The sequence below is a fragment of the Pteronotus mesoamericanus genome, unplaced genomic scaffold (genome assembly GCF_021234165.1).
Source record: "Pteronotus mesoamericanus isolate MK-2021 breed Mesoamerican mustached bat unplaced genomic scaffold, CSHL_Meso_final scaffold_85, whole genome shotgun sequence".
In the NCBI taxonomy this organism is placed as follows: domain Eukaryota; kingdom Metazoa; phylum Chordata; class Mammalia; order Chiroptera; family Mormoopidae; genus Pteronotus; species Pteronotus mesoamericanus.
In genome coordinates this window covers 66,207,324-66,323,948 of record NW_026555329.1, presented here as the reverse complement: position 1 = coordinate 66,323,948, position 116,625 = coordinate 66,207,324, and the positions used below count along the sequence as shown (strand labels likewise).

Here is a 116,625-nt window from a genome sequence, read left to right as displayed (position 1 = left end):
GAGAGGCAAAGAAGTACATTTAGTGGGAAGGGAAGTTGTGTTTCTTCTCAGTCAGTAGACTGGAAGATAAAGAGCCTTTCACTAAAGCAGGTGAAGCTTCCTTCTCTCTGCTCCTCAGCACCTCTGTCATATTCGAAATAGAGGAGGAGACCAGGGAGGGGAGAAGATGAGAGAGGAGGAAAGAGGATATTTGGCAAACATTTGCTGTGATCTGAAGCAACAAGGAAAATTAGGACCTTTTTAAAAAAAAAAAAAACCTTTATTGAGCTATAATTCACATATATAATTCACTCAAAGCATACAATTCAATGGTTTTTAGTATATTCACAGAGTTCTGCAACCATCACCACAATCCATTTTAGGACATTTTCATCAACTGAAAAAGAAACCATGCAGCCCTGGCTGATGTGGCTCCGTTGGTTGGCGTGTCATCCTGAATACCAAAAGGCTGGGGATTCGATTCCGAGGTAGGGCGTCTGCTTAGGTTGCAAGTCGATCCCCGGTTGGGGCGTGTATGGGAGGCAGCCAGTTGATGTTTCTCTCTCACATTAATGTTTCCCTCCCCCTTCCTCTCTCTCTAAAATTAATAAACGTATTTTAAAAAACAAAATAAAAAGGCCTGAATCCCTTAGCAGTCACCCCCATACTCTCTATTCCTTCCAGCGGGAGGACAGTACCAATCTACTTTCTGTCTCTAGAGATGAACCTTTTCTGGAATTTGATATAAAAGAAATCATACATGTATTTCTTTTGTGACTGGCTTATTTCTCCTTGTATAATATTTTCAAGCATATATGAGTATTTCATTTATTTTTATTGCTGAATAATATTCCATTATATGGATATACCATGTCTTATTTACCTATTCATCAGCTGATGGACATTGGTGTTGTTTCCACTTCTTGGTTTTATTTTATTTTATTTTTAATCCTCACCTGAGGACATTTTCTCCACTGCTTTTAGAGAGAGAGTAAGGGGGAGAGAGGAACATTGAGATGAAAGAGAAGCACTGATTGGTTGCCTTTCATACATGCCCAGATGCCTGGACCTGGAGTTGAACCTGCAACTTAGGTATGTGCCCTGACTGGGAATCAAACTGCAACCTTTCAGTTATGGGACGATGCTCCAACCAACTGAGCCACACCAGCCAGAGTCACTTCTTGGTATTATTAATAATGCTGCTTATAAGTATTAGTGAACAAGTTTTTATATAGAGGAGTAGAACTTCTCAGTTAGTCATTAACAATTATTTATTATTAACTGCCTATCCTGTACGTAGCACAGAAAGAGATGGGAGTAGAGGTGAGGGAGGAGATGCAGGAGGCCCGAAACTCAAAAGCACTAGAGAGATATAAAGTCAAAATACATTGTGTGAATCCTCAATGGATTCTCGCTCAAAAAAACCCACACAAACAAAAAAACCCCCACCAAAACAGACAAGGAGGGGGCAGTAGGAACATCTGTTTATGGTCTAGAAATTAAATGTTAGGGAATCACTGCTCATTTTCTTATGTGTGATAATATGCTTATAAAGGAAAATGTTATTTGTAGGGTAAGCATGCTGAAGTATATAAGACTGAAGTATCACGCTGTCTCAAGGTTATTTTCAAAAGGTTTAGGGGGAAAAATTGTACACACACACAAATGCCTACACGCAGGTAAAGCAGAAATGGCAAAATGTTAACAGTTGTTAAATCTGGATGGTAGTGATTTGGGTGGTCGTTATACTATGCCCTAAGTTTTTTCGGCATATTTAAACATTTCCAGTAATAAAATAAAAATTAATAATAAAATTAAAATCTAAGAAACTATAATGACGTAAGGAGATAAAAGTAAGGGGCTTACCTTTTAAAACAGGGTGGTCAGGGAAGGTCTCTTTGAAGATAAACATTTGAATAAAGATCTGAGTGCAGAAGGCAGGGAGTTGGCTGTGAGGACCTACAGAAAGGCCATTCCAGAAAGAGGGAACCAGCCAGCTCAGAGGCCCAGATGTGCAAATGAGCTCAGGGGTTATACAGCCCCACAGAGGCACCGAATGGAGGTTTTAGTCTCAGTCTAAGGATGACCCAATGAAGAACCGTGAGTGGGGAGTGTCTTGGACTGAATTATATTTTAAGACGTCTCTCTGGCTCCTGGACAGAGGATGGACTGTGAGGTGGGGTCATGGTGTGCAACAGCGCAGGCAAAGGGGCCAACAAATGGATTTATTGCGGCGGGGCTGGTGTCTTGAATTAGGTGGACGCGGGGAGGAGGGCTCAGGTTTGGCAAATATGTTGAAGGGAGTTCTCACGGAGTTTGCTGGTGGACTGGATGTGAGGGTGGGAAGAAGTAAAGACCAGGGAGACTCTAAGGATAGTCTGAGCAGCTGGCCAAATGGCAGTGCCATTTGCTGCCATGGCGAACACTGGAGAAGGGGCACAGACTTTTTCACAGGAACGTTCATTTGGTTTAGAATAGCCTGGAAGTCTGCACAGTCATGAAGGAGATTTAGGTTGGGCCTTTCAAATAATGAGTTCATCAACGTGAACAAATTAAGTTTTTCATTTGCATCCACAAACAGGGTGACATGACAAAGGGCAAGGGGCATGGCTTTGAAATTGGGGACCTGGATTTGAATCCTGATGCTGCCATTTCCTGACTACGTGACCTTGGGCAAATTACTTAACTTCTTTGAACTTAAGGTTCTTCATCCATGAAGGTGGCAAAAATAACATCTATCCTGCCAGGTTGTTACGTTGTAAGGACCACACCTTGGCACAGTGCCTGGCGCAGAGTAGGTGTTCAGTATGTAAGGTTTCCTGCTGTTCTATAGAGACTGTCAGGGACTGCTGTAAGCTGTTAATCTTTTTTTGACTTTTCAGCCACAGTCTTCCTTTCTTCCTTTTATTCATTCAATATTTGAGCACTTAGTGTACCCCACGTGCTGTTCTAGGCATTGGTGGCTATACAAGTATAGCAGTAAATGAAACAGACAAAATTCCTATTTTCATAGAGTGTACATTCTAGTGGAGAGAAAACACAAACAGATAGATAAGTAAAATACAGTATGTAATATCTGAGATGGTAATAAGTCCTAGGGAGAGAAGCTAAACAGGGAAGGAGAAGAGAAGGGGCTGGTAAGGGTCTATGTAGAAGGTGACATTTCTGTTTTAGGCTGAGAGAGTGGCAAGTGCAAAGGCCCTGGGGCAGGAACATGCTTGGTGCATTTGAGAAACAGCAAGAAGGACAGTGTGGCTAGAAAGCAGTGAGGGAAAAAGGGTAGGCTCAGCTCCTATAGGACACAGGAAGCCTGTAATGACTGGCTTTGACAGAGAGTGAAATGTGAAGTCTTTGAAGAGTTTCAAACAGTGGAAAGGCAAGGTCAGATGTATGGTTTAAAAGGATCCTTCGGTTCTATCTGAGCGAATTCAAGGGTTCAAGAGAGGAGAACTGTTGGAAAGCAATTATAATAATGATGATGGCTTGATAGACATGATGGGATAAAGCTTCTGGGATATACTTAATAGCAGAGTAAACAGGATTTCCTGATAGATTACATATAAGGTATTAGAGAAAGAGAGGGGTCAAGGATCATAGTCCCAGGCCTTTGGTCTGAGCAACTGGAAGAATGTACTGGGTTGAACCAAATGAAGTTGACATTTGACTATTCTTAATTTTTAAAATGGCAACTTCACATATTTCAATTTAATAGTTGTAATTTACTGAGATGAGTAAAACTATGTGAGGAAGAACCCTGGCCAATACGTCTTGGTTGGAGCATTGTCCTGTAAACAGAAAGCAATGAAAAAGTGTCCTCGGGTGAGGATTAAAAAAAAAACAACACAACTGTATGAGAAAGAGGTGGAGAAGGTGTCAAAAGTCTTTGTTGTTGTTTTTTAAATTTTTATTTAGTGATTTTAGAGAGAGAGTGAGAGAGGAAGGAGCGGGGGGGGAGAGAGAGAGAAACATCAATTTGTTGTTCCACTTATTTATGTATTCACTGGTTGATTCTTATATGTGTCCTGACCAATGAGCGAACCAGCAACCTTGGAGAACATATTGGGACGACACTGTAACCAATTGAGCTATCCAGCTAGGGCATAGAAAATGGACACATTTTTGGAAATAAGAAAATGTCTAATATGCAGCAGTGTGTATGTGAAGTTTATTTTTGGACATAAGAAAATGTCTAAGAGGCATCAGTATGTATGTGTCTGGAGTTCAGGGGCAAGGCCCCAATCAGAAGGGCATGTTAGGGAGTCGGAGTATAGGTGGCAGTTTAAGCTTTGAGACTGGATGAGGTCACCCAGGTATTAGATGTACCTAAAGAAGAACAGAGGCCAGAGGGACTGAGCCGGGGGCTTCCAGCATTTCTAGATCAGAGAAATGAGGAAGCAGCAAAAGAAACACAAGTGGCCATGGCTGGCAAAACAAGGGCTCCAAACGGGGGAGCTGGCCCAGGAGAGGGCTCCTGGATGTAGGTGTGAATAATTTCCAGCCATTCTCCTTCCATGAGCCTTGGTATTAAAAAGTAAGTTGTGTATGTGTACAGACACGTGTGTATGTGTGTATGTGTGATAATATCTTATATATGACTAGCACTTCGGAGGTTGTAACATCTCTTTTATTTGATCTAGGCAAAGGTAGTATAGCCGCTATCATCTCATCTTACAGATGAGTAAACCGAGGCACAAAGGTTAGGTTATTTGCTCAAATTACAGACATACCTCATTTTATTGTGCTTCACTTTATTGTGCTTTACAGATGTAGCTTTTTTTTTTTTTTTAACACATTAAAGGCAAGACCCTCCACCAGCAAAAAGATTAAAACTCGCTTCACCATGATCGTCACTTTATTGTGGTGGTCTGGAACTGAACTCACAATATCTTCAAGGTTTGCCTGTACATCAATAATAGGTAGCAGACCCGGGACTGGAAGGAATCGTCTGTCTCAAAGTGTCGAACTCTCATTGAATTATGCTGCCTTTGGGGTTGGTGTCTGCCCTAGGAGCATGTTGCAGGGTAGCAAAGACATTGTAGGAATGTCAGTGAAGCAGGAGATGAAATCTTTGTGTCCTTGCTGATGTGTATGTAGTCTGCATGTTTCTGCGCTCCCAATGACTACTTCTGTGGGGACAGATTGTAACAGGGTCATATGGGGATACCTTGAAGTGCGTTTTGAGCTTGAAATGATTTTCAAGCTTTTATTTCCATAGCAGCAAGGAAACTGCTAATATTATTACTCTTAGAGGGGTCTGTACCCATGATCTCAGGTTCCAAGAACGCCAGCTCCGATGAACCTATTTCCCACTAGAAACTGTCAAACAGAATCAGAAGGTCTTATCTGGGGGACTTTCACATCGGGTGGGGACAGTGATAAATTTACTTTGGTTTTCCTGCGGTTGGATTAACAGGTACCTTCAGAGATAGAGCAGCTTCTGGGCTGAGCTTTTCCACCTACTCCACCGAATGATTGATTTCATCTTACTCCTAGTGTCTTGCTCAAAGCATTACATTCTCTCCAAATTTATTTTCATGCCTTTAAGAAGTTGCTCCTGAGATCTGAGGATCCACTGGTCAAGCTTGGCCCTGCCCTGGGGAGAGATAAACAGATTGCAACACTGGTGAGTCAGGCAGGGTTGGACAGCTGCTCCCTCACGGTGCCCCTGGTTGTTCCTGATAAGGAAAAACATGGCTCATGCCAGGGCGACGCTGTGTGTGCAGACACTTATGAACAGACACTCCCAGCCCCCAGTGTTGTCTTAAGAGTAAATTATTGACATCCTGAATGGCTGAACATTGGGAAAAAAAGGTGAGCACAAACTTGCTCTGCTCAAGATACGCTCTGGGTTTCAAAAGCCAATAATAAGTAAAACAAGGGCTGTTATTTGGCACCATTTGGAGCTACCTCTTGGACCTACCTGGTCAAAAGCAGGTTTCAGGAATCCTTATGCTCTGGAAAGAGGAGGGGAGGTTGTAACAGGAGACGGGGGAGGAAGGCAGAAGAGGGAAGATGGATTTACGAAGGAGCAAATGGCAGAAGGCCCAGAGAAGAAAGGCATATCATTAAAAATGTGAACATATCTTCACCACAAAGAAACTGATTCTATGATGTCTTTTTAAAAACACCTCCTCCCAAACGTGAATGCCCTTTTCCTTAAATGATATACAGTGTATAATAAAGAGTGGGGCAAATGGGGGATTGAGATTAATGGTACAATAATGTTGCCACCAATATCATATTACACCTTGTAATGAACACTTCATGTTAACTTTATGAAAACCAATTTATAGTTTACAAGGGGCTTTCCCATTCATCTTTTCCATTTCCTCCAACAGCCCACTCAGGTTATGAGGCACATTTTACAGATGAGAAAATTGAGGCTCCAGGAGGATATATGCAATTAACTGAGGCATAATTAGGAGCAAGGGAGGGGCAGGTTTGTCCTAAGTAACCCAGAGCTATAGGTGATTCCTTTTCATTGACTGCTCTGAGGGCTAAGTCTTCATTGCATTTCGAGGTAGAGCAGCCCTACCTTTTCCAGTGTTGTTCAGAACAAGTTTCTTGAACTAAACACTTCTTTGATTAGTTTTGTCTGGTACTTAGATCACATCAGCATAGCACCTGTGAAGACTAAAGCATCAGGGAAAATTTCTAGATCCATCCCATGCCATTGTTTCTCAGTTTCCCATCCTCAACCAGTTCTTTCTGTTCTGGAAACAACACCTTTGGGTCCTCTAAGCATGCCATCTTGTTTCTCAGGTGGGTGGGAAACGTCCTTATTTTCTTAGGACATTATGGAAGCACAGGACCCACCTCAAGGGATCAGGCAGGTGTTTTGAAAGTGCTGATGCCTATTGGAATCTTCGAGCAGTGGTTCTCAAACTTTGGCCTGCATCAGAATCATCTGGGGAGCTTGTTAAAGACATGGATGTCCAAGCCCCACCTAGACCTTCTGAATCAGAATCCCCAGGGGTGGGGCCCGGACACTTGTGGGCTTAACAATCTCCCCAGGTGATTCCGAGGTACACCAGGGCTTGAGAAGCACTGTCTCAGCATGCGAGTGGGAGTTACCCGGGTGAAGGAGGGAGGGGAGCCGTGCTGGGAGAAGAGGCAGCTGCAACAGGAGTCTGAAGAACCAAGGGGAGACACAGGAACAATTTTCTTCTCCATCCTTATCTTTCTTTAACAAAGTGGTCATATAAAGGGGGTTAGAAATCCCTTTATTCAGGCATGTCCTCCTTCTGATAGAATTGCTATGTGCAGTAGGAATGAATAATGCACTCCTTTTAGAAGAAATTAAAATAGCCCATCTTCTTCAGAAAGTAGAATAGAGGTTCCTAGGGGCTGCAGGGTGCGGAGAATGAATGAGGAGTAACTGTTTAATGGGGACGGAGTTTCTGTTTGGGGATGATGAAAAAGTTCTAAATGGGTAGTAGTGATGATTCCACAACAGAGTGAATGTGTTCAATACCACTGAACTGTATGCTTCAAAATGGTTAAAATGGCAAATTTTATATAATATATATTTAGCACACATATACAAATTAGCCAGTCTTTCTGAGGGATGTAATGATAGGAGCAAACAACTTTCAACTTCAGCTGATCACTGCTACCTCAGGGGTGTGTGTGTGTGTGTGTGTGTGTGTGTGTGTGTGCACGTGCTCGCACACACACACAGGCATGGGGAGTTGACAAAATACAAGTGGATTCAAAGATAAAAAAATTTGAAAAGTGATGGCAGTGACAAAATGATATGTACATATATAGAGAGATGCCAAGAACACTCTTTCCTGTCCCCTTTGCCTGGTTGACTCCTGGGTTCCATATCACTTTTTTTTGGACTAGCTTGTTGAGCAGTGTCTCTCAAACTTCACTGAGCATAGAAATCACCTGGGGACTTTGTTAAATTGCACATTCTAATCCAATAGATCTGAGGTGAAGCTCTAGCCTGCATATCTAACAAGTTCCCAGGTGATGCTGACATTCTAGATCCACGGACTACATTGGGAGGGCTGTGAAAACTTAGTATTTTTTGTTTACCATGATATCCTTATGTCCAGCAGAGTGATTAGCACATAGTAGGTGCTCAATAAATATTTACCGAGTGAATGACAAAGTACATAGTGTGGGTATAGGAGTTTGGAGAACAGATGATCTTTGTCCTGAACTACAGCATATTTAAGGTGTTTCTGCTTCTATAAGTCATTCACTTTGTAAAATTACCTCATACTCGGTAGAATAAGGACGTGAGTTCTCAATATTTTTGGCCTTATCGCCTTGCTACCTCAATCCTAATCTTTGAAATAGTTGCCCTATACACATGGAGGTTAATGAACTCTGGTTTGCAAGCTCTGAGGAAGACTTGCTATAGTTTACAACCGTTGCAAACAAATTCTCTCCATCCAAGGAGGGAGCAGAGTGCACGGAACCTGCTGGTGTGGGAATTTTCCAGATTTTGGTGCCTGAGTAATTGACACGTTGGCCTCCTCAAATAAACAGGCTTTTTAATGGTGTATCTGAGAAAGAGGTTCATTACCCTAAACCACATGAATGCATTATTTCTATTAATTACTATTATCGTTTAAGATGATGATAACGACACTGGAAATTATCGTTTATGATGATGGTAAGCGTGTGGGTCAGTAGGGGGAGGGGGAAGAAGGCTTTCTCCTGTGCAAGCAGGAGAAAGAAGAACTACATCTCCCAGAACCCCCCGGGGAAAGCCACGCCTGCTGGACCCGCCCCATCGATGACGTCACAGAGGTGACATCACGGCGCCCAGAGCGAGGCTGGAGGCCGACTTAGCTGGAATCGTCCGCTGGTCGTGGAGGCTGCTAGGGAGCCGGCGAGGGGGTGAGCAGGCGAGCAGACGAGAGAGCTAGCGCAGGCAAGAGGGAGCGTTGCGCGGCGCAGAGTAGCGCCGGGGCCCGGCCGCGGAGGAACCTACAGCCGAAGAGGGGGCAACCCGAGCCGGGCGCCGCGGGGTCCCCACCCCCACTCGGCCGGACAGTGCCCGGTGTTCCCCCGTGCGGGGGGCGGCGGCGGCGGCTGACTGGACCCGACAGGACCGCGGGGGTATTGCCACCTCCACCGAGGAGCCGGCGCGGCCGCGGGCTCCTCAGAGCCGGGGCCCGAGGCCCGTGACAGACGGGCCGAGGAAGGAAGGGAGGCGGCGGCAGCGGCAGCGGCGGCGGCGCAGGCGACGGGGAGGCAGCGGCGACACCATGTCATCCCCTAGTCCGGGCAAGAGGCGGATGGACACGGACGTGGTCAAGCTGTATCCTTCGTGGAGGGGGGATTCGGGCTGTAGGTGGGGGGCGGTGTGGGGATGCCTAGGGCAACCCCTGAAACCCAAACAAGGGCTCTGGGGCACTCCAGGCCACTGTCCGAGGCTCCCCCTCCCTTCCCTTCCCCCAGTGCCTACGGCGGCTCCTTGGCACCTCCCAGGAGCCGAGAGCCTTTTCAGCTCCCCCTTTATTTTCATTACCCCGAAATGTGCGTTTTTCCTCGCTCTTCCTGCACCCTCCACCCGTCCCCCCCGCCCCCCCCCCCCAGTGCCCGTGACTTTCCTCCACGACGCTTGGACTCCCAAGGCAGGCTTTTAATTTATTTATTTTTATTTTTTATTTTTTTTTGGTCAAGACCAGCCACCTCTCTCCACCAAGCCCACCTTCAAGGTCTCTCTTTCCTGTTTGCTTGCTTCTGATTTAGGAACTCGAGATGGAAATTCCCGAGAGTGAAGCCTTTCTCCCTTTTCTTGAGATGCCTCTATTCCCTCCACTCAATGCTTCCTGAACTGGGGTAACTCAAGTGACCTCCTTTATCCCTAATTCCTTTCTATATTAGGAGAAGAGTAGTCTGCTCAGTGCCCCTCTTGTAGTGATAAAGACCTCTGAGCGTTTTAAATCAGGGACCCCCGTTAAGCTTCTTGGTCCCTAGAAGAACCCACTGTTTTTCTTTCCACTGACAAAGCCTAGCCTACCCATAGATGTATGTGGTGAGGACCCCCAGGCCCTCCACCAAGCCACCCTCCATATTGTGGATATGACAGCTGGGGCGAGGGAGAGAAAGACAATCTCCTTGACGAAATAGCCCCTGTACTAGCCACTTAAGCCAATTCTCTCTATGAAGATAAGGTTCTTTGGGAATAATTGCCAAACGACACCCTTTATTTTCCTAACCTACCCCCTCCCCTTGCCCCAAGTTTATGTACTCTGGAGGTGGCAGTGGGAAAGCTGTAACTGATAAGAGTCCTTCAGGCAGTGGTTTTGGTTGGAGTCCAGACTGATTATTTCATGACCAACTAGAGAAATTCGCGAAGGTTCCTGTGACAAACCGAGAAATTTTTTTGAGCGGTAATTTAGAGGGTGGGGGGAGAGGAAATGAACCCAGTGTTCTGAACAACTAATCACTGGAGAGAGGGGGAAACGGGTGGGGAGTGTTAGTGTGTGAAACAGTTTAAAAGTCCTGTGTCCTGCCTTTCTTTCTCTCTTACCCCCATCCCCCCACCATTTCCCCCTGTTGCAGGATTTTGTTTATATAACTCAAGTTGTTTGGCTGGATTCTTCAGGTGAATTCCTTCTTTCCTTTTATTTGTTACTTTTTGTGATTGGACTTTTTACCTCTGTACAGATCGATGATGTTAAATATTCAGTTATGGAATTTGCTAAAGTTTTTAAACAAGTAGTTTTTGCATTTGGTTTGGAAGCGGGGGATGGGAGGGAAGTTCCTGGGCAAGTGATTTTTTCTTTTTTTTTTTTTTCATAATCTTTCCAGGAATAAGAAGGTGTTTTTCTCTTCACTTAGGAAAACTTAGCTAGAAATTAGGAACAGATAGACTTACAAGTTTTAGGGTTTCAAATTCAGAATTTGGGGGAGGTGGGAGTGGAGGGGGTGGGAGAGAGGAGCAAGTACTTAAAGTATGTATTATGTACCAAACATATGTCCAGGCATAAGTGAGACTCTATGAGCTGTTTGTGGCTCTGATGAGTTTTGTAAATGTGTGAATGATACCAGTAATGTTGGCTGTTCGTAGGGGTTTCAGGAAAACTTGTAACTATGGCTGTGTGTACGTTTTACATAAAGCAGTTTCGGATTTTATTTTTGTTTAGAAACTAGGAAATGACATGGTGGCAGGATCTGAGTTATTTTTATCTTGAATTCGGAGTTACTGTCACACCTAATGCAAATTTCTACCTAATGTTTAATTAGAATGGGGGTGGGTGAGAGAATGCCAGCTGTTTTTGATCAGTGTCAGATTCTCAAATTATATACATATATATTTTTAGAAGATTGAGGATAAAGGGTGAGGCCTAACTTGACCTGATGCCTTTTCCATACAGTGCCTTTTGTTCATTTAGTAGTTGTGGCATCTAGAATGATTACCGCATTTAGGAGTCGGGGTGTGGGGGGTGGAGAGGCAGAGGAAAACAGACAAAGAACTGCAGGGTGTCTTTCTTTTTTTCTTCCCCTAAGTGGCTTATTTCATAGCTTATTTTTAGTAGAAGATGAAGAAAGGCTAAGATGCATTGGCCTTCTGTTCTTTCCCCACCTTCCTCCTCTCTGACAAAAGAAAGCAGAGGCGCTTTAAAATCATAGATCTCTGAGATAGGAGAACAACAGCCTCGGGATTTAAAAGGCAGAGGTTATCTTTGTTTCGGATTTGTTATTTTCTGGGTTAACATAGTTTGGAAGTTAAAATTTCCTACGTCCTTTTGTGTGTGCATGTGTCTTGTCTGGTTGCGAGATTTTGTGGCCTCCTTTCTCTGTTGAATTCACATTAGCAGGCCCAAATGGAGCCAACAGTTTTTTGAACAAGGTATAGGTAGCAAAAAAATATAAAGGAAAAAATTCCTTAACCCACTATGAAAATGAGTACAATTGTGTGAAAGGGTTGGGGTTGAAAATGAAAGATGGTGGAGAGGAAGTAGAAAAGGTCTGAAGGAATGTACTTGCTTTTTGCCCCTTAGTGTCCCTTGATTTCTTTGGTGTGGAGGCTGATAGCTGGTTTCATTGCAACCTCCTGTTTCAGCCCATTTTTGGATGTCTCCTGAGTGTAATTATGCTACAAGGATTTACAGCCTGGTAGGGAACCTGTATAGTAGGAAAGTAGCGGTGTGGGGGTGGGGAGAGAAGAGGATGTGTATCTGGCCACTGCCTTCCACCACCTCTTTAGGAGACACTGACTCGGGTTGTTTAGAGTCAGTGATACTTCTCTTGTGGTGGGTTGTTAGGAGAGTTGAGTTATACAGGGAGCGAGTGTTTTGCACCGATTCACTTAATAATCTGCTGGGTGATTATGTTCTGAAACTCTGACTCATTCATTGTTTCTCTTCTGATCCTTTGCTGAGTGTTGTGCAAACCTCTCCAGAAGCCTAGAAACTGATGTACATGACTTTTGGGCCCTGTTAAGTGTGTCCCAATCAAGAAACTTAAACTTAGCCTAAATCCTGTGGAATGGTTGTGAATAGTGTGGCCATTTGTCTGCAAAGTCAGGTAGATGAGTAATACTGTGCTGTTTCCAGCTTGGCAATCTTTGAGGTTTCCATCTCAAACTCCACTGATTATTTAGATTGTCTGAGAGCTGGGACTTTGGTGACCTTAAAGCGTGATTTGCCCTAAAGGAATATCGGTTTAAATTCTCCTTGGTAGAGGAACAAACAGCTCAGATTACACGGGTTTCCTTGTTGGTGGAGGTTACTCGTCTCACCCTGTTGCACAGCCTGGTGATCCTTTTATCTGTGAACCAGTGGCCCCTGCTGAATGTTGGAGCTGCTTGTTTTGGAAAAGCGTTTGCAGGCAAAAGGCCGCAGGCACAGCTCCTCACAGCTCATTGGCTGCTCTGTTACTACCCGGAAAAGGAGGAGGGGTGGAGCTACCAAACAGCTGATAGAGTGTGTGGCCGAGTGTGTTTATATACAAAAGGAGCAGGGGCTGGGGAGGCCTTGTGCATGGCATTACAGGATCAAGTGCATTTTCAAGGAGTAAAACGAGGAGAGGAAGCTCTGACTTCGTGGAGTGAAAGGAATGTTCAAGGTTAAATCAGAAAAGTAGATCTGATAATAATGGGACTTGGCACGCACTGTATTTGTTATTGGTGTGAGATTTTGGAACTTATAATACCAGGAGTTTTTCAAAGATTCCTCTTTTCAGAGGGAGTGCAGTAACTTGAAACAGGATAGGTTGCTATTTTGTGTTCTTAACTGACTCTTGCAGAGACTCAAAGTTATGGTAGAATGTAAGTTTCCTTTGGAAAAGCTTTTGAGTTCTGGAAAGGGGCAGTGACTTACACTAAGTTCATTAACAGCGTTAGTGAATCTTACAGAATCCTGGATATCTACTTAGGGTTCAGAAGCTTTCAACAACAGTTTATTCCCTCAAATATTTGAGTACCCCTTTTGTGTCATGTTTGGTATTAGGTGCTGGGGGTTTAGTGAAAAATTCATTATGCATTGTCATATTTCTGTAACTAGTCAATTTTTTTAAAAAGGTCAGCACTGTCTATATTACCTTTCTGAATAATTTGTGTTTACTTTCAGAATTGACTTTTCAAGGAATAGAAAGGTTAAAATGTAATTTTTACTTGATGGGATGTATGGGAATTTTTGTTCCTGTTATTTGAAAGAAAAATAGCCCTGGCTGGTGTGGCTCAGTGGATTAACTGCTGGCATGCAAACCCAAAGGTCGCTGGTTTGGTTCCCGCTCAGAGCACTTACCTGGGTTGCAGGCCAGGTCTCCAGTTGGAGGCATGCGAGATGCAACTGATCAATAATGTATCTCTTGAACTTTGGTGTTTCTCTCCCTCTCCTCTCCTCTCTAAAAATAAATAAATAAAATCTTCTTTTAAAAAGATTAACAAATGGAAACAAGAAAAGTTAAAATGTGTAGCCATTTGCCTTTGACATCAACTTTAGTATTTTCCTGTTAATCAAGTAGTTATTCTGTCCTTCAGTTAATAATCGTTGTTACTGTTTGATTTATGCTCAAAGTGGAGACAATTATGTAATGTTTTAATCAGTTCCAGTGTCAGTTGGGAACCTGTGATTTGCCTTTTATTTCCTGCGGCCTGTGTTCTGGTGAACGATGAGGTGAAAGGCAGACAGTTTAATGGTCTTCAAGCTCAAAGCTAAAGCTTTGGCAACTCACAGTGTTCTGAATTTGTCTTCTCTGCCTAGATTTTGGTGGCAAATATAACATACGAGTACTTATTTTGGTTAGGCAGGAACCTGCATGAGTAAGCAGTCACAGCTTCAGGACATCTGATTCCTGCAGCACAGTTCTAGTAAATTACACGCAAGCCTAAAAATTCAGCTTTTGGGGATAAAAATCTTTTGCAGATGTGACCCATAAAAAGTCCCTTACCCTGTTTGTGTCCATGTGTTAGAAAACCATGAATTTGTTGGTTTTCTAGTGGTATGCAATTTCCCTAGCACCTTGACCTGATTTATATATAGTGTATATAATTTAGTATCTTGTTCAGTCTTAGCAGATTTAATGGTTCCAAGAACCTTTGGATTTTTAGGCATACAATTCAGACCTGCAAAAGTGCTTATAGTGCAATAGTAGCTTTCCAACTATAGACCTGCAGTGTACGTATTAGTAAAATATTTTAATGAAAAAAACTTAGTTGGGCTATACAAGTACTAAGATAATTGAGGAAAATGTAGTTTACGAAAAGGGAAATAAAATAAGTTACCCATAATTATATCTTTTAGATTCTGGTTGTCAGTTATCTAGAGGTTTATTAAAACAGGTTGCTGGGCAGCTCCCTGCCCCGCCCCCCGAGTTGTCCCATTCAGGAAGTCTGGAGTGTGGCTTGAGAACTTGAATTTCTAACGAGTTCCCAGATGATGATGCTGTTGGTCTAAGGACCACAATTTAGTAACTGTTGTCCTCAAATGTTAACATTATGATTTTTCTCATTAGTCTTTTTTTCCTTCCATGCTATATTTTCCAAGCTGTTGAATATACTGTGTGTTCCTTGTTTTTGCTTAATATTTTTGCAACTATTTTTCACTGTTAAAAATATCAGACATAATGAATAACTGATGTAACATGCTGTGTATTGGTTTAATTCTTTGCCATTTCTGTGACAAATAAGATTGAAATTAACCTCTTGTGTACAAGGCTTTCCCTGTATTGCTGGATTATTTCTGTTTTGAGAAATGGGATCCTAGATCAGAGAAGGTGAACATTTGAATTAAAATAATTAAAAATCTTGAGGCCCACACCTAGTGGGCTTTCATTTTATTTTGTTGTGTTTTTGTTGGTGCTGTTTTAGCACTGCAGTCAGCCTGGCATAGTGATAAAAGATGAGTTCTGATCTCTTTGTTGAAACTTTTTTTTTTAAATACTGATGATCTTCAAATTAGGGACACTTTCGTACTTCTCAGAGTATCTACCATGAGTTGGTGGGTAAAATATATTACATTCAGGAGCAGATGGACAGGACTGGGAAGAGCTGTAGAGTTAGTTTTGATATTTTGAATTTTTTTGTTTCTTTTTCATTGAGGTATAATTGACAGAAAATAACTGCACATTTAAGTTTGGTAAGTTTTGATGGATCACCCATGGAATCCATCACCACAATCAAGATAATGACCATATTCATCTTCCCTAAAAGTTTCTCATGCTGTAAGTAGTCTTTCGCTCTTTCCCTCATCTATTGATCTGATTTCTGTCACTATAATTATTTAGTATTTTCTAGAATTTTATGTAAATGGAATCATACAATATGTACTCTTTTTGTGTGGATTCTTTTACCATATTTTGAGATTCATCCATGTTGTTACTGTGTAGTTCTTTCCTTTTTACTGCTGAGTAGTATCTCATTGTATGGCTGTACAACAATTTGTTTATGCACTTACCTCTGAACATTTGGGCTATTTCCAGTTTGGGGCTATTACAAATAAAGCTGTTATCGACATACGCTTTCTTTTCTCTTGGGTAAATAGGAGTGGAATAGCTGAATCACTTTTGGGTAGGTATAGGTTTAACTTTTTAAAAAATATGTATTTATTTTAGGGGGAAGTGAGGGAGAAAGAGAGGGAGAAGCATCAGTATGAGATGCCTCTCACGCAGGCCCTGACTGGGGACCAAAGCAACCCATGCATGTGTCCTGACCACCAATCAAACCTGCGACCTTTTGCAACCTTTTGCTTTGTGGGACTGTCGACTGAGCCACACCAGTCACATCAGTCACAGCTAGGTTTAACTTTTTGTTAAGCTTTTATTTATTTGCTTTTAGAGAGGGGAAAGGAGGGGGAAGGGGAGGGAAACATCAGAGATACATCAGTGTGTGGGATCTGCCTGTTGCATGCCCTCAACTAAGGGGAAGGGAGAGAGAAAGAAAGGGAAAGAGAAACATCAATGAGTGAGATTTGCCTGCTGGGGGACACAGGCTGTCTGGCAACCCAAGCATGTGCCCGGACTAGGAATTGAACCGGTGACCCTTCAGTTTGCAGGCCAGCATTCAGTCCACTGAGCCACACTAGCCAGAGCTAGGTTTAACGTTTTTTAACAGGTAGCTTGAATTTAATTTTTAATGATGCACATTTAGATTGTGATATTAAATTATTGTTTCAGTTATTTATTTTAAAGGAATCCCATTAAATAGCATGATCCTAAAGCACTGACTTGTACCTTAACTCTGTCAGTTTGGCAGCTGGTCTTCCCTCTTTCCCATTCAAAATTAGCAAGTTAAATTTTCAGGGAGATATTTTTGTTTTGTGGCCCTTTGAAATAGTACTTAAGCAGTGTGGTCACAAATAACATACATTTTTGCATCTGCTACTAAGACTTTGTAAACTTTTTGAAAAGGTGAGCACACTTTTTATTGATGGTACCCTTTTCTTGCCTTTTGTAAAATACTGATAGGAAATTTTTTTAACATTAGTTTTACTTAGCACCTCCAGCTACCTTTACAGCAGTTTACAGATATTTACATAGGACTCTGTAGAGGTCTGAATAGTGTCTTCAGTTTTCATATGTGCTAAACTCAGGTGAAAGGAACCAATAGCAACTCAGTGCAGAAGTGGAAACTGAGTCTCAGAGTTAGGTTATCCTTTAATATGTTTTCCTGGAATCTTTTTTTTTTTTTAAAGTATTGAATATATTGGGACAACACTGGTTAACAAAATAATACAGGTTTCAGGTGCATCATTCCACCAGCTATCATCTGTTCACTGTATTGTGTGTTTACTGCCCCAAGTCAAGTCTCCCCATCCATTACCGTTTATCCTTTTTTTAAAGTTAACTTTTTACAAAGTGATGGGGGTTTTGTTTTTTTTGGCATCCTATGTGAGATATTTGAGAGACTGATTAATAGACATTGCTATAATAAAATTACATTGCTTTGTAATGGTATATCTTTTCTGATAAATTACAAACATTAGAATATATATAGATGTTTAACATAAATGTTGCTTAAAAAATTGTCATCTTATTACTGATAGCTGGAACTTCTAGCTTGGCTAACAAAAAAAGACAACCTGGTTTGTGCCCATTTCAGGTTCGAGGCAATGGCATTTATTCAGTGGGAGATTTTGGTTCAGTCATCAGATCCAAGGATGATGCTCTGAGTGTGTTTATCAAAGTGTGTTATTTTTGATTGCCAAAGTATAATTTATGGGCAATGTAGAAACCTTTGAAAATACAGAAAAGTCTGTACTTTTGAGAGGTGGTTGTTACAGTAGTGATTCTCAGGTGGGGTATCGCATTTGAGAAGAATTGTTATATTTTGATGGGCAGGTACTATGATTATTGTAGTTGCTTCCCTATACCTCACCAGATGCTTGGGAAAGGTGGAAGGTGGTTTGCAGGCTGATGCTCAGTGTGGTAACTGCTGAGGCTAGAAGAACCCACGCCCTGAAGAGCCAGGAGGTAGAAATCCCTGTAGGGCAGCTACATGCACTTGTGATGAAGGATCGTTTCTGTCTTCACCTGCTTTTTGGGTACCTAGGGCATGAGATAGTAGTTTGAATAGGCTCTACTGATCTTCTGACCTGGCCCTGCAAAGAATTCAGGTAGGAGTGGGACCCTCATGTGAAAGGGAGAGGCTTGGCTGGACTTTGTCATCCTCAGGAAGAAAGGCATGGCTGGTCCTTGAGCCCACAAGGTGCCTGGGCTACCTCACTTGTAAGAACCATATTATGGATTTAGAATATTATTTAATCGTGATTGGAATCTTTTATGTCTTTTGTTCAACTTCCTGGTCTCTAACTTTAAACCACTTTCAGGGAGGTATTATGTGTAAAAGAAAGAGATACTCCCTGCATGTGAAACTGTTATTAATGTTGCAAATTATGCATTTTCTTTTTAGGATTAAGCAAAATGTTTCTTTTTCCATGTATCATGTTTTTGTCATGTACACTTTTCAAGGTTTCTCAGATGATAAAGTCTTAGTTGAAGTAATATAAATAGAAAATTAGTTGCAGCCTGTGTCTGGTTTGTGTTACTTCAGATGCAGTTGGGTTACTACTCAGATTAGTGAAGATAAATTTAGTTTTTTTGTTTAAATGGAGCCACTATAACTTTGGTTACCTGGATATTGCTTTTCAGTCAGTTGACTTTATATTGCATAGACAGTTTCTGAAAGGTTGATTAATTTAAAAAAATAAAAAATTCAGGTTAAGATTTCCATTGCAGTGTCTTGCCTGTAGGTTGATTTGGTAGGAATCATGTCCCTAAGAGACCACCTGGTGTCACATAGTTGGATATGTTGTTTTATGGTCTTATAGCCTACCGCATGTTTACTCTTTTGCTAATTATTTATATAAATCTATGAATAAATTAGTAAACTCCTTGGCAACAAAGCTTGAAACTACACAACCCTTTTTGGTTTACTCCACAGGAAAGAAACTGGATTTTTAAAAACTATTAACAAATGGTAACTTATATATGGCCCATAGGGTTCCATAACTGTCAACTGGGACAGTAGTTCTCCCCGTCCCCTGTCTGCACGGTATGTGGTCTAGGACTTTACTGGATGCCTGAAACTGCTGATAGTGCCAAATCCTACATAGGCATTTTTGCCTGTGCATACATACCCTTACCACCTTCTTTTTGGAGTGTCCGAATTGCCAGCATCACTACTCTTGCACTTAGGGGCCATTCATTATTAAGTTAAATAAGGGTTACTGGAACCCAAGCACTGCAGTACTTTGACAGTAGATATGATAACCAAGATGGCTGCTAAATGACTACTAGGCAGGTAGCGTGTACAGCGAGGATACACGGGACAAAGGGATGATTCATACCTGGGGCAGAATGGAGCGTGACTTTGAGATTTTTTTTCACGCTACTTAGGCATGCAATGGTTTATTTCTGGAATTTTCCATCATATTTTGACCATGAATAACCAAAACCATGGAAATGGAAACTGCATAATGGGGGGAATTACTGTACTTGGTTATCAAACTAAGGCTCCTACAATGAAATCATGCTATGATGTAGGTCTTGGATATTTTGGATTTTTATTACAAATTATATTTACCTTCAAATGGGAGTACATTTTAAATGCTTGTGGCATTTTTTTTTTTAACCTTTTAAAAAAATGGATTAGGAGAGAGAAACAGAGAGACATTGGTTTGTTGTTCCACTTAGTTTTGCACACATTGGTTGATTCTTGTATGTGCCCTGACCTGGAGTCAAACCTGCAACCTTGGCATATTGAGACAGTGCTCTAAACCTACTGAGCTGCCTGGCCAGGGCGCTTGTGGTATCTTCTGACAAAAGGAGCAAAAGGAGTTTTAGCTCTTTATCTTACCTTGATGTCTGATCTCAGTGTTGCTTTAAAATATATTTAAGTCAGTATATTAAAATGTAGAACATCATATATGGTTGATAAAAGAACCATCGATCTTAGCAACACAATTTGACACAGTTTTACCAACTAATGTATTCAGTATCACCATAGCTACCTTCCTGATAATAGTGGGGGGAAAAAACCCTGTACTTTGCCTCCCTATTTGTTTGTATCCTGAGGAATTAAAAATTAAAAAAAAAAAAGCTTTTTAAAAAGTCAGGTTTGTTTTATGGGTGGAAGGAGGAGGGGAAGTAGACTTTTGAGTGTGTTCTTCAGTCTGATTATGTGGATTGCTGCCCGTTTCTTCTGGCAGTAAAGAATGGCACTCTTGAATGCTGTCTTTGATTATCAAATGACATATATTTAAGTACATCTGTATAGAGTCATTCATGCTCTTGTGAACACTTTTTCTTTTTTCTATAGGCTCTTGGGTTAGAATAGTTAGGTACCAGATTCTATTTTAATTAATGTGGCTTTTCCTTTGAGATTTAGCTAAGAATTTTATAACATGTAAAAACCATGATACATCAGGAAGATTGGTGGCTCATGAAGACTGTAATGTCATTTCATATAGTACTTTGGTGTATCCTTATATATGTCTGTTTTCTATTAGTGTTCGTAGCTTATATTTTGACCAACTTTTAGAATTTGAGCAAGACAGTTAAATTCACTGGCAGGAGAGTATATAAATAAACCTTTAGGGAGAAGGTATTTCCAGATCCTTTTCACTATCTTACATTCAAGGTTAATTAAAAGTAGTAGTGAAGCCAGGTCCTTTCTTCTAGGCCTGCTTCACTTTGTGCAGCTTGGCAGTTATTTCTCTAACTGCCTTACTTACTCAAACTTACTTATGCTAAAAATGTAAAAAGTGGTTTACAACTTTGCTGTGTATCTTCTGAATACAAAAATAAGCTATGCTTCAGATTTGCTTTAACTTTCAAGGGAAGTCAGGCACACTGGAACTTGGCACCTGAATTTTGCGTTCTTGTACTTTAAAGGTACTGGTCTCTTCTTGCCGCTGTAGAACTTATTTTTTTCCTAAGCTAGTATTGTACAGTCTGGTTAGCGTTTCTGAGATTCAGAAGCTGCTACACGTATTTTCTTTTAAGTCCTCAAGTTAGGAAGTGCAGAGGCCTCTCTTCCCCCAACATCAGCATCCTCTTGTGCTCTTCAGGCAAGGTGAATGGCAGTGACCTCTGTCCTTTGGGGGGCTTGTTCCCAGATAGAGTTTTGGCCCCTTTGCATCTTGTAATTCAAAGAATGACTAACAAAATACCATGTCTCCTTATGCTTATTCTCTTTTGGGGGATGATTTGGTATATGTATATATATCCAAGCCTTTGAACTGGATTATCTTAATTGACAGAGATGCATGCCCTATTTTTTATTTGCTTGATAGGAAATAGAAATTCTATTTTTTATAGAATCAAAAAATAGTGTATGACTCGGGTGCTTTTTAAATTGGAACTTATTACTCATTTGAATTAATTGGATAAAATGTAATGATTTGAGTCTGGTAGTTCTGACTGTTTAGTTCTTAAGTGTCATTCTTACAGTGTTTTGTCAGCTCTGGTGAAGTTCTGATGACATTTTATTATTTAAAGTGAAATTTTAGAATCCTGTGTAGATTTTGGCATGTTTTCATACACGGAGAAAACTTGCAATGCAAAAAATAAAGTATTACAAAGCAATGGTTGCTTTCTGAATATAAGGGTTCTTTTAGTAGAAACTAATACTTGTATTCTTCCTAGGCAATATTATTTGTGGCCTTAAGTAATAGTTTGAGAAATACTGATGCTTGGCTGTAAATTCTGGTAATTTTTTTAATTGATAGAGAAAAATAAAAGCCAAAGTTGAACTAAGGAGCCTGTTTTTCATTTGTGACTTTTAAAATCAGTTTCGATGTTTAGTAGTCACATTTGTTATGTGAAAAATAGAATTAAAACAGTATAGCCTAATACCTGTTAATTTTATTTATGAATATGAGTCATGAAGTCAAAACTAAAAATGACTTAGTAGGTTTTAATGTAAATGTTCTGACAGTAGATTAGATGGCATTGTGTTTTGTATTCTTGAGGTGTCTGAGTTGTATGTGCCCTGTCAGTTTAAAAATAAAGTAAGTCCTGTAAGAGTGCCTGATTCATAGAAGCTCTTTATAAGGCTAGAATGGCATCATGCTGTTCTTTTCAAAATTTTATATATTTAATTATCTAAATTATATTTTGTTTTATAAAAGCTAAATTAGAGAACGAGGGCATAATTGAGTAAAAGAATATGCCCAGAGCCAGGATAGGATCCCACCAGAGTTTGAAACAGTTCAGTATTTAAGCATTTAAATATTTTACCTTTTTGCTTTTTAATACTCGCCATATATCTTAAATATATCTTTTGTAGAAAATTTAGGTGTCACTATTCTTACTGATATTTAAGCTCTTGAGTGCCTATAGTGGATCAGTTTTGCTTCATGTTTTAGTGTTTTTAATTTTTAGTATTAACACAGCTAAGCATGTATAAAAACTTGAGATGCTTAATTTTTAAAAAGTTGGGATGATTTTATGAAAGAAAGCTTGGAAGTAAGTGGCTCTTAATTATCTACTGCTTTTGCCTTAATGTTTGATAGCTTTTGACTTTTTAAAGATAAACTGTTAGATTTACAGAAAAGTTGTCAAGATAATACAGAGATTACTTCTGTGTTACTATTTTATATTACGATGGCACATTTGTCAAAACTAAGAAACCAGCGTTGGTCTACCATTATAAATAAACACTAAGCTTTGTTCAGATTTTACCAGTTTTCCCATGAATGTCCTTTTCTGCTCCAGGATTCAATCTTTAGTATTGGGTTGCCCAAAAAGTCCGTTTAGTTTTTTCCATAAAATAAGAGACATTTTTCCATTTTCCTCAGTAACTATTGATTTGACTATTTGAGTATGTCAGCTCTCTCCTGTGTGGTATAACATTGATTGTTTTCAGTTAAGGTCTCGATTTGATCGTTATCCGCTTCAATGGGTCTACCTGATGGTAGAACATCATCTAGTGAGAAATCTCCAGCATGAAACTTAGCAAACCACTTTTGACACATTCGATCAGTCATAGCATCTTTTCCATACACTGCACAAATTTTTTGTGTGTGTGTTTCAGTTGTGTTTTTACCTTTCTTGAAATAATAAAATCTGATATGCTGACAATGTTGCGTGTTTTCTTCCATCTTCAATATTAAAATGGCTACACCAAAATTGACCAGTTTTGATTTTAAAAATGCACACTGATGTGACAGGTGTCATAATACAATCTAACATAATTATTTCAAATGACGTTAAAGAAAACTAAGCGCTACTAGAGCTATTTTATGGAAAAAGACAAACTTTCTGGCCAACCCAGTTTTTCCTAGCCTGTGACAGTTTCTCATTCCTATCTTGTTTTACATGACCTTGACTCTTCTGGAGTACTGGTCAAGTATTTTTTTAGAGTGCTCCTCAATTTCAGTTTATGTGATTCCTCCCCCCACACCCATGATTAGACCTTATAATAATGAGGTATTAAAATTCGGCCAAATTCATGGTAGCTTTTTGGAAAGAATTGCACAGTGCCCCCCTCACGACTGCAATGGTTATGTTAACCTTGATTCATGTGACTGAGGTGCTTGCCAGGTTTCTTCGCTGTAAAGTTACTGTTTTTTCCTTTGTCTTCTATTTGCAAGCTAGTCACTAAGTTGTGTGATGAACACTCACGGGGGCTAGGGGAACGGGGGCCAGGGGAACTAGACTCCAGGCCGGCTCCTCGTCCTGGAGGGAGTAATTGGTTTTAACTTTTGATTGTAACCTATCAGTGCATTCATCTTAGTGATTAGTGGCTTTGGTATGGAAGTTCCCTTTGTTAGCTATTTGCATGGCAAATTTAACTTCTTACATTTGGCTGTTTTTAGATCCATGGTAACATTTATATGTGAAAATGAAGATTAAATTTAGGATGAGTTGCAAAGCTATTAGTTAAGAGTCTCATAACTCAAGGAATTCTGTAGTCTAAAAGTTTTAGACCAGAAAGAGAACTCGGGGATAAGGTAGTGATAAAATGCTATTACATTCAGTATATCTTTTTGTTAATAAGTCTCCCACATTCATTTTTTTTTCTTTTTTAAAGGAGGGGAAGGAGTGGATGGATTTTTTAAAAAATCGTGTTTATTCCATTACAGTTGTCTGTCCCCCCCCCCCATTTGCCCTCCTCCACCCATCCCACCCCGCCCCATCCCCGCTCCCACGGTCAGTTCCCACTCAGTTGTCCATGTCCATGGGTCATTCACACATGTTCTTTGTCTAGTCCCTTCTTCTTCTTTCCACCATTGTCCTCTTTCCCCATCCCCTCTGGTCACTTTCAGTCTAACTCTGGCAGATTCTTGAACGTTGTTTTGTTACAATGTTGATGAGATGCTGTAGGAACTTAAACTCTATCAATTAGCCTGTGGTAAAATTGGTTTCTTTATGTGTCATTTTGTTCAGAGTTTCAGAACCTATCTACTAAGTTAAGTGAGGATTTACTGTAGTTATATAATTTGCTCAGTAAGAGAGAATATATTCTTAACAGCTGCTAATTCTAGCACAGGGCCATTATTTTGGCCCATAGAAGTATTGTAGCCTTAAGGAGTGTATTTTTTCAACTATTTTGATATTTTTAGCTGTTCTATTTGTAGTTTTCAGTGAAAATCTTGATATAATTGTAGTTGACTTTCACTTTTTCTTCAGAATTTTCTAAACAGTTGAATATTATTCCTTTAAATGAGAAAACATTCACTTCAGCAGTTTTGGTGTATCTTTATATTGTCTGAGTTTTTGCCACTTTCTCCTTATGAATAATACTGATTTTCATACAATAAAAGTCTTAAAGTACATTGTTTTCTTGAGTAGAGTATGTTTATAGCAAAGGCTATAGGCTAGTGACCTCTGGAAAAGTAAAAGAAAGAAAGCAAAATTTGTTCTAACCCATTGATCTAGGCTAAAAGTTAAGGCAAAGTATTTCTCTCCCAGGGTTTTCCTTGAAAATAGGAAGAAAGGTGGAAATTGAGTATTAATGGGAAATATCTCACTAGTTATAAATAGAGTAGTAATAAAGTCTATTTTGAGATTGTAAAGGACAGTTCAGAATTTATGTATCAACTCTAGGAGACACCTGGGTTTTGGGTGGTGTGTAAGTCAGAAGTGTTTAAAACCAGCTGTTTATTGATTTCGTTACCGTGGTGGTCCATTTTCAGACCTTTGGCCTTTGCCAGCATCTCGATGTCATGTAGATGCTAAGCGTCAATAGTGTGACACTTAGGGTCATCTTACTGGCTTGATGACCCTGGCCAGGTGTTTAGCTGATTTTTTCGGAACCTCTGTTTCCTTTGCTCACATTCTCAAGTGTAGTGCCCCAGTAGGTTACAGAACAAAACAAAGCAAAACAAAAAGACTTTTTTCCTTTTAGTTTTAGGTTCACAGCAAAATTAAAGTACAGAGATTGCCTATATCCCTCTGCCGCCATTCATGAACAGCTTGCCCCATAGTCAGCATGCCCCACTAGAGTGATGCGTTTGTTATAATTGATGAACCTACATTAACACATCATTATCATCCAAAATAGCTTACATTAGGGTTCACTCAAGGTATTCCACATCCTATGGGTTTGGACAAAAATAGGATGACATATATCCACCATTATGGTATCATACAGAGTATTTTCACTGCCCTAAAAAATTCTGTGTTCCACCTATTTATTCCCTCCCCCGCCAACCTTAGCAGCCACTGATTTTTTTTTTAATTTTTATTTGGTGATGAGAGAGGGGAGAAGGAAACAGACATCTGTTGTTCCATTTACTTATGCATTCATTAGTTGATTCTTGTGTGTGCCCTGACTGGGGATCGAACCTGCAACCTTGGTGTATGGGGACGGTGCTCTAATGAATTGAGCTACCCAGCCAGGGCACTACTGGTTTTTTTGGCGTCGTTTTTTGTTTGTTTGTTTGTTTGTTTTTAACTGTCTCCATAGTTTTGTCTTCCTCAGGATGTCATAATAGTTAGGATCATAAAGTAAATAGTCTTTTCAGATTGGCTTCTTTCACTTAGTAACGTGCATTTAAATTTCCTTCACAGCTTGAGAACTCATTTCTTTTTAGCACTGAGTAATGTTCCATTGCCTGAATGTACCAGTTTGTTTTCCATTCACCTTAGTGGGCCATATTTTTAGTAAATAGAGCTAATACTCTTTATGGTTTCTAATTTTTTTCCATATTTACCTTTGCTCTTTATTTCAGAAAGTCTTTTAGTAGGTAGCAAGTAGCTAAATTCTAGCTGGCCTATACTGTCCTCAGTTCTACTTTTCTTATCCTCTGCTGCTTGTCTGTAATGTGGTGCTTTTCATTCTAATATTTATCCTTGTAGTATCTTGGTTTGAGATGTTATGGCCCACTTTTTCTGGATAAAAACCTGGGCTACACAGATTGGTTGACAGTACTGAGATCATGGAGGATGTCTGTCAAGTGATGGGTCTGGAGCCAGCTAGGCTTTCTCATGCTTTTGTCCCTTAATAACATGCAAGTAGCCCTTATTTTACTTAATAATGACCCCAAAATACGAGAGTAGTGAGAGAGTAGTGGTGCCGGCAGTTTGGATATGCCAGAGATAAGCTGTAAAGTGCTTCCTCTTAAGTGAAAACGTTCATACGTGTAGGGAAAAAAAAACCCAGTATAGTGGGGTTCGGTACCATCCGCAATCTCAGGCATTCCCTGGAGGATCTTGAAACACATACCCGGCGGGTAAGGGGACCACTTACTATATGCTGGAAGAGAAATTGTCATGGTGTTATAGACTTTAGGATGTGGATGTGTTTTATTTGTGCCTAGCATAGTGTTGACATAATAGTACAATCTTTGAAAAAATATTTGAGACAGATTGAATTGAATCATACAGTAAACCACATAAATAATACATTTAACCAAGAAGGAAAATTAGCGTTGTGTGAATATGGCAAGTGTTTTTATGTTTGTAAAGAATGTCAGATTTGCACTGTATTTTATAGATTCTAAAACATTTTTTCCTACGTCTTAATATCATTGAAATGGAGATGTCTTACAGTGGGTGGTGAGTCGCATTGTGATTGCCACTTTTTTCTTTCACTGTCGTAAAGCAGTGGTGTATCATCAATGTGGTGAAATAAGGTAGTGCCTCTTTTTGTGTGGAGAAGAGGAAACACCCTGGACAGTAGTTTAGTTCTTGGGCTAAGGATATGCTGCATTAAATGTTATTTTTTTCAGGCACTGACTTACCTCTGGGCAGCTGACAGTGGGGGACCATTGTTAGAACGTTTCATTCATAAATCAGTTATCTTTATTCCAAGCTAGAAGACCAGCCAGAGTTCAGGCTTTTAAAATAAAATATAAAATTGCTATAAAAAAATTTTTTTTAAATACACCAAGTCTTTTGTGTTTTATTTAATCATTGTTGGTGGGACCATACTGGTAAGTACTGAGTTATTCCCATTTCTGTGTGAAGCAGGCCTTGGGAGGTGTTGCTCTGTAGCTCCTGGAAATAGGAGTGAAGAGTAGCAGAATACAGTTAAAAATTTTTCTTTTAATTAGAAGAATTTTAAATTTATTAATACTACAATTGAAGCTTGAATTAAATTACAGGTTTACTTTCAACTTCTATTATTCTGAATCTAAGCACTGTTAGTATTTATTCTGCATGATTTTATGGGGACCTAGGAGGCACGGATGCTTGTTTCTTCATCTTTAGAGCTTTTCCTGTTCTCTTGAATAAGTCTATTTAAGGATAAGTGGATAAGTTTCTAAATTCTATTATTAACCCTGTGCTTCTATTTAATTCTATATAAAAATAAATGAGACCATAACATGAAGATATAATCGATGCTTGAACAACATGGGTTTGGACTGCACAGATCCATTTATATGCATATTTTTTTTTCAGTAACTACATATAGTACTATAAATGTAATTTCTCTTGTGATTTTAACATTTTCTTTAGCTTTATAATATATATATACAAAATGTGTTAATCGAGCGTTTACATTATCGCTAAGGCTCTCAGTCAACAGTAGGCTATTAGTAGTTAATGTTTTGGGGGAATCAAAAGTTATATGTGGGTATTTGTGCAGGGGGTCAGCACCCCTAACTCCTGCATTGTTCAAAGGTCAACTGTATAAAGATACTACACAAATAAATGCTGTAGGCACTTAAAAATAAGTTTAAAGAGGGTAGGACCTTGGAAACTATAGAATTGAGCCTATCAATAGAGTTTTGGGAAGGCTCCCTGAAGGAAGCTCAGTGTCTTAGAGGCAGGAGTTAAATGTGCAGGAGCGGGTGCCCATGGGGATGGAAGGTGTCTGGTGACCTAGCTTGATTTAAGGGCGAGAAGTTGTAAATAAAGTCCCGGTTAAGTATGTACTACTATAGTTCATTGTGTGTGACCGGGATTATGCGGGTCACTGTAAGGTGAATAGGTTGAGCTTTTCTCTGTTTATGGTCTAATGGACACTCAGGGCCACACCTCAGTTTGCTGGAGGTATGATCTCTCAACCAAAGGAGGACTCTCGGTGAAGAATATTGCCACAGAGGTTGGTAAAGTCTGATTATGGGTTGACAGGGTTTTAATTGTTTTTATAGAGGAAATGCATGCTTTTGTGGCATACTATATGAGAAATGCTTAAGATACTGTTTTGAAATGCATCTCTCTTCTCAGACACGTACTACATTTAAAAAGTAAAATACAGTTCAGTGGATTGACTATAGATTTTAGTCACATATTTGGAATCGCATCTGCATTTGTTTCCTCATCTAAAACATGAAGAAAATACCATATTATGGGATTGCTTGAAGAATCATATGAAATAATGTATGTGAATGCATTTAGTATGTAGTTGCTTAGTGAATAACTCAGGAATTGTAGTTGGCTGCTAGTGACAGACCTGGACTAACGTAGCTGTAACATGGAGTTAGCAACTGGGCACACAGGGCAAAGATGATGTCATTATGGACCCACGTTCCTTCTGTCTTTTTACCCTGTCCTCTTTAGTGGGTGGCTTAGTTTCTGAAGGGGTTACTCCTGCTATAACATTAATGTTTCATGTGGGAGGAGGAAGAAAAGGGTAAGGCAGAGGCATAAGAACTAGCTAAGACTGTGTCCCCCCAACTTTTAAGTTGCTTTTTGAGTGTCCCTTCCTACAAATTGCACGTTTATCCTGGACAAGAAATGTCAGCTGACCAGCCCTAGGTGCAGGAGAGGCTGAGAAACTTTGCCTTTTGGTTCCCTTTCATAAAATCAGAGTTTTATTAGAAAGAAGCAGAGAATAGATACTGGGTTGGTTCACCAGCAGTGTCTGCCACAGTGAATGTTAAGCTGTATTTTTTAATTTTATTTACATATTTGGGAACATTATCATTTAGGCCTGGCTTCCTGCCTTGAATGATGGTTCATAAAATTTCTTTCTTACCTTTTACCCCGTGTCTACTAGGTTCTACTTTGCTAGGAGACTAGGTTTATACGATAAAATTGTTTACTCTTGGGTATTAAGGGAAAAGAAAAAATGTTAACTTGGTTCTTTTCATTTATAGTTTAGCTAGTATCTTCAAACTTTAGTTCAGAAGACCTAATTGGGGAGTCTGGCGGAGGAGAGCGGCACGCTCGTGCGAAAATTGCCTGGTAGGCCTTCCAGGGCCCTTGCCCTTGGTTCTGCTGCTCAGTTGCCATAGGTCCTTGTGCCTTTCACTTCTTTTTTGGGTATCTGTTTTCTTATCTATGGAATAAGGAATTGTTGGAGATGTTTCTAATAAGTATCTGCAACTTGAACATTCTGATTTTATCTGTAGTCATTTTGCATGTAATTCCGATTGTGTATATATATAAAACGTAAAAAGCCTTCAGCCACATATATCGCTTTCTAGGGAATACTGATTTGAAAATAGCTTTATACCAAATTTAAAATCTTATTTTGAATCTTACTATCTTTACAGATAGATATAGATAGTTAAAATAAATACATCCTGTAGTTTACTGCTTTCTTGATATGAATATTTACTCAGGCTTTTTAGAATAAAAAATAGAAAACCTCGACATCTTCAGTTCTGACTTTGAAATATGGTAGTAAAATGTTGCTTCATATTTAGAAACCTGCATTACTGTTAAAGTTTGAGTAGGAAAAGCCTCTATCTTATGCCAATAACAGTTTTTGCCCTTTCATTGCTAGAAATAAATCCCTAGAAATAAATATTATGAAATTTTAATTATTAAAATGCTGTCCAGTTTTAACTCATGACCTGCTGACCTGAGAATGCAAATGCTTTGTTTGCTATGTTTAAGTCAAACTTTGACCAACCCCATGAAAGCTTCAGTTGTTGCTGTTATATTACAGATGGTGGAGTTGAGGCGAGATGTTACTGTCCTTGTGTGATGATGAGGAGCCACCAACTTAAGACTGTCCTTTGATTTTGTTCTTTGGGGCAAATGTATCTGCACTGTTTTGCGAGATGGAAACTTGTGGTTCCCTCATGTCTTGTTTCAGTTTGGTTTCTCATATAGAATACATCTGGAAAGGCAGTATGGTTTAGTGGATTGGGACAAGGCCCTTGTTTGAATTTTTTCAAACAATTAATATAATCACATAAAAAGTGTCTTAAGTTTGTTTAATAATAGCAAGGGAGGATTGCTTTAAATTATGATCGTTAACATTGCAGAACTAATCCTAGGTTGGCAGTAATATTTACTGGTTAAAATACAGTGGTAGGACTTAAACCTGGCCTTATTATAGGTCCTTTTTCTTTTAGCTGCCATATTGTTATGAATAAAACTATAAAAGCAGGTAAAAATTCATTTTATTGTGGAAGTTAGTTGATAAGGGTGATTCAGATAGAATTGCATAATTATTGCAATATTTTTTGCTCAACAGAAATTGACTGGAAATTTTCTTTATAGTTTACTATGAAGAATCTTCTAGAAATACAAAAGGAAATAAAAATATAGGTGAATTATTGTATATTGTCCCATTGTCCCATAGATTCATTAATAAGTATGTTGCCATACTTTATCATATGTACAGGATGGGGCAAAAGTAGATTCACAGTTGTAAGCACACAAAACAGAGTTTATTCTGGTATTATTAGTGGTACTATTTTCCATAGGAACAACTGTAAACCTACTTTTGCCCACCTTGTATTTTTATTTGCACCATTTGTAAGTTACAAATATCTTGACACTTCAGCTTAAATACTTTAAATATACTTCTTTAAAGAATTGGGACTTTTCCTGTGTAACCACAGTACAATTAATCACACCAAAGGACATTAACAGTAATTCCACTTATATAATTTCCATTGAGGAAATATCCAAATGATCAGATTGTTAGTTTATCCATGTACAGAGGAAGAAAGAGTAAGTATATATTATTATTCTTCAAGCAGTTTAACACAGTGTTACACAGATTAGTAACAAAAATGCTTTAAAATTTATTCTAGCAGGGAAAATATTTTTCACACATTCTGATAATTTATAAGTTCAACTTATAGATTCTAAATTAGCTATTACAGCTGCTCATTTAAAAAAAAATTAGCAATTTGTGTAGCGTGTACTTGAAGTAGACCCATGTTTATTGACTTGATTTTTTTAAAGCAAGTGATCAAATAGAACTTTGATTGACATTTGTTGTATTTATTTTACACAAACTGCAGAGATAAGCTATATTTTAGTAAAATTTCAGTTTGTAAGGCTTGGAAAAGGTCCTTTGGGTTAACTAAGAATTGAGCAGAAGAAACCCCTTTAATCTGAATACATATTAAACTTTTTTTGGGGGGGGTTAGGAATAAAATTTAAAATATTTTTCAATTACAGTTTACATTCAATATAATTTTGTAGTAGTTTCATGAATACAGCATAGTGGTTAGACAACCATAACACATACTTTACAAAGTGCTGCTCCTGGTATTTCCAGTACCTACCTGGTATCATACATAATTATTACAGTATTATTGACTGTATTCCCTTTGCTGTACTTTTCATCCCAAGACTATTTTGTAACTACGAATTTGTACTTCTGGACCCTTCACCTTTTTTCACCCAGTTCCCCACTCCCCTCCAGCAACTGTCAGTCTGTTTTCTGTACCTGTGAGACAGTTTCAATTTTGTTTGTTCATTTATTTTGCTCTTTAGATGGCCACAGATAAGTGAAATCATATGGTCTATGTCTTTCCCTGACTGACTTATTTCACTGAGCATAATACCCTCTAGGTCCATCCATGCTGTCACAAACGGTAGGATGTTGTTCTTTTTTATGGCCAAGTAATACTCCATTGTATATATGTTTATCACACTTCTTTATCCACCTGTCTACTGATGGACACCTAGGTTGCTTCCGTATGTTGGTTATTGTAAATAATGCTGCAGTGAATGTAGAGGTGTATATATTCTTTCAAATTAGTGTTTTGGGTTTCTTTAGATATGTACCCAGAGGTGGAATCACTGGGTCATAAGGCAGTTCCATTTTTAATTTTTTGAGGACCCTCCATGCTGCTTTCCCCTGTGGTTGCACCAGTCTGCATTCCCACCAGCAGTGCACAAGGGTGCCCGTTTCTTCACAACCTCACTGACACTTGTTTGTTGATTGACAGTAGCCATTCTGACAGGTGTGAGATGATATCTCATCATGGTTTTCATTTGCATTTCTCTGATGAGTAGTGAAATTGAGCATCTTTTATGTTTGTTGGCCTTCTATGTCCTCTCTGGAGAAATGTCTTATTTGTATCCTCTGCCTGTTTTTTAATTGGATTGTTTGGGGGTTTGGCGTTGGTTGTATGAGTTCTTTATACATTTTGGCTATTAACCCCTTATCTGATGTATCATTGGGGAGTATTTTCTCCCATTCAGTAGGTTGTGTTTTCATTTTGTTGATGGTTTCCTTTGCTGTGCAAAAACTAGTTTGATGTAGTGCCATTTATTTATTTTTATTTTTAATTTATTTTCCCCTTGCCTGAGGAAACACATCAGAAACAATATTGCTAAAAGAAATGTCAAAGATTTTTCAGCCTGTGTTTCCTTCTAGGAGTTTTATGGTAAGGTTAGGGTCTAGTTTTATTTTTTGCATGTATCTGTCCAAGTTCTCCAACACCATTTACTGAGTAGACTGTCTTCACCTCATTCTCTGTTCCTGCCTCCTTTGTCATATATTAACTGGCCATTTAGGCATGGGTTTATTTCTGGGTTCAGGCCAGCACTCATTCCACTGAGCCACACCAGCCAGGCTGCCCCCTTTTTTTTCTTTTTTTTTAAGCAATTGTAAATGGGTTTGTTTTATTTTTCAGTCACTCCTCATAATTCATTATTGGTGTACACAAATGCAACCGGTTTTTGGCCCTGCCCAGGTGGCTCCGTTGGTTGGAGCGTTGTCCTGTATACCACAAAGGCTGTGGGCTTGGTCCCTGGTTGGGGCGTTATGGGAGGCGACTGCTAGATGTTTCTCTCTGACATTGATGTGTTTTTCTCTCCCTCTCTAATCAATAAACATATCCTCAGGTGAGGACTTAAAAAAATGCAACAGGTTTTTGAATATTTACTTCATATCCTGCCACTTTACTGAATTCATTTATCAGTTCTGGTAGGTTTTTTTGGTGGAATCTTTTGAGTTCTCTATGTACAGTATTATGTCATCTGCAAATGATCATTTTATTCCCAATTTTGCTGCTTTTTATTTCTTCTTGTCTAAATGATGTGGCCATATTAAAATCTTTAAAAACAGAGTAATCCATTTTTCTGCCCTTAAAAAATGTGAATGGTGAGCACAATTGGACCCTTAAGATTACAGGACAGGAACAGCGGTGCAGTCAGCCTGAGAGACCCACAGAGCTGTGGGCACAAGGCCATGTTTGCTGTTGCTTTTTTATTTTTAAATTTACGTGTTCTACTTATTTGCTCATTTAAAAATATTTTTGAAATGTTGAAATATTTTGAGTACCACAACAAATCTGAAGAACAAGATAAAGATAATAGAACAGGACTCACTATCCAGTTTTGTTAGATCTTAACATTTTGCCTTATTTGCTTAAAAAGTTATGGGGTTTTTTTTCTTTTCCTTTTTTTTTTTTTTTTTTTTTTTTTTTTTTTGCTGGTGTGGCTCAGTGGATTGGGTGCCAGCCTGTGAACCGAAAGGTCACTGATTTGATTCCTGGTCGGGGCAGATGCCTGGGCTGGGTACCCCGTTGGTGGTGTGTGAGAGGCAAGTGATCAATGTTTCTCTCCCTCTCTTTCTCCCTCCTTTCCCCTCTTTCTAAAAATAAATAAATAAATATCTAAAAATATATATAATTTTTTAAAAATTCTGACTTTTTTTAAAGGAAATTAAGACCTGAAGTTAAATTGAAGCCTCATGTGAAATCTTCCAGTCATTTTTTTACTTTCTTATATGTGTACACATCCATAAATAATATGTAGCATTGTTATGGATGTGTAAATAAATGATAACATACAGTTTCGTTCATTATTACCTTTGAGATTCATTGATAGAAGTACGTTAGCTTTGCTTTTAACTCATTCATTAATAAGTTACATGTATGTACTTTATTTTACATACCATTTTATTAATGTACACTTAGGTTATTTCCAGCTTTTCACCATTATATATAGTTGTAATGAACATTTTATGAATGTCTTTTTGAGCACCTATAGGTTTCTTTAGGGTGGTGTTTTTTGGGCTTGTTTGTTCGTTAGCTACAATAAGAATTGTACTTTACAGTGATACCCAGCATATGTGTTTTATATATGCATTCTGGACACTTGTCTTTTATAAAAATAATATTTACCACCTTGCTCACTGGTGTGGCTCAGCTGGTTGGGTGTCATCTTGCAAAGTGAAAGGTTGCCGGTTCGATTCCTGGTTGGGACACATGCTGGGTGGCCCATGCTGGGTTGCACATACGGTCCCCAGGCAGGGTGTGTACAAAAGGCAACTGATCGATGTTTCTCTTCCATCCATGTTTCTCACTCTTTCTTCTTGACTTTCCCTCTCTCTAAAATAAATAAAATCTTTAAAACATAATATTTACTAATACAGTGTGTGAGGTACACACTTAAGATATGTGTATGTGTATCCCCTCATTTAAAAAAATGCTAATCAGGAACAGCATTTGACAAACAGTGGCTAATGATTATAACCTGAAGCAGAACTGCTGGCCTTAGTGGGAGCAACAAGCATCCGCTGTAATAGAGATGGATACCCTACTCTTCAAAGTAGTTGTACCAATCTTTACATTTCCAAGTGCAGCATTTGAGACTTACTGTTTTTTCGCATAAACACCAACACTTGTCTAGCTTTCTTGTATTTGCCACTCTGATGGAAGTGAAATGGCATAGCATCTCAGTCTGTTTCCTGATCAAATATTTGGAGTGCCTGTCCTCTGTCAGACACTTTGCAAAGCAGTAAAGATGCTACCAAGAGAACTGAGACATGACTTCTCTATTCTAGGAGAGCGAGGTCAGCTTTTCAATCTATGAATGTCAGAGGGACACAGAGCAATGTGCAGCCCACTGGGAAACATGGCTATTGGGAGAGTTGAAGCTTGAACTTGGTTTTGAAACATGAGTAGGTGTTTTCAGGCAGAGCTGAAGGACATTCCACGTGGAGAGGAGGGGACTAGGCAACCTTACAGAGCTGTGCTGACTGTACGTGGAGTCCCAGGACTGGGAGGCCAAGGAAGAGGCAGAGGGGAAGTCTGCAGACGGGTGGGCAGGCCCTGAGAGGCATTCACTGGCGAAGAGTTTAAGCAGGGAATTAACAGGAACGTTTTTTTAAGTCTAGAAATGGATTTTGGTATTTTAAAGATACTGGTCACAAGGTTTTGTTTTCAGTTTCAAACTCGTTAGCTTGCCTCTTATTTATTTCTGTGCTTTTCAGACAGAGTGATAATAGAAATTGGTATTTTTCTTTTGAACTGTAGTTGGTCATTGCTTTCTAAAATAGAAATAATTGTAGCCTAGCATGTGATAGATTTGCTCTTTTCCATGCTCCTTGGTTTTAAGTGGGACAACAGATGGTCCCACTTACTGTCAAATAGGAATGGATGTAGGTTTGTACAGGGTTGCTAATTTTAAAAACTTGTATATTAGGACAGTGTCCTTCATGAAGATATTTTCAATCTTTTTCTCTCATTCTTCCTACATTATAGTAAGTATGAATATAGTTCAAAGAACTTCCTTTAGAAAGCTTGGGTGCCCTTTGTTAATAACGTGTGTGTATGTGTGTATCTATGTATGTATGAGGATAGAAGAGATCTCTTTGGAGTCCTTGCCACTTTTGGCATTTCTTGGCTGTGAATCCTTTTTAATAGGAACATTCGTCTCACTTTAGGGCATGAATGTTGAGGGCCTGCCAGCATCTAATTTAAATAGCAGTTTTAGAGGCCAAGTTGGAGAGAGTTGTACTACTTTGAAATTCTCAGTACCCTAAAAGAATAAATGTTAAACATACAGCACCGAGTGGCAAATACTTGTTGGTGTGTGCGTATTCGATATTTACTCTTGGTAACCTCACAATTGTGTTAGCTTTAAGGAGAGTATTTAAAGATGTGTTCATTGAGATGCAAGGCAACAGTGAGTACTGCACAGATGTTATTTTTAATTTAGGAAAATCATAGGCAAGTAGTTTGTTTTTTTTTTTTTTAAAGATCTTTATTTTTAGAGAGAGGGGAAGAGAGGGAAGTAAGGAGGGAGTGAAACATGATAGGAGAGAGAGATTGACTGGTTACCTCTTGCAAAGTACCCCAACAAGGTACCAGGCCCGCAACCCAGGCGTGTGCTCTGAGCAGGGACTGAACCGGTGGCCCTTTGCCTTGCAGGTCAGTGCTCAACCAACTGAGCTACGCTGCTCAGGGCCAAATAAATTTTTAAAAGCACTTTCTAAACCTCACAGTTCAGAATTTTAGTTGTCTTTTCTAGTTACTTGATACTTGAAAAATACATACTATTTTGAACCTCCATGATCTCTCTAAAGACTTTTTATTAGTTTAGGACTTAATCCAGGGACAGTGCTTACTGAGAGAACCATACCTGGGATTAAAAGATCTAGACAGAAGCTTGTGGTGCCCAACATTCCTACCTTGTTCTTACCTCTCAAAACCCCCAGCGTTGATTCTCTCAGCCTTGTCATTGCCTATGACCCTTCAGCCTCCAACACACACACACACACGCACACGCGCGCTGCGCGAAAGGAGTAAGGGTGTGAGTTCCCTCACCACAGGGAACTGGGAATATTGTATTTACTTCCTGCCTTTAGCAGATGTAATACATGTTAACACATTGGCTGCATAAAGTGAGCTGGATCAATTGGCTACAAGGTGACTGTTCTAAAATAAACAATGAAACAGCATAATCTTGAATTTGTGGGCAACATCTGAGACTGAACAAATGAGACTTGCAGGTGGTTTGGCCATTAGCTGTGAGCATGCTAGAAATGGACAGGATGTTCTCTGTGTGTACTGTGTAACCTTGAAGACTTGCATCTATTTCCATTTCCCCAGGAATGAACTCTAAAACAGAAAAGTATTTTCCTTCCCATTAGCTCTCTTTTGTGTCTGTTTTTTAAATCTGTATTGTATTTTTTCCATTACCATTTAGTTCCCTTATACTCCACCCCCAGGAATCACCACACTGTTGTCCATGTCCATGAGTCCTTTTTCCTTTTTGTTTAATCCCTCCCCCCCATAACCTCCCCTCCACTCCTGCCATTAGCTGTTACCCTGCTCTCCATCTGTGAGTCTGCCCCCATTTTCCTTGCTAGTTCAGTTTGTTCATTAGATTCCACATATGAGTGAAATCATAAGATATTGGTCTTTCTCTCACTGGCTTATTTCACTTAGCATAATGTTCTGCAGGTCCATCCATGCTGTTGCAAAGGGTAAATTTTTCTTCTTTTGGCTGAGTAGTAGTCCATTGTGTAAATGTCCCATAGTTGTTTTATCCACTCATCTACTGATGGACACTTGGGCTGCTTCCATATCTTAGTGATTGTAAATAACGTTGTAATGAATATAGGGGTGCTTATGTTCTTTTGAATTAGTGTTTTGGGTTCCTTTGGATATAACCACAGAAGTGGGATCACTGGGTCAAAAGGCAGGTCCATTTTTAATTTTTTGAGGTATCTCCATGCTGCTTTCCACAGTCTGCACCAGTCTGCATTCCCACCACCGGTGCAAAAGGGTTCCCCTTCTCCACATCTTCACCAGCATTTGTTTGTTGATTTATTGATGATAGCCATTCTGACAGGTGTGAGATGGTATATTATTGTGGTTTTAATTTGCATTTCTCTGATGATTAGTGAAGTTGAGCGTTTTTTCATATGTCTGTTGACCACCTGTATATCCTCTTTGGAGAAGTCCTTTGCCCATTGTTTAATTGGGTTGTTTGTTTTCTTGGCGATGAGTTTTGTAAAACTCAACTTACAAATTTTGGATGTTAACCCGTTATCAGATGTATCGGCAAATATGTTCTCGCATTCTGGGGGATGTCTTTTTATTTTGTTGATGATTTCCTTTCCTGTGTACCCATTAGCTTTCAAAACAAAAGATTTGTAAATTTGTAGTAGACTGTTGCATAGTACTGGAGAGGATGGCTCTGATCCTGAGGGGACTGGAATTGTGGTGAGGATTTACGCATTTATTTATTTTAACCCTCACCTGAGGATATGTTTTTATTGATTTTAGAGAGAGAGGAAGGGAGGAATGGAGGCTGGGGGTTGCAGGGAGGGAGAGAGAGAAACACTGATTGGTGGCCACCTGTGGTCCCCTGATGGGGGATCAAACTGGCAACCTGGATGTGCGCTCTGACTGGGGATTGAACCCTTGACCTTTTGGTGTACGGAGGGATGCTCCAACCAGCCAGCTGAGCCCCCAGTCAGGGCTGTGAAAGGATATAAAGAAAAAACAAACACTTTTGTTAGAACTTGAGCTTAGATAAATGGTTTTTAAAAAAGCGAAATGAAAACACAAGATATTAACAATTTGTGCATATTCTATAGCAAATGGCTGAGAAATTTAAAGCTAATCTGTTAAGGTCTGCATAAGATGAACATGTTGTTTTGTGTGGTGGATAAAGCCAGTACAGTTATCTGAAGACTGTTTTCCTGATTGTCTTAGCTCCCCCCTTGGAGTAGATACGTTTAATGGCAGAAAACTTCTTTGTTAAGCCAGTTTTTTAGGTATTAGAGTCCTGGATTAAACCTAAGTGATTATCTGCATGTTAAAAAAAGCCGAAGTTATTTGAAGAAAAATTAACAGGTGCAGCAATATAAGCCATTTGAAAACTTAAAGTGCATCTGAGAAAACCTGAGAGAGGGTTTTATGGATTTCTTCTGCCTTGTCATTAATAATTGAACTTAGTGTGAAAGACATATTTTAGCTGGATGGACTTACAAGACACTAAAGGACAAGAATTTTTTATTGTAGATTGTTGTTGCCTTTTATCTGTTCCTATATCCTGAACTAATGATTGAAAGAAAAACCTGTGGAACTCAGTATCCTCATTGCTTTCGAGATGGGGGTCGGGCTCAAAGGTGACTCCATGTTCAAGGCTGGGGTTGGGGGTTTCTTTTGAAACAGGCAGATTTGGGTCATGGGCCACTTAGCCAAGCCTGGTTTTGCGTCCGCCTTTGGCCACACGTGCAGGCAGGTGGCCTGACAAAGAGTTGAAGTTCTGCTTCCAAACAGGTGCCTTTCCAGCATTTCTTCCTGGTGCTCTGAAAACTATGTGGGGAAATAGTCTCATTCTATTTAGAGATTAAGGGCATGGCCTGCCTGAACGCACCAGTAGTATTATTTACTATTTATCTCAAGGTTTGAGGCAACAGATGAAGAAAACATTCTGCCGTTTAACAAAATGGAGCCAACCCACTAGTTTTTCTTGGGAAATGTGTTTCTTCTACTCCTTTAAAGCTGTAAAAGTTAATTTCATAGCCTCAGGGAAAGATATTACTGCTCCCCCTAAAGATCATTTCTAGGAGGGTTGGAAATTGAGTTGTCATTGTCATTAAGTTGCAGTGGTCTGTAACTTAAACTGATAAAAAGCCTCTTTGAGGACTTACTTTGTGCCAGGTACTGTGCTTTTTATTTGTTTTTTTAAGCACCTTAGATATCTTATTTAATCCTCAAAATAACCCTAAGCAGTAGATCATCTTGTCATTTGTCCTCTATTAAAGATGAGAAACCTGAGGCTTAGGCCCCACCCAGTCTCATGCTAAGTAAGTTGAAGAGCTGGGTGGTAAACTCGGGATGCCGCACTCCAAACCACTAAACTACATACCGTGGTTTGCCACGTATAATGGGCACTTTTTTGCCCAAATTATTGAAGGAATAATGATGCACATCATACATCTGTAGTACCTGAAATACCTCGTATCTGTTCTCGTATTTTGTAATTATTTGTTACATAAAATTTCTTGTACCATACTATGTTAAAAATAAATGTTGAAGTTCCTTTATAATACAAAAAACAAGTGTCTATATATAAATACATAAATAACTGAATCAAAAAATTAAAATGAAAGTTTTTTACCTGAAGGTTTGGGCCCAAAACCTGGGTGTGCATTATACATGGTAGGGCAATATACACGACAAAATATGGTACATTAATTACAGTGCTTATATTTCCCTGGACCATGTGGCAAGGAGGGTGGTCTTATTTCTCCAAGGGAGCAGGCTCAGGGAAATTAAGTAATGCACTGCCATGGCTAGTTTTGAAACCAAAATTCAAACCTGGGTCAGAAAGCCTGTGTTCTTTCCACTGAGTGTATCATAAGGTAGTCAGGTATCATGCTACTTCAGAGTACATTACTGTGATACCTGATTTACTAAGATCTTCTTGTTTCTTGTGTTGGCTGCCGTGAGTTTATGGAAGGGCTGTTAAAAAGGCCGTCTGTGATGTGGTTTGGAACTATGAAGTGTGGGGTGGAGGGTGAGTACAGACTCTGAGGTCAGGGCTGGTGCTGAGTGTGGTTGTACCAGTGTTGCTGGTTCTCCCACCCACTTACTACTAGGTGACAGGAGATGAGGTTGTTAACCTTTCTAAGACTCAGTTTCCTCATCTAAAGTGAATGAACGCCTTTGTGGGCTATTGTAGGGTTTGAATGGCACAGACGTTAGATGCTCAGCACGGGCGTTTGGACACGGTGGTGTTCAGGAAGTGATGGCAGTGGCGGTGGCGATGGGGATGTATTCTGCCTTGTGGTCCATCTCTTCTGTTACCAGGGGTTTGTGTAGAGGTTTCTGGAGTAGACTGACCTAACATTCTGGATTGGACATAAGGTATGAAGTTTGGGGTTCCCTTTTTTCTTTTTTGTAGTCATATGTAAATGAGTAAATTTCCTTGTAATTTAAATACTATATCCTGGAATTATATGTTGTACATTTTTATGTACCTTAAAATCTGTAACTGGAAATCCACTTGTGTTGAACAAAATTTTTTTAAGAGTTGAACATAAATTTTGATGATGAGCTTTGATGTTAAATTAACAACTTTCATGAGCTTTTTAAGTTCTTGTTGCATTTAAATGTAAGTACTTTTTGTTTCTCAGATGGAGAAACTGAGGTAGGAAATAGGGATGGGCCGAATAGTAAAATTTTTGACTGTGTGGGTTGTGAAGTCTTTTTGTAACTACTCAGCGCTGCTGTTGGAGCACAGAAGCCCCCTCAACAACACAGAAGTGGGCGGATGGGCTTGGCATGGTGCGATGAAACTGGATTTACAAAACAGACATGGGCCATATGTCGTTTAAGGGTCTCTAGACCAAAGGAATATACTTAATTCTGTCTCGTCATAAAATTCTACCGTGTCCTGCATCTCTTTTTGTAGGTTGATGTAGATTTATTGAAGATTGGTTTTCAGATGGGCTTCATCCTCAGTTTTCTTTTCATGTAGCGCATCTTTTGCTATAAAATGAGTCACATTAATTCATCTTTAGTTATTTCCCAGCTCTAGATTAACATAGCTGCCTGCCTTCCAGACTTCTGAGAATATCTCAACAGGCCCCTAAAACTTTAGCATGTCTGATACTGATTTCATTACCGTATCTTTCAAATCAGAATATAGTCTTTGTGTGTGTGTGCTTACTCATCTGTTACCTAAGTGGGAAACCTGAGTGTGCCCTTAACTCCTCCTTCATTCTGTTTATTCTGCCCCCTTGAGATTGTTACTCTTCCCCTTCTCTTTGTCCCCCTTCTCTCCATCACCGTCACGACTGCTTCGTTCAGGCCCCCCTTACCTGCCTGGACTGTTGCACATCATCTCACAACTCGGCTCCCTACATCTAGTCTCTCTCTCTGTTGCTGGAGTGATCCTGTTCTTAGTGTATATCTAATTATGCCACTTCCTGCTTAAAACCCCTTAGTTATTCTTCAGTGCCTGTGGTTTAAAGTCTAATCTTGGTATAAGAGTCATTTCGATAGAGAAGGTGTAGTGCCCTCCTGCCATGAAGATCCAAGCTCTGGTGCGGCACCGACCCCTGCAGTACAGCGGCCTTCTCAGAGGACAGTTCCTAGCTGTCCTCCACAGCCCCTTTCTCTTCTGGCTAACCGTCATTTATTCCTAAAGCCTTCCTTGTACCCTACCCGCCATCTCCCTCTCTGCCTTAGATACTCTCCTTGTCTTCTGCATGCTTTAATAGCACCTTCTGTTTTCCCCTCAGATAAGCAGGTACCACTCTATAATCTGCTGGGTGCTTGCGGTCCAACTCCTGCCTCTTTCAGGCTGCTCCTTGGAGAATAAATTTTACATCTTTTATACCTTTGCCCCAGCTTCTAGAACTGTGCATTGTGTGTCTGGGCTTGGACATTTTGAAGAATGGTAAATATTTATTAATAAAGAGGTGGGGCCACATGCACATTTTTTTTCTCCTTTTGAGAGTGTTCTTATTTCTACTCTTCCAGAGGAATTAAAAGCCTGAGCGAAGTGGCAAAAAAGAGAAGGACCTTGGGCTCGGGTCTGAGGTACAGAGAAGGCTTGGGGCTTCTGCCTGTCCCCTTGTGTGCTCCTTGTGGCGTGGCAGCTCAGAACACATCTCTCCTTCAGCTGAGTTTTCTCTTCTGAAGTGCTTCGTCGCTTCCTCAAAGTAAACACGTCTAACGCACACCTGCCACCCCCTTCTCCCTGCCTGTCACTGGGCAGGGAATGGCAGTGCTATGCTGGTTCTTAACACACATTTCTTCTTTTTTTCCAGTTGTTTCTCCCTCCTGACACTGTCTCCCTGCTTCTTACATCTCATGGTTCTACATGATTATTCTTCTTTAATCTTATTTCCTTTCTACTGAGAGAGGGCTGTAGGTGCTGCGAGATTCAAATAATGAACATGTTAGCATCTTAGTTTAGAACTCCAGATACATTTACATTTTCTAGTAGAAACATTGGTATAGATCAGGATTAATATTCCAGAGTAAAATAGCGTACCTCAGCTACAAATGAGTTAAATTGGCTTTTATCTGTGAGAAATTGCTTTCTGGGTTCTCAGTAGTGGACTTAAGAACTTGAAACAACTTAAGTCTATTAGTTAAGGACTCAGTGGAATCACACTGCTATAGAGAACAACATCCTCTATCTCTTCCCAGAGCCCCCTCCTATGTCCTGATTGCTTATGTTTATAGACAGACACCAGGAGCTCCATAAAGGCATCATTCCTTGGGAGGAACCCCACGTTGGCCTTGGAAGGCGGGTTGGAAAATGGTGCACATTTTTCTGGTTCTCATTTCAAGGAGGTGCACATTTCTCTGCAGCTAAATCACAATTATTTGCTGTCATATTTTTTAAAATTTCTTAAATTCTATTTATTTTTAGAGAGAGTGGAAGGGAGGGAGAGAGGGAGAGAAACATCATGCTGTCATATTTATAAGTACACTTTGCTGGTTTTGAGGTTGAGCCTATGCAGACAAATTAGCTGGAGCCTCTAAAGAATAAACTTCTTTATTCTTAAGTGACTGCTTAGTAATCTGCATAACAAATGAGCCATTTTGCTTCAGAGATGTGAAATAGGCATCTATAAATGAATGGTTTTTGAAACTAAAGTTGTTAAGACAAAGTTCATCTTTTCACAGTAGGGTTTCACCAGGAACTGCTCTTTATTGAAATGCAACTAGTTTGAAATAGGAAAGCATATTCCAATAATAGGCCCATGCAATTAGCCTTTATTATAAGGGAGTGAATGCTGGAATTTTTTTTTGCGCATTATCATTATCAATTGGTGTTAGTCCCAGGGGAACCACATAATAGCCAGAAAACTGTGATGGAGAGACACAAAGGTTTCTGTCTTATTCATAGGCATCTTTAGTTCTTGAAATTAATAGTGTTAGGTTCTTAGTCGTACTTTTTGGTAACCATTTGCTGATGGTAAGATTAAGAAATGGTACTTCATTTTATTAACCAGTGTCACCCCAATAAATTCAGTAAAAATAAAAAAAAATAAAATGTAGAAACCAAAGTGGAAAGAAGTTAAATGACTTGGTTAGAGTGCGCCAACTATTAAATAAAGAAACTACACAAAGGTATACTGATTCCAGAGCTTTTTCTTACTACAAAAAACAACTTCAACTACCTTTATTTACAAACAGCTGCAGACCCCCCTTCCCCTCCCAAATAAATTACATTTGGGTACAGTCCAGTTGGGACTCAGAAATACTGGGCACAGTCTAATTGTGCGTTTCCGCATTCCCTTCCTGCCACCCTTCCCTTCCCTTCCTCTTCAAGCAGAAATCTCCTAATAAAATGTCTGGGAAAAACAAAAGGTACTACAGAACTGTTTTGAATTAGAGAAAACTTGAGGGGCTCTTCATTTAGTGCTGCATTCATACTAGACCTTGTATAGAAATGACATAATGATATACTGGTGAATGTTGAACAGCTGCCGGGGTGAGGGGGATAAAACCCTAATTTGTAGCATTTGCTGATTTCTGAGACGTAAATAGCCCACCATGGCTGGGTTCAGACTCCCAGTGTGATGCCACTGAACTTGAAGTTGGGAAAAGGTGACTGTGATCAGCTGGCTTCAGCGCTCTGCTGAGTTGAGTTCAGCTGTCAAATGTTTAGAATGTTATAGCCTGTATATATTTTTCAGCCTGTATTTTTAATATTTATCTCATTCCTGTCTTTACCTTTGTCCTTTGTTGTTGTTGTTGTTTTTAAATTGTACTGGTGTATATTTACATACAATAAAATGCAACAATTTTAAGTAGTAATTTGATGAGTTTTAATAAAGTATGCCCCACTACAATTATGATACATACTACCTCTTCATAAAACCATCACTGGCCACATACTACATACTCTCTATCAGATAAAGTGCAAAATTCTGTGGCCTGACCCTCTGCTCTCTTGCTTGCTTCTCTGGCCTTGTCGATTACTGCGTGTCTACATAAATCTCGTATTCCCAAAAAAACTGATAAGCTGGTTCCTACCACAACTCCTGCAGCTGTGTCTTTGCTCATGTCTGGACCCCGCCTGCAGTATTCCTGTCACCTCACATTTCTTCTTGTTTTGACGGTCTCACCTTTCCTTAAGAGTCTGGTTCAAAACCCATTTTTTTAATACAATCTAGTCTTTAGTGTTTACTTCCTCATCTGACCTATTGTACCACTATTTGACACTTAACTTTGCAACTTTTAATAGAATTTTGGGGTTTTTTTAATGGAGTAGTTGGGTCTTCCATAACAAAGTTGTAAAGTATGACAGTGTAGGAGATGTTGCACAACTCACTTTTTAGCACTTGGCTTTGCTAAAAACAACACAGAAACCTTCACAAATGGTTCTTCATGACAACAAACTTTTCAGTGGCATTTTCAACTCAGTGAGTCACAAACTCATGATAGTATAGGGGAGAATAGTATTGTGCTATGTAATAGATCTCTTAGAGAATAAAGGTTTGGTTTGTTTCAAAGTATAGTAATGTCTCTGAAAACCAGTGTTAGCCATTAAAGTACCCATTGGAGTTTTTATCTGTCTTGAAAATTCATCCAAAGGTGGTTATTAGCATCATGGACTTTGAACTTTTGGCAAGATTTAAACATTTAAAGTAGGTCCCAAAAGAAAGTTCTTTGTTCCTTTTAGGCAGCTTTATTTCACTTTTTGAAGTACTGGTAAGAAATCAGTGGGGTTTACCTCATTGATTTCCTTCCTGTCCCAGGAAGCCATGTTATGGTACTCTGAAAGAACTTTTGTGCCTTTTTTTGGTGACTTTACTAATTTAACAAATAGTTTTTCTATTTATTTATATTGTTTATATATTTTTTAAATTTTTATTGTTTTTTAGAGGAGGGATTGGAGGGGAGGGGATGGGGGAGAGAGAGGAGAAACTTTGATTTGTTAAACCAATTATTTTTATGCATTCATTGGTTGCTTCTTGTATGTGCCCTGACTGGGGATCAAACCTGCAACCTTGGCATGTCGGGATGATACTCTAACCAACTGAGCTACCAGGCCAGAGCTGCCTTTTTTTTTTTTTTAAGATTTTATTTGTTTATTTATTTTTAGAGAGATGGAAAGGGAGAGAAGGAAACATTGATGTGTGAGAGATACATTGTTCAGCTGTCTCTTGCACATCCCCAACTGGGAACATTGCCTGCAGCCAGGTATGTGCCCTGATTGGGAATTGAACCAGCAACCTTTTGGTTTGCGGGCTGGCACTCAATCCACTGTGCCACACCAGCCAGGGCTGTGTTTCTTTTTATTTTAAGACTTGTAATTTCTCTGTAAAAAAAAAAAAATGCACATGTAGTTGAAATTTGACATTGAGCGATAACCTAAGAAATATTTAGAACAGTTGTAGATGCCTATCTCTATTTCACAGCCTATCTTGCAAGGTCCCCCTTCCTCTGTCCTTTAAACAATGGGTTTGCTCAGATTACACAGTTGGTCCTCATTTCTTGTTAATTGACTCACTTTTCTTGTCTGATTTCATGTATTATTGCCTGAACACAATTGTGTCCAGAATTAACATTCCACATCTCTTGAGTTTTAGCCTTAGGTGGCCAAATGTCTACTGGACATCTCCACTTAGCTGCTCTTCGGAGACTGCAGGTTCAGCATGACCTAAACAGCACATCTCTACAAGTCTTACACCTCCTCTTATTGTATTGTTCTCTTGCCGAATGATATTGCCATCCTAAAATAACTCTCGCTTAAAACCTTGGAAGCATCTTTGGCTTGTCCCTGCTCTCTCATGTTCTCTGTCAGATCTACCACAAATATTTTAAATTCCTTTTCCTTGTTTCTGATGTCAGGCTAGCCTTATCTGTTGTTGAGAAGGGAACTTCCCCAGCCCCAAATATTTCATTGGTGAGCTATGAGCAGGTATATTTCCCTGGCCTCAGATTAACCAAGCTCATGAAGCTGAAAGGTAAAATTGGGAAGCCAGTATGTAATTCTCAGTGTGGACCAGTATTATCTCCTAGACATAGCTAGGAGCCCGTATCATAACTAGGTTATCTGAGAAGGAATGAGAACAAAAGCAGTGAGGTGAATCACGTGTTTAATGGCCTGTCTTAATTGGGTGATGCCACCATCTCAAAATTGGGAGATTCCTTCTGACCAGAAAACGCATGTCTACCAGCAAATGCTCCTCCCCCCCTGCTCAGTTGTTTTCAGTTCTTCAGGGCTTGTGGGGCAGTCCCTTGCTCTCAGAGACCTTGTTTCTTTACGTGTATGGATGCATTCATTCTGGCTCTATTTGAATCTTGCTGGGGGGAGCCAGGCTTTCTCTACCAGATGGCTTGCGCCCTTTTCTTTTTCAGTCATGCATCGATTTCAAGTTCAACTTTGAGGGCCATCTTATTACATGTATTTGGAGAAAACTATTGTAGCCGCCATATAAGAACAAAAGGCTACCCTCTCCCCTTGGGTTTAGCTGGCCTCCCTCCTGAAAACACCCTTTCCCTTCTCCACCCTCCAGAGTTTGGGGCTCCCTCGATATGCCTCTTTAGCACCTTCTAAGTAACCCTTTTAACGCTCATTTATTTCACTCTTTGCTAATTGTTTGCTTTTCCATCAGAACCTGAATTGTTTGAGGACAGGCGCACTCTCATTTCCAGATCCATGTCTAGTTTAGTGCCTGGTACCCATTCACTTTATTCAAGTAACCAGTGTTTTGCTGCCCACTATATGCCAGGCAAAGAACAAGTTAGTTGGGTAATAAGGATCCCTGTCACTTGGCACTTTTGTTGGAGGTGAAGAGGATTTAAGTAGACAAAATAGTACTTACAGCTAGGCCTACAAGGAAATGGATAGTAGGCTGAAGTAGAGAGTATATGGGGGGGGTCTATTGGAGAGTGTATTTCAGGGTACTAGAAGGATCTCTAAGGAAGTGACATTTAAGACACTTCATAAAGAATAAGAAGCAGCAAGCTCTCTGTAGGGAGAGGGAAGTGAGACCTGGCCTGACGTAGCCATTGCCCAGGCCATACGGAGGGCAAGGGTTTGGGCTTCAGGAAATGAAAGACCAGTATGGCTGGAAAGGCGTGAACATACTGTGTTGGTCATATTGTGAGCTCGCATGAATGACATTAGCTGTTGATACCGTGATTCATGTCGGTTAGATTTGTTTGGAATTAGTACGTGGTGGTTATCTGTTAGAACTTGTGATTCTAAATGTTTATTTTGCATATTCCTTTCTGTAAAGTTACTTTTCACAAATACCAACTGAAAGAAAACCTAGAATTTTAGTCTTGTGTGCCACATATCCTACAGTCAGCCAGGTATTCTTAGGACGTTCCTTTCTGTGCCTGAATTTCTATCCCTAGGGAACCTATAATATAGACAGATAAGCCTTCTGTATCATATGGAGAATTTTCACTTTGTCTTAGTGACCACTGTTATTTTCTGCCGGTTGCTCTATTTTAGCACAACTGTTGAGATTAATGCTGTTAATGTGATATTGTGCTCTGAAAACCAATTCAAGATAAGCACAGCAGAGTCATTTAAACTTGCATGAGTACTGTTTTTGAATTATGTTGATTGATGTGTTAACTTATTTTAAGCTCTTGTTTTGGTTTTCTGTAAGTGCAAGGCTTCTCTTCTCCCCTTCTTGTTCTTCGGTTTAACGGGAAGCAGAATATTGAGAGACAATGAGTAAGTAGTTCTACTTATCAACAGTCTTACCTTGGAAGGTATCGTAGCCTGACTCTTCTTTATAGTGGAAAAAATACCTGCACAGTAGGGTTGTCGAGAGGATTAAATGAAGCAAAATATGTAAGACGCCGACATCTCTTGGTAGAAGCTTGGTAAATATTTGGCATTTGTTCATCTTCAGCTACCCTGTGGGGTAAATATGATTATCTCCACTTTTGTAAATGGGGGAAAGAAGCAAGACTCAGAACATTTCACTTGCTGTAGGTTGGTGCTTCTCAAACTTTAATGTGCACATTAGTCACTGGGGGGTCTTGTTAGTCTGGAAGGGGCCCAGGTTCTGTGCACCCCCTTGAGTAGCAAGGTCTTGGGCGACTTACCTAGGAAGTGGTGGAACTGGGCTCCAAACACAGGTTTGCCGCACTGCAAAGCCTTCCACCAATCTGTAGACCCTCCTTTTCACCCGTGGTGGAACAAGGGTTTTATTGGGGGACCAGTAAGTTAATTATTTAATAATTCCTTCGAGTAGTAAGAATCTTAACTTGTAGTTCATTCATTCAGCATTACTTAGAACCATTTTAGGGCTAGATAAAAAATGAGGGAATATTATTGAATGTTGTCTCATCACCTCACACTTAAATGTCCTGTGTTGCTCTTCTCTGCCCCACCCCAACCTGCTGCTCTTCCTGCCTTCCCCTTCATTTTTGTGGGAGCAGTGTCATTTACCTCATCTGCCAGATCGGAAACATCAGGTATTGAATTCTTTTTCTCTCTCTCACATACAATTAGTCATGAAGTTCTTTTACTTACTAGAAATCTCATTGAAATTGGGGTTCCTCTCCAGCCCTTTCAGCTCTTACCTGCCCTTGTTCTTAAGATCCCAGCTGGCCTTTCCTTCTGTCTCCCTGCTGTCCTCTGCAGTCTCTCTGGAGTTAATCTTCAGGACAGGTTTGAATATGCTACACCCCTCTCCCAGCGGCTCTATGATCTATGTAGAGAGACAACGTAGCATAACTAACAAGAGCATGTCCTTGAACTAGACGGCCTGGGTTCCAGCGCTAGCTCTACAGTTTACTGGCTCTATGAGCCTGGGTGGGTGACTTAACCTATCCTTGTAATAATAGCTTATCTCCTTGGGCTCCTGTTAGTAAAAAGGCTTAGAATAGTGCTTAGCACCTTTTAAATGCTAAAGGGCTAGCTAGCTGTTTTTAATATTTGTGACTAAAAAGGGGAAGTAGTAATTTAAAGAATTGGCATGGGGCTGCACCAGCATAGAAGTTGAGCTGAATACCATCTTTGGAACAAGTTATAAATTAATAATCCCCTCTTTAGCAGTTGCTAACATCAATATAATAAGACTAATCCTATTCAAGGTAAAAGAGCCACTTGTGTACTTAACTCTTCTCAAGATTGAAGAGCCCTGGCAGGTGTGGCTCAGTTAGTTGGCGGTTGTCCTGCAAACCAAAAGGTCACTGGTTCGATTCCCGGTCAAGGCACATGCCTTGGTTGTGAGTTCAGTCCCCAGTCAGGGTGCCTGTGGGAGGCAACATCCATGTTTCTCACTTTGATGTTTCTCTTTCTTTCTCTCTCTTCCCCTCTCTCTGGAATCAATAAAAGAAAAAGAATTAAAAAAAAAGATTGAAGAGATGTAATCTCGACTTTGCAGGTTATTAACTAAGGTAGATTAAACATATAGATGTACCCTGTTAAATATGAGGATACTATTTTTGGTGTGTTAGTAATAGTCAATACTGAGCCTTTCCTTAATCCTGTGATATATTTACTATTAACCCCTTTTTACACTGAGGAAAACCAATGCACACAGAGGTTAAGTGACCTGCCCAAGACCATTATGGCAAGTAAATGATGAAGCTGAGATTCAAACTGATGAGCCCGCTCTCTTACCACTAGAACCCTGAACTTCTTTTATTACGAAATCTCTATTCTTGGAAAAAGAACCCCTTTTCTTGGCCATAGAGGAGCTCTGAAACTGGGTGATTTTGTGAAATTGGCAGAGAGTTAGTTGGGTCTTAGGACTTATTTACTGTCTTCTCTCAAACTCCAACATGTGACTCTTTAGTCCTGGAATTTACCGTCTAGATAATGCTGATTTTGAATATTTTCTATTTATTTTAAAGTGATGTCAGCGGTTCCTTTTAACAGAAAAATTGTGGATTGCTCTTGGGTAGATTGCAGTCAGGTATTGAACCCTGCCTGGCTTTCTTCCATCAGCTAAACACATTAATGGATCAGCTTCCTTTGCCATCTAGCCAACATATGCTTAGGGAATGCGTGCTACCTGGTCAAGCCGAAGCGTGAGAGAGAGAACATTTGTGAGAGAAAATACTTAAATACAGATATTCATCCTGATGTGTTTAAACATGTTGAGACTGTTCTGTCAAAATTAAGGAACAGATTAGTGATAGATACATTGGTTTCTTGTTTGTTTAATTTTTTTAAGGCAGTGATTATTTCCTTGGGGAAAAATACTGAAAAGAAAAAACTAAATCGTACAATAATATATGGTTCAGCAGTGAATAATATTTACAAGGTCATTAGTAACATAATCTGTGAATATCTACTTGACCAGTGGTGATATAACTAGTTTCCATGGATAGGAAGAGGGAAAGCGAGGGTAAGGTGAAAATCCTGACATTCCATAACGAGAAAGTCACTTGATAATATTTGTAACTAGAAAATCAAGTAATACATGAGAATGTTATTTAGATATGTAGAAGGTAAATACCATTTTATGTTTGAATTATTTTCTACAAGTTCGTGTTTTAAGTAGTCAAGGGTAGTCTATGGCTTTTAGTTTTTAGTAAATTAGAGACCAGTATTACCTTAAAATGTTGACTCTTGCTAAGGGATTCAAATCTGTAATTTTTAATGCGAGTTTATTATTTTGTAGGCTGTAATAACAAAAGTAGTTTGGTATAAGGAGCCATTTAAAATATCAGGTCCACTCAAGAAATAAGAAATTAACTTCATATCTTGTTTGGGGCATAGATTTAGAAATACAAATACTTTGAGTGTTTAGAGAAGTAGGTAAAGTGTACTATTTCTGTCATTTAATTAAATGATGTCGTGCCAGACTAAACTCCTTGTTTTTACCTTCTTCTGCCCAGGTTCTGGAATTAACCTATCTTAAGGGTTGACATTTGATCGGCTGGCTGGTCTTGTCTTTGAGACAGTTAATGGGAGGTGCTGCATATCTAGTGCAGTTTTGTTCATGAACCCTGAAGGGCCACCTTCCCGTGCAGGTGCTGTGTTAGAAAGGCTAGAAGAAGGGTCAGCTGAGTGGATCCTTTTCCCTTGGGTGACCCAGCCAGGGCTGCAGTTGAATTCATGAACAGCAGGAGAGAAAAGAGCACTGGGCAATTTGAGGTACCGATGGCAATTCGGTCAGTGTCAAGATGAACTTCACTTCGCTTTGCAAACTTTAATACCGGTATTCGTGAGAGTGTGCGGAAAACCTGTTGGCTCTTCTGATGGTGGTTAAAAAGTAACTGGATACAGCCTGCCTTTATTTATTTATTTATTTATTTATTTATTTATTTATTTATTTATTTATTTATTTATTCTAAATCCTCACCTGAAGCCATGCTTATAGAGGAGAAGGGAGGGAAGAACCAAAGGTTGGGGCGGAGGGCGGTGCGGAGAGAGAAAGAAACATCTGTCACCTCTCTCATATGCCTCTGCCAGGACCAAACCACAACCTAGGTATGTGCCCCGACTAGGAATTGAACCCATGCTATGGGATGATGCTCCAGCCAACCAAGCCACACAGGCTAGGGCTGGACATAACCTTTTTGAAGGACATTTAGGCACTCTCAAAATTTGGTATATATTCCTTTGACTCTGAAGTTCTACCTTTAGAAATTGCAAACAGAAACTTGAAAAAGGATAGCAGGAGACATGGACTGGGTTGTTCATTATAATGTTAATTGTAATGGCAAAAAACTGAGAACCACCTACCCGGTCACTAGTGGATACTGATTTAAATTACAGTACATCGATACTGTGCATGCATTAAAAGGGTGCTGGGGATGGGGGAAGACTTCAATATTAAGTATTGCTGTAGAAAGATGTCCCCCAAATACTACATGGAGAAAGATGTTTACAGAACAGTGTACACCCATGGTTTCTGTGATGATGTGAATGTGTGTATGTATAAACATTTCTATATAAAACACAAACACTGGTAGTATTTAGGCAACATTGTAGTGTCTGGGCATTGGGAGTAGAGGGTTAGGGGATAGGAAAGCTGCTTTAGCCCCCCATTCACACGTTAAAGACTTTTTTTTTTTTAATGCTCAAAACTTAGTACTTCACCAGATGAGATTTTTTTAGTTGCATTGAAAGGTGTTCTCAGAACTGCACTCTGCCCTCTGATTTTGGCACCAGAGGTCTGTTTGTTTCAGTGGCACCTGAGCCTATCAGTCCTACTTGTCCCCATGGTACAAACATGAGAGGGGAAACCTAATAGTTTTGTCACCTTTTCAATGCCAAATTTTCTTACTATATATACACACCCACTGGTGTATGTGTCTAGGTTTGTCTTCTCTTGTTTTGCTGAATAACTTTGATTTTTTCACACTGTTTAATTATTCAGGAAGCACTCTTTATGAGAAACTTGATTTTAAATTTCTGTCCTGTACTGCATAGCAGTACAATTTTTATTCTCTTACTATTTATGTGTATTTAAATCTCAGGCTTCTGTTGAAATTATTAGGCTAGCTTTCGTATTATTTATCACTTCCATATTATTTGTACCTGACACCCCATTTCTTACTATGTGGGAATCATTCCTGTTGGTTTTGAGCTAGCAGTCTTACCAGCATGGCTGGAAAGCTTCCTCTCTCAGCTCTATCACCTGTTACTTGAATGATGCTTAAAATAGCTCCAGCCACTCTTTATCCTGTATCACATTACACACCTAGTTTATAGTCCCCCTTCACCTCACATTTCTTGCCTTTCCAGGGTTTTCTGCTTATTTAATCATATTGGGGTTGCTTTCTTATAGTAGGGTGTTTTCTTTAAAAGCAACTTTTTCTCCAGTTAAAATTTTTATTTCTTTGGCTTCCTTCCACTATGGACTTTTTTAAAAAAGCAACATTTCAGCTTCTGTTGAAAGTTTCATCCCAATTCTTTCATCCTAATTATTCATAAAGGTAATAAATAAAGGTAGTTTTTAATAGCCACTTGAACATATCAAGTAGGATGTTTGTCTACTACCTTTCTGTATAGTTTCTTTAATATATAATTTTATTCATTTTTTATTAAAGCATAGTTGGCTCAGGTAGTTTTGCAGCAGAATTTCAATCAGAAAGACACTGCTCTTTTCTGTATCACTTTAGATTACTTTTTCATCTTCTTTTTTTACAATGTTTATCCAGACCTTTGTTAAACTTGCAACAAATGATTGCTACTGCCTCTCCTAAGTTTTCCAAATGGATAATAGAAATGAGGCTCAATTTGAATGAAGGCATATGCAGTTGTTTTGGAGTGTGGGGTTCTCTGTATGGTAGGCTGCAATTTAATTTGGCATTCTGTTGAGTGTATTTATCCATAGTTCACCTTTTTTCCAGTGTAAAATCTTGACAGTGATCTTGAACCTTTCCTTATTCCTTTGCACATGTATTGCTTTAAAAAGCCTGAGCCTGTGCTATTCTCTTTCCCCTTAACATTTTTATGAAATCAAAATCATTAATATTTGACACACCTGTTTAATGAACGTGGCGTAGTAAAGGGAACAGTGGGCATCGATAATTCGTGTTCTGGAAAAGAACTAGGGAATGAGGAGGCACTGTGAGCAGAGCTTGAGAGCATGTTTTTAAGTGTAAAGTAATTGTATGTATGTGTATGTTATCTCTCCCCCTTTGAATTTACAGGCAGTATATTTGAACTTTAAAGAGCTTGCTTTAAGAAACTCTCCTTGAGATTACTGAAGTCATAAAATTATATTGGGCAATCACTGATCTCTAGAAATTTCCATGACTTTGGGATGTGTTGACTAAGTAGAGGAAGATCACATGTCTGAGATCCCCTTCTGCTCATTTCTGTGATCCATTGTTTTTACTCTTTCATAATCTTCTAAATGGGTACCACTGCTTGGTATTTATTAATTTTTTATGCATCACTTTGCAGACATAATATACTATATGTCACTTAAAGAGAGCCAAAGAGGATATTTCCTTTAAAATGTCACTGATTACTGTGAATGATTCACACGTGCCTTGATTAGAACATCTGTGGGTAGGGATTATTAAACACTTAGCTTAATTTTCTTTTCATTGAGCAGCATTGCATCAGCTGTCAGGATAAAAACAGGTCTAATATATTTAAAATGAATAAAGGAAGTAAAGTTATCAAAGATTTTCAGAGAAAACAACATTGGAAACGTGAATATCAAATACACTGCATAGACATTCCAGAAAGCCCTATTAAATTTTACTTAGTAATATCTACTGAGAAGCCACTTTGCACTTCGTCCTTCGTGGATGGCACAGCAAAAAGCATAGAGCCCAGAAGGGGAAGTCGGATGTATTTTAAGTAGATGGTTCCATTAGGATTTTGCAGAGTCACCTGGCTATGTGCATGTTTCTGTACTGTTTATGGGGAAATTATGTGTTGCAATGTGACTTCAGAATTTTCAAGTTCAAATGCTGTTGTCGTCCTTACCCTTGTGATTTATTTTTCTTCTCTAGCCTACTGTGATTAGGTCGTCTGCCTTTGGAATGACAAGAGTTCTTTCTGTTCACTTCTCTGGGATGTGGACAGTGGTTTTGTCTTACCTCCATGCTGAGAACATGAAAACTGAAAGTTGTGATTAAGTACCACTATCTTTTAATGTGTCCTGCCTTTTAAAAATTGAAAAAAAAATTTAAAACCCGTTTATCTAGATGATTTGTTTGGATTTCAATTGAGGACTTGATGTCTCTGGGGTGTCTTGTGCCCTGAGAATCTCTTTGCGGTTCAAAGTTGTATTCCAAGTTCACAGATTTTATACCGGATGTTTGATTAGCTAGCTGATAGCTCCTTGACACTGAGTGTCATTCTTCCATTGAGGTATAATCAGATATATACATATAGTTTTCCAATTTATAGAAAGAAATGATAGGTATTGGAAATTAAATAATTGCAAATAATTTTTTATTATTAGATTCTTTAAGTGTACAAAACTAAAGGTCAGTTGAATGAAACCCCATTGCCCAAATTAAAAATTTGCAGTCATCGGTATTTTCTCACACATCTGTTTTTCTTTCTGAAACATTTTAGGACACATCCTAGGTGTTGTTGTCATTTAACAGTAGGCCCTCTTAAAAATATGGCCATTTTCTTAAATGAAACCATAATGCCATGACACCTAAGAAAATAAGCAATTCTTTGGGAATTTGACTTATCTTTAGCATACTGTGAGTGTTACCTTTGAATCAAGCTATACCAAGGAAACCAAATTGTGAAAAATTAAGCTTTTGATTAACCTTTTATGAGTTAAGAGTAATATATTGTTTAATTAGCTAATATTCTGTTAATTTATGTACATGTGTAAATTTTCAGTTAAAAGTAAACAAGATTCACTGTTGCCATAAAATAGCAAAGCAATAAAGTCTGTTTATTAAAAGAGCTATTTCTATGTTATTGATACTGACTTTTAAATATTTTGAGGTGCTTACCTGCAATGAGCTTTTTATTTTCGTTGTTTTTTTAGAGAGAGTGGAAGGAAGAGAAAGAGAGAAACATTGATTTGTCGTTTGACTTATTTATGCACTCAGTGGTTGATTCTTGTATGTGCCCTCACTGGGGATCGAACACTCAAGCTTGGCATATCGGGACGCTCTTTAACCAGTACTCCAACAGAGCTCCCTGACCAGGGCTGGAATATGAACTTTCTAGAAAATAAAAATCTTATTTCTGTTTTGACTCTATCTCCTTGGCCTCAAAATGGTATCATTCATCATCTTTCCCTCTGTTTGTCTGTTAACTTGTGCAACTGAGTCATCTCTGACTATTTGACTTTGTAAACCTGCTTTATAAAACATTTTGTTGGGGGATGGAGTGAGGCTTAGATTTCCTACATCTCTCAAACACTTGCTTTTTCTAAAATTTATTTGAAAAAAATTATTTCCCTTATGACTCGTAATTTTAAAATAAATCTTTTTTACTCTTATTTGGGAGTCTGTTTGCAGAATGATGCATCCAGGCAAGAACAAAGTTCCAGTGATGATTTCCCCATTTTAAAACATAACATTTACTTGGACCTGGCCAGTGTTTACTTTGGTTTCTGCCATGGAAGCTTTAAATGAAAGGATAACACGAGGGAGAAAAGGCTGTCTTCTGAGGCTAGTGTGATTTTTGGTTTCCCAGGTGGTAATGACTATGCTTGGTTTATAATGAAATTTTGTGACTATATAAAAGTTTTAAAATATATCCTACTTTTTACTCCTTACATAATGAGTCTTTAAGTATTTAGTATATTGTAGTAACTTGTGAAAGTTTTTTACTTCTGGACAATACATACATATTTTGAAATGGCTATTTTTAATATAATATACCTCCCTCAGAAGTTGTTGGCAGCTTCAGCCAATGTAGTTGAAACCTGTGAACAAATACCTAAAACTTACCTATTTTGTGCATTTCATTTATTGGAGAATGTATTTCTTAGAATGTATTTACCCTCATTTTTTAAAATAAAATTTCACAAACTTTGGTTATCTGATTTTTATAACCCACCATAGACACCTTTTAAGGGATGGTAGCCCTGTGACAGCCTTAGACTTAGCTGAAGAAGAGAAACAAGGAAAAAAACTTGCCAGGGCCTTTAGCGTAAGAGGATCAGAAATTTTCTATAGCAGAAGATGGCATACCTTATTAATTCCTAAGGGTATCATTGTGTTATTATTCATAATGATGACTCAGCATCAAGAAAGGCTGTTTTCTTAGTATTCTATTTAAGAATGTAGAAGAAAATGCCATAATAGGTGTGGCTCAGTTGGTTGTGCATCATCCCAAAAAGCGAAAGGTCATCGTTTTGATTCCTGGTCAGGGCACGTGGCCTGGGTTGCTGGTTCAGTCCGTAGTCACTGCGCGTGCAAGAGGCAACAGATTGATGTTTCACTCTTACACTGATGTTCCTCTTCCTCTCTTTCTCCCTCTCTACCCCCTCTGTAAAATAAATAATATCTTTTAAAAAGTGTATAAGAAAATAAATTTTTAAGTATTATAAAATTTTTGAGTTGCTTAGGAAATTTTAATCATGTGGGAATTAATTTAATCAGTTTTGTGTATTTATTTTACATTAAAAAAATGAATTTCTTTTGTGTCAGATGCTGGGCCAGGTACCTTTGTAGATACTTCATTTCATCTTCAATATTCCCCCCACCCTTTTTTTAGCAATTAGGAGACCGCCTCAGAGTTAGTAATTTACAACGTGATTCCTTTTAAATCATGAGTTTTCCAGCTGCCTGTAGTATATTGCCACTTGGTTTATCCATTTATACTGTAAATTATAATGTGTTCAAGACTGACTTAGCATCTTGCATAAAAAACTTTTCCTTCTGCCCTGTGTCCCACTTTGCCATTAATAGTACCCCTCACCTGTCTGACAAGGCTAAAACTATACTTAGATCTCAGACTGGCAGCTTCAGGCTATGGCTGTCTTGCGACTGACTTCATTCATGTGTTCTTTTTATAAATATTAATTTGTGTGCCTACTGTGTGCCAGAACCTTTCTAGGAATGCAGCAGCACTCAAACCAGACAATCTCTGCCTTTCTGGAACTTGCAGTATAGTAGTCGGAGACTGGCGATCAACAAATAAAAGTAGACTCTAGAGTATATTAGATACACGGTGGGAATGGAGCAGCACGCAGTTGTCAATAGGGCAGTCCCAGAAGGCTTCACCGAGAGACAGACACTGGAGCACATGTGCTTTGCTTACATTCAGAAATTAGGAGATTGACTTAGAACTCTAGCTTGTTCCTTCCTCATGAACATGAGACATTCTAGCAGTGCTGGAGCTTTTTTGGCTGTCCCACATCCAGTCAGTTGCAGAGCCTGTAAAGTCTCCTTTTAATCTCTCCCAGTATTCCCACAGCTGTTCTCTTAGTTGAGTCCTTGAACATTTGTGTTCCACTGTTTTGCTTTAATTCTGTTTATCACACCTTCAGCCATTTCTACACACCGCAGCTCGGTTATCTCTGTAAAGCACAGTCCTGTGCACTGTGTATGGCACTGCCAACCGTCTCCCTGTCCACCAGATAAAATCCATGTTTCGGGACTCTTTGTAACCTGGTCTTGGCCTGCTGTCTAATATTCCCCATGATCTACTCATCACAATAAAAATGTACTGTTCGCTATTCTCTGGACATAGCCTGTGCTTTTCTGTCTTTGCACTAAATGCCGCCACCCCCCCACCCCCCGCCCTTATCCAGATCACACTGTTCTTAAGGCCTGTGTAAATCCTTGCCTTCCTTGGCAAACCATTGCTATCCCTGCCCGCAAGCCGGAAGAAACCTCTTCCTGCTCTAAACACTAGTAGCACTTTATGCAAATTATTGTGCATTTACTCCTAGTGGAAAGATCTTCCTTTGCTAAACTTGAAGCTTCTTGAATGCAGGTTGTGTTTAAGAGGAGTTTTTGTTTTTGTTTTCCTTAAGGCACTTATGCGGGAGGTGTGTATAATATTTAGTAAACCAGCTTTTTTTTTTTTTTTTTAAATCCTCACCCGAGGACATACTTACTGATTTTAGAAAGAGGGGAAGGGAGGGAGGGAAACACTGATGTGAGAGAGAAAAAACATCAGTCAGTTTTCTCTCATACATGCCCCAACTGGGGGCCTAATGGCAACCCAGGCATGTGCCCTGACTGGGAATCAAACCTGTGACCTTTTGGTTTACGGGATGACGCTCCCACACCAGCCAGGGCTAGTACACCAAGTGTTTTGTTTCATTGCTTTTAGAGAGAAAGGGAGGGAAATATTGATGCGAGAAAGGAGCATTGATTGGTTACCTCCCATACACACCTGGGCCCAGGGACCTACACCCAGACCAGGGATCAAACTCACAACCTAGGTATGTGCCCTGACTGGGAATTGAACCCCACAACCTTTTGGTTACGGGACAACATTGTAACCAACTGAGCCACACCAACCAGGGCTAATAAACCAATTTTTAATAGAAATAAAGTCTATGATCTTTGTGGATTTAATAGGTGCTAACTCAGCATAGCAGGTTCCTATTTATGTAGAAAGCATATATTTTTCGTTTATTTATGCGTGCATGCATGCAGGGGATGCAGGGACTAAAACTGCTTGAGTTTAGGAGCTATGGCACATATATTGTTTTGTTAATTGCTCTTAACTAGTATATCATTGCCTTTCTCCCAGATTGAGATAAATGAATAAAAAGATGTCCTTATTCTTTATGTGTATGTATTTCATCACTGGTAGAAGCCTTTTCCTCCCTCTTTCCTGCTGCTTTTTTTTACAATAGCTTTTAGTTCTGCTATTTTTATTTCTCCTTTGAATGGAATTCCCCGTCCTCCTAACACGGTGAACACTAATCTTTAAAAACCTTTTTTAAAAAAATTAAACTTTATGTCATCCAGGAGCCTTTGCTTATTGTACATGACCGTTTTTCCTTATAATTTAAATAAAGGCACATCTTTATTATTTTGCCGAGAGGCTATTTGTCATGGATAGTCAAAAGCCATCCTCATCTTCCCTCAGTGTGGTTGGATTTTCTCAGCTATCCTTTGAAGCCACTGAAATTTGATTTTCCTAGAATGTCAGCTATTGATTTGCTATCTTGGCAGAGTACTCTTCTCTTTATTTTTTTAATTGAGGTATAATTGACATACAACATTAGATTCCGGTGTACCACATGATTCAGTATTTGTATATATTGTAAAATGATCACCATGGTAAGTCTAGTTTTAACATCTCTCACCTTAACATAGTCACAGAATTGTTTTTTGTGATGAGAACTTTTAAGATCTACTCTTGGCAACTTTCAGATATGCGATGTGGTATTTACTCTAGTAGCCATGCTGTATGTACATCATACCATATACATCATGACTTATTTTAGAACTGGAAGTTTGTACCTTTGGACTGTCTTCACCCATTTTTCCGACTCCCCTAGAGAGTCTTCTCTTTCAGTATGAAGGCTTTGTGTTCTTACATACTGGATCGCTTTTTCTGTTTTTCTTCCTCAGATAAGTATTGGACCTTAGGAAAAGGTTGAGTCATTTCATAAGCTTTCAGGAGAGCTGTAGGAGCTGCTACAGATTGTTTGTGCTTGTTTTAAATTGTTTGTGCTTGTTAAATACTAAAGTTACGATGATACTGACTACATTACTTTCTTTAGAACTTTTATCATGGAAAATTTCAAACATAGACAAAAGTAGAGAGAACAGTAGAATGAACCCCTATGTACCCATTACTCAGATGCAGTCATCAACTCAGGGCCAGGGCCATTTCTTCTGTCCCTTTCTCTCCTAACTCTGTCCATAATGGTTATTTTGAAGCGAATCCTAGACATTACTTATTAGTAAATATTTCAATTTATCCCTCTCTAAAGGAGAAGGATTCTTTATAAAAATAAATCCCAAAGTATTTTTTGTGATATTTTGCACATTAATGGATTAACAGATATACCATGTATTTTCAAGACAAGTAGTGAAGGTTGCTGAGTTTCTTTGTTTTCGTAGTATGATTACTCTCAAGGCAAACTGTAAGCAGACTGTCTGAACATACAGTGAGAATACTATACAGATTGCTTTTACCTTCTGCAAAGAAGCACATCTCTTTAACCCAGATCCTCATTTGTATGGACACAGCCCAGGGAGGCCACTCTCTTTTATTTTATAAACTCATTATTAGGAAGCTTAGAAAACAATGCCATCTGAATCTTATGTCCTTGACCTGTTAACATCAGTCTGTGACACAGGCTTACATCTTGGCTCCCTTTCTGGAAAATTCCAGAATTATATAAAAATTATTTCTAAAATCTTGATAGACACGTTTTGCCAAGAATGTCAGTTATCTCTTGACAGTTTGGCATTAGCCTTTAAATATTAGATTGTGTAATCATAACACCATTCAGGGAATAAGGTGGTGGGTGGCTGGCATTTTAAAAGTAAAATGAACTCGGGTTCCTAGGAATGTTAATCATTAGTCTACTGAAAATGCTGATACTATTCTGTAATAGTGAAATGCTAAGTAAGTAAAAAGCAGTATGTCACAAATAACTTAGATCAGAGGTGAATAAAATGTGATTTTTATGGGTTTAATATATTTTTATCAGAATGTATCTGTATCTGAAGGATATTTTTAAGCTCTGAAACTGAGAAAGTAATGAAGGAAGCTTCTTGTGAATTCTGCCAGTCTGGTAGTCTGACCAGCGTATCTCAGAAATAAATCATTATTTTTATCATTGTTCCCTGCCTTCTCATTGCCTTCCTTGTCCTTGACCTTGCAGCAGAGAGGAGAAAGAAACACGTGGTCTCTACCATAAGTACATATGGTAACAGCAGTCAAGTAATTCTGTATTTTTTTGTGGACAAGTTATTCATTTGTGATGATGGAATGGCTTATTTTTAATGCAGGGTTTTCCATTCAACTGAACTAAGATTCTTTTTTCCATTTGATTTAGTGTCTGTACCCCATTACAAGGCAGCATAAATTTAGTGCAGCCTCTTATTTTACCAACTTGGTAGAAGTTTTAAAGGTTTCATTCCACTTTTAGCTTTTCATATGACATGGACTGTATGAGAACTCTTTAATTTATGGTATAGTGTGTAATTAAAGACAGACCCAGGGTATCTGGTGTGTTGATTGTACCAGGGATTATGGGAAGGAGGAGGTTTGGACCATTGATCTCTGGTCACGGGGACGAGGAGGGTCAGGAGTGACGGAAAGGAGAATCTTCTTTGGGGAGTGGACAGAAGCATGGACTATATCCCAAACACACCACAAGATGGAAGAAACCTGGATTTATTGCATCATGTAAGAGAGAGAAGAGATTTCTTCAGTTTTCTAGAAGAAATGTCTGTATGGATAATTCATAATTTTAAGTGATTAATGAAGAGTAATTGCCATAGATCATTGTTATCCATATTAGTTCTGATTGATGGATTCTACTCCTACAGATTTATATATTATAAAATTAGGTTACAGCGTCTTTTATTAAACTCATTTAATCTTAAACCTTACTCCATTCTCTCATTATCCTTGTAGGTTTTTCAGTTTTGTTTAATGGCTGGGGTATCTTTATCTGTGCTGCGGTGTTCCATTTGCTGCTTCTGGATAGCCCACATTGAGCGGAACCAAACGCTGGTGGAGCTCTGGGTGGGCAGAGGTAGACACTAGTAGCAGCCTGTTGTATAAATGGTTTATAATTCATTTAGCCAATTTCCTAATGATACATATTTAGATTATTTCCATTTTAAAATTTCGAATAGTTCAGTAAACAGTGTCAGACACACTGTCTTTAGGACTTTTTATTAAACAACAAAATATATGCAAAGAGTACATAAATAATTTTTATAGTTCAATGATAAATGGAACAATAAAGGTGTAATTCGTCCCCTCAAAAGTCCCCCTCAAGGCCCGTTCCAATGATCACAGTCCCCACTAGGGTAACCACTATCCTAATTTCTAACACCATTGATTTGTTTATCCTGTTTGAAATGTGTATAAGTGGGATCTTGCCTCATATGCTATTGGTATCTGGTTTCTTTCACTATTATATCTGTAAGACTTATGTGAGGGGAGACCCCAAAATAACTGGAATTTACTTATAAAATACTGTATATTCTTACATGTTTAAACTTCAGTCACCTTCAAAGTACTCTCCATTTGCTGCAATACACCTACTGAGACTTTTTTTATGCTCAAGTTTTTGAACTATTCGATTTTAATGACTTTTAGTGCTTCTGCTGTTTTTTGTTTCACCTCTTCCACAGCCACAAAACGTTTCCTTTTGAGGACTTTTTCATCCGTGGAAACAAACAAACAAAAAAGTTGCTGGGGCAAGATTGGGTGAATAGGGAGGGTGGCACACCAGGGTCATGTCGTTTTTGGTCAAAACTGCTGAGCACTCAGTGTGGTGTGGACGTGCGCTGGTAAATCACCCTTCATGAAATGGGCGAACGCGTTGAGCCTTAAGAAAAAATTCACTGAGACTGAACACAGCCTCTCAAAACAACAGTAGCTCGTACTCTGATCTCTAGAGCACTCACCCAGCGAGGGAAGCCTGTACTACAAGGGGCCTGCCCTCTAAAGATAATTCCAGGGGTTTCTGCGGGGGGGGGGGGGGTCCCCTGCTTTTACACTTATGTGTAGCAATTTATTTTTTATTGGTGTATAATATTCTGTTGGGTGATTGTTTTATAATTTACCCTTTTTATTGTTGATGAACCTTGGGGTTGTAGCCTAATTTTGGATATTACGTATGGTGCTGTGAGCGTTCTTAGACAAGTAGCCCTGATGGGCATAGGGTGCGCATGTGTGCAGCTTACAGCGCCAAGTCTTCCAGCGACTGAGACCATTTCACACTCCCACCAGCAGTGCCTGGTTATTTTTAAAACATAACTTCATTGGAGTGCAATTTGAATAAAAAGAGTAAATTCATTTTAAGTTCAGGAATATAATGCTAAATTTGTTTTCAGGAACACTCATTTATATGCCACCGAACACTAGGTTTTATCCAGCTTTCATCTTTATCAATTTATAGTGAAAACTGTTTCAGTTCTAAACTAATGAATTGAACTTTTTATAGCTTAATTTTGCTCATTTGAAGTTTCCAACTTGGCTGTCCTTGCCACTCCCCCCCGCCATGGGTTTGTGTTTTTTTTTTTTTGTTTGTTTTGTTTTTTTTTTTTGGCCACTTGTGCTTACTGCTTTTTAAAAAAAAAAACTCTTTTTAAAAACCCAAATTTTTGGCCATATGCTATAATTTTTTTCTTCTTAGTTTATCCTTTGCCTTAATTGTCTTTTACAATATAGAAGTTTTAAATGTGTGTGTGCGCTTGCATCTGCAATTCTTTTCCTTTGAGGTTTCTGGCTTTCGTGTCATTCTTAAAGCTTTTTACCCCCCAAGATTTTTTTTTTAAGTGTTTTCTTCGATGACATTATTGCTTTCATTTAATTATGTTTATTGTAACTAGATTTGACTTTTTTCTTTCACAAACACAAGGGTGCTTTTTAAAGTTCTAAAACAATTTAAACATGTTGCACTTCTATTTATGACATTCGCATTAGCTCTGGAATATTTCGTAGGCTGACAGAGTGGTCAGAAAGAATTCACTGTACCGAAGCGTGCATGTGTCATTTGACTATGAGAAGTGAAGCCAGCTTTCCAGTGTGGATATTATTTGAATTCTTTCAGTGTACATGTTACGAAAGTAGTTAGATCAAGTTAGCATAGACTAAATTATTTTATTTTCTATCTCTAGTGGATATTGTTCAAGGTTCTTAAACAAGAGCTTGGCCAAAAATATGCCTGGCCTCTCTGTTCTGTAGTTTATAGCACAGAGGATGGAGAGTCCAATACTTAATTTCATACCTTAAAAAATACCATCTTTCTCTAAGAGATCATTTAAAAATTTTTTTGGATTCTCTCTTTTGCATAATAGTACATACAGTTTGTCTTCCAGATCAAGGCAAGACCAGACTGTCATATCTTTTTTTTAATGTTATAGTCAGCTTTGTGCTCCCCAAAGTCCTCTCCCCCTCCGCCGCAAAGTCCTATCAGAATTAGCATTGGTTTAGATCACAGAGCAGAGACATGAAATAGGTGTTAGACTAGTAGCCTTTCCCTCTACTGAGACAGATTTGTCTGGTTTGTGTAATTGAACTCTAGTACCTTAAAGGGGGGAGAGTCTTGAGGATAGGTATGAGGAAGAGAACACAGAAGTGCTGCTCCTCTGTGATTATAGCCCCAGAGCGCCCAAGTCTAAGGCGGGTGGAGACTTAGGAGGGAGGGGAAGAGTAGGTGAAAAGAAAAACTTCAGACAGGGTTGGTTGGTTGGTTGGTTGGTTGGTTGGTTGGTTATGTATTTATCTAGCTAGCTAGCTAGCTGGTCTTTTGGCAGTAATACTTGCAACAAGGTTGTGTCTCTATTTTGATTATTTTCCAAGCCAGGGAGAAAATTGTGGGGACTTTCCTTAGTGAATTCATAAATTACGAGCACACTGTACTCCAGTTTAGGAGAATCAGTGCTTTCCCGAGAATTTGAATTTGCCTAAATGGAATACTGTTTATATGTCAGAGGCTCCTTGTGGATCACCTGGAAAGGAGAGATTACAGAGGGGAGAAATACTAAGTGCCGATCATTTATGTACAGTACATACAAAAAGTCTTAGCCATTTTACTTACTTCACCCATTTAATTCTCTCAAAAATCCTGTGGAGTGATGTTTTCCTGATTTGCAAGGAGAGAACAAAGGCTCAGGGAGTCAGTTCACGCTATTTTGTCCAGGCTCATAAACCTAGTGGGTGGCAGTGCTGGGGTTTGAGCACAAGCCTCTGAATCTTTAAAGCCATTCTTGTTCTTTCCCCAAGAGCATGCATTACCTTTTAAATTACAAGAATTATTGTATATTTTATCGGTTTCATATTTTACTGGTAACACTTACTAAAATAGCATACCTTGGAGGTGTCATTCTGAGTTCTTCTGGGTAATACAAAGCCTGTGTAATTTCCTTTACCTTCTACCTTAGCATTGAGAGTAAGCATGAGGTCACAATCCTGGGAGGACTCAATGAATTTGTAGTGAAGTTTTATGGACCACAAGGAAGTAAGTACACTTGTTGGTGTGTGTTCTTCTATTACAGTCTTACTCTCCTTAATAGAAAATGAATATATCAAAGATGGATGGTGGTATGTGTGGTTTTTGAAAAGTAAATTTGCTTGAACTCTAGAGCCAATGAGGAAATCTTGCTCTTATCATAGTAAATTCATATGCTTTTCTGTTTTATCTTTGTGACAGTATTAAGCATGAATTGTGAATTCTGGGTTATGTATGGATGGCTACATTGATGGTTCAGGAAAATGTATTTTATAGTTTTGTTTCTGGTGGGGTTTTTTTCTTCTTTATTTTTGGGTGGGGGGGGCTTTGGGGGTTTTTTTTGTTTGTTTTTGAGTGGGGCATGGTATAGATTTAGATAGGAGGCTATTACTTACCAAAGAATTGTATAGTGTTTAATTCCTTTAAAGAATCAGATAACTTAGGGGGAGGGAGGAGAAAGTAAATCTTTGCTTAATTTCTGTCTTTTAAGAAAAGCATTCTAATAGGAATACAAAGTTATAGGAGGTCCCTGACTCTGAAGGGAATTAATTTGCAAGGTTTTCAGAAGAGATTAGGATTTAATATTTAATTTACACTTAGGTTTATTTTCTAATTTGGAGACATTTCTAATGCATAACATTTTTACTCTCCTTTCAGCACCATATGAAGGCGGAGTATGGAAAGTTAGAGTGGATCTTCCTGATAAATACCCTTTCAAATCTCCATCTATAGGTAGGTAACTACCCAAGTTTCTCTCCTTAGAGAGTTTTGAAATCAAAGAGGAAAAAGAAAAAAAAAATCCTGCATTTAGTGGGAGATAATTAATTCCAGAAATAATTTGTTAACTGACTTTTTCCTTTCTTGGCTTTGGTTAAATTAATAGTGACTTTTTAGGAGACTTCCATAATGTGATAGAAGATGTTTATACTCTTTGCCTGATTGTAGTGATTACAACTCCAGATTTTTCTTTCAGGATCAGATTAAACAAATTATAAGGCTCGCTGTCCCTTTAGGCTGTTACCAGTAAAATCATAAATATATCTTAAATTTTATCTTAAATGCCAGATTATTGAAATTAATATTATACAGTATCTGCTCTAATTCTGTCATTGAAGAATCCTGTCTGTATCCTACTTTGTTTTGTTCACTCCAGCTCTGGGTACCTAGCAGAGGAATTACCCTTTTCCGTTCTCTTCACTCCCAGTCTTTTTGGTCCTTTCAACAGCTGAGGAAACTAAACTAGAAACCTCAGTGGGATTGTATAAAGAAGTACTTTTCCTCATCTTCTTCTTTCTTCCTCCCTAATTGTTGATATTTCTAAAGTGTCACCTCCATTAAGGCGCTTTGTGGCAATTTAGGTATTTTTGTGTCAGATGCAATAGAGGAATATATGATTGAAGGTTGACATCTTAAATATTTTGAGATTATAGAATGCTAGTAACTTACCTTAGGTAGAGGTAATAACTTAAGCCAACTTTTAAAAATTTAATTCTGTAGATGATTTATAAAATATTGACCAATTCTAGTAAAGGAAAAGAAAATAAAATTGGGACCTGTTGAGCATTCTCTGACAGTCACACTGAGCCTCATGTTCAGGAATTGCCAAAGTTCAGACATCTTGCTACTGCTGCTGGCTTGTCTTTGGAACTAATACCAGGTCTCTGGGAGATTAGACACACCCCCCTGCCCCAACAAAAGGGTTTTTTAAAGAGGTAGATCAAAGACAGTCTGAGCTTTGTGCTTTGATTCTAGGCCCCCACAATTCTGCCTAGGGTAACTAATACAGAAAAGTTAAGGTAGTCACAGACTAATTCCCAGTCAAATGCAGCAGCCTCTCTCCCACCATTTAACTACTCTATATGCTTTAGAGAGCTTCATGCTGTAAAAATACTACAGAGCATCTCTAATTCCATCTCAAGCTAGGGACTGTTGGTGCTCATTTTAAGAATAAACGATGATTTCCTTTTAGAGTCCCTTAGGTGAGTTTTCTAAACTAAGTAAATGAGAAGTATTTTATGGACAACTGAATTGGAAGCATCCCCAGTGCCACAGGGGTCTCCAAGCTTTAGCGTTATCACAGGGCGAACCAGGAGGAGAGCTGGGGGAGGTGGTGAGTCTTGGGGACAGTCCCCAAGGATAAATGCTTTATTGTCTGTGTAGCTGGCAGCAGCCTTGTCCCAGTGCCACTTTAGGGTGGTAGAATATAGGTTCCACTCAGGTTGGGAGGGCTTTCTTGTCATGTTGTGGTTTCTTGTCTCCCATTTATTTCTGGACTTTAGGGTGTTTTTTCTACATAGGCATTTTAAACTTTATGCAGTTGAACAATATAGCCTTTAAACCTTTACAAAGAGAATATCCAAACCATATGTGTCATTCAAGATTATTTCATAAATACCTATTTACTTAGACTAAAAAATTAAACTAGAAATTGGCATGCTAAATCTAGTTGTTCTTTTTTACCCCCGATTCCTAGTCTGAAAGGAAACAATATAGCTTGTTGAAACTAACAGTGAACCTATAGAAATGCAGTTACATATCCTGTAGAAATATAGTTATTTCTCAAGCCGTCTTATCATATTTTTCCAGGTAGTACAATTGCTTCATCATAACTTTGAAAGTGAAGTTATCTACACAGTCGACATTGTTTATCTATCAGCGCCTACACAACAGAAGCTTATGTACTTTCTTAAATTAATGATGTAATATAAAATTGGTTGGGACAAATGACTAGGCTAATTTAACTTCTTAATTTTTTCTTTGCCTTTAGAACTTTGTAATACCTACAGATGTGTACCATCTTCTCTTAAGGAAGTAGATCTAGTTGAAATATGTGTACAAGCTGTCCTTGTTTCCTCCAAAGGAAGATTGCATAAGAGGGTTTTAATCAGTTGTGTGGGGTGACCCATTTTCAGGTCATCAACACTGTAATTACTGCTGGTATGTGTTTTAAATATTTCAAGGGGTAGTAAGCAAAGCTTCCTTTTTGAGCTGTGTAGATAGTTGTAGAATTATACAGAAGGGCAAGGAGATAAAAACCCAACCTCAAGCTTCTTTGTAAACCCTGCCTCTTACAGTATCTAAGCAGGTATACACTTCTTCTTGAGCCAAATTTTGAGCCCTTAAAAGATTGAGATGTACAAATTTAGATTAAGCATCTTTAATGCTTAGATCTTGAAATTTGAAAGTATACATGTAGCTCTACCCGAGGAGCTCAGTTGATGAGAGGGTCCCAGTACACCAGGGTTACCGGTTCAACCGCCAGTCAGGGCACTTACAAGAAGCAACCAGTGAATGCACAACGAAGTAGAACAACAAATTGGCGTGTGTGTGTCTACCCCCCCTTCTCTAAAAATCACTTTAAATTTTTTTACAAAATATATTTATACTTTTTTGTTTGATATATATACATACACACACACACACACACACACACACACACACATTTTAACTGTGTACATGCTCTATAGCCATAGTAGGAATGTAAGAAAGTCCAGGTGGGTAAAAATTAAAATGTCTCATAATCCTCTCTCTTAATGGATGTTATTATTTACATTCTGGTATATGTACTTTAAAATACATTTTTCCTGCATATTTAAGTATATATTCAGTATATTTGCCATACTTATCTTTGGGTTGCCCTCTAAATATAGTTTGACTTTTCTGTAGGTACATGATTGCATGATGTATAACTAAAAATGTTCTTTTAAAAACAATTTATATCTTTAAATAAGTGTTTTTCCAAAATAGGAATAAAGCTACTTCAAATCCACTTTAGAAAGAGAAGGAATATAAAAAGACACCTTAAGAGGTTATGAACTTACTCTTCCAATCTCCATGCTTTGAAGCTGGATATAAATTTTTGAAATGGCTAACGGTCACTCAGTTACAGAAAATAAGGTGAAGGAAACCTGAGTAACAACAGTTGGAGTATAAAATGATATATACCATAATGAAATCGACTTTATTTTAAGGATTATGATTTTCTTATAAACTGGCCCTTCAGAGAGAAATTATAAAACTCCTTTAATCAATTTAACATCATGAAAATACTTGCTTAGTTTTCCTGACTGACTCCTTTGAAGTAAATTGTATTTGAATCTTTAAGTTCTGATTTATTTGAAAGTTCAGACTGACTTACCTTTCTCATTGAGAAACATTCCTAGAATGCTCAGCGGCACTGCAGGGTGCCACCCGGTCAGGAGAGTGTGGTTGGTCAGAGGACTGGGTACCAGGAAAGGGTGGTTCTGGCCCTGGCTTTCCTCAACCGTGAGAATGATACTCATCTGAACAGTTGCTTCCTTCTCTAGAAAATGAGATGTTGTGATTAAATGGACTCTGTATGTTTGCTGTTGACCAGTGTGTAAAATGCTCAGGATATTTGGCATTTTGTAATTAGGAAGGTTGTATGAGCTTTCATAGTTAGGGAGAGAAGATTCATAGAAGAAAAATATTTCACATGCTTTTGTCACAGTGTGTCATTGCTTTTTAGGAGAGGTGTGAGTCAGTGCCCAATTGAAGGAGAGTGAGTGGGTGGAGGAAATAGGCTTTTACAAGAAAGATTGTGTTTCATGTGTTGAGAATCTAGTCTTTACAAAGTTTCAGAGATGTGAAAGTGCACATAAGGTCTTTAGAAATACTCTTTCAAAACCCCAAGTAATTTTTAGGCCGTGAAGATTTTGTTCTATGCAAAGAAGTTGCTACAAAGAGTGCCATATTCCATACTTCAGATTCACCGTTTTCAGCCTGTTACACACGTGCTTGCTCATCTGTTAAAAGAAAGTTTTTGCCAAAGAAAACACACAGTTGCAGTTGCTGTGGGAGTGAAAATGAGTGATATCATAAAGAGGGTAATATAGAGCAATTATTTGTAAAAATAAAAACCAATAAGCAGAGGATACAAAATAGTTTTATGTTTAATACAAAGAATGCAGATTTAAAAATGAGAGAAATATGACTATCACATTGACAGCTTAGATGTTGGTAAAGGTATATTGCAGCCAATCTAGCAGTATATATTGAACAGTAACAATTTTATATCTTTTGGGTGATTTTACTTACAAATTAAATTATCGCCCTTGCTGGTGTGGCTCAGTGAATTGAGCACCAGCCTGTGAACCAAAAGGTTGCTGGTTCAATTCCCAGTCAGGGCACATGCCTGGGTTACTGGCCAGGTCCCCAGTTGGGGATGTGCTAGAGGCAACCGGTCAATATGTGTCTCACACATTTATGTTTTCTCTCCCTTTCTTCTCCTTCCCTTCCTCCCTCTCTAAAAATAAACAAATAGAATCTTTTAAAAAATTAAATTAACTGAAGGAAATATTCATAGATGCACTATAAGATTAATATGCAAGAGTATGTAAATTGCAGTGTTGTTTTTAAAATTTAAGACAGAAGCATCCTAAATGACCTAATTGATATTAAATTATGATACATCTTACTGAACAAAATGTTTTATAGCCTTTACGCACATTTTAACACATCTCTAAAGGCACACACAGGAAAATGTGTAACTTTAGTATAACTATTTTTTTTCATGCAAAGTCCAAGTATGAATGTCAAAGTGTTGAGTATAGTTATCTTTGGTTTAAGGAGATTAAAGATTTTTTTTGTAATTTCCAAATAGTTTACAAGTTCCCTTTTATTCTAAAAGTAAACATTTAAAAATATATGGCAAATGCATGTCCTTTTTAAAAATACATATTTTATTGATTATGCTCTTAGAGTTGTCCCTTTTTTTCCCTCCCTTTTATTCCCCTCCTCCCTGCACCGCCCCTCCCACCAGCACCCCCCGCCCCCCCTTAGTTCATGTCCATGTGTTTGTACGTATAAGTTCTTTGGCTTCTCCATTTCCTATACTATTCTTAACCTCCCCCTGCCTATTTTGTACCTATTATTTATGCCGTTTATTCCCTATACCTTCTCCCCCCTCCCCTTCCCTCTGATCTCCATTTATGTGATTCTGTTCCCGTTCTAGTTGTCAAGCTTAGTTTGTTTTTGTTTTGTTTTTTTTTTAGGTTCAGTTGTTGATAGTTGTGAATTTGTTATCATCTTACTGTTCATAGTTTCTGATCTTCATCTTTTTCTTAGATAAGTCCCTTTAACATTTCATGAAATTAGGGCTTGGTGATGATGAACTCCTTTAACTTGACCTTGTCTGGAAAGCACTTTATCTGCCCTTCCATTCTAAATGACAGCTTTGCTAGATAGAGTGATCTTGGCTGTAGGTCTTTGCTTTCTGCCAGCCCCTTCTTGGCTGCAATGTTTCTTTTGAGAAATCAGCTGATAGTCTTATGGGAACTCTGTTGTAGGTAACTGTCTTCCTTTTCTCTTGCTGCTTTTAAGATTTTCTCCTTGTCTTTAATCTTGGGTAATGTAATTATGATGTGCCTTGGTGTGTGCTTCCTTGGGTCCAACTTTTTTGGGACTCTCTGAACTTCCTGGACTTCCTGGAAGTCAATTTCATTGGCCAGATTGGGGAAGTTCTTCTTCATGATTTTCTCAAATAAGTTTCCAATTTCTTGCTCTTGCTCTTCTCCTTCTGGCACCCCTCTGATTTGGATGTTGGCACATTTAAAATTGTCCCAGATGTTCCTAATCCTCTCCTCATTTTTTTGAACTCTTCTTTCTTCATTCTGTTCTGGTTGAATGTTTATTTCTTCCTTCTGCTCCCAGTTGTTGATATGAGTCCCGATTTCCTTCCCTTTACTGTTGGTTTCCTGTAAAGTTTTCTTTCTTTTACGTTGCATAGCCTTCACTTTTTCCTCCATTTTGCGACCACAGTCAACCAGTTCTGTGAGCATTCCGATTACCAGTGTTTTGAGCTGTGCATCTGATAGGTTGGCTGTCTGTTCCTCACTTAGTTCTATTTTTGGAGCTTTGATCGGTTCTTTTGTTTGGGCCATACTTCTTTGTCTCTAAACTCCTATTGCATTGGGAAGGGCAAAGCCTTAGGTATTCACCAGGGTGGGGCAACCCAGGTGGCTGAGTTGTGATGCTGTCTGTGGGGGGAGGGGTCCAAGAGGGAACAGTGCTGCTTGCTTGGCTTTCAGTCACTTCCCCTGCTACCCACAAGCAAATTGGGCCCTTCTAGTTCTGATTCCCGGGAGGGTGGGTTTGTGTACGTTGTGGGGCCCTGAATGTCTCTCCGCTAAACTATCCTGTGAGGCAGGGAGTTTCTCCTGCCACCACAACCCCCACAGGTTTTACAGCCAGGGCTTTTGAGGCTTGCTTTTCCCACACTGGGACTCTGGGTTGCACCAGTCTCGCTCCCCAGCTGTTCCTCCCAGTTTATCTGCACACAAATGTGGGACCACTGGATCCTCCAGCCACTGCCCTGCTGCCTGTCTCCACCCCTCCTATTTGTATGGATGGATGTTTCTTCTTTAACTCCTTGCTTGTCTGACTTCCATACAGTTCAATTTTCTGGCAGTCTCGTTATTTTTTGTTTTTAAATTTGCTCTTGTCCTTTGGGTTGTGCAAGGAGGCAGAGTGTATCTACCTACGCCTCCATCTGGGCCAGAAGTCCCCCAAATGCATATCTTTTGAATGTCCTGTCTGTATCCTTGTATGAGTCTACACTTTTCCTGCCTTTTGTTCTGGAAAGCCATGAAGCTGTCCTTGGCCAGCATTTCCACCTGCTTGCTTGCTAAGGACCTGCTGACCCCCATTTCCCACCAGCCTCCTTTTTTCCTTTTAGTGTTGATTTTGTGTGTATGTAAGTATATATACTGTTTTCTTTCCTTTGTCTTTCTGATTACAGTTTGGCTTGCCCCTTGGGTACTATCTTTACACCTTTATATGTAAGTTGTTCTTTACTCTTTTTATTTATTTATTTTTTGGCTTCCCCTCTTTTCCCTTCTCTTGGGCTGTTGCCACCAGCAGTTCTTATCTGCTTTTCTCTTCAGCTTGACTGTCCACTTGTGTTTCCTCCCTTGCTCAATTTTTCTCTTCATTTAAACCCAAAAAAAGCCCCTGGTCATAGCTAATAATAACAACACTACTACTTTTGTTAAAGCTGAGCTAAGGGAAAATAATTATGTCTTCTAATAAAATACAGACATAATATTAGATTTAAGGGTTTTAGCATCTAAAAGTCTTGAAAGTATCTTGAAGTCAACTTCAGGACTTACAGTAGTCTTCATTAAATCATACCTACTTTACTTAAACACCAGCATTTAGGAGAAAGTTAAGTTGTCATTTAACCCTACTTTTAAATGATTACTAGCTACTATAGTACAGAACTGCAATCTGCTAATTAGACAGAACTATGTAGAGAGTATTTTAGAATCTTTTGTAAATAACATTAAGACCATTCTGGGCATTCTGTCACCATTTATACTTTAAAAAAGAAAACTGTGTCATAAGATCCAGTTAACAAGTCTAGAAGCTAACTGTTGAGGTACTGCCTTTGTGTGTCTTTATATTAACAGTTGAGGAGCCTCTTCCAGGAGCAAGCTAATAGGTACTGTGTGCAATCTGATGATTCCAAAGCTGAGTATGTAAGAGGAATGGTTAGTTGGGAACAGGATTCTGGAGGGACCGCTTAATGGTTTGCTTAATGTCGGTAGAGTGGCCAGGAAAAAACCTCCAGCTCATTCTACAATGGAATTTGATGTCAGTAGCGTATATAGCAAGAGCTAGCCAAACCCACTGAATAAATGGAGGCAAAGCGAAAAAGCCTCGAGCAATAACAATAGTTAGAATACTATATTGTGCTATACTGATGGCCTTCACAGGCCAGATTGTCATCTAAATAGAATGATTTCAGGAGTGTCTGACCAGTGGCCCAGGGTGGCTATGAATGTGGCCCAATACAAAATCACAAATTCACTTAAAACCTTTATTTTTGCTCATCAGTTTTCGTTAGTGTTTGTGTATTTAATATGTGGCCCAAGACAACTCTTCTTCCAGTGTGGCCCAGAGACACCAAAAAGGTTGGACACCCCTGATAGGTCTTCTGTTCCATGGGAGACTAGACTAAATAACCTGTGAGAGTCCCTTCTGACTCCCAGTCTGTCATATGTTCTTAATTAAAAGATACTCTGATAATCATTGCACCGTATTATTTTTACTTATGCCAGCCATCCAGGGAAATGATTTAACCGTTTTTATTGCCCAAATAGATTCTTCTGGCATTATAATTATTTTTATTTGACTGTGGCCAGAAATTACCTCACAATATCCTTAGAATGGAGTTTTATACTATGATATGACTGAACTAACTATAGAGTTTAGAATATTTACCATTTTACTTTGTGCCTTTCTAGATGGAAACATTGTATTCCCTAGGGAACTAGTGAGTAACCTGAGTAGTGTTTAGCCAGGAGCGGACCAGAATTTGAAGTAGAGGAGTTTGTCGTTCATGAGAGGTTTAGGGTTAGTCCTTTAACAAAGGCCTAGTGGAACCACTGTATTCCACAAATAGAATGAATTCTTAGACTGAGGAAGCAAAATTCCATTAAGATCACCGGTATAGTTCTCTACTTTCGTGAACTTGGATTTGAATTTAGTTCCCCGTCTTAAACAGTTAAATAATTGCTATTATGTAGTGATCGATATCTTTTGAATTCCAGTAGATCGATATCTTTTGAATTCCAGCAGAGAGAAACAAGTTTCTAGTAGAGAAGAGTTGTAAAAAACTTTTTAGATAATGCTGTAGAGTGTAAACCGTTGGTAAAGAGGTCTTTTTTACTGATGTTTTGAAAATGAAGTTTTTCAGGATGGATTTTTTAAAAGATTATGTCTGGCAGCTGAGGCAGAGCCTGCTTTCTCAGAAAGTCGATACATCTTATTACATCATTTGTTCTAATCACCTCCACAGATTTATGGGACACCAACTGTGTGCTGGGCATTTAGGTGCTAGGTATACAGAAGTGAACTGATCACTTTCTTGACCCTTAAAGGATAAAAAATTTCAAATGTCTGATAGCTTTATGCAGAGAATGGATATAGTAGAATTGACATAATAGCCACCTTAGATTAGTTGTTCAGAAAGGGCCTCTATGACAAAGTAAATTCAAACTGAGGTTTAAATGGAAAGGGGGGAAAAAGCCAGCTCCAGGCATCCAAGGTCAGTGATGAGAGAGCACCCCTGGCAGAAGAATTTGTTGAGACAGAGGCCCTGAGGCAGGCAGGTGCTTAGCATCCTCCGGGAAGAGAGATGCGGCTGGGAGGCTGGTGGAGCGTGAGACGCGACACAGGGTAAGGGTCTGGGAGGGTGTTTAAGGCCAGGTTAAAGGGTTGAGTTTTATTTTAATGAAACAAAAAAGCCATTGAAAGACTTAACGCATGTTTTAATGATCACTCCACTGTGGTGAGGAAAGAATAGAGATATTAGTGGTTTGGATAAGGGTTTTAGATCAGAGGCCACGGCTGAGAAGAACTCCAGTGTGGGCATATACGGCTTTGAAGAACTCTGGCTATACTATGTTAAGGAGGTCATACACATGCGATGGTATCTAGAGGAAGATATAAAGAAAGTGTTGGCTTTTATTTCTTAAATGGGAGATTCTGAAGGATGTTTGTATGCTCGTTGTAGGGAGTTGTCTAAAAAGAGGGCAAACTTGGTGATGCTAGAGGAGGGTTGAAGGAGCAATGTCTTTGAGGTGGCAGAAGGGACATGATCAGAACACAAATAGAGTTCTGGGATTTGAAAAGGCCATGAACATTTGAGCTGTTGAGACAGGAGAAGTGAGCGTGCGTGCAGAAGGGAAATTATTGAGGAAAAGGAGGGATATGGCCAGTTGGCTCCCATTTTCTTTGGCAGAGTTATTAAGTCACAGTGAGAAATGGAGAGAAGCAAAAGGAATGGGAGATTTGCAGAATAATGGCAAAACGTACAGGTCATTGGAGAGTAAGGGAGCAAGAGACCAGAGAAAAATCATACGTGATGCTAAATCCAAAAAACGTTACGGAGCATACTTTTGAAAAGTTGGTACATTTGTTTACTTAAGTCTCTCCTCCTTGCCAGCCCTGCGGATATAAACTCCATGAAGGCAGCCTCTGGGTCTATTTTATTGGGTTGGCCAAAAAGTTCATTACGGTTCTTCCGTATGATGGCTCTAGTAGCACTTAGTTTTCTTTAACTTCATTCGAAGCAATTTCATTAGACTGTATTGTGACAGCTGTTGTATCAGCATGCATTAAAAAAAAACAATAAAAATTGGTGAATTTTTGTGTAGCCATTTTAACACTGAAGATGGAAGAAGATATACATCATTTTTGGCATATTATGCTTTATTATTCCAAGAAAGGCAAAAACACAACTGAACACACACACACGCACGCACGCACGCACGCACAAGATTTGTTCAGTGTATGGAGATGGTGCTAAGACTGATCAAATGCGTCAGAAGTGATTTGCCAAGTTTCGTACTATTGACATTTTGGACAAATAATTCTTTGCTGTGGGGCTCTCTGATGCATTGGAAGATGTTTAGCAGCACCCCTGGCCTCTGCCCACTAGAAGCCAATAGCAGAAAATAGCTGACATACTCAAAATACCACATCTATGAAGTTATTGATGAAAATGAAAAATTTGTCTTTTTTAGAAAAAATGATACACACTTTTTGACCAACCCAATACTAACAAACCCTTTTCCCTGCCTCAGAATCTGATACAATGCTTGTTCTGTAGAAGAATACTGTTGACCCTTGAACAAGACAGGGTTAGGGGTGCCAGCCTCCTGTGCAGTTGAAAATCCACATATAACTAAAGTTGGCTCTTTCAGTCTCTTCCCAACCAAGGAGTTGCTCCTTGAATAGTACAGGTTTGAACTGCATAGGTCATTTGAAAAACTTCCCACATAAGTGGGCCTTGCCGTTCCACCCTTGGTGTTTAAGGGTCAACTGTATTTGTTGAGTAGGGGAATAAATGCTTAACCTAGTGGCACTCTCAAGTCAAAGTGTAGAGAATGTAAACGATTGGTTTCCCCAGTAGTGGCTGGGCATTGTGGAGGTGAGAGGGCAAGGGATTTGCAGAGGATTGCCACAGAACGGCGACGGTGGTGGCTCTCAAATCTTAAGGTGAGTAAGGAGAAGGGGGTGAAGACAGGCTGGTAGGTAGGAAGAAAAAGGGAGGGCCAGTGGATGCAAGTTCACAGATGAAAGAATTGTTCAGGAGGTGGGAAGCTCTTTGACAAGGATTGGAGACTGTGGACGGGAAAGGGGATGTCTGAACTTGTGATTTTGGAGGTAAGACTGTTTGTAGGGATGACAGAGTTCAAGGTGTGTCCCGGAAGGAGGAGATGGAATAGAGGAAAGGTCACTGAGGAGAAGCGTACGGAATTGACTGAGAGGCCAGGGTGTCAGGAATGTGACCTGTATAGGTGATAATGTCAGTTAAAATAGGAGTTGGAGGGAAGAGAGACTTGGGGGCCTGGGGCTGAAGCTCTCAGTAACAGAAGAACCGGTGGTGAAATTGGCCCTATTAATGAAAAACCTGCTGTTAGCGATCTGTAATATTGATTCAGCTTCATCTTATTATTAGCCAGAGTCAAAATAGTAGTTAGCTTTCCCTGCCCCAGCCCCAGGCCACCTCTAAGGGCAGCCTTGCCTTTGCACAGGTTTGCTTCTGTCAGAAGGCGTGTCCATTTCCTTCTTAATGCTGGCTTATGTCCGTTTTATTTCTGCCTTTGGCAATTACGATATACTCTTTCCATTTGCTATATAAAATTCCATCTAACTTGCTGTTTAGGTTAGCTCCTACTTTAACTATAGTTAGGTGACCTCTAACTTTTGAGCTGATTATTAATTCTGACTTTTTTTTGGCACTAAGTACTTTCATTCCACTTTAGGATTGATATCATAATGAAAATATGTCCTCTTCCTTTTTCTTTAAATTGAAATTCTTTTTAAAAAGCAAGTAAGAGTAATGTCTTAGCTCCTTTTGAAAAGCTTGTTCACACAATTTAAGATTTGTTTGTATTCCTAATGTTGGTGAAAACCGTATTGCTTAAAGGAACTTCAAGATTCTAGCATCCAGTTGCCTCATTTTAAGGAGGGTGAAAATGAGGTTCGGGTCCTGGCTGACGCGGCTCAGCGGCGGGAGGGCCGGCCTGCAGACCGAGAGATTGCTGGTGTGACTCCTGGTCAGGGCTCGTGCCTGGGTTGCGTGCCGGGTCCTCGTTTGGGGGTGTGCGAGAGGCAGCCACACATTGATGTTTCTCTCTCTCCCTTCCCCTCTCTCTAAAAATAAATAATAAAATATTTTTAAAAACATAAGACTAAGGAGGGTGGAGATAGACATAGCACCACTAACGAGTGGCAGGGCCTGCCTTCTGGCTCCCCGGTGAGTGTTTTTTACCCCAAAATGAAATCCAATCAGGATGGGCCTTTTAATAATAAATATTAGAGCAACTGTATTTTCCCTTTCCAATGTGATAGGTTTATAGGAAACCTAATATCCTGTAATCAAAGTATCCTCTAATGGTCTTGACAATTCCTACAGGATTGAGAGATGGATATGTAGGGGTGGGTATTGTCATTTTTATGATGAGGAAAATGAGATGAAATTACCTACTTGAGCTCATTAAACAAATTGTAACATTAGTGAGTGCTTACTGTGTGCCAGTTACTGGTCAAATGCTATGCAATATTAATTCATTTAACCATCGTGACAGTCCTGTTATGTATAGATACCATTATTTAACCTGGCTTTAGGATTAGGGAAACAGAAAGGTAGGGATTGAGTAACTCTTAACTTGCCCAAAGCTCATGCAGTGGAACTTATGTGGTCTGACTGGAGCCTAATTTTTTTATTTTTTTAGATTTTATTTATTTATTTTTAGAGAGGGAGAGAACCATTGATTGATGTAAAAGAGAAACATTGATCAGGTGCCTGTGCTACATGCCTCGACTGGGGACCAAACCTGCAACCCAGACATGTGCCCTGACCAGGGATCAAACTTAACGACTTTTTGCTTTGCAGGAGGACGCCCAGCCAAATGAGCCACACCGATCAGGGCTGGAACCTAATTTTTTAACTATGACCTTTGTTTGATACGAGTGACAGACTTGAAATGGGTCTCTCAATTTGAAGTCCACTGTGTTCTATGTTTTACTGCCTCTGACAATGAAAATAAATACTGCCTGACTCAGACAGTATGGTTATATGAATGACCAGGAAAGTGAAAAATAAACTATGGAAACAGGAAAGAGATTACAATCCAACAAAAATGAAACTACTGGAGAGTAGGTTTAAAGCTGCAGGTTTTTGTAATCTGCTAGGTTGGTAGAAGGGTTATGCTGTTGAAGGACAACACATCACCTTTTCTTAGTTAGAAATGAACTTTTCTTATCCATCCAGCCCATTCCTCAGATTCCATATTATCAGAGAGAGGCGGGGGGAAGAAACAGAAGAGAGGACCCCTTGTTGAGTTTAGATCTCCTGAACACACACAGGATCAGTTCAGAAGTTCCTATGACACAGGGCACTGAGAGTGAGCTCCTTGCTTGGTTCCTCACCCAAGAAGAGACCGGCCCAGGTCCATCTCTCCTGAGTAGGAAAGGCTCGGCTCTCTGAAGAGACTTTTGCACGGTGCAGGCTGCCCCGGGCTGGGCCTGGCTCTCTGAGGTAAGAGGAAAACCTGTCAAGTGTGCACCAGTGCACGGAGCTGGCAGTGTGGCTGTCACTAGTGAAGCTGGCAGCATCCCCAAACCCGGTCACCTCTTGCATGCGAGGGATGGAGGCCTAAGTCACTGCCCCTAGAGAGTGTACAGTCTGAGGTACTGACAGGGGAGGTAAGATTCATTCTTTAATGAATATATTTTCAATAATTATCTCTACTTCAAAAAATAGAATTAATTAGTTTGATTCTGAATGGTCTTCCTTATGTGGGCATTTGTCCTGAAGATGGAATATCAGAATAATTTAATATATTCACTTACTGTTTTCTCTCAGGAATTTATAAGCTTATAATTAAATTGCATCAGCTACAGCTGCCTCAACCATCTGCAATCCAGGCTCATTTATCCCTAGGAGAGAGCTATTGCTTTATTGCCTGTGGCACTTTTTACTTATTTACCTTAGTGTTGTGTTGCCTTATTTCACGAGTCACTTATTTGAGCTCTCATTTTTTGAGGATTGTTCTAAATGAAATTTCTGGATAGATCATGGCCCTACGTATTTCATTCTATCCACAGATTTGATCATTAAAAATATCCTCACAAGTAAAAGAAGCAAAGGTGGAGAAAACAATGAGTTTTTGTTTTCCTGTATTTACATATTGACCCCAGTATCAGAAGTTACTTGAAAGCGCGTGCAACTTTGTACGGATTCCCTTGTGGGTTTGGATACAGAAACAGGCTGAAATAAACTGTTTTCAGCATGACTCTCTGCACAATGTTATTTACTTTTTCCACTTAACAGCCTATGGGTCAAGAGATTTGTTATTCTAGAGCGGTTGAATATTAGAGTGGAACAAGTCAAAAGCATCGCGTTTTTTTTAATAGTCTGTGCTTGCCCTGGTTGGGCGGCTCAGTTGGTTCGAGTGTTGTCTTGTGCACCAGAAAGTCACGGGTTTGACCCCCGGTTGAGGTGCATAAGGAAGGCAGCCAGTCGGTCTCTCGCTCGTGCTCTCTCTCTCTCTCTTTTTCTGCCCCCCCCCAAAAAAAAACAGTGACTATATTCTCAGGTGAGGATAAAAGAAAATCTGTGCTTTTATTTTTTAAAATACTTAGTTTTATATCAACTAAGTATGATAATGGATTTCTCCTCCAGAATTATAAATCATCAGATTCTCTTTTGCTAAAAGATAAGAGAACGGAGGTGTTTCAGCTCAACATTTGTTTAAATTGTCCCCTGTTGTACAAGTGCTTGAGCCATGCCAGGGAATAATCGTCCAAGAGATTTAAACAAAGGGGTTCTGCGTTTTATCTGGGCACATCACTGAAATACACCATTAGAAAATGGCCAGTACTGAATAAAATCTTAAGTCATGTAAATTAAAAATGACTTGCTGCTTCCACTTATCATGTTTCCATAAAAGCAGTTTTCAAAATATGTTCTCTTAAAATAACTTCAAAATAGTTCCTGGTCAAATGGAAACAAGTGTTGGGAAAATTCTCTTGTTGCAGACATATATTCATTAGTGCGGTGTTAGCGTTGCCAAAAGGAAGGAGGACATGCCAGGGCAAACACGCTCAGCCCTGAGAACCTTCCTTTGCTGAATTCCTTGCCAGCCCTTTCTCGTCTGCTCCCCGCCTTGTCCAGAAGTTCCATTGTTGCCACCATCATCCAGAATATAAGTGGCTTCGCCAAAAATGCTGCCCGCAGCCTGGCCGAGAACAAATTTATAGGAGATACATATGCTTCCTTTCATTGATTTGCTCTGGGTATTTTTCTAACAAATGAAAAAGCCTGGTATAGGAAGAGAGGATTGTAGTCTGGGCATTGTTAGAGGTGACTTGGCTCTGTGCTTGTCCCTGTTTTCTGCCTGTTCTGGAATAGTCAGCAGATGCTGTGCCGCTTGGTGGTATTTTAGCACGTTGGTAGCTTTGTATTCTCCAGAATACTTTCGTTCCTGAAAATGTGCCTTACAGAATAAATTTCCTTTAAGGACTTAAACTCTGGACATTTCCCCTTAAGTCTTCTATATTCAGAGCCCTGGCCATGGTTATTAAATCATACCTTTTTAGGGCTAACAGAGTAAGACTGGAGATGTTAGAGGTAATAGAGTCTAGCTTTTTCTCTTTGCAGGCAGAGAAACGGGCCCACAGAAGTGAAGTGACCTGCCCAAGGCCTGCAGTTAATAGCAGAGCCGGCACGAGCCCCAAGTCTCTGTCAGCACTTTCCTCTTTCTAGTCTGATTCTGCCCTCTGTCGCAGAGTTCAGACGGTGCCTTATACTTAGCAGGGGCGCTGGGGACTGGGCTCCAACCCATTTATTACTTAAAAATGTTTACTAAGTCCTTTTTGGCCCTCTCTGTTAGGTACTCCTAGACTCAACCAAGCCAAAAATCTACACTTAATTGAAAACAGTGTGGAAACTATATTGATTCCAAATGTAATTTCCAGGCCTCATACAAGGAGGGAGGTACCTTAAACTTTCAGAGACAGTTTTAATAAGCACCTAAAGGTCTTTCACCATAGCTGTTTTCTTGACATACCTTTGAGGTTTCCTGTGACAGAAGTTGTTGAAGCTTCATTCTTACTGTAGGAGAGACAGCTCATTCCATTTGGCTTGGGATCTGCCATTCTCCATCACGCTTCCCCAGCCAGCTTCCCACCTTATGCAGAAGGAAAGCCAGCATCCTTAAAGGGGCCCACAGTGCTCCTTATCTCTCTGACCTCTCCGCTAGTCTTCTGCCCCTTATTCACGCCACTTCAGTTTCACTACTCTCTCTGCTGGTCTTCAGACACATCAGGCAAACTCCTGGTGCACTTTGCACTGGCTGCTTGTGCTGCCTGGACCCTCTTCCCCTGGATGCTGAATGACTCCTCCCTCGCTCACATCCTTCAGATTAAGTCACCTTCTCTGACCATCCTATTTAAAATTGCAGCCTCACCCCAGCATTCCTATTTTGCGCTCCTTCTGTACGATGTTTTTCTCCCTAACACTTGTCATGTTCTAAGAGCACTTGGATTTTTAAAGAGCTCTCCAGGTGATTCTGCCTGCAGGCAGCACGGGAACCTTCTGCCATTGGTGTTGCCTCGCTAGGTGTTACTTAAGAGAATTCTAGCAGAAGCAGAATTTTAAGTTCTTAATTGTAGCTTCGAGCAAAATACTTTCCACGTAACAGAACAAGTCTCTTGAATTAAACCTTATAGAGGCTAAACACTAGTGCAATTCCCGTGCACCAGGAAGCACCCTGGCAGCTGCGATGGCATTGCACTCTACGTAACTGGTCTCAATGCTCAGGTGCCTCATAACCTGGGGATTTTCTGATTTTTGTTTAATGAATTTGTTTTATTTAAACAAGAGTGTTTAAGATATAAATACTCAAATAAAATAGTTGACTTCAGTGACGCTTTTCCTTGAAAGGGTACAGCACTGGATAACCTATATATAGTTAGGGTTTCTTTATAATGTTTACTACTGTTTGTAATTTTTTTATATGAAAGTTTTTTTCAACTGTTAAAATTACACATTGTAAAAATTCTGGCAAGTAGCTGAATAGTAGACGTCATGGGGCTAGTCTCTAAAGCCGATTTACCATGGACACTTGTTTGTTTCCCTCTAGCCCATTGGCATTGCTGGGATCCCCCTTCTGGAATGGGAGTGGGGCCGAGGGTCATGTGGTTTGAAAAGTATAATGGAGAAAATATTTCCATCACTCAGAATTAAGCACTGTTAACAATTGTACATACTTGCTTCTGGTTTTCTATGTGTACACTTTTTAAAAAATGGAGCAAATAATATACAAGCACATTCTTTTAAAAAGGCAGATAGTATTATAAATTCATGTTTAATTACCGTCCCCCATTCTGTTTCCTAATTCCACCATTGGCTCTGCACTCTCACTGAAATAATTACTTTTGCAGGTTTGATATATGTTGGTCCAGGACAATTTCCATACTTGTTATCATAGAAAATACATGGTGTTGCTTTGTTTTAGTTTCTCTAAATGGTATCATGTAGTAAATATATCATTCTGCAACCTTTTACCCCCTCAGGTTTGAATCTATCCAAGTTGATGCCTACCGATCTGGTTCATTACCTGAGCTGTATAGGATTCCCAGTAATATGGATGTACTTAAAGTTTCCGCAGTCCCTTTGGATGGAGTAGAATTTGTTTCTTAGCTTCTATAAATAATACTGCAACGAATAATCCTCCTGGGTCTTGAACACCTGTATTAGTGTTTTTTGTAGAGTGATGTAGGTTTTTATCCTGTTTTTTTCTCCTCTTAACCTTAAGACGGGAGCATTTCCATTTGCTTAGTGTAATCTCTTCATAAACACATACCTCTTAAATCTAGACTTTGAAACAGCTTTCATTTCCATAATGAAAAATTAATATGAAATTGTAATTAAACACAAGGCTTTTCTTACTATCTCAGCGTAATGTAAACTTTGCACGGGCTCTCTCAGTACTAGTAGATAAAACATAGACTGCTTCAGCACAGGCTTAAAGAACAAAAATTAAAAGCATAATTAGTACTTGGAGTGTCTAGAGCAAGCGAGGTCTGGGATTTCATGTTCTTATCCCCCTTTTCTAAATCTAGAGAAGTTTCTTAGATTTTCCGAGACATCCCCTGTCACAACCCATTCTTAAGGGTCCTCCTCCTCTGATGCCACTTCTCTGAATCTTTCCCGTCAGCTTCCTCTTCCTCTTCCCTGACTGTATTGGCTCTGTGCACATATTGCATTACTTCTTCATGTCTCTTGTTCCGCAGCTACAGAGACCTCCTCAAGAATAGTTTATTACGTATTTTATACCCTAAACAAGCACAATGCCTGACACATAGATGTTGACCAAATATAATTTGAATAAGGAAATTGAAACCCTGTGAGGTGGGGGTGAGAGGGTGTGGGAACGGGAAATAGGAATGGTCAGTTCAGTAAGGAACTTTGATTTTTGAAAGTGGAATGGAATAAGGAAGTTTTAAAAGGAAACAACTTGATAAAGATGATAAAATGACAGTGGATCTCTGCTTTAGAATATTGCCATCTGCATGCCTGCAAACTGATTATATACCTCACCCGCTTTAAGTTAGAAAATAAATTAATTTCTCCTTGGAATTTAAGTATCAATATGTTTGTTGAAGTCCGTACTGGTTTTTCAATGAATAAATCAAAAAACTTGGATCCCTGACATCCAGCCATCTTACAGAATTTTTTTTTTTTTTTTTAACTCCTTGCCTCATTGCTTGTTTGCCCCAATTTTAATCAAAGCTGGGTTTCCTGGAATGAGTAGACTAAAGTTAAAGGAAATATTTTGGTCACTGTTCTTATGAAATTCTTTGTGGTTTGGAAGTGGTACTCCTTTAACATTTCAACAGTTTCATTGATGTTCCGCACACAGTGTAGCAGAATGATGCCAGTAACTAAGCCTCAGAAAGAGAAGTGCAAATGCAGAACCTCCAAATTTAGAGATTGAACAATAAACCTTTGGGGAGGAGAGTCAGAGAAGAGCTTTCTTAACTTTTATCATAGCACTAGTTATAAATTAATACTATAAATTTTCTCGCAAGTACCTTCCATAGTTCAGAAAAAAATTTCTTTTAATGATTATTTTGTATAAAAAGTTGCATTGTTCTCAAAGATCACTTTTTTTTTTATTAGAACTCTAATGTATTTTAAGTAAATGGCGTTGTCAGGAGAATATATAGTCTTATCAGTAATCAAAGATCTAAGATGGAAAGTAATGAGTTATGGTTATCATCACTTTTTTCCAATTCTGAAATTGTTTCCAGTACAGAAATACTTTAAAACTAATTGTTCTCTGGATACTTTTTGCTGCTAATTAACATCTCTTTTTACAGGATTCATGAATAAAATTTTCCATCCCAACATTGATGAAGCGTAAGTAACTTTAAAAATGTTTAAATCTTAGCAGCAAGTGCTCTTGATTAGAGTTCATCTCTTTCTTCATTATATGAAAGCTTCAATTATCTTTTTGCTTTATATCAGCAGATAGGACTGTATGAGTAGTCATTTAAACTATAGAGTCCCAGGGATATGATATTCTAACCACTTAGTTCCAATTCTACTATTGGACTGCTTAGGTTTTCCATTGTCATGAATGGGTCCTTCATTTTCTTGATAGCCAGCTAGCATCTGTAATATTTCACATCTCTGTTCTCTTTGTACAGACACAATTCAGAGATCTGTTTTCAGAATACAGGTTTATTATTTTCAGCCCTTAAAGCATTTCTCAGAGTGCAAGAATAAAGCAAACATGAATAATTATAGTTTCATTTCAGTTATTGAATCATAATTATCTCTTTCTTTCCTTCTAATATTAGTGATATTTTAAAATGTGATACCAGTGCCTCCTATTTTGTTACTTTCAGTGCTTTTTAGAATATGTGATTATTCTGCCTTTTTTTCCTTGTCATGGCACTAAATTTTGATATTTCATGCACATACATGTACATGTAAATATGGGGTATTCTGACCCCTGTGTGAGCAGCTTGTATACATACATTATGCCCCATTGTCCTTTAATACTTCTGTGTATCAGTCATCCTAACAACAAGGGTGCTCTCTTATGTAACTGCAATGTAGTCATCAGATTCAGGAACTGAATATTAATGTAGTAGTATTTTTTAATCTACTGCCATATTCTCGCAATGTACTTTTTAGCATTTTCATTCAGTAAAGAGTCCAGTCCAGGCTCAAGTATTGCCTTTAGTTGTTCCATTTCTTTAATCTGGAACTACTTTAGTCAGCTTTTTATGAAATTGACATTATTAAAGAATATAGACCAATTATTTTATAAGATGACTGTCCCTCAACTTGGGTTTGTCTGATGTTTCCTTACCATTACATTGAGTGTGCACTTAAGGCCAGAAAGCCACGCAGTGAGATTGTGTCCTCCTCAGGTGTCCTGTTCTGAGGCACACAGGTCTGTTGGCCTCTGGTTACCAGTGTTATTCTCATCACCTGGCTAAGATGTTGTTGGTTTCTCCACTGTATAGTTACTGTTTTTCCCTTTCAATCTGTAAGGAGACACTTAAGACTTTGTATACAGGGTGGGGGGAAAATAGGTTAAATGTTGTTCATATGGAAAATATACAATAATATAGTACAAGAATAAATTGTTTCATGTACTTGCAACTGTAAACCTACTTTTGCCACACCCTGTATATTCTGCTTCTCACCATACTTCCCCAATTGGGATGACTCTTCTTTTTTGTTTTTGTTTTTTGTTTTGTTTAAATTATTTATTAAAAGTATTTTTTTTGATAAATAAAATTAGTTGCCAGATACATGCAACTAACTTCCTGATTTTTAAAAAAATGCCATTCTTTCCATCTGTTTCAGGTCAGGAACTGTGTGTCTAGATGTAATTAATCAAACTTGGACAGCTCTCTATGGTGAGTTTGGCCATGGAATATTTTTGAGAGATGTTGAGACATTGTCTTAAAAAAAATGTTGTGTGGCTTTTCTTCGCTGAATAAGATGTTTTATTGGGCATGGGAAGGATTTTAAAGGCCTGGATGGGAAAGTTTGATCAGTGGGGGGTTGAGGGGAGAGAGTTTTCTCTTAAGTTTAAACTGTGGTTTAGCAGAAGTTTAAAATAATCTTGTGAGGTTCTGAAATTAAGGTATAGTGATGAATACAGATATAGAGATACATATAAAAATGTTTGCATATCTGTGTATATTCAGGAGCACATTGTGTACATGTTTATCTGTAATACCTTTTATTTTTAGAAAAACTTTTAGAAATCTCACTCTGAAGTGATATGATGTATAAAGAGGTTTGGGGGATCATCTGATTCGAAGCCACATTTAGTGCCTAAGTTGACATCTCCTCCAGTGAATCCACAATGAATTGCCTAGTTCCTCAAAATCCCATGCTAAATATCCCAGAGAAATACAAGGAATATCAGGCCTTCTCTCCCTGAGCTTGTAACTTGGTTGGGGAGCTAAAAATATTTACAAATACACTTAAAGTTAATTAGGGCTACAACAAATTGATACGTTGACTTCCCCACATGTTGACTTCTCATACATCACAGCTTCTCCCTGCTGTCGTGGACCCCGCCCCAGGAAGCTTCCCCTCATGCTCAAGCTGAAAGTAATCTCTGGCCACTCTTACACTTTATAACTATTTTTTTTTGTGGCCTGCATTTACTTTCTGCTTTGTGTTTGTTGTTATGCCTATGTATTTTGTGCTACTAGATTAGTTCCTTCCTTAAGACCGGTGGAGGTGTGCGTGGCTTTTTTGTCTAAGCCCCGGCACTCCCAACAGAGTGCCCTGCACCATTGTGTTTGAAAGAATGAGTGGTGCAGACAGGCACTGAGAGGTAGAAGGACAGGGAGGAAGGATCACTTTAGGTTGGGGTTAACCAGGGATGGCCTCCTCTTGTTGAAGAGCTGTGAGACCTTTTAAAGGTTTAAGGTACGGAGACACCTTACTGCTGCCACAGACTATGGGTCACCTTGCCACACGCCCTTGTACGAGAATGAATGGTGCATGAGGATCACAGAGGAGAGTTGGTCACCGGTGGCACACAGTTAATCCTTTTTTTCTCCTGGTTCTGCCATGTAAGAATTATTTCCCATGCCTGGAGCTTTCTTCCCTAATCTTTGTATGGCTGCTACCTTCTTTCCTCACTTTAAACATAACTTCTTAGTGAAGCCTCCTTTCCTAGCCCCTCCATCTAAAATAAATACCCCTCCACAGCACAGCACCCTGCTTTAATAACCTGCCTTTAAAACCAGTGTTTGATTATTGTTTGTGTATTGTTATCCTGTCCTATTAGATTGGAAGCTCCACAAGAGCAGGGACTTTGTTGTTTGTACACGCGCATTCACACATGTGTGTCTAAAACAGTGCCCCGTGTGCAGTGTGGGTGCAAATATTTTTTGAATTAATGAGTGAATTTACTCATGCCCAGTACTGTTTAACATTGAGAGTTTTAGGGAAATTACAGCTTATTCGGAGAATGAGGCAACAAGAAAGAAGATATACTCTGGAATCCTTTTAAGATGGTTTTTTTAGTAAAAAAAAAAAAATGTCTCATGGCAGACTGCCTGGAATATCTGATGTAATGATGTCCCTTCTTAAACTGCATTCACATTTTAGAAATGTACATAACAAAATACTACAAGCTGGTTCCAATTACAATAAAGTAAATTGGATGTTAGTTTAACTAATTCTTTTACTATTGACCAGAAAATCTTTGTGGAAGAAGTTTGCCAATTCTCAACTACGTCACATCTCAGAACAGATTATTTTTATTATTTTTATTTATTATTTTCAATTTTCTTTTACTTTTTTTTAAAGATTTATATACTTTTCGATAGAGGGGAAGAGAGGGAGGGAAACATTGATTGGTTGCCTTTTGCACACCCCCAACTGGGGACCTGGCCCACAACCCAGGCATGTGCCCTGGCTCGGATTTCAGTTCGCGGGCCAGCACTCATTCCACTGAGCCACACCAGCCAGGGCAGAACAGATTATTTTTTAAATAACAGATTTATTGAATTATAATTTACATGCATAAAATTCACCCATTTAAAGTGTGTAATTTGATAGGTTTTAGTATATTCACAGTTGTGTACAATCATTGCCACATTTTCATTGCAAAGCCTTTCTGTCCCCTCAGGAAGAAACCCCTTACCCTTTAGCCGTCACTCCCCTGCCTTCCATGCCCAGGCCCCCAGGCCCAGGCAGCAGCTGCTCTACCTTTTGTCTCTATAGATTTGTCTCTCCTGGACATTCCTTATGAATGGAATTATAAAATACGTGGTCTTCTATAACTGGCTTTTTTTTTCATTTCATAATCATTTCAAGGTTCATCCATGTTGTAGCATGTATCCGTTCATTCCTTTTTATGGCCAGGTGATATTCCATTGTACAGATATCATATCACATTGTTCAGGTATCACATTTGTCAGATGATGGACATTTGGGCTGTTTTTACTTTGGGGCTATTATGAATATTTATACACAAGATTCAGAGTGGACATAGGTTTTCATTTCTCTTGGTGTTTTATTTAGGGGCAGAATTACTGGGTGGAATTGTGGTAGCTCTTGGACCATTTGAGGAACTGACAGACTGTTTTCCAAAGTGGCTGTACCATTTCACATTCCCACCAACAGGTGTAAGAGGTTCAGAACAGACTTGAAAGCAAAAGGCCAACACGACTAAAGTTTCATCATGTCTGTAAAATGTTAGAACATGTCCTTGTATTACCTTGCAAAGCATTTAATAAGTAATGAATTAAACCTCATTGGTCAAAATGAACTTTGATTTCTGTAATATATGTGTATGAGTTACTGATAAATGTTCCATGTAATACAAGAGTATGAGCATACTGTCATTACAGGTAAGTTCAGGAAACCAGAAGAAATATATTTAGAATGTAGTCCAAAGTATACTGTGCATGGGAGAATTGTTTTGATATTTTGCTTTAACCCAAACTTTTCCCCAAGAAAATTTTAGTATTTTATTTAAATTTTAAAAGTTGTACATTTAAAATTGCTTTTATGGATAGTTTAGGAGCAGGTAAATAAAACTTATATCAAAGTATTAGTAGAGAGGGTTGGTTCAAAGTACCTTGTTTCTTTCAGACTTAACTGATCTTGACATCTAAACCAAATTTTTATTACAAACTGCTAAAGCCTCTGGCATTGAAGATTAATTCGTAACTGGTGAATTCTGAATCACTGAAGTTTTTGCTGTAATTCTTGAGAGAATCTTCATTCAAAGGCCAAAAAAAAAAAAAAAACACCCCAGACCAATCTTAGTATGTAACAACTAATATGACAAAGTTGGCATATTAGCACAAATAACTGAAAAGCTGAAAAGCAGAGGCTTAGCCTGGCAACTGCAACTTCTTTCAGCACCTCTACTATCCAAAGTGGTAAGGAGCCTGGAGTTTGATGTGAAATTTCCTGCAATTAACTTTGCCCCAGGGCATGTGCTGTGCAGTGAATATGCATTATTTGTAGTATAGCAACAATTCCCAGTTGAAATTTCAGATTTTTCATATCGTACCTTGGTAATAAATAGTGTTTATGTTTGTAGCAAATTTAGTCCTCTCTTCTACCCTCCAGTCTCCCCCCCCACCCCAAAAATGGTTTCTGGGAGCCAATTTTTGACTCATTGCTCCTGTTCTCATCTTGGTTTTCTTTGGCAAGTAGACTTGCAGTTTGTTCATTCAGAAGCTCAAAACTGGTATGACTGTAGTCTATATTATTTAACCTTGCAAGATAGCTCATTACAGTGGATATTTTGGCTAATTTTCTAAAGATGCTTGTCATCAGTATGAAGTTATCTCTTAAGTATGTTAAGTATGAAGTTTCTGTTATTACTCTTGTGCCATTAAAAGGAAAGTAGAAGGGGCTATGACAAAACTGATTTGTTTGGCTTCCTGGATGATAGCATCTTTTCTTTACATCCCTTCCTGCTTGCTCTTCCAGACAGCAATGGTAACAGCTCTGGGAAACTTAAAATGTAGCCAGGGGGATCTGGATTTCAGTTTCAAAAACAACTATAATTTTAAAGACTGATGGAAGGAACGTTCTATAAGCCATAGGTAGCTTTTTTTAAGCTCCCCCTTCTATTTTTTTGTTTTCCTTTTTTACTCCAAGATATATTTTATCCACAGTTATCTTTTCAACCCGAACTCCTGGTTGTCAGATACCTTCACGGCAATACAGCTTTCATTTCCCTCCCACCTGTCTGGGCCAGGCATACTTCGCATACTTGACCCCTGCAAATTGTGTTTATCTCTTCAACTTTCATTTTACTCATTTCTCAACTAACTTGATAAATTACTTATTTTGTGGATTAAATTGTGGACATGGAAGGTACAAGACAATTTTTTTATATAATTGGGCAGTTTATAATTTTATTCTCACCCTTAGGGCTGATAGCCAATGGACTGCATGCTCCTCTAGTTTTACTAGTGAGAACAATCAACATTTGGGAAATTTCCTCCCTTAGGTCATTTGGGGAGTCTTAGCAGACAAATGAAGTTGACTACAACAGAAAGAATGCTTAAGGGACTCTTGAGATTAGAATTAGACAAGAGAAACAAAATTTCTTTTACTAGGCATTTAGAAAATTTTAAACCATGAATTTATTTAATAGTGCTAAACTGTGACCTAATGAATTTAAGCTGCTAAATGACTAAGCTTTCCCATGTTGGAAATAATTAGTTCCATCTCTCTTTTCAGTTAGATAGCCTGTGAATCTTTCCAAACAATTCAAATTTTGGCTGAAGGTAAACATATCTTAAAGTAATACTTTACTTTGAATTAGTGTTTGCTCTGTTTCCAGGCTTTTTAGTGTAGTTACAAAGATAAAAGATATATGTATCTGTCTGCATGGATGATTGGCCAGCAACTACTGTTTGAACAGACTTGAAAACCCACTATTGATCCATCCATGTTGTAATCACAAACACGATCCTGCCTTTGAACAGCTGAATGTCATTGTGAGTCTCTGTGAGAAGCCAGGTAGAGCAGTTTCTTTCAAGTACTATGGGAGAAATGTCAATGGTAGTAGATAAAGAAGAAACACGCTGAGTTTTGGATTTGGTGGTTTCAGCCGTACTTAGCTCCATCATCCACTTCCTTTATCTGTCTGCCTGGAGATACTTAGATGTGGTGTTGGCCTGAGGACCAAGAGCTTAATTAGCTATGCACAGACAAGTGGGATCTTTTGGGTTAAACAGCTTAGCAGAAATCCATTAAAAACACCACATTCGTATTCACTGGTGGTCAACATTAGAACCATGGAGCAGTCCAGGCCTTGTGGACTGTGGGACCTGAGCCAGGCTATGAAAGACAGCCACAACTTTGTTCTACTTTCTTAGGGGCTGTAGTTTCAGGATTCATTTGTGATTGTGTGGATTCGTTTCCTCTTCATTTGCTTGTGATCACCGTGTTTAAGAAAGTCTTTCCCCACGCATGGCCTTGTAATTGCCTGACATTATCTTGCTCTTTTGTGACATTAAGAACAAACTAAATTATCTAGTAATTAAAAACTTTAATAATGAGTTTTAGTATGACTATAAGAATACCCAAGTAGTTAATTATATATTAACTGCCCTCATTTCTGGAAGGTTAATAACAAATCCTATTACCATGTTTTAGCTTGCAATTGTTCTACGTAATTAGGGTCATGCCATGTTTGAACTAGGATGACCTCTGAAGAACACCTAAGTAAGGTGGCTAATGTTTTGAGATTGACATGGCAACCGAGGGGATTTTTTATGAAAGAGCCTGTTTTCTTCATTCTAACCTAAGTATTAGCATTCGTTTTTCTCTGCAGAGCTCTGTAGTTAAAACACGTTGTGGAGAGGGATCTGCATTAGGCAGTGGTTGGGAACTGACTCTCCCAGTTGGTGGAATGCTTTGAACTGATCATGTTATGTAACTACATACCTCTGGTTGGTAATCTGGCACTTAGCAGAATGTATCTGGTATTCCTCCAGGGTCTAGTACCTTCCATCTCTGACATTGCGCTTTTTCACATAGAACAGAAATACCTATTTTTTGGCTTGGAATACTTAAAAACTGTAATGCTACTGCAAGTGAGATTAAGTATATTCGTATATTGCAAAAATTTTTTGAATATCTAATATTTATTAATTCTTACTAATTGCTTTTTTTTTTTTTTTGAGAGAGAGAGAGAGAGAGGTGTGAGGAGGGAGGTGCTTTGTTTTTTGCCTGCATGACCCTTTTCAGGAGACCTTACTCTGTCTTTTAAAAATCCCCATAGACCAACATGAGAACATAACCAAATCTGATCAGTTCAGACTTTTTGTACATTTTATCCATACAGAAAAACCCTCTCAATTAAGTAACTGGATACATTCTTGAATTTGTTGTCTAGCAGATTGGTGGCTGGATATATTATTCCATTAGCAGCGTGTTAGCACTCGGTAAAGCGAATACAGCACAGGCAGCCCGGCCAGCTGGGTCTGCCCGCGTGCTGCAGGAAGTCTCCATGGCGGCCTGCCTCCGCCCGCCGCAGGCATGCCCTCAGAGCAGCTACAGAAATAAGCTTTCCTCGTTGAAGACGGGTTCGAAATAGTTATTTTAGAGAGTGTTATTTTAGATCTCAAAGCCATTTCTTCTTTCATGTCCTTCCCAGCCTAGGGCATCCCTCCTGGTAGGCTTTATTGAGGTTCCCGAGGGAATGCCTGTCTTTGCCAAGCCCGCTGGGGACCATGTCTTTTTCGTACATACCAACTGCTTGGTCAGAGGCAGTGCTAACCTAACCCTCCAGCTGATGAGCGACATGTAGAATGTCCCTGTTTCTCAGTGTTCACAGACTGTAAACAGGAGAAAGTTAAAGTAAAAAACACTCAAACCCATTGTTAAGATTGTAACTTCTTAGGAGCTGATAAAAGAGTAGAAAAATAAAGATCTATTCATGAATCCCAAATTATTAAATAATTGAATGAAACCTGAAATTTTTTTTATTTGCCCTGTTTCAGTCTTACCTGCAGAATTGGCTGCGTGTGTGTTTGGATATATGTTTCTCATACATACAGGGAATAGCCCCTCCCCCAAAAAAACTTGTTGAATGAATGAAATGGAATTTTATGGTTGGATTTTATTTTGAATACATTATAAATTCATGTCTTGCTTATTAGCAGTTCATGATGAATTAATTGCAGTTCCTTATAAGATGAGCAAAAGTCAATTAATGAGATTTTGAAAGGTCAGCTGCTGATTTTCTGTAGTAAATCAAGGATATGAATAACATGAAATCCCAGGTGATCCCAACTTACTTAGCCATTGGTTTCAACTATAATGACCAAAAGCCCAGGCGAAGAGATCTGTGTAAGTCCCAAAGCAAATCATCGAATCACCTCCTAGTGATGTTTGCCCATCTTTTTGTGTTTTCTTCTCTCCTTTCAGTCCCGCTCCCTGTTGAATTAGAGAACAGTTGAATGCCTTAGGGAGTGGTGGTAGCTCATTAATTCACAACTTGGGGAGCCAGGGCCCCTTCTCCAGAGGGGAGAGAGGCAGTGAAATATAAATTTGCTTGGATAGTATGATTCTGGAATATGAAGAGTTGTGAAGGAAAGCAAGGGGAACTTAACTTGGTCTTAATGAAAAATGACCTGAGTGATTGTTTTAAGGAAGCCGGTTACAAAGGCAAAAGTTTACAGCCTGGAAGGCCACTAGCAGAGGGTTGTCCTGATCCGCGGCTGGAATGATTCATTGAGCCTGACACAGTTAGATGGCAGGGGAAACAGAAGAGGAACTCGATGTATTTTATTAGGACCAGTAGAGGTCTAGGAAACTGACTGATACGTGGGAGAAAGGAGGGCAGCCTGACCGTGGTCCTCCCAGAGGTCTGGAGCCAAGGAACAGGGTATTGGAGGCAGCCTAACTACTGGGAGAAAGGAATGGGTTTTCAGGGAAATAACTGTAGACACGTCCAGTGTGCTGAAGCCAGAACTATAAAGGACTGATTAGAAAGAATTGGTAGTTATTAGCATAGGCTTATTTAAGATGGTGAGCTTCCCAGAGTGAGAGCGTATGAAGTGAAATCTTAAAATACAAAGACCACAGAATTCACCCTACTGATGTCTTTCCAAACAAGCTTTTCTGTATGTGGTTTGTTTGGCTTTAAAAAGAAGGAACCGAGGGCATTGGGCATCTGGGAGACGAGTAGAATTGGAAAAGTCGGGGGAGAGGTGGCACTTGAGAAGGCGTTGGTGGTTCTGAGCTCCTGGCCGTGACTGCGCTGTGTGATAGTGGTGTTTTCTGAGTTGAAGCGCGGTGGATGTTACATCTGACAAACGGTTGTGAAGCGTACAAGTTGAAGTCTCTGCGAGGACTGCCTGCGTCGTGGTTGTGCTTTCGGGTGGGGCAGACCACGTGAACCTCAGGCGTCCGAGGGGTTTTAACTTAAACACAGCAGCATGTTTACAAGAGTTTCCATTTGGATTTTCAAAGAAAATAAAGGAAGAAGAAATAACTCATGGTCACTGGTTCATAAACAGCCAAGAATAAAACATGAGATGAGTGATTCATCCCCTCCCATGTTTTCTCCTTTAAGCAATTGCACATCTTTTTGTAAGTCACCTGGAGTAGGGTCGCTTTACTTTAAGAATCGGTGCTCCACGCCCCCGCCCCGGCATAACTCATTTTAATTCACATGAATTCCTTAAGGTATACAGGTAGGTGAAATTTTTACTCTACGAAAATAAGCATATTTGGTCCTCTTGGATGTACTTTGAAGTCTATTATAGTCATTTTTAGCAACATGTAATTCTTCCTTGTAAGGAACTGCAGTATTACAGTTCTTTTTGTAGGTGAAGAAATGGAGGTTCGGAGAGGAAGAGACGTGCCCAAGGTCAAAGAACCAGGCAGTGGAGGGTCTGAGATTAGATTTAGTATCTTCTAGGGTTTCCCTCATGTTCACCACAAGGAGCCAGCTCCCCTTTTGCTGGAAACAGTTCGGCCTAATGGAATTTGCTCTACCCACTGTGCACAGTGTGTTCAGTAATGTCCGCCTCTGCCTGTTCTCCTCTAAAGCAGCCCTTTAATAGCCCTCTAAAATGGATCCACTTTTTCCTGCCCATGGTTTGGAATACCTCCACCTGGAGGAGTGGTGGTTACTTAAAGGGTATGCAGACAATGATGAAAGGGTCAGAGAAGGCTGCTCAGCTAGAGCCTCTCTTCTGCAGCTTAGCTACCAAGACAACATTCTCTGGAGCCAAAGAACCCGCAAGCAAATAACCCTCTTCTCATTTGGTCTCTGGGGTTAGGGGTTGCATAGGGTCAGTAGTGTTTTTTCTGGCTGTGCATTTCTGTAACACACACACACACACACACACACACACACTCCCCCCGCCCGCCAACCGGTCAATCCTAAATCTCACGCACGCATGCAAACACGCACGCACCAGTCAATCCTAAATCGGAGTTCCTGGGGTATGTATGAGACCTCAGCTTGCATATTGTAAAAATACTCCTCACTTAAATCTGATGGACAAACAGCCAGGGCCTAGATTCACCCATAAACTATTGCTCTTGACTGAATGGGTAAATGATCTTGCTTTAGGTGAGAGATCAGTGTGACTTGAGTGTTTTTAAAAGTTAACTGAATATAAATGATTAGTTTATGTACCTAAACAGAGGTATGAGTATTGTAATATTGTTAGCATGAATACTAGTAAGATCAGGCTAAAGAGTCAGACTTAATGGACTGCATTTTGGTAAGTGCTGATTTAGTCCAAGGCAAAAAGGAAAAGCTGTTTGTTCATCATAAACCATACTTCTCAGGAATCTTGGGACTTTCTTTAAAAATGAAGGTAGCCAGTAATGGAGCTGCTGATGGTAATCTCTCCTTTAGGCGACCCATGTCTGGCTCTCTCCCTTTCAAAAAGGGGAAGGTTATTTTTTTTTTCAAAAAAGACTTTCGGAGTGATAGATTTATTTTTTAAAGACTTTATTACAGTATTTATTTTTAGAGAGAAGGGAAGGGAGGGAGAAAGAGAAGGAATGAAACATCCATGTGAGAAACATCAATCGGTTGCCGATCGTACATGCCCCAACTGGGGACCCAGAGCCTGTGCTCTGACTGGGGTTCAAACTGGCAACCTTTTGCTTTACAGGACAGTGCCCAGCCAACTGGAGCCACACCAGTCAGGACAAAATGATAGATGCTTTTATTGTTATTAATAATTCTCGGGGAGAAATGTTCACTATGATGGATTTCCCCCCAAAGATGAGTATCTTTATTTCAATTTTTGTTTATAGTTTAGGTCTCTTCTGCCAACATACTTATCTTGAAAGAAGATTTTGTGCCGATCTGCACGTTTGAGAGAGATTTCTATGTGGAGGACCCTGTTGGTAGTAATCACTCTATTAGCCATTTTCAAGAATGCTTCATTGTTTTTACATCCTGGCCTTCCAAAGCTGCCATCTTTACCTGAAACTGGGCTGCATACTTTCCCTTTTCTGCTCATCTCTGTTACAGATGTGACTCAGCATCTGTAAAATGGATCAAAAGTATGTTAAGGCAGGAAGACAGTAGATACAGGAAGCAAGAACCAATAATTGAGTGTTCTTTTATTTGTTCGGTACAAGGACCCAGGCAGAGCCATATACTGGGAGCTTGAAAAACTTGAAAGTGGTGAGGAAGGGTATAAAATCTCTTCCTGGAACACACGAAACACGAGTTATGAAACATGCTGTCTGCAATATTTGAGTCCTGTCCTGAAGCACTTCTGCACATTACTTAAAGCAAGTAAAACCCGAACTTTTTTTAAAGGTTTTGTTGTTGTGTGATAGGAACACTCAGCTGCTCATCCTTCTGAGCAGCACCGGTAGGGAGCACGGGGCGGGAGAAGCCCCAGTTCACCGAGCGCGGGTATCTGTGAACAGCCTTGGGCTGCTTCCTATGGTTGAGCTACTTGAAAACAAGCACACTGCCTCTGAAATATCAGGAAGCTCAGTCACAGAAACACCTGAACACTCAGAGGCCATCCTGCTGGCCTTGAATTTGTGAATTTGCTCTGCGGAGGGAGTGGCCATCTCAGAGGGAATTCGATTTTGCTGCCGAGCCCTGGGCCACTCGTGCCGTCACGGAGTGAAGACAGTCCGTGTTCAGTTGATCCAGTAACAGAGGCCGCATTTTGGATAGGGCCACGTTTGAAACCCAGCTCCTTGGGCAAGTTACCGCACCTCTTCCCGCCTCAGTTTCCCCACATGTAACATGGAGATAGTAGTGGGACCTACCTCATTGGCTGCAGTGAATGAAGAGTATCTGTGCAAACTGCTGGCGCGCGCCTGGCTTGTAGTGAGTGCTGTGTGGGTATAAACTGTTGCTCTGCCATTGCCATTACTATTATTAGTGTTACTGTAACTCTTCACAACTTTTCTCTGCTCAGGGATCATGTCTAATTTGTAAAACTTCCACACTCCTTATTTTTCCTACTTGCTTACCTTTTGGCATTTTTCTGCCACTGTCTTAACCCACCCACCCAAGGATGAAAAGAAAAAAATTTTCAGATTTGTCATGTTTTATTAAATATGTCAAACATAAGGTAGAAAGGACATATTTATAGGAGAATGGTATTTTTAAAGGTTAAAAAGAATAACATGTCATTTGAAGTGTGAAAAGTAGAAATTACTAGCCTATTGCCTTGACATAACTTTTAAAATATTCTGTGTACACATGCTGTACATGGTTGTAATTGTAGAGAGCATACCGTTTTATGGGCTTTCACCACTCAGCATGAGTGCATACGCATTTTTCTCTGTCCCTTAGCCTTGACAAATTATTCTCAATGTTTTGTTTTGTTTAAAGATGTTTTATTTATTTTTAGAGAGAAGGGAAGGGAGGCAGAAAGAGGGAGAGAAACATAATGCACAGTTGCCTCTCACGTGCCCCCAACTGGGGACCTGGCCTGCAACCCAGGCATGTGTCCTGACTGGGAATCGAACCAGCAATCCTTTGGTTTGCAGTCCACTGAGCCACACCAGCCAGGGCTCAATGGTTTTGTATGACCGGCTTGTTGTATATGCTGCTTCCTTTTTAGAAATGTTACAAGTAAAAGGCAGTGAAAATCCTACTGCAGATGGTTGGGGGTTATCTTGGAAGACTTTTTTTTTTCTTTTTTCTTTTTTGATTAGGAATTTCTGCGTTTGTTTCCTGATACATAGGAATCTCTCTGTAATGTGATTCTTTGGAAAATTAGCTTTATGAAGATGAAATAGCCCAGTCCTTGTAATAATACCAAGTTTGTAACTTGGGATCAGAGGCGACGCTGCTGTTTGTTAGGATCTCTGCACGAGCACAGGCCTGTGCCTGCTGCTGGGGGACTCTCCCCTGCGTCCGTCTCTGTGGGCCTGAGCCGCCCGCTGCAGGGTCTGCCGGCCGCTTGCGCTTAAATTAATGAGAAGGAAGTAAAATGAATGGCCCAGTTCCTCACAGTCACACTAGCCACGTTTCGTGTGTTCAGTAGCCACATGGGGCTAGCGGCTTCCGTGGCGGACAGTGCAGATTCGAACATTTCCATGATTGCCAAAAGTTCTGTTGAAGAGCGCGGCTCCAGCTTATTCTCTGACGTGCTCAGTTCTGTAACTTCACAGTGACAAGGAAGAGCCGCCTCCTGTTTGTTGGATTTTCTAGAGCAGAGGTCAACAAACTTTGGGTGCCAGTGTTTTTGTATAAAGGTTTATTGGGACACAGGTACACCTGTTTGTTTACCTCTTACCTATGGCCGCTTTTGCGTTACCACAGCAGAGCTGAGTGTTGAGTAGTTACTAGAGGCCGGATGTGGCCCACGGCCTGTAGTATTCAATCTCCCGTTACGAAAGTTTGCTAATCCCTTTTTCTAGAGCAGGGTACCTCCACCTCAGCACGACTGATGTTTTGGTTTGTGTAATTACTTGTTGTGAGGGCTGACCTGTGCATTGTAGGATGCTCAGCAGCATCCCTGGCCTCTAGCCACTAGACACTCACAGCACCGCCGGCCCCCCTGCCCCGCCCCAGTTGTGACAAGCAAAACTTTCTCCAGACATGGCCAGACGTCCTCCGGGAGCAAAATCACCCCAGCTGTGAGAGCTAATTTACAGTGATGGGGCTTGACAAGATACCCGTCTGTAATACTTAAAAAGTCCATTTAAAGAGCAGAATAAATTAAACAATATTTTTAATGTTACATTAGCACTCCCCCCAGAAAGAGAAGTGTCTCCTTTAACGTGACAGAGTAACTAGAATAGTGCAGAGAAGTGGAAGCACTGAGGTTCCTCAGTTCACTCTCCAGTGACTGGGGGCAAGTAGGGTGGAAGTCACAGCATCTCAGAAGGTAATGGGGACACGTGGTTTCTTTTACAGGTTTTCAGGGCCTGCTCAATGAAACGCTGGTCACTGCAGGGTTTTTGTCAAGTATGTGTGTAGACCCAGCACCTTATGGTGAATCTGGCAAGAAGGGTGTTACCAGATGTTTATTAAGAAATGCAATAAATATGTACTTACCTGTCTCATTTATGATTTTAAGTGGTCCATATAGGCTCTTACCCTCATTACCCAGAATAATTGAATAACTGGTTATATTTATCTTAATTAGAAGTTACGAGAATTGAATTAAATGTCAAGACCTCTAAAATTGTGTTCAGTTCTTTTGAGATCTGGTGTTTGGATCCCCACTTTTTTTTTTTTCCAGAGTGGGGATTTCCAAAGCTGTAGGAAAATGCCATGTTAATAAATTAACTCCTCATTTTTTAAGAATGTAGACTGTTGGGGCACAAGTTTTAATAAACTACGTAATACTTCTAAAATCTCAGTTTAAAAAATGAGATGAATTTGAATTGGGGCAGTCACCTTTCAAAGTGAATATAAGGTATACCTTTATCTGGTCCTTCAAATTAAAAGTAACTTAAAAATTTTTTAAGTTGGTATTGAAAGGAATATGTAATGGAGATCACATGTGATGGGCACACTTCCATGTGGTTAAATATCTAGGAACGTAAGCAGTTTTGACTGCTGAATAGAAGTGAATTCTAGGCGAACTTGTTTGTTCTGTGCGTGATGCACTTCTGTTTGTTTTTCCAGATCTTACCAATATATTTGAGTCCTTCCTGCCCCAGTTGTTGGCCTATCCTAACCCCATAGACCCTCTCAATGGTGATGCTGCAGCCATGTACCTCCACCGACCAGAAGAATACAAGCAGAAAATTAAAGGTAAGAAAGCAAGTAGTTTAACCTGGAGACAAAAGAATTTAAGTCTGTTGGGCTTTGATCATTAATCATCCCTCTTAGTAACTGCCTCTTAGTTACTAATGATTTTTCTCAGCTGCTGGCTGGAGCAGAGCTCAACAGCCTCTGTAGCTCCCAGGGTTAGAGGCAGACTTTGAAAGGCTGGGGGGCAAGGAAGAAGGGAAGGAGAGAGGAGGAGGAGAAGGAAAGATGAGAAAGGGGGAGGGTTAACTGTTGGGTGTTGTAAATGGAACCCTGCCAGAAATCCCTGTAGACACCCATTCAAAAGAGCCTTTGCCTGCATGGCTTCCGCTTGTCTTGTAAAATTAGAAAATCGGACCTGAGAATAAAGTATGAATTGAAAGGTATAATCTCACATTTGTTTATAGACTGGTATCCTGGCCCTCAGGAAAACAGTTACTTTTGGGAGCTGGGAAAATAACGGCTAGAAAAAATCTAGCATTAGACTTTTTAAAAATTATGTCATTTTACCTGTTGAATTAAAAACACCCAGCCGGCTTCCTTTCTTGGTCCCACACTGGTGTGCGGTTACTCTGAGATGTTTTCCTCCAGGCCCATTTCTCCCCGACTGCAGGTCATGGCCCCAGTGCCCTGGTGGTGTGGGAACTGTCTATTAAAACTTGAAATGTACTATTAAAGTTAGAAATGTGTTAGTGACGGTCGCACTAGTGTCCTCACCCTTTAGGATGCAGAATCCTGTTTTCCCATTCTCAAGCAGTTTACATGCTAATGGGGCATGACTTTCACGGAAAGGAAATTGCAGTCGCAGAGAACGTTTAAAGCTTCACCCCGGCTTACTGGGGCCCATCATGAGGTCCTCTTGCTCTGCGTGTGCGTGAGAGCTTTCACAGTGAAAAGTCTGGATACATAACATTCCACAAAAAGGAAGAGAATCCAAAGTCCATGGAAATAGGCCTGTTCTTCTTAACAAATGGAAGGCATTGATATATACCCAATTTTTAGCAGTACTTGCCCAGCCGCCTAGCAGTTCAGAACATCAGATAATCTGCAAAGCATGTGCCCCCTCTGGGGTACATTTGCAAGGGATGGTAGTAGAAATGATTTATGAGAGCTTGAACATATAGGTCTCCGTTCTGAACTGTGCAGGTAGGAGACAAACAGGAGCCTGTGGGGCTCCTGATGGAACATGGTTTTCCTTCTGTTGTCTCATCATCTGTGGTCTCTACAGGGTATTGTTTGGTACTTTTGTTGAGATAAAGTAGAAATAAATCTACTCTAATTATTTTACTTAGGTTTCAGGTGCTTTGCAGATGATCTGGTTTATGCAGCAGAATATCTAGATAGCCCCCCCCAAAAAAAACTCTATTAAAAAAAAAAGGCAGTTTCAACCTGATGAAATTCTATTATGAGACTGTATTAAAAATTTGACAAAGGAATCACTTGACAGTGCCTGCGGCCCAGATGCCTCGGTGCGGAGCACATCTCTGTAGTCCTGACGCTCATTATGCCACAGTAGTTCAACGCTGTTCCCCTTTTAGTGCATGTCTGCTATAGTACCAGTTGGAAAAGGAACCCAGCCGGCATTTTTATCGTAGAACGGCTCGCTTTAGCTTTCTGAAATGTTAATGTTGGCTATCATTTTGTCTTCCTTGGTAACCTGAGAAAATCATGGCTGTCAGACCTGAGCTCACCCCACCTTTCTGCTATACATACTTGATTATATATCCATCCCCATCTTTTGTTTGTTCCTTCCGACAGGAAATAAGAGGTGTCTGGCTTATTTCTCAGACTCACTCCCTGCACCAGCCTAGGACTCTTTTCTCCCATGTATCTCCTCCCTCCTGGGCCTTCCTCTTTCCCTAGACTCTCAGAGGCATCGCCCTTAGGAAGCTTAGGTCTGCTCCTTCTCCGTGGATTCCTTCAGGAGGTCTTGCTGTTTATTTCCTGTCACTTTCAAACTTCTTCCTTCCTTGCCTTAAACTGGTGAGGTCTAGTTTGTTTCCCCTCCTATACTGAATCTGTGATCTCTTTTCTTCCTAATATTTTGGACCCTTCTCAAGACCAGTTTTCATGGACCTCTCTCCAGCTTTGGTATTTTACCTCCTGCCTTTCTGAAAACGTTTCTTGTTCCATTCTCAAACACGGTCATTCTCTTTAAGATTTGCTCCTTCAGGCCCTTCCTCCCCCACCCCTTGGGAATCCTAGTTGCCCCTCCCAATTCAGGTAATCCCCTCCAAGTGGATGGTTTCCAAAAATGTGTCTAGATACAACCTCACTCCCAAGTTGCCCATCGGACATTTCCACGCCCGACATCACACGCAGGTTGGTGCATGCGCCCTTTCTTACCACAAACAGTATCCGCGTTCACATTGAGTTGATGCTGTTTGACCTTGTAAATGTTGGACTGCCTGTAGAACAGGGCATCGTTGAACTGTCTGAGATGTCATTTCCCAGCTCAACCTTCACTGAGTGGCATCTTAGCTTGCCATTCCCGGTTCTCTGCTCCTGTGTATGACCTGCATCTTTTCCTTTATTCTTCTAAATGCATCGATATATGACAGTAAAATGGGATGAATTTCATACCCCAACTACATTCTTTTCCTTAGGGAAAGTTTCAGCACTGCAGAAAAACAGATGATAATTTAACCATGCATCCCACCATCCAACTCTAGATAAATCTGTACATGTTGCCTTATTTGCTTCAAAAATTTTTGAGGAAGAATGCAAATGTAGTTCTCTCTCAGTGTTGAGTTTTGCCACGCCAGCCACTGCCTTCTCCCTCTGCACTTTCGGCACTGCTCTGGCTTCCCCAGATTGGCGAGCCTCCTGCCAGTCCTGCGCTGCTACGGCAGCAGCCTTTAAGGGGTCAGCGCAGAGGTGACTCCTTCCTGGCCCTCTAGCGGAGTCCCCTCCTCTGTGCTTCCCTCTGATGGCACTTCTCTCTCCATCTGTTTCTCCTGCTCATCAGTCACCTTGCTCTTCATTTTTCTCTCTTCTGAAAGGCCTTATCCTTGTCAGCACTTAATACACGTGTGTCTCCCTGCGTATCCCTAAGAAAGCTGACAGCGTAAAACCAGGAGGGGAGGCCTCCCTACAAAGGAAGAAACAAAATAGCCAACCCATTGAAGAGTAAAAATAAAATCCCAAGGGCATTAATAAACATTCTTCTCACTCTAAAAGGTGAACTAAGCTCAGTTTCTATCTAGTTAGGGGCTTTTTTTTTTTTTTTCAAACTCATTACCTCAATGTAAAATTTTGTAACTAAGGATTTGTAGGACTCTAAGTCAGAAATCTGCAAACTTCTTTTGTGAAGGGCCATATTTGGCCATATGTGGTCTGTCACTTTCTTTTTTTAAAAACCCTTTAAAAATATTTTTTAAAAATACTCTTATCTAGGTTCCTGCCCTAAGTTATTCAAATTTGGCAAGCCCGTTTGGCCATTTACCTTCCTCTTTCATTTAGTCCCTGTAATTCCATGGGAAGAAAAACAAAGCTTAAGGACATGGGGATATGTTGGGCTTTCTTTTTCTTGCTGTAATTTTGCATAGGATTCTAAATGTCTCTCATATTGTGTGTTGGCTATTTACTTGAGAACAGTATGCACTTAAAGACTTTACAAACAAGTTTAATTGTTTATTCAGCAGTTTTTCAGCCTCAGTTATTGGAGCATAAATCTTTACCAGCTGCTTCAAAAGCCTGACAGGCAGGATCTGCTTAAACTAAAATATTTCTAAAATAATAGATTTGGGCTGACTATGATTATAGAACTGAAAATCTAAAAATGATGGGGGATTTCCTTATAAATTACTATGGAATCATAACTGGTCCAGTGTTGTCTGGGAGGTGAATGGTTTTATTAATCGAGAAAGTTAACAGAAAGTGCAGGGATCACATTTTCCTAACCCACCAAGCCTGGAGGAGGGCGACCCTACTGGTCAGCCAGCAAGGAAGGCTGGAGCGCTGGAGGCTGCTGAAAGCCAGCCACCGTCCTGTTTGTCTGCTGACCTTCCCGTGCCGTGCCTCAAGGCGTCAGGGCGCTCGGCTGCCTTGCCCACGTCCATCGGTGGGCATTCGTCCTCCTGGTAGGTGTTCATCTGTCCGGGAGGCATTGGCCCAAGGGAGCTCTGGGATGGTGATACAGCGTATTCCTCTATGACGCCTGTGTTCTGCTTTGCCTCTCTCACTAATAGGGGCAAAATGCATAAGCTCCAAAGTCTTCCCCTCAGTTTGCAGGACCACAACTGTCGTCTTTTCACCCCCGACACGGAAGGAGAGCTTGGACTTCCCTGAGACTTGCCAACTTTGGGGTCGCCGAAGCGCATGCCTGCCTGCTCACTGCCCTTGTGTTTTCTTTATCCCTGTCTCCTGTGCAGAGTACATCCAGAAATATGCAACGGAGGAGGCACTGAAAGAGCAGGAAGAGGGCACCGGTGACAGCTCGTCGGAGAGTTCTATGTCTGACTTTTCGGAAGATGAGGCCCAGGATATGGAGTTGTAGTAGAAAAAGCACCTGCTTTTCAGAAAGACTATTATTTCCTAACCATGAGAAGCAGACTATAATATTCATATTTAAACAAAGCAATTTTTTTTATTACTAAACAAGGTTTTTATGAATAATAGCATTGATATATATATATTATATATCACCCTTTAGATCTTGATTTCTTGGTCATTTCTCAACCTGAGGTGCATAGCATATTCCCACATTCCATTTTGGTAGCAATATGCGGTCCGAATGCATGCATTCATAAGTCCATTTGGCCAAGTCAGCCTGTGTGCTACTGAACTGTCAAAAGAAATAGCCGCTCTGATAGATAGAAATGAGTAAAAATAACAGGAAAAAGTTGCTTCTTTTATTGATGGTTCCAAAGAAACAAACCAAACCAACCAGCTCTTGGATGTGAAGATAGAATAGTGCTTTTTCAAAATGGAAAGGAAAAAAATTGGGGAGAAGGCCTGCGGTGGGAGCACTGAGAGCCAGCCACGCCGGAGTCGGCGCTCCCACCCGGATTCCCACGTGGCCCCGTGTCTGTGGAGTAACCGTGTAAACAGGGAGCTAATTGGAGTAATGAAACCTAAAACAATTTTTGCCTCGGATTTTGAGTACATTTTTATGTGTAGATTCCCGCCCTTCTGGCTACCCGGCCCTGCAGCCCACGAGTGCGTTGCTTTGGAGAACCTTTGGAGAGCGTTTTCTGAGCCTGATCCTTTCTCCTGGGGTAGAGTTTGTAAGGCAGACCTTTTCTGAGGACAGGACAGGAAGAGAAAGGCGACCGGGAAGATGTCTCCTCCCGTCGGCACGCGCAGAGTCACGTCCTCATCCTGTTGCTGGCTGCTGCCCTGGACTAAGAGCTTTACATTTGAGGGTGGTTGTGGGTTATTTTTGTTTGGGGGGTTTGTTTGGTTTTTTGGGGTGTGTGTGAATTGTGCTTAGACAGGTTACAAAGTTAATCTTCACCTGCCAAGAGATGGCCCCCGCCTCGGACAGCCGATCAGTGGACCATTAGACTCTGGAAGAAGACCCGTCTGGTGGCGTGACTCCTGGGTGCTGTCACTCACGCCTTGGTTTCGGTTTCCCCTCTGCTGCTGCTCTTGGCGGCGGCCTGGTCATCATCTGCTTGTGGGAGTGGGAAATGGGTATTTTAGACCCAACACACATTCTGAATTTCAAATGAGTAATCATTGGAACAAATAAAGTTTCTTGTACCCAAAGTGACTCTACCTGGGGAAAACACAGCTTTTTTCAGAGTGTGACTGAAGAGAGGAAAGGATTCAGAAATACGATGTAGTAGTAAGCCAGGTTTTGAAGGCAGAAAGCCTTCTCTTCTGTATATGTTAAGAGGAAATCAGACAGTGTAAAATGCCTGCTAATGAAATGTTTACTCAGCTAACCATATGTCCAGGTTGCCAGCAGAGTTTCCTTCCAACCCAAGTGTCGCCTGCTGAATTTGGAGAGCTCCAAATGGCACCTCTGCGTTCTTTTCATGGCGCAACCAATAGGACAAGAGCAGAAATAGCCAATCCTAAAACCTCCTAAAGACAGTTTTTGAATGTCCCACTGGGATAATTTAATTTTTCTTTCTGATGTGTGTTTTTAGTTTAGAAGTGCTATATTCCACAAGATTTGAGTCAATGAGGTTGGAAGATACCCTATCTTATTCAAAAAGCACAATCTTTTCTTTGAAAATCTATATAAAGTACAACTTGCTTTTAGCATGATTATTTTCCTAAATAAAAAAAAGACAAAGAATTTACTTATTTTATGTTAATTACGGGCATGAAGCAAAAGGTTTTCTTTCAAAAAAAAAAAAAAATTGCAAGTGCGGTTATGTAGGGCTGTGGTTAGTTACCCGTACTGAGTTATCTAGCATTTGTGGCTTGTTGGAAGGGTAGTATTAACTATTTAACATGTGATGGTGTACTTTTAACTCTTATCTAGCACGTTGTCTTCTCATTACTTTGGGGGGGGAGGGTCTCTGCTGGCACTGTCTAACTTGCTTACCTGCTGAACTAGCAGTTTGCTTGTGCTATAACTTATTGTAGGTGCGACTTAGGGTAGGCTTAAAGTGCTGGGTGGTGATTTGAGTTCAAACAATAAAAAATTGTATTTTTTCAATATTGTATAAACAATAGTGTTCTAATTACATTTCAAAAAAAAAATAATGTCCAGATAATTGCTTTAAATCTTGTCCAAAAAAAACCCTAACAGAACCGAATTTAGGGAAGGTATGTGAGCAGTGTCACAGCTCTGCTCCCGGCTAAATCCTTGTTTTTCTAATGAAAAGACATCAGCTTGCCTGCGATCCAGAGCTCTAGCCCTAGAAACCCGGTGGTGCAGAGTGCCCAGCTGAAGACTTGGTGGGGAGGTTGCAGGGATTAAGAAGCAGATCTGAGTGTGGCTGCTCTGTGTGTGTGTGTGTGTGTCCATGTCTGTCCTTGTGTGTCCATCCAAATTCATGTGATGAGGTATAATTAGGACTTCTCTATTAGCACGGGAAGCTTCTGGAATTGCTACTCAGATCACGCTGTGTGCCTCATTCCATGCAAGCCTGTCTCATCGGAGCACTGACCTTGGTCCCATGCGTGTTTTTGGCTGTGTAAGTCTTTTCCTCTCTACTGCAAAATTGAATTTGGATAAGTTGAACAGAATCCCTCCTTGATGCTAACTTTTTGTTCCTTCCCTGTACCTGGAAGAGGTAGGTGTAGGAGACCATACTTACATGTGAAGAGGGAGCTAGAAGAGGTCTGGCTGTGAATCTGAGGACTCTGGGCCCCCAATATTAAGATGGTAGAGGAAGGCTCAATCGGGTGTTTTCAGCACCAAAAACTTTCCCAGATTGTCCCATCACAGCAGTCAGAAAAGCATGTGGAGCCCCTCAAAGTCTGGATGTTACTGCTTTCAAAGGTGGTGGTGGTGGTGGTGGTGGTAAGTCAGTTGCTTCTGGCAGTTCCCCTCCTTTCTTGGTACCCATAGTTTGAAGTCCTTCCTTGTGATTTAGCAGCGCAGGCCATTCGTTGCCTGTTCAAATGACTGAGCTCAAGCTCTCGCCAAACACCAACAAGCAGGATGGCTGTGGTGGTGAGTTCGCTGCTCTGGCTGCCCCAGCCCCGGGGCCTTGTGGGTTGCTGTTTCTCGGTAGCCAACCTAGACAATGGCATTTTTGCTCTTTTAGTCTTTAATCTCCTCTAATTGCCCTCCTTGAGGTTACTGTGCAGTTTCAACCAGCATTTTATACTAGTAAGATAATTATCAGAAGTTGCCATGAATCTCTCCTGTACCTAACATTTTTTTCTTCCACTTCAAAAGCTGTTCTAATTGCCAACTGGCTGATCTAAGCTCCTGGAAAGTATCTCCCCGTGAAGGAAATGTTTTCCCTCAAAAGTCTCCCTGAAGCCCTAGTTGGCCTTGGCCTGACACTTGCTTTTTATTAAGCCTCCTGTTGGGATGGTTGAGAATCATGAAAAACAGACCCTCCACTAGCTTCCAAGGGTCAAGTTTCTGGGAACTAGTGTTTGATTTTAAATGGCATGTGACCCTTCTAGGAACTCAATTAGAAAAGTGAAAGCCATTAACAAAAGCAAGTTTTATTTCGTCTGCTTTCTGACTGGGTTCACAGCCTCATTGACTGAAATCAAATTTCTGACTGGGCACAAAGACCTGTGTTTCTTTGGACTTCTGAATCCATGTTCATATTTTCTCTGGCCACTGAACACCTTGGCGATTCCATCGGGGACTGGCTGGGGCGGAGGCCCCTCGGGGAGGGGGAGCTAACAGCGCTCAGGTGTGCCGGTTGCCCGCTCACCTGAGGAAGGGCCAGGACTCTTAATTCGTCAACTACTGGTCTTGGCTGTGGGCTTGGGAAGAAATGGCCATCATTTGCTGATTGTATTTGGTACATATTGTGTGATACTTGAAGAGTTAAAAGGGACTTACCAGCCCTGAATTGAAATCGAAGCTTTTTATCACTTCTCTTTCCCTCGCCCTGTCTCCTGCCGTCCACCGTCCTCCTTGCATTGTGATGATCTAGTGGGCACTTCTGTCAACAGGACAAATGCCTCCTCTGACTATAACCTCTTAATAGTTGTGTATAATGAAAACTGTAAACTTTTTTAAATAAAATGTGTATATACCTTGGCAAATGGCTGGACCTTGATGAATGAGATAATAGCCCCCATGATTACTTAGCCTGTTTTTGAAAATACCATTCATCTGGCTCCTGAGCAGCAGCCGGCTCCCCACCCCCACCTTCTGACTAGGAAGCTCTTACAAGGCAGACCGGGTTAGCTTGGGAAGGGGGTGTCACGAGCAGGCAGTAATTACCACGGGGCCTCGTCTGTGGAGCAGCAGGTGGCTGCTGGCTATGAGGCTTCACCAGGACCTTAAAAAGCCATCTCTTCCATGAAGTCCTATAGCCTGAAGGACCCCAGGTCCCCCCAAGCGGGTCAGCAGGCAGCACTCCATGTAACTGTTAGCCCGAACCTTCCAGGCCCTGTCAGCTAATTCTGAGCCGAGCGGTGTCCCCTTGCCCTGGAGGTCACAGGCAGTGCGGCTTCCTGCCAGGGGCCATTCTGCTCAACAGGTGCCCCGCCCCGTGGCAGGTGCCAGGTGCCAGCCTCAGCCAGGGACAGGAGAGCAGGGGGTATTGCATCAGGAGCTGACCAGGGAAGTATGGCTGCATTTTCATTCCTTTCTGAAGCTTATGCCCTCAATGGCCACCAGGTGGCGATATTGTCCTAGTATATCTGAGGATACTCAGGCTGAATTGTGTCAGAAGGCCTTTAAGATAACTGGACGAGTTCCTTTGGTCACAGGTTCTCATTCGCCCAACTCCCCAGTGTTTTCTTCTTACTCATTTCCCTCACACTCCTTTTTTTCCCTCGCTGCATCCTGATATACTCCGTAGTAGGCCCAGCTTTGTAGGTACTCGGGAGAAGGAGGGTGGGCCTCCTAAGAAACATCCAGTGTGAATAAACCTCAAGCTCTCCTGCGGCACATAAACCTCCAGCTACCCTGGCTGCCCCCAGTGCTCAGAGGCAAAACATTCAACAGGCTCTTTGCAGGTGGTCTCACCAGCCCCTCAGCCAAGGCTGTAACGGACCAAAGGACTGAACCTGCACTGTGAGTTCTGGTCCCACCTCTTTCATTAGATGTGTGGCCTCAGGTTCATGTGTAAAAGAAAGTTCCCTGAACTAGTAGGTTCTGACTCTAACAATTGGTGATTCAATTCCATCTGGGTTCTGAAACAATATTGGATACGTTTCCTGAGAAGAATTACATCAACCCAAGAAGCACCAAGGTCTCAGGATCTGAGTTGAGGGTTTTTGAATGGAAACAGCTTTGGGAGTTTGGAGCACCCATTTTCCAGCTGAAAGGAGAATTAAGAAGTCTATGGGTCATGTGAGTAGAATCTATCATATCACAAAGCTGCATTAAAAACCGTCCTGGCTGGTGTGGCTCAGTGGATTGAGCGCCAACCTGCAGATTGAAAGGTCACTGGTTCAATTCCCAGTCAGGGCACATGCCTGGGTTGCAGGCCAAGCCCTCAGTTGGAGGCATGTGAGAGGCAACCAGTTGATGTATCTCTCCCTCTCTCAGTCCCTCCCCACTCTCTAAAAGTAAGTAAAATTTTAAAAATAAAAACTCCATGACGAGTCCCTGTGCATTCAGTGGTGATCTCTCACAGCACCACTCTCACTTTAGCCTCAGTCCCCACTTCCTAAGGTGGGTGGCGCTCCGCTGCCTGCCTGAGCCCATGCCCCCGTCCTGGGAAGGGGCACCTGGAAATGAAAGTGGAGGGCTCGGTACCCCAGAACTCTCACCACCCTTAAATTCTCTTGCCATCTCTGAAGGCTGCTCTCTCCCCCGGGAATGAGTTTCCATGACGCTGGGCCGTGATGTCGCCTGCTCCCCACCTAGAACCAGGGCAAAGAATTGGCTCTCAGAACCCTTGGTCCTGCAGAGGCCCTGAAGCTCCTGACAGACTGAGCAACATTGCACATGAGAAAAGCTCGCAGGCTTCTGAGGGACTCAGATCCCTGGATGAGCCCAGAACAGTCCACCTTGAGCCAACCCTGCTCTGCAGTGCCTTGCGTCGTAGGGTGTGCACCCAGCACTTCTGGGAACTGAAGAGTTACTCTGACAAGGTCTACCGCTGGAGGATGAAGGACAGAGTAGCATCCCCCTCTTGCTGTGTGTGTGAGGTTCGTGTGCATGAGTGCGTGTGTGTGTCTGTAATGGAGGATGTTTCTTTTTGAAGAAGGCTGGCACTTCTGTGGACCTGGGTTCCTCAGAGCCCTTTAGGACTCGACACTTGGCTCCGAGGACCTGGTGTCCAGTGGTTGAGGTGGCAGGAACAGACTTGGGATTTCTACGAGAGTAACTCAGCCTTCTGGCTGCCTGGTCCTTGCCAGTTAACCTGGAGAGTTGCTGCGGGACAGCCGTGGGGTTTGGCCTCCACATCTGTCGGCTCCCCTTCCCGTGGGCCCTGTCAGCCAAGGCAGCCGGTGCAGAGCAAGTGGCCCCCTTGGAGAGGCTCAGCCCGGATTCTGTTCCCCCCAGTTCTATAAACAAATGAATCAGGTGCCTATATACGGTGCCCTCTGACATGTGGAACAAAGCTTTTAAAAGACGCACCTCTAAAAAGAATTATCTGCTGGTAACAAGTCAGCATTCCAGAAATGTGAAAGTCCCCCATCATGATCTCCTCCAGAGAGAACTGCCATCGGCGTGGCCGACGGCGACTCCACGCTGTGGTCCTCACGCTGGACCCGGGAGCCCCTGGCGAAGTGGCCCAGTCGTGGCCACATTTCACATCAACTGCTTGTGAGGCGCCAAGAGACTTGGGCAGGCAGTGAGGGGCAGGCAGCGGCGGAACCCAGGTCTTCAGGACACAGATGAGTGTTCACGGGCGCGCTGTTCCGAGCCCGGTGCCCACCTGGCCCCCGCAGGGCTGTGGGCACTGAGCCCCTGTGAGCCTGCCATCTGGGGTTGACCCTGGGAGCCTGGCTCGTCCCCTGCCCAAGCGTCACATGGGCTTGGTCGCCGAGGGTCAGGGCCTTTCCCCACAGAGATCCCCATTTCCTCTGAGGCCCGCAGTAGAGTCAGAAAATAAAACTCAGGTTTAGTCCAACCCACTTTCTAGAACAGAAATACCAAACAGAATGCCATCTACAAAAGGAATTTAAAAACTTTCTAGTAGCCGCATTTTTAAAAAGGTAAAATCAGTGTTTTATTTAACTCAATATGCCCAAAATACTTCAGTGAGTAATGACTTTTAAAATGAATGAAGTATTTTACATTCTTTTTTTTGCATCAGCGCTTTCATATCCGGTGTGTACTTTACGCAGCACATCTCAACTTGGTCGTTATGTTTTCGACATTTAAAGTGATATGCAAATCCCACCAAAAACAAAGCTGTGTTGCAGGAAAAAATGACACTGCTTGCTTTTAAATTTAGTTAAAATTAAGATGAGCAATTGGGTTCTTCAGTCACTACTCTTCAAGGGCACAGCAGCCACATGTGGCCGTGGCCACCTACTGGGCAGCGCAGCCTGGAAGCTCCCAGGCGGAGTAGGAATTTCTAGAAAATCACAAGAGCGATTATCGTCGTGGATTTGGGGCAGACGGGCCTTCCACGCGCACAGTCCGGAGCCCGGGGCGAGTTTGGGAGGCGAGAAGCGCACAGAGTTCTGTCCCTGCGTGCGGACCTCGCAGGCTGGGGTCACCGGAAGACCTTCTGGGGCCGCCGCGGTCGCCGGTCCCCTAGGGTGACCCCGGCACGTGAGGGCGCCTCCGGCCGTGCGCCCGCCGTGCGCTGCTGGCCGGAGCCTGCGAGCCACTGGGGCTCCCAGCCTCTGAGGCTCCACTCTGTCCCCGCGGAGGCAGAAGTGACCCGTCCACAAGTCGGGGGTCTTCCTGGAGCGGGTCCGGCGGAGGGCGCGGCGACCTCGGCCACCTCAGCGCTGCGGGGCCCGTCCCTGCCTCGGGCACCAGGGGGCGCCGGGGCCTCACGCCGCAGCCCGGACTCCCGGACGGCCCGTCGGCTCCCACGCTGGCCGAGCCCCTGTGGGGCGGAGACAGAGGCTCCGGGGCACCGCGCCCACCCCAGGCCCTTTGGCTCTGCCCGTGGCGCCCCGCATTTGCCAGGAAAAACAAAAACAAAAACAAAAAAAAAAAAAACACGTCAAGGCCACCCAAACACCGAGCCCGGGAAACCGGCCCCACCCAGAGATCCCAGCCCTCTGAGAGCCCGGCCTGACCAGGGCCACTCCAGACTGCCCTCCCCCGGGCTCCCGGTGGTCAGCGACAGATGTGGCTACTAAAGCAAGCGGAGGCTTGTAGGCCGGAAGGTCAAGGTGGGACCTCACAATGCCGGGGAGACTGTAGGCAAGACCTGGCAAATGAGAGGAGCCCGGGACGCTGGAGACCAGAGCAAGGCCACCCCAGAGGGCCACCGGGCCTGCGTCTCACAACCATCCCTGCCTCTCTGCACCATGTGGGGGAGGCAGAAAAGCCCCAGGGGGAGCCAGGCTCCTGTAGAAATGGTGGGGACCAGAGAGAAGGGATGTAGACCTCCTCTTCAACACAGTCACCCTGGGGGAAGGGTCTCCCGGCCCCCCAACGGAAAGGGAGTTCCACGCAGAGAGGCCACAGCCAGAGGCTTGCCGCCGCGCACCGTGCCCCCCTGTGGAGCCCCGCCCCTGCCGAGTCCAGAGGAGAGCCAGGTGGCTCACTGGCTTCATCCTGTCTCCCCAGCCGACCTTTTGGGTACGAAGGAATAAAAGTCACCAAAGCACCGCAGACAGGGAGGGGGGGCTTCCTGGAGCGGGGCGAGGGGTTGAGGGGGGGCTCCACCCGGGCCTGGCAGGATGGGAAGGAACTGGATAAAGGGAGAAGGGCCACGGCAGCCCGGGAAGGGGAGGGGCCAGGCGTGCGCAGGGCGTGAGGATGGACCTGAGGGCAGAACACAGAATAGGGTGGGCCTCAGGGTTCCGGCTGGCCTGGAGGGCGCGGCCGCCAGGGAGCTGGCTGAATGGCGCCTTGGGCCTCATCAGGCATCAGAGGCACAAGCGCGGATAAAAAGGAGAGGGAGGCAAAGAATTGGGCCGGGACCCGAAGTGTTCTTCAGAAGCACGAGGGCTGGGCAGGGCGGAACA

The 116,625-nt window shown here is 40.4% G+C and overlaps 1 protein-coding gene across 1 annotated transcript; it reads left to right on the top strand.

The window, feature by feature from the left end:
- The first annotated feature begins 8,747 nt into the window (after positions 1 to 8,747).
- On the top strand, positions 8,748 to 109,219 carry UBE2H (ubiquitin conjugating enzyme E2 H). Its single transcript, XM_054564486.1, has 7 exons — positions 8,748 to 9,259; positions 66,624 to 66,700; positions 67,349 to 67,423; positions 87,113 to 87,152; positions 88,617 to 88,669; positions 102,844 to 102,972; positions 107,343 to 109,219. Exons 1-7 carry the CDS (start codon positions 9,207 to 9,209, stop codon positions 107,465 to 107,467), a joined length of 552 nt encoding a protein of 183 aa, XP_054420461.1. The 5' UTR covers positions 8,748 to 9,206; the 3' UTR covers positions 107,468 to 109,219.
- The last annotated feature ends 7,406 nt before the right edge of the window (positions 109,220 to 116,625 follow it).

Coding starts and splice junctions, on each gene's coding strand:
- UBE2H (XM_054564486.1), top strand. CDS start 9,207: ATGTCATCCCCTAGTCCGGGCAAGAGGCGGATGGACACGGACGTGGTC. Junction 88,670..102,843: donor AACTTGGACAGCTCTCTATG/GTGAGTTTGGCC, acceptor TTGTTTTTCCAG/ATCTTACCAATATATTTGAG. Junction 102,973..107,342: donor ATACAAGCAGAAAATTAAAG/GTAAGAAAGCAA, acceptor TCTCCTGTGCAG/AGTACATCCAGAAATATGCA.